At 44.7% G+C, this 119,491-nt stretch overlaps 2 protein-coding genes across 4 annotated transcripts; both read left to right on the top strand.

Moving 5' to 3' along the window:
• Nucleotides 1-4,246: 4,246 nt before the first annotated feature.
• On the top strand, nt 4,247-27,432 carry WDR44 (WD repeat domain 44). 2 transcript variants are annotated; one of them, XM_056491386.1, is made up of 20 exons: nt 4,247-4,397; nt 10,744-10,777; nt 13,231-13,305; nt 13,790-14,420; nt 15,016-15,146; nt 15,243-15,335; nt 16,267-16,403; nt 17,400-17,483; nt 17,806-17,912; nt 18,884-19,035; nt 20,448-20,586; nt 20,678-20,742; nt 21,980-22,093; nt 22,872-22,994; nt 23,730-23,921; nt 24,080-24,181; nt 24,436-24,551; nt 25,006-25,133; nt 25,773-25,904; nt 26,361-27,432. In XM_056491386.1, exons 1-20 carry the CDS (start codon nt 4,324-4,326, stop codon nt 26,453-26,455), a joined length of 2,724 nt encoding a protein of 907 aa, XP_056347361.1. In that variant the 5' UTR covers nt 4,247-4,323; the 3' UTR covers nt 26,456-27,432. The 2 variants fall into 2 exon arrangements, with proteins under 2 accessions (XP_056347361.1, XP_056347362.1); XM_056491387.1 differs by lacking the exon at nt 13,231-13,305 and having other exon boundaries at nt 4,276-4,397.
• Nucleotides 27,433-37,076: 9,644 nt separating this feature from the next.
• On the top strand, nt 37,077-117,953 carry DOCK11 (dedicator of cytokinesis 11). Of its 2 annotated transcripts, XM_056491241.1 has the most exons (54): nt 37,077-37,280; nt 53,274-53,390; nt 53,616-53,705; nt 54,372-54,454; nt 55,493-55,562; nt 57,708-57,803; nt 60,749-60,883; nt 61,870-62,047; nt 62,493-62,572; nt 62,965-63,048; nt 65,025-65,165; nt 66,789-66,998; nt 67,282-67,404; nt 68,367-68,449; nt 69,914-70,036; nt 70,213-70,289; nt 70,788-70,972; nt 71,133-71,198; nt 71,374-71,466; nt 71,860-71,983; nt 73,108-73,229; nt 73,609-73,695; nt 74,926-75,015; nt 76,521-76,639; nt 79,082-79,151; nt 79,292-79,417; nt 79,911-79,982; nt 80,420-80,566; nt 81,053-81,136; nt 81,588-81,699; nt 84,978-85,156; nt 86,903-87,016; nt 87,528-87,603; nt 87,867-87,958; nt 89,879-89,990; nt 90,111-90,177; nt 90,661-90,708; nt 90,889-90,954; nt 91,203-91,336; nt 91,973-92,088; nt 93,831-93,968; nt 98,601-98,783; nt 99,434-99,547; nt 101,179-101,394; nt 101,478-101,535; nt 103,189-103,295; nt 104,213-104,335; nt 105,152-105,265; nt 107,008-107,154; nt 108,008-108,218; nt 108,522-108,712; nt 109,177-109,277; nt 110,535-110,673; nt 113,161-117,953. In XM_056491241.1, exons 1-54 carry the CDS (start codon nt 37,179-37,181, stop codon nt 113,281-113,283), a joined length of 6,258 nt encoding a protein of 2,085 aa, XP_056347216.1. In that variant the 5' UTR covers nt 37,077-37,178; the 3' UTR covers nt 113,284-117,953. The 2 variants fall into 2 exon arrangements, with proteins under 2 accessions (XP_056347216.1, XP_056347217.1); XM_056491242.1 differs by lacking the exon at nt 90,889-90,954 and having other exon boundaries at nt 37,093-37,280.
• The last annotated feature ends 1,538 nt before the right edge of the window (nt 117,954-119,491 follow it).

Genomic DNA, 119,491 nt, shown 5'->3' with positions numbered 1-119,491 from the left:
CAGTATGCCTCGTGCTGAGCACTTCTCATGCTCCCAGAAAGGAAAGGCATGTGTTACAGCACCATGTGCTCCCTATCAGTCTCATAACCTGCATGAAAACAAACCTGTTTCATAGCTGCTAGTGTAAATAGCCCAGGCACAGGGCTTGCAGTGTGACTTAGTAATCAGCAGCTGGCAAACGCCACTGTCTCCACACCTGACACAGAGAGCCATGCCATACCTCTCTTCCCTGCCACACCTTCTTCAGGAAACATTTTGATTTATGTCTTTTTGTCAGAGTGTGTTCAGTGATTTAATTTGCTGTTTATGAGGTTTTCATTATTGTTGTTACCTGGGTGCCCAGGGAAGACTGTGTGGGAGCTGGGTACAGAGCATTTCCCAGTGCAGATTTTCCACTTCCCTGTGCCTGAAGGTGGGTGTTGGACCACATTCTACAAGTTATCTCTGTGTTTGCGTTTCTTAGTGCATTTCTTCACTCCCTTGCAGGGTGATTTGAGTTCCCTCACAGCATTTTGCTAGCTGGGATCCTCCTTCCTTCCTCCAGTTTCCCCCGGTTCCTCTCTTTGCCAATACTCACCAAAGTTGCTCGTCCTCATTCTCCTGTGACTCTCCTGGCACTTTTGCAGCACTTTGGGTGCACTCTGCATGCTGTATGATTATCCTTCACACAAAGCTGCCTATGCAAGACAGTTGTCAACACACCAAACCTCCCAGCAAGCTCCCCCTGGGACAGCACAGGGACCAAGGTGACACTGTGTGATGGCTGTGGTGCCAAGGGAAGATGCCCGAGTGGCAGCACTGCATCAACAGTGATTTGCAGCACTAGACAGGAGCAGTTCTCACAAAGAGAACCAGAAATCATGATTTGCATCAATGGCTTGTCAAACAAGTTGGCAAAGAGAGATGCTCCTACATGGTGTTCAAGGTATGCAGCTTTTCCTGTTTCCCTGCCTCTCTCAGACCAGCACAGGCTTGGTGCCCAGGAATTTCAACCAAAGGGACTTACCCTGTTTTATCTGACCACTGATGTCATTCACAGTTTCACATAGTTGTCAGCTCTGGTTGTCTTGATCTCTTCTACTCTCACCAAACTGTGCATCCTCGGGGAGCAAGGTTATACAGAGAAGCATCTCCAAGCCCCAGGATGCCATGCAGGAAACCCTGGTGTAATTCTTGGTTCAGACAGATGTTTGGGTTTCACTTCAACTGTCTTCATCCTATGGTAGACCTGGGACCAGTAGTTCTTCCAGTACTTGTGCCCCTTGCCCAAAATGCACACAGGAAATCACACACTGTCTATGCTGCAGGATGGAATCAGCTCAAAGTTATCCCTAAAAATACAAAAATACTTCTTGCCCTTATTTTTTTAACGTAATGATAAAAGCCAATTTTGCTTTAAAATCTTATGTCCCTAGGTGACCAGATGAATCAGGAGATGAGTGATATTTTGCAGAGGCTGCAAATCTACCCTGTATCCATCTGCAGTGAATATATAAAGATTTAGTGGGGCCAAGACGGATCTGCCAATATCAGCAGTGCTAGCAAATGAGCTAGAAAGCAACAGAGAGGGACTCCTGAGCTTTCTGAGCCTCTGAACCACAAAAGCAGCAGCAAAGTCACTCAAAAAGACACAAGCCTTTATGCTTGAAGTCAGCCTGGCCATGGCAAAAGACCAGGAAACTTCCAGATGTCAGGGGTGATTTTGGTAAGATGGTCCTGCTGACACCACAGAGTGCTTGGGACAGGCTGATATATGAGCTCTGATGCATGGGAGGCCCTGGGGGAAGTCCATATCAAAGCTAAAGAAGATAAAAACTCTCATTACCTGGTCAACATAAAGAACCTTCAGCTGCTGGCCACAGGACTCAGCCTTGGTGTACTGGAGAAACACTGGGATCAGTTTGTGCTCACTCAGGGTGCAATGCATAGACTAATGATTGAGAGGGATATGGAAGTCAGAAAACAATTCAATTCAGTTGTGTATGATTTCATGTTGGCAAATCCTAGCAAATGTACAATCTGCTATGTCAAAGAGTCTGCCATTCATAAGGATTTCAACCTATGATCTTGTCTTCTTCTTCATGTGGGTTTGGTTTTGGCCAGGGACAATATGGGATGTAAGTCTGAGGATTTAACAGCTCCTTACAGAGCTGGCCATTGCAGTCCCTGCAAGCCAACACATTTCACTTCTATTGCAAGGTGAGATGAGCCCTCACTGCCATCCTGGTGCTCATCCTTGCCTGCAGCCTGGGAAGCAGCTGTGCCAGTTCAGGGGAGAAAGCAGCCAGGTCAGTTGCAAACACTAATGATGACCTTTATCTTCTATCTCGGGAAACTTTGTCCCTGTAACACCCAATTGTCCTCTTAATGATCTTTAGGAGCAGCAGAGATAACAGCATTCAGTCAGCCTGAAAACACTGCACAGCCTCAGTGACACCCTTCAGAGGCAACAAGCAGCATAACTCCACCAGGAGCAAGTCCTTATTCTGGCTCTGTCTTGGCCAGTGGAAGCCAATGCTTAGATAACATCCCAGTAGCCACTATTATGTTTGTCTCCGTGGGTGAATCAGGCTGGGCTGTGTCCCTGTGGAGCTGTGGTTACAATCCTCCTGATCTAGGGGCTCTATCAACCTCTGAGAAGCCACTCTGATGCAAAAAAACAAGTGGGTTTGGAGTGGAAAGGTCAAAACTACAGCAGTAAAGCTGAATTTTAATCATCATGTAAGACCTGACTAAATACCAAAAGTCGGATTTTATCTTAATTCTGCAATGATGTAATTTCCTCTGCCTAATAAAATAGTCATGCAGCTGCCATGAGTGACAAACTGATAAACAATTCAAGATGCTTTTCAATAGCATTTTTCTCCAGTTTCCAGAGCCATCTGCTTTTCCCAGCTAAGGTTACATCATTACTGACTTCAATAATTTAGACGCCATCCTATTTACTCTAATGCAATTGTCGTGTTTGGCTGTCAGAGCAGAAACACTGTGCAATGAATAAAGTCAGCAATTTTCGGTACTAATTATTTATTCAAATTCTTCAACATTGAGAACTTAAGGTGTATGCTAGACTCACTCTTCCTTATTTTTAAACAGAATCAGAAGAATTGCTCACGCATTTCCAGTGTGTTTCCTTCCTGTCATCCCAGCACTACTGCTAATTTGGCTGAGAAGCATCATGATTTTTTAAGGGACAGGAGGATGTGGCCTCATGTCACCTGCATGTGCAAGGACAGGTGTGCATGTACCTACCTGCATGAGCACAACCACCTCTGTGTTGACCATTTGACATCAGTATCTGTCTCAGATATATTAAGCCTGTATTTTTCAAAAATAAGAGAATAGACAGTTTGTGTCAGTGCTTTGGGAAACTGTGCTTGTTAGAAGTCACAAAAGAGCTGTAGCTGAGCTAAAGAAGCCAAAGTGCAAGGGGAACAGGAGGTCAGTGCAGAGAACGTTGAGAGAAGCCTAAATTTATGCTCAGCCTGCCACTGTCACATGTATTGATTAAATGTTTTGGCTCAGAACAGGCACATATTGCTGAGCAAATATGAAAAGCTCTGCAGGTTTCAAGGGGAAGCCTCTTTCCTCTGGGAGTTACTGTTGATCACTCCTAATTAGATCAGAGGTCAAAACTGACCAGATCAGATTTATGGAAGGAAAATATGAAGAAAAACAAATAAGGAACCATATTATTTAATTCCTGCTGCCAGTTCCAAACATTCATTACAGAAATTAATGAGAAAAATCGTTTATAAAGTTCTTGTCATTTTGTCTAGTAGACTATCTTAACTCTCTATCACCTGATTGTATCACAGAATCCTTTGGCTGGAAAAGACCAAGGTGGGGGTCAGGCTCTTCTCCCAGGGAACCAGCAGCAGGACAAGGGGACAAAGTTTTAAGTTGCACCCGGGGAGGTTTAGGTTGGACGTCAGGAAGAATTTCTGCACAGAAAGGGCGATTGGACATTGGAAGGGAAGTAGTGGAGTCACCGTTCCTGGAGGTGTGGAAGGAAAGACAACGTGGCACTCGGTGCCCTGGTCTGGCTGACAGGGTGGTGTTGGGCCATCGGTTGGACTCGGTGACCCCGGAGGTTTTTTCCAGCCTGTTTGATTCCCTGATTTTGCGATCCGGCGGTTCCGCAGGGCCGAGCGGAGCCGGCGCGCCCCCACCCCCTCAGCGCGGCCGCCAGGGGGCGCTCAGCGCGCCCCTCCCTCCCGCCCTCTGCGGCTCCCGCGGGCGGGGCGGGGCCGGGCCGCTCTCGCGATACCCGCGCGGCGCCGCCCGGCCCGCGGTGCCCGGAGGTGGCGGCCCGGCCCGGCCATGGCGTCCGACAGCGACACCGAGGAGTTCTACGATGCGCCCGAGGACGTGCATCCCCCGGGCTCCCCCGCGCCGTGAGTTCGCCCGGCCATGCCTTTCCTCCCTCCCTCCCTGCTTCTCCCAGCGCGGCCCCGCGGTCCCTGAGCAGCTCCCGGGGGTGTGGGGGAGAAGCGGGGTCAGAGCGGGGCCGCGGCCGCCCCGGAGCTCGGGGTCCGCTCGGAGCGCGGAGGGTGCGGGCACCGAGGGGGCTGGCTCGGCACTCGGGGCTGCTGCGGCCGGCGGTGGCCGTGGGAGGATGAGATCATACCTGCCTTCCTCAGGCGGGAGCGGTGTGGTGCTGCGAGGAGACGTGCGGGGATGGCTTCGGGATCGACTGAAGTAATCCCTGAAATGCGATAAAAGTATCAGATTTTCTGGGGAAGGAGAAGCGAGCGAGCTTCGTCAGCAACAGGCAGCTGTTGCTGCGTGAAGAACAACTTCTGGAGTGCTCTGTGCCCTGTTTTTAGTGGTGTTTTCAGTGGTGTTTTTAGTACTTTTACTGTTTTTCATGGGGATTGGACTAGATTATCTCCAGAGGTCCCTTCCAGCCCTAACAAATCTGTGGTTCTGTCTCTCTTTGATGCTTCCTGCCTTTAGCCAGTTGGTTCCAGTAGTGAAAATGTATCAGCGTTTTGTGAAATAGATGCCAGTGCTGCTGCCTCAGAGCTCACCCTGACACCGTGTTGTTGGTGTCAGCCAAATGTGCTCCCTCCTGTAGATTTCTCTTTCTGGTTGTGTGCTGGACAGGTTATGGCTTGTATCACTTCTGTTTTTCATGTAGCCTGGACCTAACCTCTGCATTATTTTACTTGTTAGGATGAGGTTTCACATGGCTTGTTTGTAGAGTAATAGGTATGGATTGTGGGATCCATGCGTTTGAAGCTTTAATAATGGACTAAGGAGCTTGTTTTAAGCTGCGACTCAGAGGTCACTGGATGCCTACAAGAAAGACTAGATCTTTTCTCCTCACCTTCAGATCCTGTATTAAAGTTTTTCTGAGCTTTGCTACTTAGCTGTAGCCTGGTGAAAAGCACATCCTAGCATACAGATTTGCAAGATGTGATAAGCAAATTCACAATACTGAAATGAGGTTTTCTCCAACTGCTTACCTTCTTCTAGGAAGACTCAAACTCTTCTCTGCTTTAACTCAAAGTAAACAGCTGAAAACTGCAAACAGCAAAAACTGTTCAATGAGTTAAAGCAGCTGGAGCTTGTCAGGGTTGGGACAGGAGAGGGTGAAGGTGAGGAATTAGTGTGACTAGAGGCCATAGACAGGAAAGGGGAAGCAGACAGTTTGGTAGAAGTGAACTACTCAACCTGCCCAGCTGCACGTCCACCTTTGTCTGATACACATAATGCCACGTGTTCTGGCTTTGCAGGTTTACACCACCTGTATCTGAGCAGAACTTGATAATACAAAGTCACTCACTAGAAATTCAAGTGCAAGATGCTTTTAATTTCTCTAGTGCTCTTCCATAACCTGTATCAATGCATCATTGACTCGAGTCAATAGAATTCTGTGAGCCTGAGTCAAGTAAGGAGGTGATGCCTGTGAGCTTAGTTTGCAATACAGTTACTGGTCTGTAATTCAGTCTGTTGTTGAATCTAACAATATGGACAGTATTTTCTCAAAATAAGCTTTGAGATTTCATAAGAGCTAATTTCACACTTCTAGGAAGCAGGCTGGTATATTATTTTGCATGTGTAATGATGATGAGTTGGGACCACAAAAAAGAAAATAATCAAAACCTTGTTGCAAGGCAACTGAAAACAAGTACATGTTGCCCTCTGCAGTTTCAGGTATTTCCTCCTGCATTCTGTGTTCTGATGATCAGTAAAATCAGTTGGGAATCCTTTTGGCAGCAATAGTTTGCAGCAAAGCAGTGTAGATATATTTGCTCTCATTAAAAATGTGACATTTGTAGCTTCCTCCCTCCCTGGTCTTTGTTCTATGTGGGGAAGTCCAATAGCTGCTGATAGAGAAACTCTGAAAATGGTGCCAAGTATTCATGTCAGCTTGCTGACTTCTTTGCTGTTTATTTACTTTGTTGTCTGGTCTATAAGAGTGGAGTGTTCAAGTTGGATGTAGGCTCCCAATTCCCACTGTTAAGTCATTAAATTACTGATGCTCGAGTCCCTCTCGAGGAAAGCACCATATCCTCATCCTTGAGTAGATCTGTAACTGGTGCTTTTTAAGAGCTAATTAGCAGAAATTGCAGAACCTGATGCAAAGTGTTTCTTTCAGATTAGACTGGTCTGAGGTAGTGTTCCTGGGGTAGAGCTTCTGGGGTGATGAATTCTCTAAGGTGAGGTGTATTTGGAGGTGTTTTGAGGTTGCTGTATCCCCTCTGGTGAGGCCTGTGTGCTTCCCTTCTGCTCTGGATCTTGCCTTTTACTTGTAATTCTGCTTTTGACAGGACGTGTTGGATAACTAAGTCCAGAGTAAAAAGGGAGAGGTGGTGTGACACAAGATGCCCCTATTTAACCTCTTTAAAAGCACTATAACTTGCTTTAAAAGCACTATAACCATGGAAGAATTTAGGAAAAGATGCTGAAATGTAGAGGCCTGAACAGTCCCATGCAGGAGGATATCAGTTTTGAGAGAAGGAAAGTATGAAGTAAGGTACACTTGGTTAGATGCAGGCATGTGACAGACCCTCTATATTTTATTTATAGGAAAAATGATCCACCCACTCTGAAATCAAGAACTGCCAAACCTAATAGTTTGAACTTCATATGCCTAACAGTGGGGGGGGGGGTGGGGGGGGGGGGCAAGTTTCTTCCTAGTATGCTGTTATCCTAAGATTTGTTATGAGAAACCAAACTAAAGAGATGATATAGGTAATGAGAAATGTCCTCTGGTGCTTTTGTTTAAGTTCTTGACTTCAGTAACTTCAGTAGTCCTGTCTTTTAGAAGTTGCCTTGATGCTTTTCCTGAAGAACCTAGTGTTCCTCTGTGTAGCAGGACAGATAAGGCTTGTTGACATGTGAGAGATGTTAGTAGAACTTTTGTGTGTGTATTTTAGCCAATGTGTAAAGCTGATCCTGGCAGCAAATAGATGGAGTGTGAAGTGTTGGTTGTGTTCAGTGCTGCAGATGCATTTCTGCACTCAGAGTCTGCTGATGCTTCTACACAGGAGCTTCCCCAGGGCAGCCCATGCATTGCAGCAGTGAATCTCTAGGTTTGGAGGTGTGACTGCCATGGAGAGCTGCAGCAGGAGTAATTACACTTGCAGGGCAGGCACAGGTCAGAGAGAACATGGTGTGCAGGACAGCCGTGAGCGCAGTTGCTGGGCTGGCTTTGAACCTGTGTGTTCTGTACAGGGCACAGCTGCTCTGTGTGCACTGCAAACCTCTTCCCATCTGCTTGCTAGCACACCTGTTGTATAACAATGCACATCCTCCCAGGAAGGCAGGCACTGTCGCTTTGGGATTTGCTCAAGGCCAGTATTCACATTGTTTTTTGTTTGAAGGGCTGAATGTTTTGTTTTCTGTCACAAAACAACAACCTGTTGAAAATGTGAAGCCCGCTTCAAACAGGTGCTAGGCTGAAGCTACCTGATAGTAAGAATAGGAGCTTCCTGTAGTCACTATCAGGCTGAATTATACAGTAGGATAAACAATTTTTTAAAAAGTTTCTTTGTGAGTTTATTTACTTTCAAACTAATCAGACTCCTATTTGTGCAGGTGAAATGGGATATTTCTTTGAATTGTTAATTCAATCTTTTAATCTTTGTAGATAACCTTGAGGCCTTCCTTTGTTAAACTGGTGTAAAAGTGGTATCATGTAATTCACAAGTTATGTGAAATGCAGTCTAGAAGTTGTGTTGCTATCAGTTTATAAATCCCACATTTTAGTAAATGCTCATAGCAGATTAGTGTTTGCCTTATGCCTTTCTGTGGCATATGTCAGTTTTCATGTGCTGCCTGACCTTTCAAAGCCAAATCAATATTTGAACTTTGGGTTGATCCTATGTAAACATTTTAAGATACTTTTGCCACTGCATATATATATATTTTTTAAATGCAAGGATTTCATACACTGCATCCAGAAAACTAATGGGCTTAAAGTAAAACTGGGGCATGGAGAAGGCTGTAAGTTCAGGTGGTTGGGAATACAAGACCATTCCTGAGTCATATTGAGCTACAAAAGATTTCAGTTACTGAGCTGGCTGACTGTGTAAATGTAGTAGCACATAAGCAGCAACTGCTCATGACTCAGGGAGCGATGGTGCTGACAGACACACAGCTCAGGTCCTCTCAGACAAGCCACTGAGCTTACCTGGCTGTAGTATGAACTGGTCTGAAAGTGGGTTTTTTGCCAAACAGTTGTAAGCTGGAAGCTTTGTAGTATTTTAAAAGCAATTAAATTCCTTGATAAAGCTTCTCCTTAATTGTGTGTGTGGGTTATGTCAAGCTATCAGCATGATGTTATGTTCTACACCTGCTAGTTCTGTAACCCTTATCACTCAAGCACCTCTTTCCCAAGGTAGCTGAGTAGCCTGAGCGTGGAAAGTAATATCTGGTTTTGTTTGAGTGCAGATTTTCTGCAAAACTAATTAGATGAAGACGTCTGAAGCAGTAGCAGTGTTTTTGAACCTCCTATTTTGTGTAACCAAAGTAGTAATGAGTTGCCTGTACCAGCAAGTGAGGGGCTAATTAGGGGGAAGTGTCACAGTAGAAAACTGAAATATCTATTTGCAGTTGAAGGATTTGGCTTATTTATGTTGTTAAGTCTAAGCAGTGTCTTGTAAAATAGGACCCTGGCTGAAGCCTAGGCATTAATGTTGTAATTATAAATATGTTTCACTGTTAAAGTCATCTCATGGATTTAATGAACTGTGGCACATTTCTGCCACTCCTAAGGAAATCCAAGAGTTGATAGTGGAACTGAAAATATTTCAGTAACCAGAAATCCCACACAGGCTGTGGTCTTTCCCAGTAATGTATTTTGCGAGACAAAAAATGTTCTTGATTTTCTGGCCAAAATATTAATTTTTCTCTTTTTTGCACATTGGGTTTAGAGCTTTCTAGGAGGATTATGCCTCAAAACAGTGTCACAGGTATTGTGTACCTGAAATTAATATTTGGACAGAAGCATCTCAGTGTAACATGTTAGATTAGCTGCAATGATAGTTTTTATGTACCAATCCACTGTACTTTCTTGTTTACTTAGCTCTGTTTATAAATGAGATCTTTGCTTTTTGTGATTAAATGCTTCCAAAGGGTAAAAAGAAGAGCTGAAATTCTTTAAAATCAAATGCAAATAGTTGTGGGTTTTTTCAGGAAGTATTGTTCCTTAAAGTGATTTTGGAGGCAGGAGGGGCAGATGATCCTGAGATGTCGATATTTGTCTATATTGCTTGGTGCCAGGTTCAGAGTGACACTGATCTTGGTAGGCAGCTGGGATATGTGTGCAATCCAGGTAGTTCATTTGGTAGTAAGCTTATAGGAAATTAATCTGTAACTCTGTCTCTGCTTGTGACTGACAAACTGATAAAATCATAGAACAATTCAGGGTGGAAGAAGCCTGGAAAAATCACCTGGTCCAACCTTTCCTTTTTGTATCAGTAAGATTCTGTAGTCAGAATAAGCAGTGTGACTCAGTATTTAAATATCTTCCAGAATTCTGAAAGTCTTGTAGAAGATGTAAGTTCAGGTTATAATAAAAGCTGACCATCCACTAATTGAATTGACTTGGCAAGAAGTAATTATTTGATACCATTCCCCTAAGATAGCTTGTTCTTTCATGTAATTAGTGTTAGGAGAGGCAGTGTGTGAGTGGTTGCTAATGCAAAGTCACTGTTTGGCGGTCTGTATTTTGGAAAGTAGTGCACACTGGTTCCTTCCTGTTACAATGTATTTTGTCTCTATTTATACCAAATGTCCCGATTAGAAACAAGATCTTAGGTTTGCTACAGAGTCTGAAGGGCCGATTGGCTGTGATAGTGCCAACTCTATGGATCAGGATTCGGGCACTTGATTTGCAGGGTACTGGAGTGTTTGTGCTTCTGCTTTCTGAGAGTTTTTGTTTCTTTAGTGTCTACCCAATGCTTGGCATACACATACTAATTTAAAATTCTCTGTAATGCAAAATGTTTTTAGTTTTGTTCTTGGAATAACATCTTTTTATTAGAAAAGGGTCACAAAGATGTTTTCTAGAAGATTCTACTGACAAACTCTCAGAGTTTGTAGAAGCTGTGGATCTGTGTGGGGCATAGAGTAGGGAACTTTGATAGAAGTGATGTGAAGAGTATTCACTTTGTTGCTCATCTAAATTATCAAGTATACAATTCCTGCAAAGGAATTCTGTTATAGACTGTTTAAAACAAAGCTTGCTGTCTTTGAACTCTATCTAAGTCTATCTTCTCTTTCTAACAGGTCACCAACAAAAGTTGGAACCCATGTAATAAAGGTGAGTTTCTTCTTAGAATCAGTCAAGTGCTTGTTGATGAACACAGGATAGAGGATTTCCACCTAATATAGATGTGCTACAGTAGTCCTGACATGTGCACACAGAGGAAATTATAGACTTTCCTTGTTGTAGGTAGCAATTGTGCTTGTCCTGAAATTCCAGTTTTCATTTTATTTAGGGTATGTTACAGTGTCTTGAAGCTCATTTTATTCTGACATGTGTATGTGCAATTTAATTAAGCTGTATGTGATTACTAAACTGTCCTCTTTCAACTGATTTGTGAGTAGTAAGCAAGCTTTTGCAGCCACCTGGGTTTTGGTCCTGATTTAAATGAAATAGTTGATTATGTTCTCTTTTGTCTCCACAATAAGAAAAATCTTAATGTTTGTACTTCAGAAGCCTCCCCTCTAGGTTATGTGAAGATAAAACACTATATTTAGCTTAATGAGACAACGTTGCCACTTCCCACGCAGGTAATTGGTATTCTGTGCATAGTGACAGCAGGGCTGAATCCAGCACTCAGTGAATAGGTGAGGAGCTGGAACCTTGTGCAAATAGCACTCATTTCCTGGTCTCAGAGGGCCAAAGGTGGTGCTGTACAACACTTCTGTCTAATGAATGCTTGTAGTTTTGTCTACAGTGTTGGGAAATCCTTGTGAAGCCAGTGTTTGAGCTGTCAGCAGTACTCTGCTGTGAATCAATAGTATTTTAACAGTGATGCCCTATCTTGCTATGCCTCTGAGGGAACAGGGCCTTACCCCCCATTTTGTGTTCTGTTTAATGTCCCTTTAATAATTAAGTATTACATGTGCAAGCCTTTCAAGCAGTGTTGTTTTATCATTCTCACTAAACTTTGTGCAATCAATGCACTTCAAAACTAACTCTAATGTCTTCATTAATTATTAGCTGTGAAGTTCTCTATGTTGCTATTAGATTTTTAAATTTTTTAAAGTATCTTCCTAAATCACTTGTTCAAAGCTAAGTTTCTGAATGTGGAAAAAGTAGTAGCTTCTCTGCTTGGTATCATATCAGTTCAGTGAATGTGTGACTAATGGTATAGTTTGTCTTGGAATGGGTAAGAAATATTTCCTAAGTCCAAAGTTTAATAGGTGTGTGAGTTTAATGTCAACAGAATTGGAAATTAATATAATGGGCTTCTGTAAGCACTGATTACACTTAAGTATTTAATCATCATACGTTTGAAGATAGGTTTTAGTAATAAAGCAAAGTAGAGCTTGCATTTAGATTAGAAGCATTTTGTGGTAGGAGGGGGAGGGAGTGGAGAGGGAGGAAGAATTTTTCTATAATTGCAGCTGTCTTTGCACAGTATGCCTTTACTGTAGATCACAACTCTCCAAGATGGATGTGAGTAAAAGTTTGGGGCAGGGAGGGGTTTCAGACATAATATGTTAGGATGCCCTAGAGTTTCTGTTTGATTGTCTGAGAGTCTAGACAAAGTCTAAGGAGAAATTTCTTACATATCTGTACTAGACAGTCACTCTAAATAAAAAAACAGGGACAGATGATTGAAAATACCCTATTCTAGTTGGCTCTGCTTTGAGGGCTACTGGATCTCTGCAGATCCCTTCCAATGTCAAGGATTCCATCAGATTCCACTGTAGATATTGCTGATGTATGTGCTTGTGGACAATGTGATGATGTGGCCTTTCATTGGACTAGTTGGTCTTTAAAGGGTTTTTTTTCCTAACCCAAACTCTTCTAATAATTCAGGTAGAAAGGAAGGTGTAGTGTATCATAAAGTACTTACTAGTCCATATCACCTGAGGTTAAAGCAGTGTCCTGTGGTATAAACTACTTCTGGTTCTGAACCTAAAATTTTGTAGGAATCAATACAGATGTTTATTCACAAATAGATTATTTTCACTTCAGCTTATTTGGATTTTGGAAGGATCTGTATGAAGATGACTGATGGCTAAAATCGACAATGTGCACTAGGAATAATTGTAGAATGTAGGATTCCATGTTAGAACCTCAGAAGCATATCTGTGATCACTTGATAGAACTGCCTGCCTTAACTTGGATATTTCTAAATAGTTTCTACTCTGTGTGACTATTATACAGTTCTTGCATCCTTTCCTAAAAGCCAGTAAAGAAAATAGAAAATATTTTAATACAGAATTTTCTTGCTGCAGATTATTACATGTGTTTGTTTCTCTAAACTTCATGCTGCCTTCAGATTGATTTTAGTTGAGGTTGCAGCCTCTTATCTACAACTGCCTATTTTGTTGCATAGTGTGCAGCCTTTCTGTGCATGACTGTGAAATACTACTCGTGTACTGAGCATTACTGTTTAAACATCTGACAGCAGTAATGTGTGAAAATGTGGCAGATTTCTTGTCCTTTATAGTATTTAATTTGTTGGAGCTATATTTTTGTTAGATTATCTTACTGAAGAAGTTAGTACCATAGTCTTATGACTTTCTCTTCTGTAGGATATGGACGATAAACTACACAAAGCTGGAAATGAAACATTTGTACGAGAAATGAAACAAGATGATTCAAAAGAGGTTAGTTAAATATTGCATTGTTTCCAACATCACACCAAAAATCTTAAATAATTTAATGATCAATATTCATCCTGAAACTACCATAGATTAGAATTGGTTGTTAATGTTAGTAAGAATGTTTATCTAAAGGGTAAAAATCAAACTAAGTGTTCTAAAAACATATTTAGCATTCACCAGTTTTGAATAATTTGTGTAATTTACAGGATTGTATTTAGCAGTACATGAGAACTCTGAAGAGTGAACAGCTTTTCTTTCTTAACTTTCTCTGCAAGTACACTAAAGAAGACTATAAATCAGTCACTGTTGTATCTTTTGAATATGCCCATTTCTGCAGCAGGGTTCCGGTCTTAAACAAAATGCATATTGTATATAAAACAACTTTTCAGTGGAAGAGTTCTTGTGGATATTGTGCAGGCTGACTGGTTTGTGTACCCAGGAAATGCCTGCTGGTGACTGGTAGAATGGTTTTGTTTTGTTTCTCTAGATCATTGACAGTATTATAGAAGAAAGCCAGAAGGCCCAACAACTAGAGGATAATTCTTTAGCTTCTAGAGGAGATGAATTGACTGTTCCAACTTCAGATGGAAGTGCTTGGATTTCTGGAGCAGGTATCATTAGTGATATCCCAGAGGTACTAGCTGCTAAAATACCATTACCAGGAGACACTAGAGAACCAGAGGATCAGAGTGTGTGTAAAGACACTGAATTGGAGTCTGGGAAGCTTTTGTTTAGTTCTGACCAACAGGAATCTCATAAACTAACAGAAGTAACAAATACAACTGACCATAAAATGGATGAAACTGAAGCACAAGGAGAAACATCAAAAAAAGAGGACGTAACAGACAAGAAAGAGGCAAATACTTTAGAAAAAGTGGCTTCAGATTTATCTACCAAAGACCTTTCTACAGCAGAAGAAATGGCCCCAGCAAAGCCACCAAGGCAGCTGACTGTAGAGCCTGACATTGTGGCGAGCACGAAGAAGCCTGTCCCGGCCCGGCCCCCGCCTCCCACAAACGTTCCTCCCCCGAGACCACCCCCCCCTGCTCGGCCAGCCCCACCTCCCCGGAAGAAGAAGAGTGAACTGGATTTTGAAGTGCAAAAACCTGGTTTAGAAGGCAAGTATTCTATTTTAGATGGGTTTACTTATCTACAGTGTTACTGTTGTTTGTGTTTTGAGTGAAGGATCATTCAGTCCTGTGATTTTAGTTTAGTTGATGGGGAAAAAAACCCTTCAACAATCTTAGCTTATTACATTGAAGTAATAACCTTCTGCTTTAGAAGTGTTCCTCATTCATAGACTTTCTTGTAAAGTAAGACTTACTACTAAAGTAGCTGTAGCTATAGCAAGGAGAAGTTGACTCATCAATACATAAGCTAAAAAACAGTTACTTCAAATAAAATGTGTATGGTCTGTATTTGCATAGAAGTGCAAGTCAAGATGTGGACTGAGGTCTTATGAAAATGAGTAGTCCTGGGCTACTAGGTAAATTACTATTAAACAGAAGTTAATAAAGCTTAAGAGGCTTAGGTGTGAAATCTTGCCTGAACCTCCAACTGTATATGAAATACATAATTATAAGTTAGATTTGGTGGCAGTTGATCATTGAAAAATACCAAACTGGTATTCAGGTGTTCAGGCCTGTAACTGATGTTAGGATTTGATGCCTATGGCAAGTGTTATGCTCTTCTTTCTAATAAATCTCTTTTCAGTTTCTCGAGACAGTTTCACAGCTGGTGGTCTTTTAACTTCAAGTTCAGTGACAGAGGGTGTGCCCAAAGATTCTCAGCCTTCCTTGGATTTGGCCAGTGCAACCAGTGGAGATAAAATTGTCACTGCACAGGTATTAGGAAATGGTTGTAAGTTTGATAACTGTAACATTTTCTGTTGCTGCAGTGTTACAGTAGAGACAATGTAATCTATGTCTGTACAATTTCAGGAAAACGGAAAAGCAGCTGATGGCCAAACAACAAATGAAATACTTGGACCACAAAGACCCAGGTCTAACTCTGGCAGAGAGCTCACAGATGAGGTATGAATGGCTGTGGTCTGTGCATGGTACACCTTTGTGCTTGCTTTCCCTGTCTGTTAAATGAATTGTCATAGTCACAGGTCACTCCTTGTTCTCTGAACCACTCCATGCTGTCACCATGAATGCAAATAGGAGTGAGGGCACAGCTGGCTTTGTCCACCTAAGAACTTTGTGTCCCCTGAGTCATGTGTGACATTAGCCTTTGGAAGTGTGAGCTGTAACAGACCTGAAATGCCATCAAGTTTGTGTTAGTAGCTATGCAAACACCTCAAAGGATTTTCACGGGAGGGAACACCAGCAAACCTGGTATTTTGTCATGTGTCTTAAAGGGGAAGGAGTCAGCAGTAGGAAAATTATCTTCCTCATACTAAAAAATAGTTTCTTCAGTTAATAATTCCACTAATCCTGATGCTATTTGGCTTTTGTAAGTTTTCATTTGTGTCTACTACTGTATAGCTTTTTTTAACTGTTGCTGAACCTATGTAATCGTTCATGAGGTACTCCAAATAAACCTTTTCCTTCATGGTGCTAGTCAGTTCAGAATTCCTTTTCTCTCTGTATGTTAATTTTGCCTTTGGCTAAACTTAAGATACAGCAGCTGGAGTAGGAAAGGGGAAGACTGCAACGTCTTTTAGTTACGTAATATGTTTGATATTAGCATGAAAGGTGTCAGGCAGTGGTTCATGTCTCTAACTGCATTTTTGATTTATGAAATTGAAGCTTGTGATATGTAACTGTTCATCTTTGTCTAGTGGTTGATAATGCTTGCACTAACACAATAATTTAAACTTAGTCTTTGTAAAATAAATATACAGTGAGCTACAGAACTTCCCAGTAAGATAAGTTATTTGGAAGTTTTGATTTCTGTTTTGCTTTATGTTTTCAAGGCTAATCAAGTTCTCTTCATTTCACATCTTATTTTTTTCCATAGGAAATTCTAGCAAGTGTAATGATAAAAAACCTCGATACAGGTGAAGAAATACCTCTGAGTCTGGCAGAAGAAAAGTTGCCAACAGGCATTAATCCCCTGACTTTGCATATCATGAGGAGAACTAAAGAATATGTCAGGTATGAATCATGAGAGCTTTCAGCTCGTAAGATGCTGTTGCTTTCACAGCTTTTGCATAATGGGAATCTGCTCTTATGCAGGTAAAAAGAGCCCCAATCCATCTGTCTGACTAATCTGAGCTAATTCCCAGTTCTCAATGAACCAGGCTCCTTATTGATTTCTCTCATGTTAACTAAAAGTTGCTGATATTGCTGGAACTTGACAAGCAAGTACATCTGAAAATCCACTGATCTCCAGTTAACCTTTGATGTACCAAATGCCATTTCTATGCCGAATTAAACAGTTTACAGTCAAGTACTGGATGTGGTTCATGTCACCACCTCCTGTAGCTTTTTCAGTGTTTCATAGGAGACTGCTCCTCTGAAGATCTGTTGTCATTAGTACAGCTGACTGCTTTGAGATTTACCTGTTCTTAATAGAGCTTTAGATCCTTCTAATATGTAAAACAGAGTCTTTTTGCAGTCTTTGATAGCAGAAGACATGTGTTTAATGATCAGAAATTTGTTTCAGTCTAGATGTTCTTTTCAAAGGCCTATATGAATTTATACAACAGACAGTTTCTAGTTTTTTTGCTTTGGCTTATTATTGAAAAGCTCAATTCTCTAGAACTGTTTATTTCAGAGTTAACTACTATTCATTTATTTGATCTGTGGAAAGCGAGATATGAAAACAAAGTGGCATGTTACAAATTCCTAGTAATTTAATGTGTTTTTTCTGCTCTTAGCTTTCAAAGTGTCACTATAAGCTTAAGTTGGAAGTTTGTGGCAGGGAATATTATACCTTTGGCACCTGCATAGTGTATGCAGATTTAGTATCAAGATGCTTAAAAATTGAAAGACTTGTTTATTATGTGATTAAAATACTGTCCATGTTTTTCCAATGTGTTACATAGAGGAATAAAGATGGATCCTAAAATGCAGAGCCTATTTTACTAATGTTTCACTCAATTTAAATTCATTATGATATCCCATTAAAGTCACTTCTGTATTTCCTAGTAATGATGCAGCACAGTCTGATGATGAAGACAAAATGCAGACACAGCAAACTGACACCGATGGAGGGAGGTTAAAACAGAAAACGTAAGTTGCTGGTTTATGTTTTTTCCTTTCCCTAGAAAGAAAAACAGGTTTTGTTTTTCTAAGCTGAAGCTTCCCTTCTGACTACTGAACAAGTTACCTTTTAAGTAATCACTTTACAAGTGATACCTGATTTTACATAAGCCTGTAGCTCTGTGGTTGAACTGAAGATTGCATTACTGCTGTCAAATTGGCTGTTTATTTTAAGAAGCAGAAATGAACAAAAGATAAGATAGCATTTCAAATCGAAGTTATTGATTCATAGTAGCAAAAAAAATGAGAATTTTCCATTATTATGTGTTGAAAAAGCGCCCTTGTTTTTAAGGACTCAACTGAAAAAGTTCCTTGGCAAATCTGTAAAGAAAGCAAAGCACCTTGCTGAAGAATATGGTGAACGTGCTGTAAATAAGGTTAAGAGTGTTCGAGATGAAGGTAAGTGATACTCAATTTTTTATTTATTTTTTTTTAAAAGGATAGTTGGTTTATCCTTGTGCTTTTAGGAATCAAAGCTGGCAGGGGAACGTACCCTGCTGCATTCATTCTTCCACTGTTCTACAGTTGGTGATGTGATTATTTTAGAGTTGAACCTGTAGCTTAGTAGGCATTTCGAGATGACCAGTTTACAAGGATAAATTCTTGTTAAGTAATCATTGAGAGACCTTTTCAACTAAATCAGCTTAATACTCTGATTTTTTGTTGTGCTGTTAGAAAGAGGTTTTGATGTCAAAATGTCACAATATCACATTTTTGGAAAGTTATTCCAGCAAAGGTGGAAGTAGGGATAATTTTCATTACTTTAGTAAATCAGATTGTGGCACTGGTTGCGAGAAAACAATTAGAATTCTCATATAGCTTGAGCTCCTGTTAGATTTCCCAGCTACAGCTGAATTCTCCTCCTCTTGTTTCATCAGTGTATCTTTCAGACAGACTTTTAGTGCTGCAGCAAGCTGGTGTAACCACAGCCTGAGATAAATGCCTTGGAACTGCTGCACTTCAGCAGTGCACTGGCTGTTGGCCACAGCTTTTTTGTAATTCTTATACTTCATGGGCAAATCACTGGGCCTCTGCAGTGTTCTCAAAGAGAAGAAACCAATAGACTTGTTTTCAGCACACATTAAACTGACAGAAATCACTTAGTGCAGGATCTGCTAAGTGCAAGACAGGTGCAGAACAAAAATTGATAGCAGTTTTTATTTTCAGTGTTCGGTATTTGGATTTACTGTAGCCTAAAATTAATGCAGATATATTTTTAGAACTTGATGCAATACTATCCTTATTTTGCTTTAAGATCTTAAAATTGCCTATAGAAATTGTCTAATTCAAGACTAATCTGCTACCAAAAAAGCTACTAACAGATTAAATGGGTGCTGCAATATGTAGTGCTGAATTTGTGTTCCTCTTAGTCTTTCACACAGATCAAGATGATCCCTCTTCCAGTGATGATGAAGGGATGCCCTATACAAGACCAGTTAAGTTCAAAGCAGCACATGGCTTCAAGGGACCTTATGATTTTGAACAAATCAAAGTTGTTCAGGATCTCAGTGGAGAGCATATGGTAGGTCTCAAATTCCATCTGTGATTTTGCTGAATCTGTTCAGCCTGAGATTCAACTTTTCATTTTCATCTACTTGCTGACCTCCAAAAATTACTGTCAGATTTATTCTCTGTGAAAAACTTAATTCTAGAAAATAATAGTCTGGGCAAAATAAAGAAGAAAATTTGACTGGTTTTCCCAGCTCTTCAGGGGGTGAAAAGCATGTAGACTCCCAGGCATCAGGGATTCTCCAGAGTTCTCCTTTGAAGAATTATGATATCAAGTGATATTTTAATTTTTTAGTTCCTGCAGTTACAACTTTAGGCTGAAATAGGCTATTTTCCACTACCAGAATTGAGCACAGAGCAGCAAGCTTGACCTGCTCAGCAGTAAATAAATCAGTCTATTAGACAGATGAACACAAGTATTGAACAGAAATACTTAATAGGTTCTGGAGGCAAAAGTTGGGAGAGGTTAATGGAGCATGTGGATCAGAATAATAAGGAGGGGAGAAGCCAGGATAGGATGTATGCAGAGATGCCTGTGGAGAGTGAGGCATAAAAACTATCATCACTGTTTGAAGTGTGCATGCTTCCCTATGGAGTCTGGAGTACATTCTAGTATTCCTCATTTCCCACACAGCAGCTCTCTGACATTGGAAGTAATCCCTCATCTCTAAGTGTTGGGCTGAGGGTCATGACCTACAGCAGTCAGTGACCAGAGATTGCAAGCTTGTCATCCACAACCAAACTTTCCATTCCTGCTGGTAATCTGTGTTAGTTTCCATCATGCCTGTATTTGACTTCTTAAACCTAGGAAATGCCTCCAAATTGGTGGAGCTTGTTGGAATCAAATGCCTAGTATCTTTTTATTCAGTAGCAGGAGGAAATGGGGTACTGCTTGTGTGGTTATGGTTTATTGACTAGTAACTCTTTGGACTTTGCAATGGAGAAAGAAGTGTTACCATCAGAGGCTTTGCAAAACCCTCATGCCAATTATGAATATAACAAATATATGTAGTACCCATTTTGGTTGCCAGTTGGTGTAACCAAGCACAGTTTCTACTTAAAAAAAAAGTGTGCAAAACTCAAGTGCGGCTACAAGTACTTGTCAGTTCTACAAAACAAACAGGAGGTTCTGAGTCCCTCAGACAGCTGTACAATTCTTATGTGGAATTCTGTGATACTGCTGGCCTCCTGTATTTCCTCTCTTGCAGTCATCTGCCCTGTGGGCTTTTTCTTTCAAACTGCTTTTGCACATGTGTTGCACAATCCACCACTCTTAACAATTACTTATCAGCGTTTTGATCTACAGTTTATTTTACTTGTGGTATCTTGTGTGCGACTAAATCTTGTCAGTTGACGTAGCAAGTCTTTTTGGTATGCAGAAAAGCACTTTTTGTGACTTAAACAATCATCTCTTTATTTTGACAGGGTGCTGTTTGGACAATGAAATTTTCTCACTGTGGTCGGTTACTGGCATCTGCAGGGCAGGACAACGTTGTAAGGATATGGGTTTTGAAGAATGCCTTTGACTATTTCAATAACATGCGCATGAAGTACAACACAGAAGGTATCTGTGCATGCCTAGAGCTCTGAAGCAGCAGAAATTCTGGCTGTTTGGGAACTTGATGTTGAGCATGGTGTTTCTGTCTGTGTTCCAGGCCGTGTCTCCCCTTCTCCCTCTCAAGAGAGCCTGAATTCTTCCAAGTCTGATACTGATGCAGGGGTAGGTACACAAGGTATTGGGAGGGGAAGAGATGGTCTAGTTTGTAATGCCAGATCTTCATTGTTGCTTTATCCAAACACACATTAAAGGAGTTCTTGGCTTGTGTCTTCTTGTCAAACTGTCATATCAATAGTTGTCTTCAATCAAATATGTTAATCTTATATCCAAGAGGCGCAAGCAAGGAAGCCCATCACTGAATTTGAAGGGTTACAGAATCTGCACAGCTGTGCTGTTGCCTCCTGCCAGAGGAGTTTGCTGAGTGAATTGCTAAAGGGAAAAACCCCACAGCATTGAATTTCCTGTCTTAGTGCTTTATCTCTGACGATTACTTGTGGTTAATGTCTCACTTGATGTTTTTTCTGGGGAAGGCCAAAGTGAGCAATGGGATTCTCAGAAGCATAACGATACCTGACATATTTAAATTTTTCACATCTGTGTAGATAAAAATGGAACATGACTGAAGAAAAATATTCAAACACTCTTGTGAAGTTTTCAGATACTGTAGTAAACTTAGCCATTAAAATTAATGTATTTAGGGTGGGTTTTTTCTATTTTTGGCTTCCACTAGTGTAAGAAACAGGTGACAAAATCAGGGTTTAAGTGAAGATCGTGGCAGTAGCGTTATTTAGTGTGTGTTGTTTTGGCAGAGGGGGAAGCAGGGAGGCAGCAATTGTTCTTTAACTCATGTAAATGAGTGGGCTTGCTAAGCCACACACACCAGAGATGTTGTTTTGAGTGGTTGGGTTTTTTTTTTGGGGTGTTGGGTTGGTTTTTTTTTTTTCCTTCAGAGGTTTTTTATAGGAACTTCTAGGACTTCTTAAAAATTATTATTTTGCACCTATTACTTCTGAACTGGTCTCTTACTAGGAAGTTGTCATTGGTGATATACACCAGAAACTTGGAAACCTGAACTCACATCTTATATTCTGAAGTGGAACGCAGTTTTTAAGGTTGATATACTTGTTCCAAAAGCTTGTCTTTAGGTATTTGCTTAAATTGCTGTCAAACTGATCCCACTGAATAAGAGCTGAAAAATTGAAAATTTGGAACTTGTTAATTTTGCAATTTCAGGATGATGTTTCACAGCCCTTGTACTTGACATTTACTTCAGTTATTCATTAGTGCAATATTGTTTGTTCAAATTGGTACTATCCTTATACTTTTTCCAGAAGTATGTACCTCATTGTTAATTTCTCCAGCTAATATTTGGTAGTATTTCTGTACATTTCTCTCATAGATTTGTGGTGGAGTTGATGAAGACCCAGATGATAAAAATGCCCCGTTTCGTCAACGACCGTTTTGCAAATACAAAGGTCATACAGCAGATCTTCTTGATCTTTCCTGGTCTAAAGTAAGGCACTTTAATACAGGCTACACACTTCTTCTGTGGTTTCCTTGTTTTCTGTTGTCAGCTGCCACTGGAACCCTGCATTTAAACAATATGAAATGACTCTTGAAGTTAAGAGAAGTTTTGTAAAGGCAACATTTATGCTAGTTGAAATAATTGGAATAAAATGAGCAACCTTCTTGGGCTTCTGTAGTTAAAAGTTGTCTTTAAAAAAAACCAAGCCAGTAACAATTAAAGTTGTGTAACCAATAGTGAAAGTAGATGATTTAGAGTGAGAGGATTTTCCATTGAGCTGTGTGGTTTCTGTTTTATGATATTACTGCTTTTCTTGTCTGCAGTATGCTACACTTCTTGTGTGAAGTGTACACATTCTGAAGTTGCTGAATATGTACATCTATTTTAAAATTAGAGAATTACCTTGTTTCACATCAGATTGTTCAGATAATTCTCCACATGAGAATGCAGTTGTCCTTTTAGGAGCACAGTCTGAGGCATCTCTGAAGTCTGTCATGCCATTTCTTCTCTGAATACTTTAAATACATTCCAAGTACTCATTTTCACTGAGATTCTTCCAGAAAATTTTCTGTGCCCAAGGGTCAGTGCACAGCTCTTAAGGAAAGCACTGATCAGTAACTGTGATTTGGATAAACCTTTTTATCTGAAAAGATAAAATGTTGAATTTCATGGCAACATAGAAGTTGGTAAGGCTCTACCAATCCAATTCTGTATTTCCAGTTACTTGTGTGTCTGTTAATAATTGTGGAATGCTCTTGTTTCACAGAATTACTTCTTGCTCTCTTCTTCTATGGATAAAACTGTCAGATTATGGCACATATCAAGAAGAGAATGTCTTTGCTGTTTCCAGCATATAGACTTTGTCACTGCTATAGCTTTCCATCCAAGGGTAAGTGTAACTGTCCTCTTAGATCTAGAGAGGTAGAATTTAAAATTATAACATTCCACTCCCTTTTTTTTAATTAAAAAAAAAAAAAAGGTTGAATAATAGTTTGTGCACTTAAAAAATATGTCTCATGGATAATAAAAAAATCATAATGAGATTGTTCAGAGATTACAGAATCCTTGCGAATTTTTAAAACTTGACAGAATATAACACAGCCTGATCAACTGCAAGCAGGGGAGGTGGATCAGAGACCTCCAGAGATTACTTTCAACTTTTTATAATTTTTAAAAATTATATATTTTTATATTTTTATTATATATATTTATTTATAATTTTTAAAAATACTGTAATCAAGCTTCTTAATATTAATAAAACTCAAGCGGAAGAACAGTGTTTGTCAGTGTTCCCTAAACATACAGAACTAGAAGATGTATGGGAAACTGTGAAAGGAGCTTTCAGCTCTTGGCAGGGTGAGTGTTGGGAGGGTAGAAAGTACTAACAGTCAGCAATTTTCTAACCTGAGGTATAACTGCTTGTGTGTAATCTTGTCAAGAACCTGTAAGAATTTGAATTCCATTTGCCACAAATTTCTTAAACATTATAATCAGCTCATCTGAGGGTTCTTATTTGGGAAATTGTGTAGAGGAGCTATTTGGAAATGGAGTGGGAAAAGGTTTTAAGGAGGGCAGAGACATACTCATAGCACAAGCAGAGATTAAACCATGTGTGTGTTCTCAGGATGACAGGTACTTCTTAAGTGGTTCATTGGATGGAAAACTCCGACTCTGGAACATTCCTGACAAAAAGGTGGCATTATGGAATGAAGTAGATGGGCAGACAAAATTGATTACAGCTGCCAACTTCTGCCAGAATGGCAAATATGCAGTCATAGGCACCTATGATGGAAGATGCATCTTTTATGACACAGAGGTAAAAACTTTGAGGCTGTGGATTTTTTTATGTTAAGTAATAAATGGATTTAGAAGTTATGGTTATTTAAATGCCAAGAAAAACCTGTCAGAGCTTGAAGCAAACTAACATTTTTACACAATTGTTTCAAACTGGGACATGTTTTGTTATCTTTTCAGCACTTGAAGTATCACACACAAATACATGTGCGTTCTACCAGAGGTCGAAATAGAGTTGGAAGAAAAATTACTGGCATTGAGCCTTTGCCAGGAGAAAATAAGGTACTGTCTTTCAGTGCAGCTTTGGCCCAGGACTGAATTCTCATATCTAATGCTTAGTAAGTTTGTGCCAGATCTTTTAACACTACTGAAATGATCCTTCCTCTTTGCTGATTTAGAGTAATACAATACTGAGTAGTGGTATAATAGAAAATATTTTCTTTTAATGACATTATGCTCTGATTAACGTGCAGGTGAAAAAATAGTTACAGATGGCTAATTGTTTCCACTCCTAAATTTATTTATTTATTTTCTAGATACTAGTGACATCAAATGATTCCAGAATCAGGTTGTATGACCTAAGAGATCTGTCTCTATCTATGAAGTACAAAGGTTATGTCAACAGCAGCAGCCAAATCAAAGCCAGCTTTAGGTAAGACAATATTGTAACAATGAAGTTACTGGATTTGGGAAACTCTGTGGCTGAAGTACAGAGGGTTTTTTTTAAATAATCTACATTGGCACGAAACTGAGCCTCTGAAATGTCATTTGGCTCAGAATGTAAAGGTTAAAAAAAAGGCTTTGCTCAAGAGTGACGAGCTGGGAGCTCCTGTGGATGAATGAATGCAGTTGCATCTTGTGGACAGTGTGATGTGTGTCCATTACTGTTGCTGTGAGTGCAGGAACTGTGTTAGAACTGAGGTTGGAAATTACCTTGGGAGATCATCTTGCTCAGTCCCCCTGCTCCAGATAAATTTCCCAGATTAAATCATCTCTACATACTGAACTGTAACCCAGTTAGTGTCAGAGTTTAGAGATGCAGAGCTACTGTAACACATGCCTGAACAGCTAAGAAAAGTAATGTTTTTCCTTCTTTGAATCTTTAGCCATGACTTTACCTACATTGTAAGTGGTTCAGAAGATAAATATGTCTATATTTGGAGTACATACCATGACCTGAGCAAGTTTACATCTGTAAGAAGAGACCGAAATGACTTCTGGGAAGGCATTAAAGGTAAAAAACCAGCTTTTGAACTTTGTTTTATCAAAGTTCATATGATTTGAAAATTGAAGTATTTTATTTGCTATGTGTTTCACTTGAACAAATTCTTAGTAGGATGCATGGTAATTGGTGCCTTATCAGGAATCCTTGTTCACAGGAGACTCTCTTGGGATGGCAAGAGACAAAGTAGCTTAGAATTTGTCCAGCTTCAGCAAGAGATTTGAAAATAATGTAGTGCTTTACTGGCTGATTGTAGAAATCAAAATAATTATCAACCCATAATCCTTTAGGGAAAAATGATTTTGAAAACAAATGCAAGCTTTTTCTCTTTCATAGTAGGCTAAAAGCAAAAACGGGTGGGGAAAAAGCAGCATTTTTATCTGCTCCACATACACGCAGTTTTTGGGAAATGTGGACCATGTTTGTATCAAACGTTTTGTGGAACTCTTGCCAGTTAGTTTTGGGCATTTAGAGCATTTTCTGAAATCCCTAAGATTATAGGACAATGACAGTTGCTCCTTGAATTCTGAGTTTACCTGATGCCACTAGCACTGAGATTCTTGTATATTTACTAGAACTTATGCCTGCTATTCTTGTAAAATTAACAAATTCTTGAAACAAGGTAATCAAAATTGGATTGTCTTTCTGAAGCACACAATGCAGTCGTCACTTCTGCGATCTTTGCTCCAAATCCTGGTTTGATGGTGTCACTGGAAACTTCTGAAAAGCAAGAAGCTGAAAGTAAGGGAGAAGATTGTGAGATATCAGACACCATACCCTCTGGTAGGTGTTTTAAGATGAACTCTGCTTGGTACCATGGTAAGAGCAGGAAAATACTATAAATGCTTTCAATCTGGGTGGGGGTTTCTTAAGAAGAAAAGTCCTTGCAGTGGCATGGGTATGTATTGCAATTTAGCATTCCACCTCAAACATTTTGGCAGCTGTTGCATTCTTAAAAGCTGAGGATGTGGGATGAGGGGTACAGTTCCCATCCTAGGTACTTTAGGATTATTCCTTTTACATTGGAGCTCTTAGGAGGTAGAGCTGCATCAACCATTAATGAAGAGGTTTCTTTCCTAGAAATGCAGATTTTCTTGAAGTATTGGCTAGAAATCAGGAATATGGTAAAGGAAGAAGAGTATCACAGTGATGTCATATATTTTAAGGAGAGTGTGATTTATATATATTTTTTATTATTTTTTTTTAATGAACTAACAGTTTATTCTCTTTCCTGTTAAGGAGCTCTGAAGACAGATCACACAGAAGTGCTTTTATCAGCTGACTTTACTGGAGCAATTAAAGTCTTCATTAACAAAAAGAAATATGTATCTTAGTTGGTTTGCAACTGACCGCATAAAGCTATGGTACTGTGGGATTAAAATTCCATAAATAATGCAGGCAAAAGCAAAATATCTAATATAATAATGTTACAGGCTGATTTATTTTTAAATCTTTATTTTAAGGCTACTCAAATATTGGATTCTTGGAAAGCAGTGTGCCTATTAACACCTGGGCTTGTAGGATAGAAAGGAATATGTAAGAATAATCCTGCCAAACGTTAGACTCTAAACTTTCTACAAACAGTTGTTTTGCAATGTCATTGTGAACCTGCACAGGTTTCTGCACAAAACCATGTTCACACATGTGTGTGCCTTTTGGATATATGCACGAATTGGAACCTGTATCAAAAGCATTTTAGTGGTGCTTGTGGCCACTAGATGTCAGGAGCTGGGGTGGGAGGAAGGCTGGAAAAATGCTGAATAATGTTGTCTGATCTTTGCACAAAATTCCATTGGAGAAAGATTTTGAATTTGTGGTAGCTAATATTCAGAGTTTTAAGTTATGCAAGTTTTTGATGGGTCAGCAACCATGTGTAAATGTTTTTATAAATTTCTCAACTTCAGGACGTGAAAATTCTTTTGTTGTCTTTTAATTGTTGTGGACTTTAGATTCCTTTCTTATACATAATTTTTTGCACACTGGAGCACAATACTTGTGTAAAGAATTCTCTCATTCCGTGTTCACGGGCACCAGGATATATTCACCTTCCAGATAAAATTAAGCTGCATTAGAAAGTTCTTGTATTTTACAACTATGTAAAATAAACTGTTTACATTTTTTAAGCATTGTAGCTTAAAGTTTTAAGTTCTTCTTGTTTGTTTAGTGCCACTGAATTTTGAAAGTCCTTGTAAATATTCGTATAAAACACCTATGAAGTAACATTCTGGGCATTGTAACCCATGAAATGTTATTGATGGTCAAATGTTTCAGAGAACAAATGTGTCATTAAACTTGGTCACACACTTGGAAATTGTTGTTTCTTTTCCATTTTGATTTGTTAATTTACCCTTTGTGTGAAGTAGTTTTGACCTGTTTCTGCAATCATTGATCCTGCAAGCACTTGTTACCTTCTGAGTTCTACTTTTCCTGATCTTGTCACACCTTTCTTTCTGAAAGAATGGGGAATGCAGTACTGCAACTGGATATTAAGCAGAATTATATGATAGTTTAGCAAGAGGAGGACACTTCAAAAGTGTGCACAGAATCATCTTCCCACTAGTGGAAGAATGAAGACGTGGAAAGGCAGGAAGTGAGTCTTTCTCACCTTTTAATTCTTTTTCACTCATGTGAGTTTGGTTATGACTTTGTATAGAATTGTCTTGGACAACAAAGGCAGTTGCAAGGGGTTTATTATCAGTCAAAATAGATACAAGAATGGTACACGTGATATAAAATTACCTTCAGTTAAGACAGTTGGGTGAGTTTGACTCAGAGTTGAAAATACCTGCATGGATGAAACAAGCTGAGCTCTCAAGGCTTTTTTGTTACTTTGAGCTCCATGAACTGACAGAACTGAGGAGATGCCACAAGAAGATATTTGGTTTATGACTCCAAAAATCAGATTCTATTATATAAGCAATAACTGTGTAGAAGACTGTAACTGACTGAGATTTCTGTGAGCTGTTACCAGACACTTCTAAGGTTTGTTATACAGTTTCTACATATTTATTGACTCATACAAGTTAAGAAGCTGCTTTGTGCAGTACAAATGCCATCACTTTGCTTACAGGTACCCTTATTCCAGAGTCTTGGCACATTGTGGCCTTCCTGTCTCTGGAACTAAAAGTCCAGACTGGAGGAAGAGGCGTATGGGCTTAGCTTTGGGGAGTTTGGGTATGCTTTTTTTTGTGTGTGTGTGCTGCTCTTCCATTCCTGCTTTCCCATATTATAGTTAAAGTAGTAAATGCAAAAATTAGGGATGAGTAATAGGAGAAGGGAGCTCTCATTAGCTGCTAAGAAATACACAGAAAAGGATGAGTCAAACCCAGCTTTGAGTGACTGAAGACCTGGCTGCTGTCAACATGTGGTGTTTGGGATACATGTGGGGCTGGGTGGACTTTGGGAGGAGTTCCTGCAGCATGAATGGCCTGCATTTTGGCAGTTGCTTTACATGTTCTATGCAAAGTCTCCTCTGTAACCTCTTAATGATCTGAATGGTTTTGGGTTTTTTTTTCCAACATGACTACTTTGGGGATATAAGTTCAGCTGTTAGTTTTGCTTATTAGCTGCCAGAAACTCTATTAAGATGTCGTGTTTGGACCTGTTAAGTACTCAAAAAGGGTTATTGTTTTCATTATCCAGGCAGTAAACAAAGCTGATCTTGAGGAAGATTAACTTCCATTTATCTTGATATTCAGCTTTTCAGCACTCAGTTCTGCTGTTCCCCTGTATTTGTCTAGCATTCTCAATGCTTTTTCCCCAGTTGAACTGTTCTGCTCATTTTTGATGGTTTAGAAATCAGTGCCTCTTTCCCTCTCCTTCCAAAAGTTGTGTGGGTTAAGTGCTGTTCCAGTCTGGGTGGTGCTGTGTCCTGTCTGATCTTGGCCATTGCTGAGCCTGGGGCCTTCTCTGGTACCTTACATGCTACATTCTGCTTTTGTCCACAGCCTCCACGTTCTCCTTACAGGTAAATGTCAGATTCTCTGCGGAGCCTGTTAGGTTCAGTCAAATGCCATCACTGTACATCAGGGAGTGCCCCTGCACTGCAGTGACATTCCTGGCTGGAGCACAAGCACAGCATGGATGGAGATCTATTGAAATAGAACACTTCCCTTTGTGCAGGAGGGTTCCTCTCTCTGGAGTGTTTTTTCAGGGGGCTGCTTAACAACTTCTGTTAAAGAACAAAAGATTGATATTCATATCATCAAAATTCTCCTTACAGAAAGCGATTGAGAATTCCCAGGAGGCAAAATGAGGAATTGCCATTGCAGAGGAACCTTGGTGCAGGAAATGTGAATTAACCCGGTCACTTCCACAGAATCAATAAAATGAGCTGATTGGAGTGTCACAGATCTTCAGCACTCATTTCTGCTGTAGCTGGCTCCTGGCAGCTGGTTCTGGCAGTGAGTGTCTGTGGCTGGAAACAAAGCTGTGTCTCTGCTACCTTTGTCTCTTTCAGAGCTGGGCACCAAGCCAAGTGCACATACAGAGGGACAAAAACAACAGATCGAGTAGCTGAATCATACTAAAATTTGATTTCTAGATGCACAAGTCATGTTTTCTAAAGTTAAAAAGGGGAAGGGTGTCTTTGTTTCTTTTGGTTGGTGAGATTCTTTTGGGTTTTTTTAATGGAAAGCAATGCTGAGCTCTGCGACTGGCATGATGTTAACACTGTTAAATATAAGAGCATTAGCCATAGGCATGGCAGAATCGATTCATCAGTCACTGAAGGCCACTATGCTTTTTTTGCCTGTCATTAGCAATTTGATGAACTTATGTTGGAAGATGGCCACTCTTCAAATGAGTATACATGAATCTGTGAGTGTATGGAATGTTACCTTGTGAGTGTAAGCTGTTAGCTTTTGAAGTAAACTTACCTGCTGCTTCTGGCTGGAATATCAGCAATGCAATTTTTTTTTATTTTATCAGTGTCTGTTTTCTAAGTGTTTTCTCTAATTCCATATATGATACCTTGTTTGTTTGAGAACTGCTTATAAGCACATTTCTTCATTTTGTGGAAGTGGGAACAAACTGGAAGGCTGCAGGGAGCTGTTGGCTGGTTCTGAGGATGTGCTGCTGGAGTCATGAATCCATGTTCTTTATGCTGATGTCTATAGCTGCTACTTTTGCTTTCCTAGTATTTTGCTAATAGTATTGGTCTCCTGCTAAGGTGCAATGGAGGCTTTTCAGTTCACATGCTTAGAAACTGATACATGCTTTAGTGATGGTGCTTCAGGCTTTGATGTGGAATTCTGCTCAGACTATAATGCTCAGTAAATGGAGCACGAAAAATGAGTGGAGCCAAGTGCTGTGTACAGAACAACACACAAAAGGCCATTCAGAAAGGAACATGACTACTTGCTTTAGCCTGTGGGTAAATTTGTCTTTAAATGCAGTAAGTGATGAGCAGATGTTCAGAGCTGTGCCAGAAAGTTTGTTCTTCCACTAACTGTAACTCCTTTGATTTCTGTAGGGTTCCTGCATAAATTTAAACCTATCCTTTAGTACCCTCCTGAATAAATGCTGGTATTTTATTATGGTAATTAACAGAACAGCTTGTTACAGAATCACATGTTACTCCAGGTCCAGGGAGTCCTCTGGAGCTCTTCACCCAGGTCAGAGCAAGTTGCACAGGCCTTTTAGTATCTCCAGACACTACATTTTTCCTAGATAACCTGTCCCAGTATGTGACCAGACTCATAGAATGTGTTTCCTTGTTATCTGCCATTCTGTTTCCACTTACTTCCTCTATTTGCATATCTAAATGTCCCAATCTTTGTCTTTTTAGACCTGCTGGACTTTGCTTAGTTCAATTTGTGCCTAAGGTTTTCAACAGACTCTGTTTTTATGGAAGTAACTGCTCCTTCCTTTTGCTGTCTGAAAACAAATAATTAAGAGCAGAACAAAATAAGAAAATTTGAAAGGGTGAGAGATTAATTAATTGGCCTGTGCAGAGCACATTGTGGAATAGATTTATTTGAGCAATGGTGACCCCTCTCCCCCCTTATACTGTTTTCCAGTTGGCCTCACATATCTATACAAGGAAGCAAATATCAGGGAGTTTTTTCTTCTGCTTTTTCACAGAATTGCTGTGAAAAATACAGGCAGTAATGGCATTTTGACCTAAGGGGGGATGTCCAGCAGCTGTGTGTATCCACTTCTTAATTCTTTTATTCTTTGTCCAAGCTAGAGAGCTGCTCATGGGAGTTGTATGAGATGTTAATAATCCTCTTGTGTGTGGCAGTTCCTGTAAATGATCTTTAAAACCTTCAAGCAGAGGAAGATAAATAGGGGATTGCTCATAAGCTGGGTGTTGCTGTGCTACAGTAGAGCTCTACACTTTAAACCAAGCCCTGTGCTTTCCTTCCATCACTCCTGTCTGATCAGTTGTTTTCCAGGATGCAGCAGAGAGGGGCAGCAGCTCAGGGGCATCATCACTGCAGTGCTGGGCTCCCCTGTACACAGTGAAAAAAGGATGTGCTGGGGACAGTCCAGCAAAGGGCTGGTGAGCTCACAGAGAGCTTGGGAGAGCTGGGTCTGTTCACCCTGGGGAAGAGCCATCTCAGGGGCATCTTGCCCATGTGTAAAAATTCTGATGGGGTAAATCTTGGGGACTTCTTGGTGGTATCCAGAGGAATAACAAGTGGCCATGGGCACAAATGAGATAGAGGAAATTCCTATTTCTAAATATTTAAAAAATACTGGGTTTGTTTGTTTGTTTTTCCCGTCAGAGTAGTAAAACTCTAGAACACATTCAAACATCTGCCACCTGAGGTGTTCCAAATTGGCCAGAAATTGTTCTTGCCCTTTCTCCCTGGGGTTAGGGGTGGAGCCTGCAGGGGCAGTGAGCAGCCAAGGCAGAGCTGTCACTGTTGTGTGACACGTTCTGGTGTGCTGGTGCACAGCAGCTCTGCAGCTGCTGTCAGGGCTCTCCACCCTTATGGTGAGACCAGAGCTGGCCCTCTCCAATAACCACGTCTCAACCTCTGTCCCTTACAATGTCTGGGTGTGCAGAATACAAGGAGTGAGGAGGTTTTATCTCTGCTCAGTTCTCTGTGGGAGAAGAAAAAAAGCCACACATGAAAAAGGAAGAAGAGGGGATTTAGAGACAGTTGGAATTGCTATTCATCTTATTTGTAGTTCTGTATCTGAAAATAGTTAATGCTGGGTTTTGCAGAAGCAGAATCTTGGTTGAATTTTCTTAAATCAGATATGATGAAGTTACTTTGTTTTCCAGGAGGTAAACTTTGGGAGAACTTTTAAATACAAAATATAAAAATCTGGTGACTGCTGGATCAATATTTGCTCTTTAAGGCTGTGCTAAGGACAGCCTGGGACATCACATGGATTCATCATTACTGGTGGTGCCTCTTAGTGCTACTTCACTGACCCTTTGTGCAAGGGCCCAGAGTCCCTGCAAACCCTTGTGTGCTCTTCCATGAAGGTGGATGCTGCTGGGAGCTGCCAGGATGCCCCTGTAGCTGTCCTGACTTCCATCCCCAGGATCAGGAGTACAGCAGCCCTGGCACGAAGGGCAGCAGTGCGTGCTGCTGCAGAGCTGAATGCTCACCCGGAGGGAGCCCTGCTGGGAAAGGCAGTGCTTGGATTCGGCACTCCTCCCATCCCCAGCAGCTGAGCCCGTGCCATCCGGGGTAAGTCAGCAGAGGGCAGCCCTTTAACGCCAGGACTCAGCAGCTAAGGACCAGTTTGTTGCTGCACTGCCCTTCACAGGCCTGGAGGAGCCAACAAGGGGCTGCTTGATGGCACTGCCATTGACACCTCCAGCGATGGGTGGCAGGGCATGTGGCTCCCAGGGAGAGCAGCCATAGCTGTGGTACCTAGCCTTGCACAGTGTTTGTGTCTGCTGAGACTTCCCAGATCTCCCCAGCAGTGCTGGCTGGCTGCATGTGCAGCTGAGGAAGGATGTCTGATCAAGATACCCGAGCCTTCATTTGTCCCTTGCTTTGGCAGAAGGCACAAGCTGCACAAAAGTTGTTGCTTAAGGAGTTCTTCATGTGTGGACCTGGGGCAGTCTGTGCCTTGGCTTTGCTATCAAGAGGGGTCAGTGTGCAGATATCATTCCAAGGCCATCTTCTGGTTTGTTTGGTTTTGTAAATAAATTCTGAAGTTCTAGAAATACATTCAAACATCACAGCTGTATCTCACAGGAATTTTGAAGCTGGGAAATGGAAGATGTAATGGCATTCATAATCCTCCTTCTGCCTGGCAGAAAAAGCACGTCTGGATCTGGGTAACTGAGTCTGGCAGGTTCCCTGCAGGAATGCAGGACCCTCCCCAATGCATTGAAATACTTGGTTAATCACCTGCTGAAGTTAACCACATAGGTAAATGTTTTTCTGGGACAGGCTCATGTGCAGGTGATAGAAAGGCCCACAGATAACCAGTGAAAACAGTGAAAAAAGGGACTGTTGGCTGATAATATTAAGTGCCTTTTATCTTGATAAATTAAATCCTAAGCCTACCACTAACCTTCAGCACCTTTGGGAGGTTTGTGGAGCCGGTTCAAGGGTCCCCTGTATATGGTTCCAGACCTTATGTCAGTGTCAACTGCACAGACAGGTATTTCTCAAAAAAAAAGGAGACTCTTCCTTAGTGCATCTTCTGTGCTACAGTGCTAGGTAAGAGGGAAGGATTCCACTATCAGTCAGTATGATGTCCTTTGCAAGTTTTCTCTTCCTGTAGTCTGTGCTGTCCAGCAGAGCTGGGGAGGAGGTGTGGCAGGAGAGCAGTTTTGCCCAGGTTGGCTGCATCTTCCAGTGTGTATCCTCTCTGGGAACTACAAGCTGCTGCTGCTGCTGCTCACCCTCTGATCAGTCAGGCAGGTGTGGGATCAAAATGACATTGGGGACTTCAAGGCTGTGGTCTCAACAAAAACACAAAGAGAGGAAAATGTTAGCACTTTTGAATCTGTGAGTTCTCCATGGCAGACTGAGTTGGAGAAAGTTTGGTTATATGAGGCAGTGCAACACCTCAGCACTTCCAGAATGCCCCTGTGTGTCCTTGGTGCATTTCTTATGCTGATAAACCAATACTGGCCTTTTTTCCCTGTGAAAAAGGAGATTAAAACTACAGTCCTTGCAGGTCTGGGTTTGTCTGTGACAGCAGTGCTGTGCCTGCTGTTGTCTTGCCTAAACACTTTTTGTTCTTGAGGCTCTTACTCTGATGTTTAGTCTGCCCAAGAGGGAGTCACAGCTTTCTGCTTTCCTCTTGTTTTCATGTGAAGTGTCCTTCCCTTTGCTTTATTTTCCTTTTCATGCTTTGCTTCAAAAACCAGCCTCACTGTTCACTGGCCTTCCCTGGATCAGGTCAGTGGGGGCTGATGGGCAGCTCTTTGGATGCTGGCACTGCACCAGGCTCATCATCTTAGTAGGAACCTTTTGCTTCTGTCTGGATAAGAAATGGAGAGTGTGCTTTAGAGAGGGTTTTATTCCTTGTCTAGTGACCATCACAGCACTCTCCTCCCTGGACAAACACGGGTTCTCAGGGCTGTTCCTAATGTAGCAAATGGAAGGCAGAAATGGCTCTGCCAGAGATGTTGACCCCAGTCACTGGTGTGGGCTGTCCTGCAGTGCCCACCCCCCTCTGAGGAGCCGCAGGGGCCAGGGGCTCTCCCCAGCAGCCAGGGTGAACAGGGTACCCTCACTCTGTGACAAGCATTGTTGTGTTACCTCTCCTTTTGTGGCCAGGTGAAGGAGACCTGATAATTTTATTTGCCAGTTCACTGCAGGGGAGTCGCTGGAGGCTGTGCTGTGAGGGTTTGAAGTGGTTGGGAAAATCTCTGCAAGAACATTCATGGGTGTATGGATAAGGAAGTGAACCTCACTGTGCTGCTACTGGAATTGTGCATCACAATGCTTTTCATTTAACTTGGGTTTGGAAAAGCTTAGTGTTTGTAAAAATGCAAATTCTTTAACTCATCAACTTCTTCATTTTCTATCCCATATCTAATTTAATAATTAACAAATAAATTTTCAGATTAGTTTTGATGTAAACCAGATTTGTTTCTAATGTAAAAAACCAGAGCAATATTTTGTATCAAATAGTGACTGCTGCCCCTTCAGTGAACTGCTAAAAAGCAGAACAATAACTGGCTTGCATGCTTTAGGAGTCACAAATAACATTTTGAATGGTTTGGATCATAATGGCTGTATTCATCACCCACTACAGATTGGCTCTCATAATCAAAACTTTTTCTCTATATGTTATGTGACTTAAGGCATGCCTATAATTCCAGTGTGATCCTTGTAGATAGTATTTAATCAGTCATATGGAACAATGTGTATAAATTCCTATGACTATATGGAAACTCTATTCAATTCAGTATCTTGCTGTGAAGACACAACACACAAAATAAGTAAAAAAAAAATTGAAAGGCTTTAATGAACAAGACAAAGGCTCTCTGTTGTAATTTCAAAATTACCATCCTTCAAAGAAGTCCACAGTGATAAAGTCATGAGGAGTAGGAATTGAGTCCCAAGGAACCTTCTCTTCATATCCTTACTTTTGGTTTTGCAGCTGGGCAAGCAACTGTGATCATGGCCTCTGTAATCAAAGCACTTTCCTATAGCAAACTCTATAGGTTGGATATTTTCTCATTTAACCCCAGCTCGCAGCTCAGCTGCACACAGCTGTTCCAGCCCTTCCCCTCACTGGGGTGTGGTGGGGGGAATCAGAAGGGTATAAGTGAGGAAACTAAATACAGTTTAATAAGTAAAGCAAAAGTCACTCACACAGGCAAAGCAAAACAAGGAATTCATTCACATCTTCCCAGGGCAGACAGGTGTTCAACCATCCCCAGGACAGCAGAGCTCCCTCACTCTGGGAAGACACTCAGAACGTCCCTGCTCCTTTCTTCTGAGCCAGCTTTATACCAGTCAGCTGCTGCCACAGGGTGTGGGATGTCCCTTGGATCACTTGGGATGAGCCATCGTGGCTGTGTCTCCTCCCAAAGCCTTGTTGCACCCCCAACAATTTTTGGGTGGAGTGGGGTGAGGAGCAGCAAAGCTCTTGCCTTGACTCTGTGTCAACGCTGCTCAGCGATAAGGAAAACATCCCGAATCACCAACACGGTTTCCAGCACAAATCCAAAACACAGCCCGCTACCGTGGAGAAAAAGAAATTGAACGCAACCCCAACCAGCACAGGGACGCTCAGTAGAAAGGGCTTGTCCTGGATCCAGCTTAGCCTTGCAGGAACACCCGGCAGAGCAGGGAGAGCAGCAGCCCAAGCGGAGCCGTGCCCCATTCAGCACCGAGTCTCTTGTTCTGAGCATCCAGCCCGTTCAGCCGGCGGCTGCTGCCCCGGCCGCGCCCCGGCACACGGTGCCCTCTCTGCTCTCTCTGCCCCGGCACACGGTGCCCTCTCTGCCCTCTCTGAGCCCCGACACACGGTGCCCTCTCTGCTTTCTCTGAGCCTCGGCACACGGTGCCCTCTCTGCCCTCTCTGAGCCCCGACACACGGTGCCCTCTCTGCCCTCTCTGAGCCTCGGCACACGGTGCCCTCTCTGCCCCAACACACGGTGCCCTCTCTGCCCCGGCACACGGTGCCCTCTCTGAGCCCCGACACACGGTGCCCTCTCTGCTCTTTCTGCCCCGGCACACGGTGCCCTCTCTGCCCTGGCCGAGCCCCGACACACGGTGCCCTCTCTGCTCTCTCTGCCCCGGCACACGGTGCCCTCTCTGCCCTCTCTGAGCCTCCACACACGGTGCCCTCTCTACCCTCGCCGAGCCCCGGCACACGGTGCCCTCGGTGCCCTCTCTGCTCTCTCTGCCCCGGCTCATCCCTCGCTGCCCGAGGCGCTGCTGCATCCCCGCGGCCCCGGGCTGTGCGTGCCGGGCGGCTCCGGGCACCTGCGCGGGGACAAAGCGGGGCCGGGCGGGGCGGGGCGAGCAGGGACCGGCCCGGCCCAGCCCCGCGGCTCCGCCCGCCCCGGCCCGGCCCGGCCGCGCCCGCCCGGCGGCAGCGAGGGAGCGCGCAGGGAGCGGGGCTCGGCTCGGCTCGGCTCGGCTCGGCTCGGCTGGCGCGGGCAATGCCGCCATGTCGGAAGTGAGGAAGTTCACGAAGCGGCTCAGCAAGCCGGGCACGGCGGCCGAGCTGCGGCAGAGCGTCTCGGAGGCAGTGCGCAGCTCCTTCGTGCTGGTGAGCGCCCGGAGCGGCCGCGCCCGGGGCCGCTCGGAGAGGGGCGGCAGCGGGAGGAGCCCGCGGCGCTGGGCAGGGGAGAGCCGGGCAGGGGATGCGCCGGGAGCAGGAAGAGGAAGGGGCCGGAGAAAGGGCAGAGCCGTGTCGGAGCGAGGGATGCGCAGGGCGCGGCGGGGCAGGATTTGGGAAGCGCTGGGCGAGGGATGAGGAGGGCGCGGCTGGGCTGGGCAGGGCAGGGACGGATCTCTCTTTGGGGTCCCCTCCGGTGGGTTGTGCCGTGCCACCCCGCCGGGCACCGCGCCCCGCCGAGCGCTCCGAGCCCCGAGCATCGCGGGGAAGCGGCGCCTCGTCCTGCCGAGCGCTGGGGCTGGGTGGGGACAGCGGGAATTCACGGGAACCTGTGAGCGCGGGGCTCTGAGCAAACAGGAGTGGCGGGGCAGACAGTGCGAAACCGGCACGTGGGTAGGGCAGGACCGAAGGCACGACCTGGCACGGCGGGAGGCACAGGCACCGGCCCGAGACATCCCGGGAGTCGCGCTCCAGTGCCGGGGGTGGGAGCCAAGTGCGTTCTCAGCCGCGTTCCATCCCGGTGCGGGATGCTGCAGCAGGTTGTCTTTGTTGTGCTCACAGCTGTGGAGGATGCCGGGGCCAGCTCGCAGCTTCCCGGGGCTTTGTTGGATATGTTTCACTGCTGCTCATTGAATCCCTTTAATGTGTAATCAACTTTGACCTTGACTTTGATGGAAGAAAGGTTAGGCAGTGGGATATGCAGAAAGTGCAGTACAAGTTCAGCAAATAATTCCCATTAGTCCTTTACTATTATATTGAATGGCACGTGGTTTTAAATAAATTGAGAGGTTTGAACATTTCTTTTAAAAACGGAGCTTTCTTTTAAATTTGCAGATTTCTAAGCCTGAAAAAAAGAGAAAATCCAGCCTGATGTCCTTGTGCTAGTTTTTGCTTCTTATGTGCAGTTGTTTGGGGATCCTTATGGCTTCTATGTGATTTGCTTTCCCCACTTTCATCAACAATACATAAAGGCTTTGTACAAGCTAATGGAACTTTCAATTAAAAATAAAGTTTCATATATAGGACCAGAAGAGCTTTGGTTCCTACAGACAAATGGTTATGTGGTGCCTGTGTGAGGTTCCTTCTCTCAGAAGGGGAAGGGATGGGTGGGACTGCAGATGAAGATAAATAAAACCTTGACAGGAGCCCAGAGGAGCCACCAGAGTCTGTCAGGCAGCCACTCTTTTTTTCTGATCCTCTCTAGGGTTTCATTGCCCGTGCTGTCCCTGCCAACTTTTCTCTCTTTCTGGCAGGCAAATCCCCAGAGCTGCTGTGCTGCCTTGTGTGTTTGCAGCCAAGCACCAGAGGAGGGTGAGGACAGGTGTTTCTGGTCCCCAGGTCCTGGCAGAGTTTCCTGCTTTCGATGGTTCTGCAGCAGTGGATAAATCCCAGCACTTGTGCATCACTGGGAAGAGCCATAAGGCACTGCAGAGATCAGGGGCTGGGGAAGGGGGTGGCACAAGCTTGTAGGACTGTCTCAGATGGCATTTTAACCTTCTTCAGTGATTAAGGATGAGGTTTGCTCCAGCAAAAAGCTGACTCCCCTCTATCTGGCAGCTTGTAATCTTTGTGAGGAAGGGATGTGTGTGTGCAGGGTACAGAGAGGATCCTGGGAAATGGTGCTGGGGAGTGGTGGAGTGAGGGTGAGACTGAGAAATCATAGTTTCTGATCCTGTTCCCAAGGTGAGTCTCAGTTTTGGTGCTGATGGTGCTGGGCAGCTGCAGCATTGTGTGAGCACCTCCCCATCCCATCTCCCCTCTCCTTGCCACAGCCAGTGTGGGGCAGATGGAAGGGCCCAGCATCAGGACTTGATCCCTCACCCTGGGGCAGTGCTGAGCTCAGGGGTGCCTCTGGGAAGCAGGGGGTGGCCAGTGGGTACAGGGGGAGTAGGAGCTGGCATTTGATAACTGGATGGAGCTGGCAGCAAGTGATGCACTGTGTCCCAGAATGTCAGGAACTGGGACTTTTTGAAGCAGACTGCAGTTGCACTGAAACCTTTGCCTGTCAGGATCCCATCCTCTTCCTGCATCCTGGGCACAGCAGGTGATGTTGAGTCAATAGCAAGTATGTGAATAGTTTAATACTTCCCCAGTCATCTTGTCAAGTGCCTCGGGGCAATCACAGCTGAAAGCACAGGTATCTCTGGTGGTGAGCAGAGCTGATGCTGCAGGTACCAGAGCTCACACCTCCATCCCCAGGAGGAGTGGGCACCGTGGGGCTGTTTCAGTGTGTTGGTTGAGCTCAGCACTTTGCATTCAGGGCAGTCCTTGAGACAAGGAGCTGTCTGGAGTTAGAGGCTGTTTGTAGTCAGTGAATGAAGTGCTCACAAATGAAAACACCTCAGTGAGGAAAGCTTTTAATGTCATGGAAGTGGTCAGCTTGTACAGAGCCACAATGTGTGTGTTAAAGGAGGTGCCAGAAGTGCAGTGTCCAGCCTGAGGGAGTGCAGTGTCTGGTACAGTGTGGTTACAAAGCTGCTGTCTTACAGGTGCAGTGAAGCCCATGCCATCTTATTTCTGTTCCTGGTTTTTGATTTATGCCTGGCTAGTGCAAGGAGAATATTTATGTTGTTGACTTTGGCAGGCTTTGCTCCTTTGTGCTTGTGAAGGGGAAGCAGAGCTTTATATGATGGTGGTTGGCAGTGGGGGGAGGTTGTCCCTTTCCAAGGTGTCCTGGAGTGCCTGTGTCCACATGCTGCCCTTTGGACCAGCTGCTAGGATGCAGTCAGGGCTGTTCCTGTCAGGGTAACCTGCAGCAGTGGAAGGTTGCCCAGGCTGTGGTGGGGAGCTCACTTTGGGCCCTGTGGGAAGCACAGGGAAGGATGAAGTGCAGTTCATTTGGGGCTCTTGTTCCCTCTTACTCTGCTGCTGTTCCCAGCATCCCAGCCATCACTCTGGCCTTGCATCTCCTTCTCAGCCAGGCTGTGTAGGGGAGGAAGAGTTCAGCAGGAATCCCTGAGAGCAGGCAGAGCCCTGCAGAGCAGCACTGGGAGTGCCAGGTGCTGCTCTGTGGGAACCCTGCTGCTCCCTGTGCTCCTCTCCACAGAGGCTGCAGGGCAGATTGTATCAATTTCAGCTTTGAATGGTCCCTGATGTGTGCTACTGATTACAACTGGGGAGGAAGTTTTGGCAGGCTAATTGACAAATAATGTCACTGTTTAAATAAACAGACAAATTTAGTGGAAGTGTTTGTTGGCAGGTGGGATAAATGACACACTTGAGAGATAAAGAGAAATTTTAAGATTGGGTTAAGAAAGGAGCAGTCAAAACCCAAGTGTGATAACTTTAACCATTCTTAACCAAAAGATCTGCGTCTTAAACCTTGGGGCACCCACAGTAAAATCCTGTGTTAGAAGTGCAACTTCAGAGCCAAAGTGCTGATGGTACCTGGGAGAGACATCTGGGCTGGAGCTGAAGGAGAGCAGCCAGGGACCTTTGCAGTGGATGGAGATGGGTGATTTTGTCTGAGACCTTCAGTGCCATCTCCCTGCTCCCATCCTCTGATGCTGCTGAGTAATAGTGGGGAAGTTGAGCAGCAGGGCAGGAGAGCCCTGCTCAGAGGCACTGGCTGGTGGGAGCTGGGTGCAGAGCTCAGACACCTGCCAGCAGGATGCACATGTGCCCAGGGTGCAGTCCTTGTTCTGGTGGAAGGGCCTGTGCACCTCTCCTTACCCATCTGCCCCCGTGGAGTGCAGGGGGACATCGTGGGGTTGAGCAGTTTAAGGGCACACGTGTGTGAGTGAGATCCTGGGTCTTCTGACACTGCCAGGACAAAGCAAAGGCTCTTCCTTCTGCTGAGCATCCAAACCAGCTGCACTTGTCTGGGTGGGTGTGAGGCCAAAGCTGAGAGCCCCTGTGCCTCCCCTGTCCCTTTGGGATGTGCTCAGCAGCTCTGGGGCCCTGCAAGGAGAGGGGCTGTGTCTCAGCAGCAGCTTTTCCAGAAGTGTCGTTCTCTGTGTCGTGACAGAGAAATTAAAAGTGTGGGAGGCAGGAGATCAGAGCAGCAAGCACTTGGCAAAACACAGATGATGCTTTTTCCCCCAGTGCTGCCAAACCCAGTCATCTGGTGGCAATTTGAAGTCTCACACAATTGCTCTGATTTTCTTTAGATCATTTCTATACAGTTTAGCTGAAGATGCATTTACTGCTTTGCCATGAAGACTTTGCAGAGCCAGAGTATCTTATCTGGGAAGGAGCAGCTGCAAAGGATTGCCCACACTGGGTCAGCCAGGCCAGGGGAGCATCTCTGGGCACCCCAGGGCACAGCTTGGTGGCACCCAGGCACTCTTGGGTCTGGGCCACACATCTGCCAGCAATGGCAGTGTAGGAGAACCTCTGCAAACAGCTGTGTGGATCCTTGCCATGCAGAGGGATTCAGAGCAAGTGTCTGCTCTCTGTGTTCCATGGTGCTGTGGATGTGTTCCCCATGAGAGAGTGGGCAGCATGCCAGGAGGAGATGGGTTTTGTTTGATCCTGGCTGGGCTGGGCTCCTATGGGTGGCTCAGTTTCAGTCAGACCCAAAAAGGAGATATAAAGCTCCTTAATAGTGATACTGAGGAGGTTCTGACTGGAGGCAAAAAAGCATTTTGTTCTTTTTGTGTTTTTTTTTTTTCAGCTTAAACTATATTATTAGTGTCTCAATTTATGCTCATGCAGAGGAAATCAGCTTTCTGCATAGAATCCTCTTTTAATAAGCTAAATTCACTTTGATCAATGTGAAGCCTGTTTATATGCAGCGTTTGTAGTGATCTTGGCACTCAAGAGAGACAGAATATATGTGTGTTCCCTCTGGGGGTAGTCAACATGCTGTGTTTGCACAATTTGCATAGAAAACCAGACATATATGAGGCATGGGAGGAAATTCTGCCCCTGTGTAAGTGGGTGCTGTTGGTTTAGCCAGGGCAGGGTTTGCCTGCTGTGCCTGGTGCCTCCAGTGTTGGCCCCCTCAGCTGGCCCTGGCTTCTCCTGTGGAAGTGTTCGTGGAGAGAATGTTGTTCAGAGGGGCTTATTCAAGAAAACACTTAAAAGCATTCTTAAAATTCATCACATGCTTTCCTGAATCAGAGCTCCTGTGCCTTGAGGGGCTGGATTTAGCCCAGGGCTGGCTGAGTGCCATGGAAGTGGCCAGGTCTGCTCCTGCCTGAGCACACACCAGTTGTGGAGTGGATGAAGGGCACAGCTTGATGGAGAGGAGCAAGGCTCCAAGTGCACTCTGCAGCTGTATGGGGACAAATCTCTGGCATACCTCCTACTGATACCCAGTCCTTAAGAGATGGAGTAATGCCTTGCTCTTCTGTGAGTGTCTGTGTGCTGAGGTACGGCTGTTATAGGATGAGCTGCAGTCAATGTGTCCAGTTCTTGAGGTTTTTGGAGACAGTGACAAGCTTTTGATGGGCACAAAATCTTATTCTTCCCAAGGCATCATTTAAATGTTTGCATCCTCCTGCCTGTTACAGAAAAACTCTAGGAAGAGAACAAACCATTCAGCCCCTATATGTGTTTATCTCTTACCACATTTTGATAGCTGGGGTTTTATTACTCTCTAGGCAGGGTTGAGAGTGGTTAGTTCTGTGCTGAGGACAATGCCATGAAAATGCAGGTGTCCCTGCATTGGCAGCATCTGCCCCAGCCCACCACTGTCAGTGCAGTGAAATGCCTGGAACAGATGGTTGGTGGTTCCTGCAGCCAATGCCAGCTCTGCAGTTGGGATCTGAGCACTCAGAATCCAGTGAGGGGATGGCTCCTGGGCTTTGTTTCAGCCTGTTCTGGTATCTGGAAATATTTGCAGGTATCTCTCCCAACAGCAGGAGCATTGGAACCAGCACTACCTGCTGTAGAGTGTAGTATAGCATCATTTTCTATATGCAGCTGGGCGGCTTTTTCATCATTTCACTTAGCCCTCTGTATGCTGATTTATTATCTCTAATGGTGCAAAATTGCACAAAGCTTTTGACATTTCTGTGGCCTGAGAATGCAAGTCATGGTCACACACAGCAGCTGAACAGCAGCCAGACGTGGGGTGCACGTGTGCTTCAGCATCCCTGGTTAATTGGCCTCCTCACTCCTGCTTTGTGCTAGGAAGAAAAGAGAGTCTCTTATACCTTTGTGGCCACTGTTGTCATCTTAAAAATGCTGGGATATGTTTTCCTGACAGCAGCTCTTTCCATCTCTTTCATTCCCTTTAAAGCACAATCAAAGCTCTCCCTTGCTGGCTCCTCTTTCCTTCTACACAGCCCTGACTTATCTTTACAGTTTTTCCCTGCCTCCTGCTGCTTCTCTAATGGGGTCAGAGCTGCTTGTTCCTGACCCCTTTCTCACCCCTCTCTCTTGCTGAAAAGCAGTTTCTCCTCTCCCCTATTAATATCTCCTGTCACAGGACTGTTCCTGGGGAGTGGTTGCATCGGGAAGGAGACTCTGTGCTGGTCCCCAGCATTCCCCACTCCCCCCTGCTTCCCCTGGCTCCAGGTGGGTGACATCCCCACTGCAGCCTGGCCTCTCTGTGCCCTGAGCAGGGACAGGAAAGCCACCTCTGCCCTGTGCAGCAGTGGGAGCTGGTGGTGTCAGAGTGCTGAGCATTGCTCTGCAGAGCCATGGCAGCCACACATGTGCCTGTGCTCAGGAGCTGGGATGTGGGATGGGCTGCAGCATCTGTGTGTGGAGCAGGGCACGTGTCCCAGAGGTCTGGAGGAAGCCAGGGCTCAGAAGGGCAGCTGGCTCTGTGACTGCCAGGGCTCTGTCAGCCCGCCAAGCACAGGCTCTGTGTTCAGCCCTGGGGGACATGGGGGTGCTGGAGCAGGGACTCAAGGGAGCTGTTGTGCCAGCCAGAAAGGGATGGGGGACACAGGGACACGAGAGGCTTGGCAGGAGCTGCATTTGTGACAGGAGCAGGTAGAAAGGTCAGGGGAGGGAAGGGGACTCCATCTCTTGATGCTGGCTGGGGTGGGCCCCACAGAGCTGGTGTCAGGGAAACAAATCCAGCTTCCAGCAGAGAGCTGCTGTCCAGGGCACTTTGGGGTTCCAGCAGAGTTGCACTGGACTCAGACAGGTTTTCCTTTCCCTCTGTGCCTGGGGAGCCCCAGACTCTCCCTTGCCCTGTTGCACGATGCTGACAATTGTACAGATGTTTGTATCTGGGGAAGCTTTGAGGTGCCTCTGTTGACAGCAGCATTTCCTCTGTGGTGGGTTAAAGCCTTGAAGAGTTGTCCCTTGCAGACCCATCCACAGTCCCTCCTGCTTTGCTGGGGGAGCAGAGTTTACCTTTACAGCCCCTTTGCCCTGTGTGCAGTGGCTGCAGCTGGAAGTGGAGCACAGAAGAGGCTGAGAGAACTTCCTGAGCTGCTGAAGCTGCTGCCAGGGCTGGGTTTGGCTGCACTGCTGGGTGTTCACTGTCCTGCTGGGGCAGCCCAAAACTGCCCTGTGGCTTCCTGCTCTGCTCTGCTCTTCCCCAGTGCTCTCCACGGTTGGCCAAGTCTCTTTTCCTTGTCCTGGCCCTGTCCTTGCCCCAGTGTGGCTGGGAGTGTTCCCTGCTCGCCCAGGGCAGTGCTCTTGGCTCAGCCCTGCGTGTGAGAGCTTTCCAAGTGGAAAACAAGAGTTTGAGACAGACAGGAAAGGGAGGGGCTCTGCTTATGTGCCATTAATTGCTTTAAGATGTTCTGGAGCTGGCTATTCTGGATTTGGATGCTAAATATAAAACTGATACTACATAAATAAATGATGAAATACAAGTGACATCTGAAAAGCACTTTGGGATGTTCCAGTTAAGAACCTAAATAAATAACATGTATTATTGTTGTTGTAATTACTATTTTCCTTATTTAGCACGCCTGTGCTTACAGAATGCTTTGAGAAGTCCTATCTGGCAGAAATTCAGCTGTCCCATAGAAACCAGTACCTTTTTGCCAATTTCTATTAGCTCTATTATTTTTGAAGGAGAAAATCAAAGCTGTGACGTGTTTGCACATCTCTCATGCTCTGCAGCAGGTGCTCAGCTGGATGCAGGTGCAGTTTGGCTGACATAGACCTACCCTGATCCCTCCCTCTGCTCCTCAAGAAGGGCTGGGTTTGGGCCAGGATGTACCTATGCAGGAGGGACTCACAGGACTTCAGGTGCTGTGGCTGGGGGCTGGAGACTGTGGCAGTGTCACTGTCACACAGAAGCACTTGGTGATCCTGAGGAAGATCAGGCACAGGGGACAAGAGTACTGAAGGCAATCTCAGGTGCTTGCCCTAATGCACTGCCCTGTGCATTAGGTGTGTTCTCAAGCCAGACATGGCTCATGTCCCCAGCTGCCACTTGCCAGTGCTTTTCCTGCTGCCTCTGCACTTGTTCAAGGCATCATTTTCAGAGGTGGTGTGTGAAGTGCAGCTGGGCTGGATTGGCAGTGCTGCCTCCTGGGATGGGCCACTCACACTTGGGCTGTGAACTCTCCCTGCTTCATTGCAATGCAGCTGTTTTCTGAGGGCTGTTTGCTTAAGTGATTATGCAAGAATCTCAAGCTTTCAGGGAAAAAAGTGTTCCTGCCCCTTGTGGCTGCAGAACTCTGCTTCAGAATGGGATCTGCTAAAGGCTGTGAGCTGTGGAATTCACTTCTGAGTAAGTGGAAGGAAGAGTCATATGCTGATTATTCTGGCTTCCTGTAATTTCTAAACCAATTTGAAGACACTTCAAGGCCTGAATTCCTTTTATTTGACAGGCCTAATAATGACAGGTAAATGTTTTCATGTCTACACTGACATCAACTTTTTGACTGTTTCTTCAAGCCTTCCCCAAGCTGGTGTCTTACACCAATACAGTGTCGCTCTCAGGGACAGCACTGTGGCTTTTTTACTGGAGAGTGGGCACTGAAAAAAGAGACATCCACCTTACAGAATACCCAGAACCAGCTTCTGGTGCCATGCAGGGCTGTGGATGCAGGAGAGGAGAGGTGTGGGTCGGTGAAGTGCTTTTGCACAGAGCTTGGGCGGGGTGGAGGGAAGCGCAGGAGAGGGGGCTGACTCTCACTCCGAGCTCTGGATGGAAAGAGTGACTCATTGCCACTGCAGATGTTTTCTTGTGGGGTGCCAGGACTGTGCACTCATCATCCCCTTCCCCATAACATGGCTTTTTATTTCTCTGAGTTCCTGTAAGGTGCAGCCATCTCTGTGCAATAGAGAGAAGCACAGCAGCCTGTGCTGCTGGCCCTGCTGCAGTGTGGCACAGCCTGGATACACACTCAGAACTCCTGGATGGAGATGGGACTGTGGGGCCTCTGCCCCTGGCTAATGAACCCCTTAGCAGTGATGTGTTGCTGTTTAGGAGGTTGCTCTCCTGCTGCCCATGGAGGGCTGTGCAGAGCCTTGCTCTGAGCTGTGCCTGCACCTGATCACTCCCTGGCAGGCTCCTTCTCCTCACCAATTCCTTCTTCCCTTCCTGGTTGCCCCTGGGGCTGCTCTCCTGTCTGCAGTGCACACCTTCTCTGCCAGCCCCTCTTGGCCCTCTCCTGCCTCTCACAGCTGCACAGCCCAACCTTTGCACAGTTCTTGCTTCCCATGATGTGCCCCCTGCACAGATCCATCCCCAGATGGGTAAAACCCCCATCCCCCAGTCTGCCCTCTCCTACACCACCTTGGGCCAGCTCCTGAGACCCTTCCCTCTCCATGCTTCCCCTTCTTCTCCTCCTTCTGGTGAGGTTTTCCTCCCTTGCCTCACAAGATGCTCTGTGTGTTTGCATGCCCACCTTACAGCCCATCCATCCCTCTCACCTGTCCCAGGTGCAGCTGTGGTGTCTCAGTGTTTTGGTGTCTTCAGCAGAGCCAGGATTCCTGTCTGCTCATTTTTCTTGTGTTTTTAAACTTCTTTCTGACCAGTGTGAAAATACTTTTGGCCTGCTTGTACCCAGCTTTATCAACTGTTTTTCATCCTTGAAGTTTTACCATTGTGCATCTGCTACATCCAGCTGAGTGCAGGGTTTGCAGCAGGCTCGTGGACACAAGCTCTCCATCACCTGCTGAGAGCTGCCTCGTTGCCTCCCTGCTGATTTCTTCCCAAAATGTGGCTCTGCTGAGAAGCCCACGGAGCTCTTGGCATCAGCAGGGTTGCAGTGTTGTGGCTCCTGCCATCTGTGCTGACTCACACTGTCTCCCTGCTTGTCCTTCCTCCCTGATCTCTGTTCCCACCTCTTCCCTTCTGGAGTTTTGAATGCAAAGTCATTGGGGCACAGACTTTATTCTGGCTTTGCAGAGGTTTGTGGCATTTCCATAAACACTGCATGGCCAAGCCCAGAGTTTATGGGTTTTCATTATTCTTTCTTATGCCCAGCAGTCTGGAATGATGACATCTTTGTGAATCTGAGCTTTTGTAAGTTGAGCTCTGTAGCATTTCTGCAAGCTTGAGTGAGAGTGTGTAAATGGGATCAGATGGCAGCGCAGGAACTGGGGGTGGAAAAAGCAAGGAGTCACAAATGTGATACTAAAAAAAAAAAAAGCTCTTAAAGACCACACAATTTGAGTTTGCACTGACCTGATCTTTGAATCCCTGGTGGTGGAAAAGCTTTTCTGTGGATAGAAACTGCTCAATTCCATATGCCCATATGGTTTGCCAAGTGAGTTTGCTCAGTTCCCAGGCATCATTTGAATTCTCTCATGTGCAGTCAGGTTTCTTGAGCAAAATAAAAAAATGGGGATTTCTTCCTGCTGGTTTTGAGGTATCCTCACATTTCCAGATTGTGCATTGCAGTGAGGAGTGGTCCCTCTGCCCTGGAGTGTTGCCAGTGATGTGATTTTAGCTGTGACAGGTATTTCCCAAGGGTAGTTGTACACCTCCATTTTCCCCTCTTTTAGCTCTTAATTCTCCAAATTGACTTTTCCTCTCATTTTCTGTATATTTCACCTATCTGACCCTTTGGTATTTATTTTAAAATTCGGGCTTTTGTTGGCTTTCCATGTAAGTGATTACAGGGTTGCAACAGATGAGGCAAGAGATAGGCTGCAAGATGGTGGCTGAATTTTGGGGAACAGTTGCACACTATGAGATAATACAGTTATAGACACACACGTGATCTGTCCTCTTCCTCCTCCTCTCTTCAGCTGCTCTAAACAACCAGCACTTCTAAAACTCACCTCATTTGTGTCTCTTCTGCTTTGAAATGTGGATGCACACACTGGGCAGGGCTTCATGTCTGAGGATGTGAGAGAAAGTCACGTGCTGGGGCTGCTGAACCTGCAGGTTTTTCAGTGGAAGGCACAGAGGAAGCCTTGCAGGGCAGGGTGTGTGTGTTTGTCAGTGTTTGTCAGTGTTTGGTGGCCGTTGGGACCACGAGAAGTGAAAGTCAAGTGTGGTGCAGCCCCAGTGCTGGGCTTGGCTTCCTCTGTGTGCTGGCAGCTGCTGAGGGCTTGTGTCACTGCAAAGGGACCAGAAAACTGGTTACACTGGAGCCAGACCAGCCTGCTTTGTCATTTTCTTCTCTGGATATTGTTTTAAATGAAGCCTGAACTGATAGGACTGAAAATACAAAAGCTATCTCATAGTTTTTTGGCCGCTGCTTTAAAAAAATAAACGTTTTTCATTCTGTACATTCACATCACTTGGGTTGTGTCTGTTGTAATTCTGGGAGAAATGGGTCTCAGAAAAACATTAATCATATAAAACAACAAAGTGGGGTGTTTTTATGATATTCAAATGCAGAACACTGGAAGACAGGTGGCTGCTGATTTCAGGCACTGAAAGTTTAAAATAGAAATGTTCTTTCCTATAGTTCACAAGCTGTCATTGTGAGCCTTTGTTTATGAAGCAAATAAAAGGAATTTTATACCTTTTGCAAAATGGATGCAGAAAGGTGATAATTTCATCTGACTTAAGTATCCCCCTGGTTGTTAATGGATAGTTCCCTAGCCAGGGAATTGGGTTTTTCCTTTGCTCTCTCTGGTGTCTCAGGGAGGTTTGGGCTCGGGCTGGCAGAGGGCAGTGGGACAAGCAGGGCACTGAGGACCTAACTTGGGTTTTCCCCAGTGTGGGCTCTGTGCTTGGCCAAAGGCAGAGCCTTGTGCTGGTGTTTGTGGGCTTGTTTCTGTTGAAGCAATTCCTCTGCATTTCCTGTTGAAATGCCAGCCAGCTCCCTTGTGGTGGGGAGTCAATGCTCCAATAGCCAGGCTCTTGTTCTGCCTGTGCTGCTGTCCAAGGGAGCCTTGTGACCAGTGTGGATGGATGGGGCTCCAGCACAGCAGGCAGGAGCCTCTGCAGGGCTCCCAGAGTGCTGGGGCAGAGACAGGGAGAGGAAAGTGTGTTTTTGGGAACAGCCTGGTGTGTGGGGCTCGAACCTGAGGGTTTCCAAGAGGGATGAGTGGGTTTATCTGAGAGGGTGCACTGCTCTCACGTTATCTGTGTTTAAAATCATGCTTGTTTTTCTCTGAGATACTTGCCTGTTTTAATCCCAGCACAGTGAGCTGCAGTGCTTTGGGCTGGCTGCTGCTGCTGGGTGTCCTGGGGTGCAGCATCCCCAGGGAGCACAGGGAGGGCAGCTCAGCCCAGGCTGTCCCTGCTGTGCTCTCAGCTTCACAGTGCCGAGTCTGCCTGCCCTGGGTGAAGAGCTGTGTGTGCCACAGGGCAGATGCCTTTGGCAGAACTGCACGTTTTTCCTGCAGAAATGGATTGATTTTGTTACTGGACTGGCAGCATTTGTTTGTACTTGGGTATTGGCTTCCCCTGTGGAGGAATTTGTGGTTTCTAAGACTCTAATTACTTTAGTGTAATAGTTTTTCCTCTGCTTTTGTAATGGCTTTGGTGGGTGCCATCTGCTGTTGTGACAGTGCTGGGCAGTGTGATCTGAGCCCAGGGTGGTGTGGGGTGTACACTTCAACCTTCAGGAAAACTAAGACTTTGAAATCCCATTTTCAGCATTTAAATCTTTATCTCCAGCCTTTCTGGACTGATGGGAGTCTGTGGACTCAAAGGGTCAAAAGTGCAACAAATACTTGGGGTGGCTCCCTCCCTGCTCCACGGGTCTGTTTGCAGGGACACTGCCCCATGGGCAGCCTGCACAGTGTAGGATGGATGCAGGAGTTTGTTTCCTCAATGGCAGGCAGGAGCCTGGCCACATCCTTCCTTGAGCAGCTGCTCTGTGACAAACAGGTTGACCTACATCTTGTGGCTGTGCTTCAGAGACGTGTCTGTGGTTCTGTTGTGGCCTGGGGCAGCCGGGGTGGTGTGCTGGGTGTGAGCATGGCCAGTGACCTCTGAGCTGCAGGGAGTGGAGGGCTGCTGTGTGCTGAGACTGGGAATTTGCACACCTTGGGGAAGGGGAGCCCTAGGGGCTGTGTTTGTAGCAGCTCCAGAGGAGAAATGCCTGCTGGGTGCTGCAGAACCCTGCAGTGCACATCCCTGCATCCCTCGGGCATCAGATGTGTGTCACAGGGGCTGGCACTGCTTTGTCAGGCAGAGATCACAGCCTGCACCACACTTTTTTTCCAGTACCATTACATCCACCAGACTGGAAGGGTTGCAGAAAGTTTTAAGGATATTTTTTTTTTTAATGCTCTATGAGTTTTCAAACATCTCCTGTGAGGATCTGGGATCCTTTTGAGCTCTTACCCTTTAGCTGTCATTGAGTCCCATGAGGATGACTGCCAGGACTTTGTCTTGCTGGTCATCAGAGGCATCAGATCTAGAAAAGAAATGTCATCAAAGGCCCAACCTTCTAAAAGGACAGCTTTAGAAACACAGTCCTAGTTTCATGAGCATATTGCAAAATAAAAAAGGACCAAAAATACAGTGTGATTGGAAGGCCTGCATTCCCAAAGAGCTGTGGGAGGCTCATAGAGGGACTCAAATTTACTCTTGGAGCTGCTGCAGGGTGAGGTGAGAGGGGACCTGGTGTGAGTTCTTGGGGCATGGCACTGCTTTAACCCCCAAGGCTGCTGAGTTTTGCCAGGATTGCTGCAGGGCATTAGAGGCTGGCAGAGCTCTGTGCCTGCTCTCTGGGCCCCTGTGTCATGGGGAGGACAAGCTTTGGGGCCCAGACCTGCAAATGGATGTCCTGTTAATTCACATCAATTTGCAAAGCTTGGCAGACTTTCAGAAATGCACTGGTGATTAACCAAATTCAATTCAGCATTTAATGAGCATGAGACTGACTGAGAGTTCCTTTTCTCTGTCCACCTGTTGGGTTTTTCAGACTCCTGTTTTTCTGATGGACTCTTTCTTTTCTTATTAAGTCCCAGCACAGCTCAGATGTTGGATGCAGAAGCAAGAAGCTGTGTGTGTGCAGTGGGACTGGCAGCATTTGTCACTCCATTCCCAATCCCTGGTGGCTGGGCAGCAGCCCCTGGGTGCTCTGGCACCCAGCCTGGGCTCTGCTGACTGACCTTTGTCTTTCACTGGTAATCTGAGCAGTGTGAGGTTCCTTTCAGGACTGTGTGAGCACTGAAGCAAAGTTTTCAGAGAGTGATTAAGAAGGGAACTTTTTCAGATAACTGACCTAATTCATGCTGGATTTCTGCAGCATGGAAAGGAGACATTTTGAATGCAAAACTGTCTGAGGCAGGAGGTTTTTCATTAATGTATCCCAGATCCTCAGGAGCCAAAGGCACAGAACAAGCACAGGACCTTCAGCTAGGATTGGTTATGGAAGAGCAACGTTGACTTCCCTGCTCATCTCACATGTCACAGAAAATATTGAGTTGTTTGGCCTCTGGGTGGTGTGGCTGTTTATCCGTGGTGTTATACAATGCTGAGCTTTCAGTCTTCATTTGGGACTCATTCTTTTGAGCTGCAGGTTGTGCTGTGTTCAGCAAGAGGCCTTGTGTCAGTCTCATCTTTAACTCATCATGGTGATGAGTCCATGCCAGAAAAGCCATTTGACTGGAGGGTAATTTTGCTGCCCTTGGGGAGCATCTGATGTTCCTCTTCTGAGAGTGGAGAGCCCAAGCATGTTGTCCTGTAAGGATGTCATGTCCAGAGGCACATGGCAACACTCTCCCTGGCAGGGCCAAGCATCAGGATTTTGGTCAAGATTCAAAACAAGGCAAAGGTGATAAGAATTTGGTTCCTGTTTTATTGTGACCACTCCTATACAGACTCATTGGTTGGCTTTTGGTGTGAGGTTTGATTTTCACAGTGCAGTGCTGAGAGCTTGACTCTTGCTCATGAAAGCTGAAGTCAGGCTGGGCAGCTGAGATGGCATTTGCCTGCTTAGAAGTTGTGTTTTTCTCATTTTATTAAGTTCTGTTTTCTGGACTTGTCACACAGACAAAATTGGTGCAATAGGGAATGTAATGAAGCTCTCTTAATAGTTTTTGCTCGTGACTCCATGGATTTTTGGAGAAGTTCCTCTTGCTTCCCTGAAATGTGAATAAGAATAAAACTGGGCTCTAGCCTCTGGCTGTGTCTGGGGTGTGATTTATGGAGAGGGCTTTCCTATCTTTCCAGAGGGATGCTGTTCTTCCTTCCATGGGCTGAGATTCCTGCTTTGGCAGTTGTAGCAGCAGCCTTGCTCCCATCATTCCTAGGAGAGCACAGCTCTCCTCTGCTCCTCAAGCAAAACCAGCCCTGAGCTGAGCAGAGCCAGTGCAGGAGCCAGAGTTTCTTCCAAGCTGAGCTGGATGAGCTGTTCAAACATAAAGATGCTGGATCTTGCAGCTGTTAAAGCTATGGCCTGTCCAGGAGGCTTTCTTGCTCCATTAAGAAATTAGAGACTGTGCTGAGACAGAGCAGCACAGTGCTTTGTTTCTTCCCTTAGCTTATTACTTAGAACTTAACCCCTCATTTCCCTCTCTGCAGAACATGCTCATCAGTGGTTTAGGGCAGGTTGCCTGCAGCACAGCAGTATCAGAGTGCTGAATAGTGGGCAGTCCAGTGGGCACACAGTTTGAAATTAGGCACAAGATGTTAGTTACTGGTTATTTTAGATGTTACATATATGTAATTTTCTTCATCATCTGTTTTTCCTGCAGGAAAAAACGAAAGTGGTGGAGCCCTTGGACTATGAGAATGTGATCCTTCAGCGCAGAGTTCAGATCTACAGTGATCCCCTCCGGGACCTCCTGATATTTCCAATTGAAGATGTGTCTGTGAGTTTGCTCTGGCTGTTTCCCATGTTTGAGGCTCACTCATCTCCTGTCCTGCTTACCTTGGAAAATTTCCATCGCTAATCCATATGTTAATTTTGGCTGCATTACTGACACATAAACCCAAAATGACCCACTGGTGGTTTAGGCCCACCACATTTATTTAAAGTGAATGTCAAGCCCTGAAGATGGAGCTTGTGCTGGGAAGTGTTTTCCTTTCTCCTGCAGGTCTCGGTCATCAGCCGGCAGAGAAGGACTGTCCAGTCCACCGTGCCAGAAGATGCTCTGAAGAAAGCTCAGAGTCTCTTTGTCAAAGAGGTAGGGGCAAAGCCCATGTAACACCTGCCTTCAGCACTTCCTAGCCCTTGGACAAGATGCTCAGCTGTAGCTCCTGACCCACTGGATTGTGAATCACTTGGCTTTTCCTTTGTGGGGCACACTGCCCCACTCACAGGAGAGTTCTCTCAGGTGTCTCATGTGCAGTGGGTTTTGTACACAGCCAGGGTATGTGGCTTTGCACCACCTACCTGACAAGGAGGGGATCCACAGCCTCCCTGGAGCATCTGGAGTGCTGTGGGTTTGTTGTGAAGTGCTGCTCTCCAGGACCATTCCCTTCCAGTGCAGCAGAACAAAAAGCGATGCTCAGTGCTGGGTTAGACGTGCTGCGTTTCTGAGGACACAAAACTTTTGCTTTCTGGAAAACAGTCTCCTCCCAAATCTCTACTCCTTTTTTTAGAGCCTTGGAGTGATGTAAATACAAAGTCTGTAGCTGTATGGCAAGCCAGATGCTGTGTGATTTTTGTTTCTGTGCTGAAAAGGTTCCTTATGAAATTCTGCATTGCTGCATGAAACCAGTGAAGGAGCCTTGCCCACGCCCTTCCCTCTTGTGCTTACCTCACCCTGCAGTGTGTAACCTCTCAGACTGGTGCTGGGCTTTGTTTTGCTTGCTGTAGCTTTCTAAGAGCTGTATTGTTTTCCTTTCAGTGCATTAAAACCTACAGCTCTGACTGGTTCGTGGTAAACTACAAATATGAGGAATACTCAGGAGACTTTCGGATGTTGCCATGGTAAGTGTCGTGCTCCCTTGGAGTGCTGATGTGTGATCACAGGGCTTAGCAGGAGCACTCTGCCCTTTCCCTGATGGGGAAGGCATGTCACTGCAGGTGAGAGCCAGAGGTTTGTGTTGTCATTGCCCCTCAGCTCTGTCAGGAGATGCCCACAGTGCTGTGTGGGTCAGTGCTTCACATCCCACCCACCAGAGTGTGCACACCCCCTCCATTTGGGATGAGGACAGACTGCAGCCAGACCCATTGCAGAGTAAATAGTGTTGGCAGTGTCTGCCCATCCTAACCCAGGAGCCTCATTGTCCTGCTGGGCTGATGCTCCCAGTGTTCCCATGCCAGGCAGATTCTCCTTGTGCCCCTGGTACAGAGAGGGTGATGTGATATTGCTGCTGCTGGGGAGTTATGTGCTTGGAGATGCTGGGCTGTGCCAGTGCTTCCAGCTCCAGAGCTAATTGGGTTTTTCAGACAGGCTCATACATCTCAGATTTCTGCTGGATTGTTGTTTTCTCTGTGATGGCGCCTGCTCTGCTCTCACTGCTCACACTCTGGGCATGTCTGCACCCCTGTCCAGGCTGCTCATGTGCTGGAAGCTCATTAAATGCTTTTTCTTCTTAATTGGATGTAGTGGGTCTGTTCTGAGGGCCTCAAGGGGATGTGAAGCAGCATGGAGTCGTACTGTTGATCAAATAATGTTAAAATTTGTGAATAATCTTGTAGTGTGATCTTGCCTCTTTTTTGGTAAAGATGGAAGATAAACTGGAGTGCTCTCTCTTTGTTCCATAAATGCAAGTCAGCAAAAACTCTGCAGAATCCAAGAGCTAACAAGAGAAAGCTAATTACAGACTGCTTGTGCTTAATTTCCATGAAATACACTCAGAACTTAGTTTTCCCCAGCTGTAAGGAGCTGTAGGTCTCTTGAATTCTATCTTCTGTGCTCTGTAGCCTGCAGTTTGGCTGTTGCTTCTGGATCCAGCAGCAGCTGCTGGCTCATACAACCCTCATGTTCCATTCATTAAACATGAAAATGTGTTGTGATTTCAGCAAATCCTTTAGGCCAGACAAGATTCCAAGCCATGTGTTTGAAATTGATGAAGACTTTGAAAAGGATGAGGTAAGGAGAAGGTTGGTTTTTTGGTTTTTTTTAATGTATTCCTGTTAAAAGGCAGGAATACATAAAAAAGTTAATTTCACGAAACAAAGCCAGAATTCAGTTCCTAGGAGCAGTTTTCTGGTAAAATACTTTCTGCTGTGAAAATGAGATCAAAAGTGAGGCAGTGATTTATTTCAAAGTATGATGAGATAATCTCTTGGAGCCAAGGGTCTCCTAAGTTATCTGGAAGATTACTCATATTTCTCATGGCTTTTTTCCTTGAAGCAGAGTATCACAGGAGGAGGAAAAACAGGAAGCCAAGTAGTTACTAAGGAAAACTCTTCATGTCCAGAACTAAAACTGGGCAGTCTGTTTTTCAACTGCTGTGATTCTGGGCATCTTCTCTTAGAAAGGTTTGTGGTTTGCCACATAACCTGCAATTTTTCATCAGTCACTTTGCCCCACCATGCTGGCAGTGTGTCAGTCCTGCTCTCTGTGCTCTGTGCTGATGCTGGAGGTGTTGGCTTCCTCTGGAATTTGGAGATTTGCAGCCCTGGAGCTCCTCTGTGGGGGTGAGCTGGGACATCTCAGACCTGATGGTTATTTTGGATGTTTCCTGCCCATGCATATCTCTTTGCTACAGAAGGGATGGGCAGTGTTTTTCTGTGTCAAGTACCACATGGAGATTAATCCATGCATGTGGCATTAGGAGGTTTTTGTTTATGGGGGGAAGGGTTTAGCCTAGTTGTTTAAAATTCCCATGGCACCAATATGTTGCTGCTGAGGAGCTTACAGAGGAAAAGGGAATTTTGTTGCAGAGCTAAAGAACTGGAGAGGCTGTTTCATGCACAGGGTATGTCCCAGCACACCTCAGGTCTGGAGTGCACTGGCTTCTTTGTTAATGGAAATGTTTTGTCCAGTTTGACCTTAATATTTTTTTTGCTATGTTGTTGGTTTGCATTACATCAGTAACTTGAGGTGCTTCCTCTTAAAAAATATCTGCTCTGGGCTGGAGACATTGCTGTGCACTGTTATCAGCCTGCTTCAGAAAAAGCAAAAGGAAGAAAGTACACTATCAACATTTGGAGACCTTTCTTCTCCTGGCTAGTGTCCCAAATACTCAAACAAGAGAAGTTACTGAGGTTTGTTGTGGAAGAGGGTTCCAAGTGCTTTCACAGATGTTTTGACTTTTATATCTTTTGGCATGGCCATATCTAAAGGGTTCTGTTACAGTTTCCCAACAGAGCATTTGCATTAGAATTGTGTAATGGAAATTCAAGTAAAAGAAATCCCTTGATAAAAGAGGGTGAACCATTATAAAGGAGAAATCATGGGCTGTTTTACCCAGGGAAATAAAGTACCAGAAGATTTACTCAGGAAGTTAGGCATGAGGAGAGTGAAAGCCTGGGGCTGCCTCTGCTGCTGAGTCACTGGAAACCCCAGGGTGAGATTTTTTTCATCACTTTGGGCTCTCATTTCCCTCCTCAGTGGAGGTCATGCTTAGGTATGATTGGAGAACCATTCTTTCTTCCTGGGCCCATGGGACAGGAGCAGATGGAAACCCTGTCTGGTGTGCCAAGAGCAGCCTGGTTGGGTCACTTGGAACTTTGTGGTTTGATAAATGTGAAATCAGCCAGTTACATTTCAGTTATTTTACTGAGGTTTGGTGGTTTTTGATGAAATATAAAATGTCAGAATGACAGAAGGAAATGTCAGAATAAATTCAGAGTTCTGCATTTTGCAACTTCCTAAACAGACCATCTTGAAAATTTCCATCTTCCCCAAGTTTTGAAATGCTGCATAAGAGCCAACAGGCTCATTGCCAAATCACTGTGCAGCTCTATCAGAATAGTTGTAATATTTCTTTATTTCTTTTTTTTAAAGGTGACCCAATCTAGCCTGTTTTGCCTCTTTATTGGAAAGGAATATCCCTGATTTTTTTTTTTTTTTTTTTTTTTTTTTTTTTTTTTTTTTTTTTTTTTTTTTTGGTGATAGCACTGTATGCAGAGCTGTTCTTGTTACACAAACATTCTACATGTCACTGTATTGCTGTAGTTAAAATGGTATTGCTTTCCAGGATGGACAAATCCTTTTGTCCAAGGGGAATTCCCTGTGGGAAACAGTTTACCTGACCTCCTCTTTTTATCATTGCTTGCTGTCTTTCAGGATTCCTCTTCCCTGTGCTCACAGAAGGGTGGTGTGATAAAGCAGGGCTGGCTGCACAAAGCCAATGTCAACAGCACCATCACTGTTACCATGAAGGTGGGTTTGCTCCAGTCACTGATGCACAAGGCATGAGAGGGAGCTCAGGCCACATCTCCAAAGCTCCCAGGAGCTGGGTTGGGTTTGGATGGGCATCTGCCCCTCTTGTATCCCATGGTGGACTGGAAAACCCAGTCTGGCAGCAGTTTTTGACCCTCCCCAGCATGTGGGACTGATGCACATTGGACCATGACAGGCTAACCAGAAAGATGAAGCACATTCTAGTAAAGGATTGTTTTGTGGATGAGCAGCTGAGGCCCAGGAGAGAAAGGGAGCTGGGATAAGTGAAACAGCTGCCCTGCAAAGACAGCTTTCTGAATTGATAGTTTCCTTGCTGGTTGGAAACATGTAGAGAGGCCAGCTTTAAAATAAAATGATAAATCTTTGCTTTTAAAGCAGGGCTGATATTACTGAGATGTAGCAGTCATTACTGACCTAAAAGCAGCAGCTGCCTTGTCTCCTGTTCTCTGCTCTTCCTAATCCAGTGTGACATTGCTTAGACTGTGCAGAGATTTTTAATAGTTCCACCACAGGTTTTTGCTGTGGCAAAGGCCTGTCTGCTGTCCCACCATGCAGCTGCCTTGTCACAGCACAGAGAGATTGTTAGGGAGTTGTGCTCAGTGGTACAGCTGAGGAGTGAGGCTGATCTGTGAGGATATATTTAAAAAAATCTCAGAAAGCCTAACTGTTCCGAGGCTTGATTCTGTGCTTTCAGGAGAAGTGGAACAGGAATGTTCATAGGGATAATTTTAATTTGAGTTTTAAAATGAAGTCACTTGAAGATGATAGACAGAAAAGGATTTTCTGATCCTCTGCTTTTGCAAGCAATCTTAAAGCAACTTTTTTCCCTGAAACTGCTGGAGGCAGTATCATTGGTGCTCAGAGTAGTCAGTTGGGTCTGTTCTAGCCTGAGCCTCTGGTGGCATTGGTCTCAGTGCCCTGCACCTCAGACCTGCCTTTCAGAGACCTGCACTGGCTACAGTTCAGTTAATAAGATCCAGAGTCTCCAGTGAATTCTGATATCAAAGTGCTGAGGATCAGGAGCTGTTCTCTGAGCTGTGTCACCTCTAAGGCACATGTGAGCAAGCTGAGGACTTTGACCATCCTCAGCCCTCTCCCCACTTGGAGAGGCTGCTGTGATGTGTCCACCTGGTGACTCTGGGTCTTTGCTGAGCTCCTGGTGCCTCACACTGCTGAGTGTGTGCAGTGTGTTCTGTGCAGAGCTGAGCCACAGCAAACTCTCATTAGGCTCCAGCTGCCACCCTTTATTTCAGAGCATCCTTTCCTTTGCAGAGCTGCCCTGGCTTGGCTCAGCTGTCCCTGTCTGGTTTGCAGTGTGTTGGTGGCCTGCACTACACTACATCAGGATTGTCCTTCTGTCCTTTGCCCTTCCCCAGTTCTCCAGCCACCCCTCTGCAATCTCAGTGCTCACCGGCAGCACCTGCAGCCTGATCAGAGGGGATGTTCCCTCTGCTCACAGGCTTATAGTATTAATTTCAAATGATCATCATCTTCTGACAATGATTTCTGACAGCAGTGCTTGCACAGGGGGAAGATCACAGGAATAGTTTTTGCTGTTTGATTCTGCATTTGCTTTTGAACAGAGTTCAGCAAAGGCAAACTGTTTAGCATGAAATCCCATAACCACAAGAGATATCAACCCTGTAGTATCTAGAGAGAGATCTGTCATGGGTTTCTGTAGCATCCACTGCCAGCATTCCTGAGATTGCTTCAGTGAAGTGCTAAATCAGTGTTTGGGCTGGATTAATGCTTCACATCCTTAGCTTTCCATTATCTTAATGCTCTGTTGAGCTAAAGGTTTAGTTAAATCTTATAAAACTTAAAGTTCAGCAATCTGTGGAGCATCGCTACAGCTCATTAGTCACCCAAATGATGCCAGAGGTTGCCTCTCAGAAGGGATGGTTACAGTTCAGGGCACAATGCTCCATCCCAGGTCTTTGCAAGTGAGAGGGTTTGCTGAGCATGTGCTAGTGTCAGTAATGATAGAACCAGGAAATTACTTGTAATCTCCCATGTGGGATGAAAAATTCTGTGTTTATTCATAGATCTTCCAGGTGGACAGAACAGTAGAAATACTTGCAGTGCTGCTTGGCCTGGTGTCCTTCATGGTTCTCCTAACACAGATACCCAGCAGCTGTGAAATGCACCCTGCCCCTTACAGCATATGGTGCTACCACAATTCCTGCCAAAATCTTCTCCTGAGTTATAGTCCAGTAGCTTTTGGCTGACAAGCATGAAGGAAGATGTTCTGAGATATTGGAGAGCTTTTTTTTCCTTCATGGAAAGCAATAGTACAAACACAGGAACACTTCTCCCAAGATTACTGGTTCTTGATGTAAGAATTGGACACTAACCCAAAGGCAGTTCATGAAAATAGATTTGTATAAAAAAACCCCAAACCCAAAGCCACAAGAAACCAAAGCAGTTGAATGGATTGCATTGTCCCTTGGCTTGCATTTGAGAGCTAGGAATTTCCACATGTCTGTTCCTAAGTCTTCCAGACAATTGCTTTGTAATCCTAACTGAGGTCTGTATGGAAAAGGCTCTGGAAATACCTGCTCTAGGGTGGGATGGATCTTCAAGTAGTGTGCTGATCTGAATTTACTGTGCAGCATTACTGTGTAAAGATAAATGAGGCTGGAGCCAGCTGAGAGATGAGCTCTCTAAAGCCCTGGGGCATTGCTTTAGATGGCCAAACTTACAATAACAACAAGGGCATTAAAATTAAAGAAGCTGATGGAAATCTCTCTTTGTAGAAGCAAACCATATTCAAATGGGTGAATCTGCAACACTCCAGGGTCAGCAGTGTTTCATGTTACAGTATTTTCTCAATAGCAGGGAGGGCAGATATGGAAACCATGGCCCTGGTTTGTGATGTACAACACAGTGAATACTTGCCTGAACAAGAATTTGTATTTTTGCAGGTATTCAAGAGGAGGTATTTTTACTTGTCACAGCTCACAGATGGCTCCTATATTCTGAATTCTTACAAAGATGAGAAAATTTCAAAAGAATCCAAAGGCTGCATTTTCTTGGATGCTTGCAATGATGTGGTGCAGGTAGGTGTCCTTTCTGTGTGGCTCTACATGGACTTAGGGGTTGCTGGCTCTGAGACAGGCCTGAAGGCATGGAATTGCAAACTAACCCAAAGCTGGTCAGCTAAGCTGATCAATAGGCCAGTAAGTAAATGATATTGCTTTATCTGGAACACCTTCCTCCTCTAATTGCTGCTTGCACCAGCTTCTTGTTTCTTAAGCTGTATCTTGATAAGTCCATACCAGCATGCAGTCCTTTGGAATTTAGGACCTGCTCAGTGCTCATAAGGTTTTAGGAGCAGGTCTAAATCCTGGGTTTGCTTATCCTAGTTGTTCTAGAGTGAAGTGCAGCAGTGGATTGCTGCTCTGCCTTCTGCCCTTGCTGTCTCTGCAGAAGCTTCAAGCACTGAGTGTGGTGCAGGGCAGCTTAAATTACCCCAGTGGTTTGCTTCAGCATGGATGAGTCAGAGCTGTGAGTTCCCATTTATCTTTCTGAGCACAGTAAAAGCAGTAATGCACACACCTCAGTGATGGATGGGATGTACTTCCCAAGTTGCATCAGATTTGCCTTGGTTTCTGGTTGGAAAATGCTGTTAAAGGCCATCACAGCTCCAAAAAGCTGCATTGTACCACTTGTTTTTTTAAGATAGGTGTCTCTAAGCATCCCAGAGTGCAGCATTACTTACCATGCCAGACAAATCCAGTTCCTGGCTTCTCTGGGTAAATATTAGAGGTCTGATGACACAGAAGGAGCCTGTTCCTGCTCCTTGGTGCAATGTCTGTGCTTCAGTCTGGCTGTCCTTCACTCAGAGTAGGTGGCCATGGACCTGTGCACTGCTGCAGCCACGCAGCCCTCTGTGATTGCAGCTGGATTGCTGTGTCAGGGAGGGTGCCTGCCTTGTATTTTGTGGTGTTTCAGCTCAGGGTGGTTTCCAAGAGAGGAGCTGTGTGGCAGGTACTGTGCTGCTGTTGAGGACAGTGTGGTATAAATCTGCTGTTTGTTTGGTCAGTGCCCCAAGATGCGCCGCTATGCCTTTGAGCTGAAGACAATAGACAAGTACAGCCACTACCTTGCAGCTGAAACTGAGCAGGAGATGGAGGAATGGCTGGTAACTCTGAGGAAGATCATTCAGAGCAATACTGAGAGTTTGGTGCAAGAGAAGAAAGATGCTGTGGAATCTGTGCAAGGTCAGTTTGTAAACAAACACCTCCCTCCTGCCTCCCCCAGCAGGATACAAGCAGGGTGCCTGGAGACGTGTGTACTGTACTGCATTTAAAGCAAGAACTCTGGCTGACACACAGTATCATGCAAAGGGGCTTAGTATAACACAGATGATGTCTGAGGAATAAAAGTGGAGGGAAACATGACCCTTCTTCTGGATGGGAAATCCATGGCAAAGTTTCAGGGCTCCTGGAAAATTGGCTCTGTGCTGCAGTTCTGCTTTGGACAGACCTAGCAGGCTGTAATAGTACACTTTGATACTGGTAATGCATGGAAAAATCTTACTCCCAAGGAGTGGAAAAGTCTTTGTAAACTGTTTCTGTGCTATTGTTAGCAAATACTGCAGGATGCTTTCTGGCAGAGCAGTGCTCCTGCAGTTGTTTGGAACATCTGTTTCTTGTGTCCTTGCAGATGATGAATCAAGCACGCAGGGAAAGTCAGAGAACATCCTGGAGAGCCTGGAGAGAAGCATGCATCCAGAGCTGATGAAGGTACTGTGCTTGCAGGATCACTCCTCCCACTCACAGCTGCTTCTGTCCATAGAGGGTTTTCTATTTTCTGTGTCTCCAGCTCTGGGGGAGCTGGGCAGGCACCAGGTCCTGGTGGGGTCTCTGTTATCCCACCTGTCTGTCCCATGGATAGAGCCCCATGGTTTGAGGCTGTGTGTTTCTCACCCCCAGGTGTGGTTGCCTGCTTCTGCCTTTTTCCTTCAGCACAGCCACATCTCTGCACTGTCCTTGCACCATGTCAGTGCTTTGCATCAGCTGATGCATCACAAAGGCAACCTGAAAAATAATTATTTTGTTTTGACTCAGTTCTTCCCCAGTAACAAGTGTTTGCCTCTGTGGCCAGGCACTAATATCAATGCCTTCCTTTGTCCTAGTATGGAAGAGAAACAGATCAACTAAACAAACTGAGCAGGAATGATGGAAGACAAAACATCTTTTCTTTTGACCCAGAAGTCCAGGTAAACATTCCCACACTTGCCAGTGTGAGGTTTTGCTCACTGTGTCGTGCCTCCCTTGTCCCCTTGCATGGGCACAGAAGCAGAAGCAGCATGTTTTCCAGTGGAGAGCAGGAGTGCAGCCCATATTCCTGTCAGTGGGAGCAGAATGAGATGTCAGTGCTCAGACACAGGGGAGGGTTGCAGCACCCCCACTCAGGGGCCTCATCCAGCTTTGCTGCCTTTGTGTGATGCATCTTGATGTTGCTGGATTTCAAACCAGACTTTCTCTGGGGCTCTGAGAACTCCTCATGCTTGCAAGAAGAAGCAGTAGAGGAGGTGTTCCATGCATACCTGCAGTGCTGTGTGGGATCAGCACATCTGGAGCAGGGAGCAGTGGTGGCACAGGCCACAACAGGGATTTACAGGAAAACTCCCTCAGTCTTCAGGGAGTTTTCAAATATAGGGACAGACAAACTGAGAAAACACCCTGTGCTGGCCTGAGGCACTGGAGTAGGGGGTCATTGTTTATTGGCCTGTTTTCTTCTTGGCTTTGAATTTGAATTTCCTGCCAGGGTTCAGGTGTGAGATTTCAGTGGAATGAGCTGCAATTGCTAACAGAGTTTTAGAGAACTGTTCCAGGGTATGTCATTGTTTCTGGTTCTCTTTCTGGTTTGGCATGTTCACACCTGTAAAATAAAACATTCTGGTTTAACAAGGAAATGTAATTAGCCTTTAAAAAGTTTAGTTGTACAAAATGAGCTTTTCTCTTGGCAGTTCTTTAGAGTCTAACAGGAGGAAGATAAGCATCCAGGAGACTTTTTGGTTTCTTTTTTTTTTTTTTTTTTTTTTTTTTTTTTTTTTTTTTTTTGTAAGAGAAGCTCTGAGGAGCTTCCTATATTCTAGTCAGATAATAAAAATGGAAATATTACTCAGTGTGGAGCATCTAAGACAACTTCTTTTACCCAACCAAATGGTTAGGCTGAATTCATTGTCATCTTTCTATACCCAGTCAGTGCTGGTACCTGCACACTTGTATGCCTGGTGCTAAACAAACTGGGAGCAGGAACATATAAATGCAATGAACTGTCCTGATGAAAAGAAAAGAAGGGAAACAAAAATACCTGCTGGTATTTAGGGGTATTTAGGTAGCTGTGTCTCCAGTGCCCAGCACAATGGGTGTGTTGAAGGCTGAGGGTCTTTGGCTGCAAGTGTGCCTGCTCTTTGAGGAGGGTGGATGTGGAGGCACAGACCAGGTGTGGGTGTTCTGGGTAAGGAGGGAGGTGACATATATATATATATATAGATGTATATATATAGATGTATATATATAGATGTATATGTATATTTATGTGTGTGTGTGTATGTATGTAATGATAATATATATAATAATGTATATATAATAATTTTATTTATATTTATATATATATATATTCTATGTATAGTATATATAATATATAATGATAATTGAGCCTGTTTGGATTTCCCAGCCAGACACTCTTTGCTATTTCTACCCATCCCAGTTGCTGCTGTGCTGCTGGACATGCCTTCCACTTTGAAATGTTGTTCACAATCCCCATGTGCCTTCTCTCTGTTTCAAGCACAGGGGCCATCTCTAACCCAGTCACACCTCCATGGTGGAAGATACTTTTCTGATTATAACATTGTCTTGTGTTCTGCTTTCTTCCCCAAGCTATAAGTGGTGTTTGGGAAGATCCCCTGGGTTACAGCAAAGCAGGAAGGAACTGAAATAATTCTGAGGTTTAGTTTGCTGTGCTCTACAAAATTGGTTGCTAAAAATTGATGCATACCCATGGATTCATGTCTTGGATACCTCTGTGTAACATTATCAAATAGCACTCATTTGTGAATGTCTTGTACCTTTTGGGCCACTTAAAAAAAACTGATAAAGACAGTATTGGCAGTAATGTGATCCCTTAACATTATTCAGGGGTTGTTTTCTTTTTTAATGAGACCAGGTTTGTTTGTTTGCTGTCTAGAGACTCGATTTCTCAGGGATTGAGCCAGATGTGAAGCCTTTTGAAGAGAAGTGCAGCAGGCGCTTTGTGGTTTGCTGCCAGGACTTCTCCCTCAACCTCCTGGCCCAGCTGAGTGACAGGGCAGAAGAAGGACCCACCAACGTAAGGGGAGCTCCAGCATGTCCTGCTTTGTCTTTTTTCCTATCACCAGCAAGAAAATACCTTGGCAAATTAATCTGTGTGGTTAAAACAATGCCATTTTGCCATGAGCACCAGTGGGACCTGGGCCAGTGGTGACTGCTGGCCCAGAGTCATTGCAGGATTGGTTTGCCTTGGAATTTTGGTGTTCCAAAAATGTGTTTGGGGACAGGCTCTGTGCTGACATGCCTCAGCCTGCCAGAAACTGAGACTGCTGGGAAACATGTGGTTCAGGGCCACAGGGAGTGGGGAGTGTGTGTCTGTGAAAGTCCTGTAGGTACAGGATTAAGCTCCATCTCTGAATCACTCATGGCTGTGTTTTATTTCATTTCCCTTAATGGCAAGGGATTTCCCTGTTCTGGAACCTTCTGATTCCCAGCCTAACTCTATTCACAGCTACTTTACTATATGCATTTGTTATTGTGCCAAAGTTGTGACTTGGCCAAAAAACTCTTGTATTTTCTGAGCCTCTGATGTCTGTAGACAGCTGTCACATCTCACCTTGGCCTTTGCTCTGCTGGGCTGAACACACCAGTCTCCTCCAGTCTTTCCTCCCAAAACAAATCCCTGCTGTCACATCCTGTGCTTGCTCTGGCTGGAGTCAGCCCATTCTGCAGGGGTGCAGAGCAGCAGGGGGGGCAGAGGCACCAGCACTGCCCCATCTCTGCTGATGCAGCCCTGTCTGATGCCTGGTAGAATCACAAAGGCTTTTTTGTGATGTTTTCATATTGGCAGCTCTGAGACACAACTCCAGGTTCAGTAATTCCCAGCAGATGAATGCATTGCTAATAGCAAAGATTCTTGTTATCCCTCCTCAATCAGGTCCAGAGTGAGACTTAATCAGCACATTTTCAGCATTGATGTAATGCCTCCAAGTCATGCTGGAATGTCTTGGGCATTCTACAGTGTTATCTTCAGGCCTGCATTTTCATCTTTCCATGGATGCACGCCTACTAGGATGTTTGAATTAGAAATACATGAATTATTGCCACTTGCCTGGTGCTGTCAAGGTCAGTAGCTACAAAGCAGTTGGCAGATCTTGCACATGCATTTCCTCAGCAGTGTCAGCCTTGTATTTGAGCTCTCCTGGCTGGGAGAGCTAACTTTCCTCCCTGGGATAGCATCTGAGGAACATTTTGAGTGTAACAGTTGAGCCATCCAGAGCTGATGGACTTTGGAAAATAAATATAGTGATCTCTAGCAGGTGATCATAAACACTCTTAAGCTGATTTCTTATTGCAAAACGATAAACAGCTCCAATAAATTGAGTCCATATTTTCTTCCTGACTTCATACTTTACCATTTATGTAAAAAACATATGGATTTCATTCTTTATATTTCATGTAGCTTTGTTCAAGCTGACTGGATCAAAATGCAAGAAGGTGCAGGAAAAAAATGGATCTGTATATTTATGAAGCAAATAAACATGGATTGTGTGTCACAGTTCTGTAAAATGCTGCTGTACCAAACTAAAGAACAAACAGAAGCAGAAGGTTCCAGTTTCCTTATCAGGGAAAGCAATGCATTGATACTCTTGAGCCTGTGCTGTGCATTTCTTATGACACACACATTCAATGACATTTCCAGGTTGAGCCCTTTTTCCTAAGCTTGGCATTATTTGACCTGAAAAGTAATTGCAAGATTTCAGCTGACTTCCACGTGGACCTGAACCCCCCGTGTGTGCGGGAGATGCTGCTGGACAGCTCGGAGCCCAGAGCCGAGGGCAGCCAGGGACACTGTGCTGGCCAGAGCTTGGTGCATGGAGTGCCTGAGTCCTGCCTGCACTACATCAAACAGGTGAATTCTCCTCATTCTGTGTCACTGCTGAGGCTCTCCAGTGCCTTTGAGCTGTGTTGTTATCCCTGTGTGGTAACCAGAAGGCAGATTTTCTCTGGAGTTTTGGTCGGTGTGGAAGCCGCCGCCCAGGGCTGGCAGGCAAAGCTCCAGGGAGAGTTTGCCAGTGCTCAAGGCTGGTGAGCCCCTGTGGCCGTGCCCAGGGCAGGGTGTGGGGTGTGGAAGGGCAGTGGGATGGTCAGAGCCCGTGGTGCACACTGGGTGACAGCTGCTGCCTCTCTTGCAGGGGGTGTTCTCCGTGACCAACCCGCACACTGAGATCTTCCTGGTGGCCCGTGTGGAGAAGGTGCTGCAGGGCAGCATCGCCCACTGTGTGGAGCCCTACATGAAAAACTCGGACCCAGGGAAGGTACTGCCTGCCTGGGGCCATGGGAGTGTCTGAGGGATGCTGTCTGCTGCTGCAGGGCTAGGGTGGGCTGAAACATGGGTCGTTCTGCAGCTCTTCTGTTTCTTTCTGGCAAATACAGTCTGTCCATTCTGGTTGCACTGTTCCCAGGCTGGGTTCAGTTGGGCTGTCCTGGGAGACTTGATTTCTTCCCCTGGAAAGAGGCAGAGGATTTTTGGAAAGAGTCAAGCATTTGGGGCCAGACCTTTCCCCATTACACTTCAGCAAGCCAAAGCCTGGGCTGGCAGGAAAAAGTGGGACACTTCATCCCCAGAATTAACTATCTGCATAAAATCATGGAATCCTTTATCTTGGAAAACCCCTATAAAATTATTGAGTCCAACCATTAACCCAGCACTGTGAACCCCACCACTAAACCATGTCTCTAAGCACCATATTTACATGTGTTTTAAATACCTCTACCACTTCCCTGGGCAGCCTGTTCCAATACTTGACAACCCTTTGAGTGAAGAAGTTTTTCCTGACATCCAAGGGAGAGGTCCTGCTGCTGCCCCAGCATCAGTCTCTGCATCCAGGTGGAGCTGATGCTGCCTTGTTGCAGCCAGTCAAGACTAATTCCTGAAAAGCCAATTACAGAATACCTGGTAATGATGGCATTCCCTTGGCACACTTTGTAAGTCAGTTTTGGAAAATAAACGAATGTCCTTTGGTAATAGAGCACTAATAGCCTGACAGTTCAATCCTGGGGGGTTTAACAAGACTGCCCACAAGGTTTGCTATTGCTTTGTGAAGTCCCAGCTGTAGGTGGTGTGAAGTGACAGGCAGGGATGTCTGTCAGCTGCACTGCTGCCTGGGGAGCAGATGGAGAGATGCTCCTCTCTGGAGGCTGCAGCACCCTTCACTGCTGCTCTGGGGCAGCACCAAGGGGCTGGCTCACGCTGACCTGCCTCTCTCATGTTTTGCAGACTGCCCAGAAGGTCCATAAGGTGGCCAAGCAGGTGTGCAGCCGTCTGGGCCAGTACCGGATGCCCTTCGGCTGGGCTGCCAGGTCAGTGCCTCGGGCTGGGCTCTGCCTCAGTGGGAACTGCTGCTGCTGCTGCTGCTGCTGCTGCTGCTGCTGCTGCTGCTGCTCAGAGGGACCTGGGACACTGCTGGGCAAAGGGCCAAGTGACTGAAGTCACTGAAGTTGCAGCCTAGGGCAGTTTGGTTCCAACTCCCAAGAAAGAATTGGGATTGGCCTGAAATGCTCTATCTAGAATTAGAAACAAAATATTAAAAAGTAAACAGTGCTAGGGCTGGGAAGGCAGTAACCTTCCTACTGACCTGTAGCTGCTGCTATTAGAGCAGGACATTCCTGGTCCATGCTACCAAGGGAATCACTGCAGAAGTTCCCTCCTGGCAGCAGCCATTGCCAGGGACAGGAGGAGAGCAGAGAGCTTCCCATTCTGGCAGTGGCAATCAGACAGGGTTTGTTTTCTGTCTTAAACTCTGCTTTAATTGATGTTCTTGGGAATGGCTGGAGGTACTGATCCCATTCCCTTGCTGTTCTTTTACTGGGACTGATGTCAGTGCTAACTCCCTTAAGTCTCAGTCAGAGGAAGATGAGATCCTTTGCTGCCTCCTAGTGCTGAATTGTGTTTTGGTGCTGACAAAAGGGCTGGGAATGACACGGGAGCACAGAGAGCTGTCACGGTGGGCTGGAGTCTGGGGCTGTTCCACTTGCCATGTGAATGTTCCTGTGATGCTGGCTGCTCATCTTTGAGATGGTGGCTTTGGGATACAGCTGGATCCTGGGAGCCAGCACTCAGCCCCCTTCCTAATGCTGGGCTCTGGGTGGGAGTTGACTTAGACTGGCTTCAGGTCTGTTCCTGCTGGTGAAGAGCTGCCTTTGGACACCAAGGAGCTGTGTGGGGTGGTGTGGGAGCTGTGTTGCTCTGCTTCCCTGGGACATTTCCCCTGTGGGTCTCAGAGAGAGGTGCTTGCACAGGAGAGCACAGATGCTTTAATGTTCTTATTATACACAGACAGCCATTATTTTCAAGGGCAGAGATGCTGGTATTCATCCAGGACAGAGTCCAGTCTCCTGCTGTGGCTTCAGGAGGAAGCTGATGCATGTCCCCAAATTGGTTTCTATAGTGCACTCCTTTCCTAGGAGGGTTTCTGTGCTCTGACCCCATTGCAAGTGGGAAGATGCTTTACCACTAGGTGTTGGTGGGAGGAGATGAAGTGTGTTTGTGATTGTGGACCAAGCTTGGAAATGGGCTGAATGTGTCCTGAGCTGGCTGGAGAGGAGGGAATGGATAATGATATCCCCTGTGATTTCATGTGACAATTGCAGCCTGGTGGGGTCTAAGCAGCACGTCAGGGTGGGAGAGCAGGCAGGTCTGAGGTGCTGGGAGCAGTCACAGGCCAGTGAACCTCTTGCCTGATGAACTGCCTTTCAGATCTGTCAGAGACCTCTGTGTCTGTATATTTACCAACATTTAGAAAATACACCTCTTCTTTTCTGCAGACCAGTTTTCAAAGACTCCCAGGGCACTCTTGATGCTGATGGAAAATTCTCACCCCTGTACAAGCAAGACAGTGGAAAACTCTCAAATGAAGATATGCTGAAGCTTTTAGCTGAGTATAAGAAGTAAGTGTGAGAGGCTGGTGCAGGGGCTGGGCAGGCATTTTAACATACATTTTTAAACAGTCAAGTGTAAGCATGAGATGACAATTTCTAAAATACTTGGAGGGTAGCAAAAAATGATGATGTGCTCAGTACCTGAGCTTTCAAGGTTCACTCTTGTTCCTTTCTCCCTAACACAGACCAGAGAAGACAAAACTGCAGGTCATTCCAGCCCAGTTAAATATCATCATCAAAGACATCCCACTAGACTTCACAAGTAAGGATCTTTCATCTTAACATAAATGCTGATAGTCTGAGCCTCAGAAGTTAATGCTCTTAGGGGGGATTTTGCTGTTTCATTAACAAGAATATCTCAGGGCTGCTATGAGGAATGAGTAATTCAGCACAACCACTGACTTGTAAGTCTTTCTGATGCATTCTCTGGAGGAGATGTGGTCCAAGTGCAGAGATTTACATGAGGGATTGATCTGCTTTACAGTTTGGCCATCACATTCTAAATCCAAAGGCAGCCAGCTGCCTGCTTTTGCACCAGTCTTATATGACATTTTTGACCCATAATATTCTAGGGCTTTACAAACACAAGCAGTGTGATTCTTTAGCTTGTAAGAAAATGAAGCAAAGAAAGGACTTGTGATGTGTTCAGTGTCATTCCATGGGCTTTTGGCAACTCCTTCACGGGTTATGTAGTCTTATCTCCTGTCCAAAAAGCTTTTCTAGTAGCCCTAATTTTTTTTCTGCTGTTATTCTCTTACAGATTGTTTCACAGCTTCTTATGTTCCTATAAAACCTTTTGAGAAGGGCTCTGAGAATGTTGCAGTTGAAGTGGAGGAGCTTGTCCCAGAAGTTGCAAAATACTGTTACCCCTTCACTGTCTACAAAAACCACCTCTATGTCTACCCCTTGCACTTGAAGTATGAGAACCAGAAAGTGTTTGCAAAGGTGAGGGACCTGGGAAGTGATCTGGGGGGGTGATCTGGGCAGGGACCTGGGGGAGGACCTGGGGGAGGGACCTGGGCAGGGACCTGGGGAGGGATCTGCAGCCAGCTTGGTGTGGGCTGAGTGATGCTGCTGCTCATCCTCCTGCTCTCTCCCATTTCAGGCAAGGAATATTGCTGTCTGTGTTGAGTTCAGGGATTCAGATGAAGCTGATGCCAGGCCATTAAAGGTGGGTTAATGGTACCTGGAAACGGGGCTGCCATTTGGCCACTGCTGGGTGTTCTGTACCAGCCAGGCTGAGCAGGGCAGGAAAAAAGCACTGAGTTTCCATGATCACTGGTCTAATTTGGCCAGCTGATTGAGGGTGGCAGGACCCTGCATTCAGCTCTTGTTTGTGTTTGCAGTGCATATATGGCAAGCCCGGGGGCCCTCTGCTGACCACAGCCGCCTACGCTGCCGTGCTGCACCACAACCAGAGCCCCGAGTTCTATGATGAGGTAAAAGCAAAGCCTGGGAAACAGCACATTCTCCTGGATGCCACAATGCCAAGGGGCTTTTCAGGATACCTCTTTTTCCAGGGCTGGGTATGGGTAAAGATAATCACCAGCCCTTTGCCTCAGCAGAAGGGCTCAGCAAAGCCAGAGCCTTTGTCAGTTTTTAATGTCAGTTTGTTTTCTGCTGTCTTTACTGTCATGCTTTGTGCACTCCAATCACACACCCCCATTAATATGTAATGTTGCAAATGTGATGGAAATGTTAGGAGTTATTTAAGATGGGTAAGAATGTGTCTCATGTAACTGCATACAACATAACATTTGTGAAATGAAATAGAGCTAAAATATTACTCCACAACTAAAAATACAGTCTGATCTATCATGATATCATTTTAGATTAAAATTGAGCTTCCAATTCACCTCCATCAAAAGCATCATTTGCTTTTCACCTTCTATCATGTCAGCTGTGAAATTAATACAAAGGCAACATCGAAAAAACAAGACACCGTTGAAACTCAAGGTATGTTCAATGCTTAAATTACTTCTGTTGGAGTGTAAAAGGCCAAGATAAAATGAATGTAGGGACATGAAAAAAAAATGTTATTAATATTCCAGCCTATCTGAATTTTCTTTTCTAAAATAATAATACAAAATTATAGGTCTTAAATGGAATGAACTCCATGTTTTTAATTTATATTAAAGCTCAAATTTTCCCTGCAGTATGACAACTCTTTCTGTATGTTCCTGACTTGATTTGCACAAATGTGCTGTTGTCAGGCAAGTCACCAGTAAAATCTTGCTGCAGGATCAGGGTCTCAGGGGCTGATCCTGCCAACACAAGGCATGTGCTCTCCTGGGTCCCATGGGTTGGGAAGCCTCTCCTTTCATCCAGCTCTCAAAGGAGCCTTATCCTGGTGCCTGGCCATGGCTCATATACTGCTCCTGCCCCTCACACCCACTCCTGCTCTGTGCTGTGCCTGAATTTCCTTCACCAGCTAAAGGGTGATTTAATGACACTGATGTGATTGATCCCTTGCTGAAGCCACTTGCACAACTGCAGGTTTGGACTTCCTGGGGTGAGACAGAACTCTGACAGAGCTGGGCATGTACCAGTGTGTGTGTGCTGGCTCTGACAGAGCTCAGACAGAGCTGGGCATATACTTGTGTGTGTGTGATGGCTCTGAGAGATCTCAGACAGAGCTGGGCATGTACCAGTGTGTGTGTGCTCACTCTAGAGCTTAGACAGAGCTCCCCATGTACCAGTGTGTTTGTGCTGGCTCTGACAGAGCTCAGACAGGGCTCAGACAGGGCTCCCCATGTATCAGTGTGTGTGTGCTCACTGTGACAGAGCTCAGAATGGCTCCCCATGTACCTGCGTGTTTGTTCACTCTGACAGAGCTCCGACAAGGCTCCCCATGTACCAGTGTGTGTGTGCTGGCTCTGACAGAGCTCTGTGAGCTGCCCATGTACCTGTGTGTGTTCAGGCTCTGACAAAGCTCGGAATGGCTCCCCAGTGCCTGTGTGTGTGCACTGTGACAGAGCTCAGCATGGCTCCCCAGTACCTGTGTGTGTGCTCACTCTGACAGAGCTCAGAATGGCTCCCCAGTGCCTGTGTGTCTGACCCTCTCCCTGTTGCCCCTGCAGTGGGTTTCTCCTGGGCGCCGCTGCTGAAGGACGGGCGCATCCTCACCGCGGAGCGGCAGCTGCCCGTGTCCTCCTGCCTCCCCCCTGGCTACCTGGGCCTGGGGGACCCTGACTCACGGAAGGTAGGAGGGCTGTCTGAAAGGGCTTGGATGCAAAAAGGAGAGGAAAGTTGAGCCTTTGTTACCACTGTAAATTCTGGGTTTCTGCTGGTGCTTTGCTCAGCTGTTAAGATCTCTGCTGCAGGGCACCCCCAAAGCTTAAAGTTCTTAGTGATGGGAGGCAGGACACCTTTAATTCCACTTTCTCTGGTTCTGCTGGTTGCAGAGGGTATTTCTGTGGCAGGCTGGGCTCGTGCTTTCTGTGCATGTTTTAATGGGAAAAGTGGTGTTTGTGCTGGGGTTGTTCTTCCACCCCAGCCAGTACTTTCTGACCAGGTGTCTGCACAGAGCCACCTTCTCACCACAGTCTGAAACCAAGTGCTTGGATGTTGTCTGTTCACAGCAGCCCAGCATGGATGCAAAGTGGGTGGATGGAGCAAAGCCACTGTTTAAAATCAGAATCCATTTGGACTCAACCATTTATACCCAGGTAAGTCCAACACCTTAAGAACTTCCAGCACAAATGCAAAGGAAGAGATTTCTTTGTCTCTACTACAGCTGAGCCATAGGTGGTGTGGGAAAGAGGGCCCTGGTTTTCAAAGCAGCACTGAGACCCTTCTGGAGCAGCATGGCTGGGATTACTTGCAGGGATCTGCTCCTTGGCTGGATGGGATGAAACAGCTGAGTGATGGAATGAGCCTAGGGAGAGGCTGATGTTTCCTTGGCCAGTTGCACTATAACTGGCAGGACCAAGGAAATATTTGAGCAAATGACCTGTTTCAATGATGCAAAAGAGAGAACTGGTGGATGTGAGAGGTTTCTCCAAACTGTAGAATCATTAATGTTGAAAAGACCTCTAATATCATCAAGTCCAAGCTAATATTAGACTTTTTATTAAATTTTTTTGTTTTTTTTTTAAAGTTCTGTAATAACAGCAGACACAAGAAAACAGTCCTGGTTTCCCTTAAAAGCAGTTCAGGCTGTTTAACCAAGTCCTAGTGTGGTCTGCTGTCTTATGGTAGTGGTGGATTTCCCTAAGTTTTATGTGATCTGCAGTAAAGATCCCCAGCACATTCTCTAGGGCACCTCCTGTCAGCACTGCTCCTGGGGGAATGCCCTTGGCTGGATGTCATCAGCTACATTTACATTCAGAACAGCTTCTAATTCTGTTTTGGAGATTCACTGATTCTGTATTGCACTGAGAGCAGCATAGTAGTTGTGCTTCCCACCAAATTACATTTCCAGATGCTTTTCAGACTTAAATAACCTAGTAATTAAATCTAACCTTGGAGAAGGAGGGAGAGTAATGGGAAGAGAGTCTGCCTCACATGGACAGTAGGAGGCTGGTGATACAGGTGGTGAGGCAGTTTCTGTGAGCTGCAGCTGCTGAGAGGGTTTGTGTTTCTCCAGGCCAGTGTTGTTTGGGGATGGGGGCTGAAGGTAGTACAGCCACAGGAGAATTTTAACACTGCTGGAAGTTTTGTGCTTGGTGTTGAGGTTAGTTGGGATCCAGGGGCTGAGCAGTGATGGGTTTGCTGGAAAAGACAGAGAGCAGCCCTGGGAGATGGCAGGTGGGGATCAGAAGCACTGGCAGGGACGTGGGGCTTGCTGGGGACTTGGCCCACTGCTGCAGGTAAGTCAGCAGGTTTCCAAGTGCAAGCAGCAAAGTAGGGGCTGACAAATGTTGAAGCTGCTGAATTCATCTTTTTGTGTCTTCCAGGACATGCACTTGCACAAATTCTTCCACTACTGCCAGCTGGTTCAGGCAGGAGCTAAGGAGGTGCCAGGAGAGCTGATTAAATACCTAAAGGTGAACACTGCCTGTCCCATTTGTGTTTTTACAGAGTGCCAGCAAATACCCAGAGCCCTGCCCTGTGGGAACACACCCTTGCTGGGCCAGTGCATCATGCAGTACCCTTACTTTTGCTTTATCCTATCAGGGCTAGTATTTAAATGAAATGTTTTTTCATGTCCCTACATTCATTTTATCTTGTCAGCTGATTTTCTGTGTGCTGCTTCCCTCTGCCTTCCACAAGGGATAAAGCAAGCAGTCAGCATTGCTCTGCCATGCTCATGGCAAGGCTCTCTGCTGGTGGACTCACACACTCCTCCCTTGCTGCTCTAGGTTGGATTCAGCCCTTTAAACTGTAGCACAATTCCTTGTTTTCTGGAAGCCCATTCGAAACAGGAGGTTTTTTTCAGGCTGAAAAAGATTTGTGAGAGTCTCAGCCAGTTAAATTTGAGCAGAGGTGACCTGTGACCTAGACCCAGCTTTTTGGTAATCACTGCAGCATGAGTAAGGGCTTTGGAGCAGGTCCAGCAAGGGCTTCTGCACGGAATATTATTCTTGGCTATTTACTGTGATGTTTCCTTCCATAACTGCCTGGTTTTGAGAATGGTGCTGTAGCAACAGCTCCACTTTCAGTGGTGGGGATGTATCATCACAGGGTTGCTTAATGTGTGTCAGATAATGTATAAATATGTTAAGAAATAGAAATAATAGCATATTTTGAAGCCAAGCACTAAAACCACAGTGGCTTTGTTGTAGCATTTTGCCAGGTCCCAGTCCTGCCAAGCCCCACTGCAGCCTACAGACAGGGAGATGGGTATGTGCTAACCACAAGTGAAGGATTTTTAACCACCACCTCCTCAGTAATCTCAGTAATTTAAATAGCTAGATATAGATTTTAAAACCTTTCATTAGATTTGCAGGTTTCAAAACTGAGAATGAAACATGCTGCCTTTCCTAGATTCATATCACGAGCTTCAGGCACAAGAGCTCTGTGAGACTGGTGGAGAGTGTGTGCACAAGACAATCCTGACCTTCACCAAGTGCCTAAACTCCACTTCCAATAGCAAGCTATGCTCTTTGAAAAGTCTCTCTGAAAGTCATTGGGCAGCAGTTTTTCATGCTCCAGAGGCATTTGTGGAAATGGGACTTAAAAAACTGCCACAAGTGATGAGAAGACTTAAAGGCAAAACTTTAGCCTTAAATTCTGTGCTTTTCAAATCAAATAATAGCATGTGACCTTTAATTAAGTCATAGCTGGCAGGACACATCTGAGAGGAGGATTAGTACCTGCTATGAATGATTTATGTTGCACCCTGAAGGTTTTCAGCTGGGATCTGTCAGCTGGAAGGAGGCAGCAAGTTCTGCTGTGACTCCAAGTTGCCCTGTCCTCGAGTGGGCTGAAGCATTTCCACACCCTGAATCCTTTGCTAATGCCTGTCCCATTGCCACAGAAATGTCTGTAAACGTTTAACATCTGCAACATGTTGAACTAAAAGTGTCTGTGTTCTGAACATCTGTTTTAGTGTTTGCACGCCATGGAGATCCAAGTAATGATTCAGTTTCTACCTGTAATTCTTATGCAACTATTTAGAGTCCTCACCAACGTGACACAGGAGGATGAAGTAGCTGTCAACTGCACCATGTGAGTCTTGGGTGAGCCGTGCAGTGACAATGCAGAGCCACAGCTGGCAGTGCAGAGCAGGGTCTGTGCCCCAGTGCTGGGTGGCAGCACTGGCTGTCCCTGCTGCTGCCTTCCCTGGATCATCTGGGTGCCATGGGGGCATTGTGGGGCTCTTGTCCTGGGAGTGGTGTGAGGAAAAACACTCTAAAGATACTGCTGGCCTGTAAAGAGAAAGGGTCTGATGGCTCTGGGAGCTGAGTTGTTGTATCTAAAGGCTGCAGAGTGCCCAGGCGTGTCCCAGCTGCAGACAGCAGCTGTGGGGAGCAGTGTCCTGGTCTCATCCCAGCACAGCTGTACCTGAATCCCTGTCAGGACTGCCCCCAGGGCTGGGTGTGGCTGCTGCAGCTCCAGCTGTGCCCCACAGGCAGCACGGGCTGGGCACTGCAGGCAGATCCAGCAGAGCACCTTCCCTGCCAGGCACAGGCAGTGCCCCTGAAACACATCTCTGTGCCCCAGGAACACATCTCTGTGCCCCAGGAACACACCTCTGTGCCCCAGGAACACACCTCTGTGCCCCAGGAACACACCTCTGTGCTCCTGTAACACACCTCTGTGCTCCTGTAACACATCTCTGTGCCCCTGGAACACACCTCTGTGCCCCTGGAACACACCTCTGTGCTCCTGTAACACACCTCTGTGCCCCTGGAGCACACCTCTGTGCCCCTGGAGCACACCTCTGTGCTCCTGTAACACATCTCTGTGCCCCTGTAACACACCTCTGTGCCCCAGGAACACACCTCTGTGCTCCTGTAACACACCTCTGTGCCCCAGGAACACACCTCTGTGCCCCTGGAACACATCTCTGTGCTCCTGTAGCACACCTCTGTGCCCCTGGAGCACACCTCTGTGCTCCTGTAACACACCTCTGTGCTCCTGTAACACACCTCTGTGCCCCTGGAACACATCTCTGTGCCCCTGGAGCACACCTCTGTGCTCCTGTAACACACCTCTGTGCCCCTGGAGCACATCTCTGTGCTCCTGTAACACACCTCTGTGCTCCTGTAACACATCTCTTGCTCCTGTAGCACATCTCTGTGCCCCTGGAACACATCTCTGTGCTCCTGTAACACACCTCTGTGCTCCTGTAACACATCTCTGTGCTCCTGTAACACACCTCTGTGCCCCTGGAACACATCTCTGTGCCCCAGGAACACACCTCTGTGCCCCTGGAACACACCTCTGTGCTCCTGGAACACACCTCTGTGCTCCTGTAACACATCTCTGTGCTCCTGGAACACATCTCTGTGCTCCTGTAACACACCTCTGTGCTCCTGTAACACATCTCTGTGCCCCTGGAACACATCTCTGTGCTCCTGGGACACATCTCTGTGCTCCTGTAGCACACCTCTGTGCCCCTGGGACACATCTCAGTGCCCCTCACCCCGTGGTGCTGCCAGCCTCTTGCTCTGGGCCAGTACAGTGTGCATCCTGCCCCAGGACATCCTGCTCCCATGGAATGGAGGCTGGAGGCTGAGCCCTGCTCCCCAGGGATGTGATGCCTGCTGCAGTCACAGCCCTGCACTGTATGATGTGGGTCATGAGAACTTCTCCTTTGTGCAGCTCTTAATTCCACTCTCTGAAGCACCAGAGGGTGGGGACAGGGGACCAGGTGACCCCAGGTACCTGTTGGGTGACCAGCTCCCACTTTCATTTCCAGAGATTTTTATCAAAGCTTGGCCTGGTTCTTTCCAGTTGTCAGTAGCTTTCTGTTTAATAAAGTGCCTTTTCTCATCATATTTTCATAGCGGAATTTAAAACCCACTTTATCTGATAAATGGCTTGTAAACTCCTCCTTTGTGGTTTGGAGTCTATGACAACATGCAATAGTTTGTTGTTCCCTCTGGCTGGGAGTGGAATGTAAATCCCCACTAGTGGCTGGGGAAACCAGGCTCTTGCTGCCTAGGGGTGAGTCCAGAGGACTGGAGTGTTCTCCAGGGTCTGCTTGATCTTCCCACACTGCAAGGCAACAGCCCAAAATAATCCAGGGCATGTAACAAGGAGCATATGATGTAAATAAAGTAAAAGAAAAAAAGGAGGCTTCCAGAATGAATAAATTCTGGGGATGCAAGGAGGTATCAGATTATAACAGCAATGGACAGTGTTCCATCTCACCTCCTCGAGCAAGGAGTCTGGAGTGTTAAGTCAGCTTGTCTGAGCTGTTCCTGGGCCAGCACAGAAATGGACAAGAGGCTTTGGGCACCTCATCTGAGGGCTTTGAGCAAGGATGGTGCAGGAGCTGTGGGGGGTGCTGGCCTGCAAGAACTGTCACTCTGCACATCAGGCTGTGCCAGCAGTGAGGATTTGGGGTGAGCAGGATGGGACACACGGGTGTTGCCAGTTTCTGTCAGCTGGAGGAACCTGCCCTCGTGTTGTGTGCTGAGCACAATCCACATTTCTCCCCAGGGTTCTTCTGCACATTGTGTCCAAGTGCCATGAGGAAGGTCTAGACCACTACCTGCGCTCCTTCATCAAGGTCAGTGGTGGCACAGTGTCCCTGGAAACTGGTGGCACAGTGTCCCTGGGCACTCTCAGGATGGCACAGTGCCCTGGGCACTCTCAGTATGTCACACTGTGCCCTGTGGGCAGCCAGGCTGACCCTGTTTGTTGCCTCAGTACGTGTTCCGCGCTGAGAAGCCGAGCGCCAAGCAGGCGAGGATGACCCACGAGATCCTGGTGCTTGCCATGGCCACCATTCTGAAGCAGTCAGCAGACTTTCTAGCCATCAATAAACTACTCAAGGTGAAGTATGGGCAGTGTTTGACTGCCAAGGGTAGAGGGGAGGGAAAGGGGGTCTGGTATAAAACCCAACACTTTCCCCATCTAAACCCACTGCCAGGGCAGCTCCCTGCATCCACATCCTTGAGGTTCTCCCCATAAAAGAGACAAATTCTTGCAGGGAACCTCTGTTTAGGAGACAGCAAATGCTGTTCATTTTGCCATTTTTACCTGTTTTCCTCAAGCCACACCTGAAGGTGACTCATGGGAGGCAAGCTGAGTTTCTGCTCTGCTTTTGCAGGGCTTGCACCCCAAACTCTGCTGGCTCTTGCAGGGTGCATTGGGTTAAATCTGTTCCCACCCTATTCCAAGCCAACTGTGCAAGCACAGCTGTGCTCACAAAAAGCCATTTGGGTGTGAGCTTTCCCTCCCACATAGATGCTTCCCCAGAGAATCAGGGAATATCAGTCATGTTCAATCTGAGAATAATAGTAATAGTATTCTTTGTTCATTCTAGTACTCGTGGTTTTTCTTTGAAGCACTGGCAAAGTCCATGGCAATGTACTTACTGGAAGAAAACAAAATCAAGGTAAAAATGAATGTGGCCAATGCTGCATTACAGAACTCCTCCAAACTCCTCCAAAAGCTTTTCTGAAAAGCTATCTGACTCTCTGTTAAAAAAAAAATCAAACAAAACCTGCCAAGCTGAACAGCTTGACCTTCTTTTTCACTTCACTTTTCCCTTTTCCACCCTTTCACTCAGGGCATAAAAAATTAATTTTTTAAAAATGTATTTTTTTTTAATGCAAGAATTCAATTGCAGTTGTAATTTAAGAATTCCAGAAGTCCTTATGGCTTGTGCAGCCTCCTTTTCTGTTACTGTGTGTTGCAGTTGCAGCCAGTGCTTTTTTTGGTCACTGTTTTATTAGGAAGCAACAAAAACAAATGCTAAAGGCCTGGTGGCTGTGCTCAGCTGTCCCCAGCTGCTGCTTGCAGCACTGAGCAGGGCTGTGCTCTTGGTTGCAGCTGCCCAGAGGCCAGAGGTTCCCTGAGTCCTACCAGCACGCCCTGCACTCCCTGCTGCTTGCCATCATTCCTCACGTGACCATCCGCTATAATGAGATCCCTGAGGAGTCCAGGAATGTCAACTTCAGCTTGGCCAACTTCCTGAAGGTCAGCAGTTTCTTTCCTTCTCCCAGGATTTTGTCAGGAAAAAAAAAAAAAAAAAAAAAAAAAAAAAAAAAAAAAAAAGGTAGACAATGTGAAATATGGAGCAAGCAAACAAATGTGGTTTTAATTTATCTTGTCTTTGGTTTTTTTCAGTTGTAAAAACTCTCGTGGGGATAAGCTTTCCTAAGAAAGAAACTTTCTCTTTCCAAAGAGACAGTAACTCTGTGTGTTACTGAGGGTTTTCAGGCATGCCTGAAAATATGGAACCTGAAATATGTATACTCTCATTTTAAATATTTCTGTTGTCCACTGGAGACTTAAGTAAGATCATCAAATGATTTCAGAGAAACAGGATCATGAATGTTTTGGAAAGTCAGCAGCAACCCAGAGGATGAAATCTGGCTGCTGGCAGGACAGTAGTATGGAGAGGATTTAGGATGATTGCTTTTGTTTTTAATGGTTGGTCACATGTTGCTGTTTTTTCTCCAGCGTTGTTTGACCTTTATGGACAGAGGATTTGTTTTTAACTTGATAAATGATTATATTTCTGGATTCAGCCCAAAAGACCCTAAGGTAAGCAGTAGGTTTCTTGAAAAGTGGTTTGCAGCTGTACATATCTTCATCAGACAAAGCTTTGTAGTGATTATTTTATACAACTCTTGGGGGCCTTTTAGGCTCTTATTGCAGTGTCTTTTAGAGGCAGAGACCTCTTTGTCTGGGCCAAGAGCCTGTACCCTGTTCTTTAAACAGGACATCTGTACCCAGATGTTCTTTAAAGTAATGTAAAGAGTCAGAATGAAAGGAAAAGTGATTGATAGCCTGGATGAAAAAGACAAAGAAGTCCCAAGTGACACCTGTATGCATTGGCACTTAGGGAGAGCAACACAAGAATTTGCCAATTGTTAGTGAGTTTCACTAGATGCTATTTATTAGATTCTTCAGTCCTTGTGCAACACGTGCATTGAACTGGAAGAAAATGGGTCAAACTGAAAATATAGTTTGTGTTTGTCTTTTTTTATCTCAGCTGCTGGTTGAATACAAGTTTGAATTTCTTCAAACTATTTGCAATCATGAGCACTACATTCCTCTGAACTTACCAATGACTTTTTCCAAACCCAAGCTGCAAAGAGTTCAAGGTATGTTCTTTCCTAAGAGACTGGCTAAAGAGTTATAATTTATTATTCCTGATGGCTTCTGCCTAGATGAACTTTGGTTTGATGTCAAGGAAATGTATGTTCTGGTTAGGACATTAATTAACCTCAGGACAAGATGCTTTTCTGTCAGGTTTACATAATTTTGTTCCAGAATAGTATGCAGTCAATCTTTTCAGTATTTCCTGTATTTAAGTCTACATGGGACCAGCAATATCTGGAAGGCACTGCCTGTGTTTCAGTAAATAGGCAAATTGTGCAATGCAGTCCCTTGTTGTCAGGAGTGTCAGCCTCCCCTGAGTGGGTGTCTCATTGATGGGTCCTGAGGGAATGCAGGAGAGCAGAGTGAGCTCAGAGTGCTGCCAGCTCTCCCTGTGGCCACCAGAAGGGGATCCAGGATTCCTTCTGCTTTCTCACTGAGCAGGAGCACAGCAGTCACTGTGTCCCAGCTCGTTCTCACACCTGCAGGCAGCAGCAGAGCTGGAGGCTGTGCCAGTCCCTGCTGCATGCCAGGGCTGTTTGTGCTGTGACACCCCCACATCCACACTGCTTCCACTGTCACATCAGTTCTGTGGTCCTGCAGCTGCTCAGCTCGGGGTGCAGGGGCTGGCAGGGGCTGAGCTGAGGCTGTGCAGTGTGGCTGGAGGAGCTCTGGCACTGATGGCACTGCAGCCCCTTCTCCTCTCTGGGTCCTGATGGCTCATCTGTGCATGAATGCAGTAAGGGTTGCCAGGATTTGATGCCAATGGCCTGGCCAGAGTACTGGAGAGGAAAGAAAGGTTTGGGATTCCCCATGTAAAAACCCCATGGATTTATGATTGATTCTGGAGGAAAGGGCAATGTTTGGTTGTGCCTCAGGGTGAAGCCATGCAAGTCCCAAAGTGGTTCCACACACATACAGGTGGCAGAAGCAGCAGTAAATGACATTTCCCTTATTTTGGTAAATATCTGACTCCTCAGAGCATTCTGGACCAGCTGCTCATCTCTTACATCAGTTTGGCTGCTTGCCTGGCATTGTTTAGCAAGGAGTATTGCTAGAAATGGCCAAGAAAAACACACCCAGGGTGCCTCCCTGGTGCTTGTTAGTGGCATGATAACATAAGGATGCTCTTTCCTGGTTAACATTCACCTCTGCATTGGTGAGGGTTGAATTGGAAAGGTGTGAGTGCAGCTCATCTCTTCTGCTGTTTTGTTGTGACTGGACCTACCAGCTGGGGGTCACATCCAGCCATGGCAGCAGAGCTGCCCAGGTGCAGAAGTGCCTTTGCAGAGGTGCCTGAGCCCTGCCTGCCATGGCACAGCCACGGGGGGATGCACCTTCACTGCAGACCTGTCTGGTGTATGGACAGAGCTGTGCTTACAGGAGAGACCCTGCTGGTGTGTCTGACCTCTTCATCAGCCTGCTGGGATGCAGAGGGGGGATGCCCAAACCCCTGCTGCTCTGTTTCTAGGAAAAGAAGGACTAGTCCTCAGGGAGGTGGGAAGAGAGAGTTTCTGCAGCTTCAGCCAGTGCAGATGGGCAGCTCACATCCTGCTGAGTCAGAGTGTAGCATCTTGGAACAGCAACTCTGGAACCTCCCAGCTAATGCAGGGCTGCTTTTGGTCTGTCCCTGCTGCCTCACGTGGGGACATCAGCCAGAGCCTCAAGCTTGGCCTCATGCCAGCAGCACACAATTAGTTTTGCAATGTTGTGATGGGAAAGAGTCCAAGGGATTGACAGAAGCTGGGACTTAAGCAAAGGCCTCACAAATAATATTAAAACATGACATACTGTCCTGTTTCTCCAAGATTTTGAGCATTACTTGTTCCTGTTTATTTTTGCTGTCTTTTTATTTGTCCCTTTTCTTTTTATACATAATTAGATTTTTTTTTCATTTGCTGTGGAACAGTTCACTTCAGTAGGTAGGTCCAACTGGAATGATCAAATCCTCTAATGTCAAATTAAGTATGCACTTTCCAATCAATTAGCTTGCATTCAACTAATTTAATAACCATGATGTGTGACAATTAGGCATTTGCTAACATGACTAACAGTGAAAGCTAGGTAATGTTCCAGAATGCTTTTTCTATCCTCTGAATCAGAGTTTCACAAGTCAGTAAATGCTAGTTTTGAATCAATGAATTTAAAAATATCTTTGGCAGCCACAGAACTGTTGGAACCCTTTGGCTGGGATTTTCAAACCTGAATGCACCCTGCCTTACCACAGAAGAACTTTCATACCTCTGGGGTTTTGGAAAAAAAAAGTCTGAGCTGAGTAAAAGGCATTTGTACCTTTAGGGGGAAGAACAGAGAGCTTTGGGGTTATCCCTGTGCTGGCTCTAATTTGGTAATGGCCTGGCAGAGATGATGGTGTCAGGACAAGGCTGCTCATGGCAGCCCCAGTGCACTGACCACAGTCAGTGTGCTGCCACTGCCCTGCTGTCTGTCCAGGCACTCAGCAGAAGAGATGCCTTGTCCTGGTAGCAGCCCCTGCTTTGATCAGTGTCTGCCTGAATCTGTGTGAGATGCAGGGTACAGGGCAAGTTAAGCAAGGTGGTGAGGTACTGAGCTGGCTTCTCTTGGCAGCCAGTGCAGCCTCTGAGGGGCTGTGTTCCATATCTGCCTCTGGCAAGCAGCAGCCTGCAGCCTGGCCTGTGTCCAGCTGTGCAGAATGGGTGCAGCCCTGGCTGCATCCCTCATCCCAGCAGCACCATGTGCTTTTGCTCTGCTCTCTGACCTCGGGAGAAGGAGCACAGGTTCGTGGGGGATGTGGAATGAGCTGCAGAGCAGCACTGCTGGGGCTGGGTGGCCAGGTAAAGCCACCATTCCCACTGCCATTCCCACCCTCCAGCTGCTTGGTTGGTATCCCTGATGCCTGCATGGTTTGGAGATTTACAGGACAAACCCCAGTCAGGAACAGAGCACCCCCAGGCAGTAAGCTGTGCTGTCTTTCCCCATTTCAGCCATCTCTGACTCACAAATCACTTGTTGGAGAGAGATGCAGAGCATCCCATTGCAGAAATCCTTCCTTGAGGTGCTGCTGAAACAGTGAGGGCTGAAATTAATGAACAGCCTGAACTAGAAGACACCAAGTTCTTTGGTATGACTTAGTTCACTGGTGGAGAAAGCTGTATGGTCAGTCCAGCTTTATTCAAAGATGAGTGCACTGAAGGAAAGTGGTGAGCACTGTTTGGGGGCTTTGTGGCTTACATGACTGTTGTGTCTTGCTCTGAACAGACTCTTGGAACATTTCCCTTAACCATTGCCTTGTTGTTTCTTTCAGATACAAATCTTGAGTACAGTTTAACTGATGAGTATTGCAGGCATCACTTCCTCGTGGGGATGCTTCTTAGGGAAGCCTCTGTTGCCTTGCAGGACAATTATGATATCAGATATACAGCCATCTCAGTCTTAAAAAATCTCTTGATCAAGCATGCCTTTGACAACAGATACCAGCACAAGGTCAGGCCTGTTTTGTTGGCTTTTTAACTTAATTGAATAGTTGAATTTTATGAAAAAAAATCATCACATACCACAGTTTTAGATATTGCATAGGGCACCAAGGGTATTCTGATTGCTTTTTAGGGAATTGTTGTAAATAACTGATAGTTATGGAATAACAGTAATAGCTCAGAAACCATCTAGGAAATAACTGCAGCCCTCTTACTCATGCTGAGTATTTAGGTAATTAAGCCCTAAACCATTAAGGAACTTGAGAGAGTCATTAGCCAAGAGTTATTCAACAAAATTAGGACATCAGTGATGTTCTGGTCTTGGGCCTAAATTCACATCCTGTATTAATATGCTGTAATCAGGAAACAGAACTGATCTCTGTTACAAGTCAGCTGCCTCTTTTACTGATTAGTGACTCAGAGCAGAGGATCTTGATTCTCATGAGGTGCTGGATTTCCTCTGGGTGGACCTAAGTTTTCTTTGGTCAGAGGCTCAGCACATGACAATGCTGGAAGAGGCTGGAAATGGGTTTGTTTTATCTTGGTGCTGCTCCCTGCTGACCCATATGCCCAGCTGTCTGTGCAGACACTACCTGTCCTTGCTCTAGCCTGAAAATGTGGCTCTGTTAGAGTTTTGGTCCCCATGTGCTCCAGTGTGCTGCATTCCTGAGTGTTGTCTGGGAAGATGGATGGCTTCCTGGCATGAAGGGTGGGAGGAGTGCCCAGATGTGCCAGGGGCTCTCATGGGCCCAGAGCCAGCTCCTCTTCCCTCCCTTCTCTGCCTGTTTGAAGGCCCAAGCTGGAGGTGGGCTTGCTTTTCTCTGCAGTGGGGATACTAATTCAGGAGCTGTTTGCTCCCTTGGTGTGCAGCACTCCCCCAAATCCTCAGAAACTCCCCCTTAGTGCTGTCCCACAGGATATTTGTGTATGAGTTGTGCTCAAGGCAGTGTGACCAGGAAATGCCTGGAGCCAGGACAGGATACTCAGCTGATGTCCAGAGACTCCAAAGCAAAAAATCACATCACAGGCAGGACAGGCTGAGCATGTGTTGGCAACCCTTGCTCCAGCCAAGGAGACCCTGGCTCCATCAATGCCTGAGAGGAGGTTTTGTCAGCCCATGAGTGTTTTCAAGATTTCTTTTATCTTTTGTCATACTGAATCAGAAGAAAAAAAAATGGATTTCTTTATTATTTAAAAGGTTCTACTCAATTTGCAAGCTTAAATTTCTTTTTTTTTTAACCTTTCAGACAAATCCTGAATAATGTATGTTTATAAAAAAGAATTGGATGTTAAAGAATCCTCCATTTAGAAAATGTCCATCCAATCATTTTTGATCTGTACCAGTTATAATCCAAATTAATTTCTTCCTACAAACTGTTTTCACCAGAAGCATTTGCTGTGGAGAATTTCTGACTGTGGAAGCAGTAGCCAGCACCAGGCATGGAGCAAATATTTCTCTTACACTGCTCCTGGGTGTTGCACTTAAAAGTCAAACTATGCAAGTCAAGTGCCAGTCAAAGAGTTAGGAAATCCAGGACTGAATTTGTCACACATCCTGTACGACTGGGAATGTTATTTAGCCTCCAAAACCCCTGAGTGCCCCAAGCTTGTTGCTAGAAGGGTGACACTTCCCTGGCACCTCTAGAAGTGGAGATGAGCAGCCAAACCAGCTCATGCTCTCAAACAGCCCATCAGTGTGTGAATAGACATGTGCAGGTGTTGTGGCTCCTTGCTGAGTGTCCCCTGCCTCTTTCAGAACCAGCAGGCCAAGGTTGCCCAGCTGTACCTGCCGCTGCTCGGGGTGCTCCTGGAGAACCTGCCGCGCCTGGCCGGCCACGAGCCCCTCGGCTCCTGCCCTGCCTCCAGCCCTGTGAGTAGCACCAGGCTGCCTCTGCTCTGACACAGTTTTGGGCAGTGTGGGCAGTGCTCTGGGGGAGCAATGAGCTTGAGCAGGACTGGGGCTGGGGCTCCAGCAGCTGTTCTGGGGAGTTGCCTGCCTGCCTGCCCGAGAGTTGGTGTGTGGCTCCCAAGTGGCCTCAGCCTTGCAGACTAGACTTTCCTCCTTGCTGGAGCAACAAAAGGACAAACAGGATATCAAAAATAACAAATGGGACATCTGAGAGAAACAATTCAAAATTTCAACTCAAATGGTGAAAAACAAAAAGGAAAATGTACTATGACTTACTTTAATATGTTCTGCTATTCTCTGTACTCCTCCCCAAGTCCTTTGTCTCCTTGTTACAGAAGTAAGGAAATTTCTGTTTTCATATGTGTTTTTTTAAAAACCTGCTCTAGTTTGCCATTTTGTATTTCATTATTTCTTTCAGTAAGAGAATAGGTGTTATCTTTTATTGGTCACAAAATCTTATATTGCTTTACAGGCATCCAGGGATGAATTAATATGCAGTTTTCCATCCCCCTCAAGCAGATCCAGCCTGGTTGCAGACAAAGATCCAGGTAAATTAATTTTTCTAAATTCTGAATTTTCCATTTATTTTTTACACAGCTATTACCAGCCTGAAGCACCCAAAACCCATTACCCAAAACCTGAAACAGTCATCTCCTAAAAGACCTCACAGACTCTGCATGGTTTTCCCCAGATTGGTGTCACCCTAACTGTCCTTTCCAGATTTTTCTGGCTTTGGCAAACCCCATCTGTGCTGCCTGTGCTGTGTGACAAGTGCAAAGGGTTTAATTGTGGGGTCTGGGGTTTTTTTCAGCCCTTCCAAATGGCCATGCCATGAAGAGAGAGGACTCAAAAGGATCCCTGAACTCAGAGGGAGCAAGCAGTTCCCCGGATCAGAGTGAAAATGTAATGTACCAGGGGTGGGGAAGAGCAGTGCTCAGCCTGCAGGCTGTGTTAAATAATGGGGAGGGAAAAGGAGCTCCCTGTGGTAACACTCTCCAAAGCCAGCATATATCTCTGGAAACAAACAGATTGATGTTTAACAAAGGGCAGAGTCATGGGTCTGGTATGCTTTCCCTCTTCAAACACTGCTGAGCCAAAAATAGAATTGGTGACAAATTACTTGTTGAAGATGAAAGGCAAAATCTGTGTGGAAAATCTCTGCTCCTATGGTGCATTTATCCATACTCAGATGTGCTCCCTGTGTGTGGGAGGGTCTGAGCCTGGCTGGACCCCAGTGCCTGGTGCTGGGAATTGGTTTCCAAATGTCTGAGAAGCAAAGCTCCATCATGGGAGATTGCCAGTGACCACTGACTTAAGATAAAATGTTTGCAGGAAAAACCTGCCTAGGTGAATAACCACAGGCCCAAACTTGCAGAAGGTGACTGGGGTCATGCCACAAAGACTTCTGACCCCACTATTGAGACAGGGGGGTATTCAGTACTTTTCTTCCTGGCAGATTGCTCACATGGAAATCAGGTATTTGTGCAAACCAGTCCCTGGTTTTCCTCGAGGCACTTTGCAGATATCTTGGGTTGGCGTGAATCATTGATGCATCTTCAGAAACTTTGGCCCTTGCAACAAGCAAGGCAAAGATTATCTGGGCTCATGGCTGTGTCCTGACTTGCTTAGAAGAGGAGGGGCCTTGCAAGCTCTCCCCATAAATCACAGAGCTCTGGGACCAAGTACAGCCGAGCACTTGACTCTCCAGCAAAGCCCTGAGCACGTGCTCCAGCCCTGCTGGTGGGGTTTGCAGACAGGGGTGCTGCTTCCAGATCAGCTCTTCCCCCATGGCCAGACATCCTCCTCTTGAAGGTGCTTCAAAGTTTTTCAGAGCTGTTGGAAGCAATCTTTCTGTTAGGGGATGCAATATCCAGAAAACCATGTAAAAGCAATGCCACATGGAGGAGCACAGCTTCACCAGTGTCTGCAGAGGCACACACTGTCATTGCCCCATTCCCCTGGAGTGAGCTGTGTGCTGGTTTGATAGTTTGGCATGGTCAGTAGCAAATCTCTGGCCATAGCACCATGTCTCCAGCTCTAAAATGATTGTTTATTTCTGCTTTATTATGAGTCACATCCACAGCTTATCCCAGAATAAACAGCAAATAAGAACAGTGGATCCCTCTCCAAACATGTGAGGCAAAGCTTTAGGAGAAGCCTAGGGCTCAATCACATCCATTTATCTAAGGATACAGCTCAGGCAAGCACAGAGGATGAAAAATAAAATTGGTGTCACTTTAGAAGTCATGCTTCCCACCACACAATGCCCAAGCCTTTCCCACATAAATTGACTCATCATCAGGATTTCACTCTACTTTGCTTGAGTCACTAAGTAGGAAGAAAATCAAAACAATTCCAAAAAGCAAGGGGAGGAAAAAGTTCTTAAGATGAAATGTCCTCCTTTTTTTAATAACTGACATTTTGTTTTGAAGTGTATGTCTTTAACAGAAAGTCAGGACTTTTTGCTTTAAATGGTGACAACCAGTGATTTTTATTTTTTTTTTTACAAGAACTGGCTTTAAAAATGTCCAGGAGCTTAGATGCTGCAGAGAGCAGGGGAAATGACAGCAGACTGCTGTGTGTTTTGCTGGATAGGCTGTCATTCACTGCCCAGACATTTTTTCTCTGAGCAGAGAAGTGTTTGGGATGTGCCCAGGATTTCCAGCTGCTCATCACTGGGTGAGCTGTTCCCAAGGCACGCTGCTGTGGGGTGCACACGTGGGGGGCAGGAGGGATGCCAGCACCCCTGCTGTGAGTGCCAGGCTTGCTGTGCCCATCTGCACAGGCCCCCTGGGCTGCCCTGTCACCCCTGTGTCCCCACAGATCCGCAGGAGCTCCATGAGGAGCAGCATGTCCCACTGCAGCCGGCTGGACCAGTTTGAGATCCGCACACTTCTGATGTGCTACCTGTACATCGTGAAGATGATCTCTGAAGGTTGGTGCCTCCTGCTCTCTGGAGGCAGCCAGAAAGACAAAGGACCATCAGTTTTGGTCTGTAAGGTCCCCACTTTGAGTTTTTTAAAATCTCAGTTCACTGTTCTTCATTTTCTTTCAGATACTCTTTTAGCTTACTGGAACAAATTCTCCCCCCAGGAGCTGATCAATGTCCTTGTGCTTCTGGAGTGAGTATCTTGAGGCTGATGTTCAAACCCTGCACCTTTGTGTGGTCAGAATGGCTAAGGAGGGGGCCACAGTGCCTGCACTGTCCTGTGCAGCACTAGGGGTGTCTGGCCAGGCTGGAATAACACGTTCTTCCTCCCTCTGAGGAGAAGCAAGTGTGTATTGAGGAAGCATGACACCATGCAGTGGCAGTGCCCTGTGCTCTGTCTGGGGTGTGTCTCACCACCTGTGGGTTCAGCTTCCCCTGTCACTGTCACAGCCTCCACTTTGCAGCAAATTTGGGGGAACAGATGGGTGAGATTACAAGGATGTGCCACAGAATTTTGAAACCAAGAGTGTGAGGTCAAGTGACTTGTAAATACAGACCCAAACCCTTGTGCACAGAAAAGTGTGTCTGCAGGCAAGAACAGGGTAGGTTTTAAATGCTCTGGATTATTCCTGATCTGCAGGATCTGTAACAGATATGTATTTCATTTTCTCCCTAGGGTGTGTTTATTTCACTTCAGATACGTGGGGAAGAGAAATATTGCCAGGTACTGCATCCTTCCACCAGGTGCTGGGGTGTGGGGGTCGTTCCCGTGCTCCCTGCCCCAGCAGAGGTGGGAAGGGCTCATGCACCCCCACGCTGGGCAAACCCCAGTGGGTCTGGGGCTCTGCTCAGCTCTGAGCAGGGACCCCTCACCTCAGCACCCTGCCCCTTCCCTCCCCTGCAGCTCCTGCATGCGACCCCCAGGCTCAGGCGAGCGCAGGTTGGCAGTGTCCCCCCCAGCCAGCTGCAGGTGAGATGAGTCCCTGCTGCATCCCTGCTTCCTGAGCAGCATCCCTGCTTCCTGAGCAGCATCCCTGCTCTGCTGTTAGCCCTAGGGCCTTCTGCAGCAGCAAGGTCGGCGTGGTGTGGTCGGTCCCGCTGGGATTGTCCCAGACCCGTGTGTTGGAGGGAAGAGATCTCCATCCTGCTGCCTTGTATAATCCTGTCATGCTGTGGCTGCTGCTGCTGCCCAACCCCTGTCTGTGCTCCCCCTTGCAGGGTGCAGGATGCCTGGCTGTCCAAGCACACGGCAGCTGAGAGGAAATCACAGACCATGCCGGCGCTGCGCAGCAGAGCTGGGCTGCGGCTGCAGCACCTGGGCAGCCTGGACACCTCCTTCACCCTCAACCACAGTATGTACAGCAGGGCAGGGCCAGGGCTGCCAGCCTGCTGGAAAAGGCATGGAGCCATTTTCCACTTGCTGCTGGCTGCCCCAGGTTACTCAGATTCTATGGAATTGCAGTGGTCACCAGGCTCCCTGCAATATTCCTACGTGGGTGAGGGTGGCATTTAAGCCAGCCCCTAATAATCACCCCTGGGACTTAGGACTTGTGTGGCTTTCTGCTCTGCCTGTCTTGGCTCAGCTCCCTGGCTGAGTGTTTGTACAGGTTTGGGTGGAGAACTGGGCAAGCAGAACTGCAGAGCACAGAGACCTGTGCTGGGATCTGCCTTCAGCCTCTCCGTGTGGGTTTGTCCCATTGGAGCACTTTGCCATTTCCCCTCTCTGGAGACAACTTGGACACCTCGTGCTCTGTCTGGCTTTAAAGACAGTGATATCAAGGGGCAATACAGATTCTGTTTTTCTGGTGTGGCATCAAGCTGAGGCAGCTTCTCTGAATGGAGTTGGCAAATTCAGCATCTTGCTGTTCTTGCATCATTTCCCAAATGTGGTGAAATGCAAGGGGAGAGTCTTATCTATATCAGCACTTAGATTTTTTGGGAGCTGGAGTGTTGAAGACATTTTCTCCTGATTTTCTGTCTGTCCACAGATGCAGGTACCTCAGAAGCAGACATTGTGCACCAGGCATTACTGGAGGGCAATATTGCCACTGAAGTGTGCCTGACAGTCCTGGACACCATCTCTTTTTTCACTCAGAGTTTCAAGGTCAGCACTGAAATAAAAAAAGTTGTAGAAAAGTGTGCTGTGTTTTTATATGTATGTGGATTTTGGTGTTCTGTTCTCCTAGAGTGGAAGAGTATAGAAGGCTTTACAAAAGCAAATAATTTGCAGCTTGTTTATTTTCCAAAACACTGAGAGTTTCACAGGGTCTCAGAGTAATTATCCCCTTACACTCTCTTGCCATTTCTTCAAAACAACAAGGCCAGAGAAAATCACACTGATGTTATACCATGACTGTAGGTATTAAAAAAATTGAATAAGAGGAAATGTATGTCGTGTAGGAAGGAGGGACTAGAGGAAAGGGAAATGTGTCCAACATTTTTAGAACAGTCACTCTTTTGTACCCCAGATTACCTAGAAGCACAGCCCAGATTTCTTTGAATCAGTGTACATTAATATCTCTGGGCTGAGGCACTCCAGCTGTGGTTACCAGTGCAGACAGGACCAGAGCCATGGGTAGAAATCTTCTATTCCATAGTGGAATTTATGCTTTTGGCAGTCATTGCCATCACAAAAACCAAGATCTCTGTGGTGAAGGGAACCCTAGGATGGCAGCAAAATACTGTTCCAGAAATGCTCCTCCTGAAGTGTATCAGAGGAGTCCTGCATGCAGCAACGTGTCTTGCACAGTGTCACAAGAGCAGCTCTGGATTTCAGAGCAAGCCCCATGAAGATTTCCTTTTAGATGGGATGAAGGGAAAGGTATTCATAGCCTCTGCTTCTGTTGCAGAGCCAAAAAGCCATCCTGGTGCAGATGCTGAATTACTCCTTAGATGTTTGGTAACAGCAGAAGGATTTCAATGCAACACTTAAAAAACTTGCTTGACTTTCTCAGCTGCCTCTTTTGGAACATTTCTGAACCACAAAACAACGTGATTTTCAAACCACAGGATAGACTGGATTCCCTTCCCCTTTAGTGGGCTCCAGCTTCACTTTTATGGTCACAGCACACACGAGTGGGTCCTGGGCTGGGGCTGTTCCACTGCACAGGAAATGAGCTCAGTGTGAAAGTCTGCACAAGCTCTGTGCAAGGTGTCAGAGCCCAAGGATTGTGAGGACTGGCAGTGGGATGGGGGCTGTTGGTTTCCTATCAGCATGGGATATCCACATCCTTGTGTCCTGCCCAAACTTCCTGCAGAGCCCTGCACAGCCCACCTGGTCTGACACCAAACTATCAATAACCCCCAAGTAATTCCATTTTACCACATTGGGATATGGTGCAAATACCACAAGGTGCAAACTGGCAAAACTCTGCAAGAAACAAAGGAAGTAAAATGACTAACTACAGCTATGAATCTGTCCAGTGAAAAAAAGGATGTTTTTTTTTTCTTCCCTCTCTCTCCTTTGGGATGCAAACAAAACAATTTTCAAGGCAAATAAAAAGAAAATGGAAAAAACCCAGTGAGATAGTTACATTGGTAACAGCATGTTTTATTTAAAATAACTAGGGAACCAGTGAAATTTGTACAGAATATTGACTTAGGTTTTGGAATTAGTGATGCAAAAGTAATAAAATATTTTAGTATTTTTCTCTGCTATAAAAATAGTCTCTGCTAACTACTGCAAGTTTTTAGTGATTGTCACATTTTATTGGTTGTATTTTTACTGAAGGGACTGTTGTTTATCTGGCTTAAGAATTAATGTGATTAATTATGCAAAATTATCTCTGTCATCTCCAGCTTTGGGCACAACATTTCTGCAAACTAAATTCTCCTGTTGCTTTCCAGACCCAGCTTTTAAGCAATGATGGCCACAATCCACTTATGAAGAAGGTTTTTGACATTCATCTGGCTTTTCTCAAAAATGGGCAGTCAGAAGCAGCCCTTAAGCACGTGTTTGCCTCTCTGAGAGCTTTCATTAGCAAGGTAGGTAATGCTTGACAAGGGTGTGGGAGAACTTATAAGACTTATAAGAACTTATAAGAGAAGCCAGTATGGTTAAACTCTTGTTAAACTGATATTTTGGAGATGTGTTTTAGAAAACAGCTTCACTGATTTAAGAAAACAGCCCAGCTTAAGTTCTCAAGTTATTTGTTGGGTGTCAGGAAGAAAAAGGAGAAATCATGAGGAATTCTCTTACTTGCCTTATCACAAATAATAGTGTCTGTTTGACCAGCAGCTGGTGCTTGAGTGTTTGCCCCAAACTGCCAGTGCTGCTCACAGTGCCATTGCTTGAATCATGCATGCACTGACAAGCAGCTCCTCACCCACTGCCTGGGAGAGGTGGCAGTTCTTGCTGAGCCTTGTTCTGTGCTCTCTGAGCCCTGGCAGCTGGTGAGGCTGCTCAATGCCCCGAGCTCAAGCAGTGACAAAGCCATGGCTGACCACAGAAGAGCAGTGACTGATCTGACATTGCTCTTTGTGCTTGTCAAAACCTGCCACTGCTCATAACACCATCCCTCTCAAGTTGTGCAGTTATCATAAATACAAAATTAATTAAAACATCTCAAATCCCTTGAGCTCAACACTTCAATTAGCAAGGAAAATCCATGTGGCAGATTGCAGCCAGGCAGGGCATGGTATCTGAGTGGTAAGCAGCAAAGAGTAACTTCCAAGGAGCTTTTGCACTGCTGAGCAAAGTGATTAAAACAAGAGACTGCTGAACTGTTTCTCAAAGGTGGAGAAAGTCTGTGCTTTGTGCATTCTGCTGTAACCCCACAGCAAAGCTCAGAGCTGGTGTAAGACTAGGGCTGGATTTTGGCTTGTGCTAAGCAAACACATGAGAAATGCAGAGGTCTTGCTGGCTCCCTATCTGCTCCAGTCAGCATGGTCTCCTGCAAGGTGTTTTTCCATGCTAGACTGGCAACTGGCAGGAATCACTCAGTTTTTTCTCTAGGGTTCAGTGCATGTTTATTGCTCTGCCTTTCTTTTGAGTTTTCTGCTTGCCTGTGATTTTCTCAGCCTCAAGATCCATCCAGCTGCAGATTTGTACTCACCCCACTCTCCCCCTTGCTAGCCAGAAGTTTGTTTAGCCAGAAATAAATGTTTTGTGCCCATAGCAAATAACAGACATTCCTTGCCTTCCTGGCATATTGTTGTGGTGGTTTTTTTTTTTTGGGTTTTTTTGGGGTTTTTTTTGGTTTTTTTTGGTTTTGTTTTGTTTTGTTTTGTTTTGTTTTGTTTTTTTGTTTTTTTGTTTTTTTGTTTTTTTTTTTTGTTTTTGTTTTTGTTTTTGTTTTTGTTTTTTTGTTTTTTTTTTTGTTTTGTTTTGTTGTTTTGTTTTGTTTTTTTTCTTTTTAATGTGAAGCCAGACTGCACACCTGCTCAGTTTGATCTCACTGTCAGCCTTCAAAGCCTGGAGCCCTTCAGGGATTCCACACTTGCTTTCCAAAACACCAGTGACAGCAAGAGGGCTGCATGCTTGGCTGCTGCAAGGATGGGCAGTGGGATTGTTTCCGTGGATTTATGCCAATCTAAATCCATGCTGAATTTCACATCATGGGTCTTCAAAGATGCAAATTATTCATTTCAGCTTTCTCACATTTCCCCTATGACAGGACATACATGGCTTCTGTAAAAGCAAGATATGAGCCCAGCAGATGGTATCTATGAGGAAGTATTTTCTTTGCCAACTCCATAACCACACGAGTCCCAAACTTCCTTTTAAGTCCTCTCAAGGGCTCTTCTGAGGCCTAAAGTGGCTGTGGTGGCCAAGGCAGGTGGTCACTGCATTTCATGACAAGTCAGGGATGAAATGTTTTCCTGCAAGTTTGTTTTCAAATACTAGCTCTGCTCTACGTTGTAACTTCAAGGAAGGCAAAAAGGACCTACAACTTTGTCATAGCTAGAATGGAAAATTTCTGATTTTTCTAGCCTTCTGTAGCTATAATTGCAATGAAAAGAATCCCCCTCTTATTTGTGGTCACAGCAAATGGTTGCTGGAGGGGAAAAAAGCTCCTGAGATGTATTCTCATTAAATCCAGTTATTTGATAGGCAAAAGACTTAAAAAAAAAATTACAAGAGAGCAAGGATCAAAAATCTTCTGTAATTGTTTGCATCTTTGGTTTTGGTTGCATGCATGTGTTCCAGGAATTTAGTAAGAAAGCTGCCTCTGTTTTACTGGCTGGTAAGAACCAACAAAAGCTAGATTGTTCTTGTTTCACACTAGGTTTTCTTAAGAACTGAATCTGTCTTTTCAGGGCATCACTTACAGATAAATACATATATAAGTATCTATATGCATGCTTAGTCTTTAAATTAAAGGTTATAAAGGAAAACACAGAGGAGGGATGTGCATTAAAGACCAGCTCAGACATGAGTTCTGCCTGTCCCATGGCTGCCCTGCCAGGTCCCTCTGGGGCTGCTGGGTTGAGCCCTGCTCTGGTCCATCACTGGGGCTGGATCAGAAGTGGGCTCAGTGCCTGCAGTGTGCACAGTCATCAGCACAGGGGCTGTGTCCTGCTCTCCCAGAGTGTGTTCTGGGCCAGCTGGAGAGCCACAGGCAGCCCCTGGCCGGATCTGCAGCAGCCAGACCCATGGATCTGCTCCCCTGAGCACCAGGAGCATCTGCTTGGGCTTGGTCCCCAGAGAGGGACACGGGTTCCCTGTGAAAAGGTTTTTCCTGCAGAGCTGGTCTGGAGTGCACAGGGCTCTTCCTGCAGCAGCTTCCCAGGCACCCCTGGCAGTGGGTTGGAAATGTCTGGAAAGCCTCAGCAGGCAGGCAGGCAGTGTCCCTGCTGAGAGCAGGTGCCAGCCATGGCTGTGCTGTGTGTGCCTGCCCTGGCTCAGCCCAGGGCTCACCATGGTCCTGTCTCATTCTGGGGCAAGGACAGCACTGCAGTGGGCAGCAGCTCCCTGGGAGCTCCTTTCCCAAGTGCATCTGTCATCTTCATGGCCCTGTGTTATTATGATGTTTGTTTGCTGCTTTCTCTTTTTCTTTCTTTCTTTCTTTCTTTCTTTCTTTCTTTCTTTCTTTCTTTCTTTCTTTCTTTCTTTCTTTCTTTCTTTCCTTTCTTTCTTTCTTTCTTTCTTTCTCTCTCTCTCTCTCTTTCTTTTTCTCTCTCTTTTCTTTCTTTCTTTTTTTCTTTCTCTCTCTTTTTCTCTCTCTCTTTCTTCCTCTTTCTTTCTCTTTTTCTCTTTCTTTCGCTTCCTCTTTCTTTCTCTCTCTTTCTCTTTCTTCCTCTTGCATCCTCTTGCTTCCTCTTGCTTTCTCTTGCTTCCTCTTGCTTTCTCTCTGTTTTTCTTTTTTCCATTTTGTTTTTTGAAGACAATTTTTGGCCAAAGGCAGTGGACAAAAAGCATTTTATGTCCTAATTCTGTTTTCTTGGTTTAATCACAATATCTTGCTAGCCATGGCTCCTAGATCCCTTGTCACCAGCATGCCATGTGATAGCCACAGCAGTAGCTGCAAGTTTTCCTGGAGCACACATACTTAATGCAAGGAGTGGAGGGCCACAATAACTGCTGCAGCCTCTGACTGACACTATTTAGTGTCATCTCCCACGGGCAGAAGGTAGTGGGGCAGATAAAGTGGCTGATGGACCATGCCCCATGAGGACCATGGGGTCTTGAACAAATGGTTGCCTGTTTTGGCCAGGGCACTCTTGGGCCAGGCTGCCAGCTGCAGCAGGAGGAGCAGGGTGCTGCTGAGCAGCCCCTGGGGAGGTGGTGGCATCTCCCCTCCCCAGCTGGTCCCTGTGGTGGCTGTGGCTGTGAGCCAGCACAGAGCCCTGCTTGTTCTGCTTCCCTGTGCCCATGGCAGGAGCCGGGTGTGGTGTCACCTCCTGTCACTGCAGCCCGAGGGACACACCCTGCCATCCCCAGGGGGCTGCTGCCCTGGGGCTGTGCCCAGGGAGGGGACACAGGCCACCAGGGTGCTGCTGTTCCCCTCTGCTGCAGGTCCCTGAGCTTTGCTGTCACCCAGGAGCTTGCACTGTGGTTTGGCTTGGTCCTGCTGCTCCCTGGGTGGCCCTGCCTGGGGAGGCAGGGCAGCTCACTGAGTTTTAGGCTTTGAGGGACAAGCCAGTCTCTTGTTTGCATTCCTGAGGGCATGCAGGCATGATTTTAGATGTTTTTGGGGGATCATGTAGATGTGTGAGCATTGCAGGTCACGTTTCCCAGTGAGGTTGGATTCCTGGTTGGGCTCTGATGGATTTTCTGATGTTCCAGATAACAGCTTGTGGTGGGAATGTCTGTGGTACTTCTCCTCTGCCCCACTGCTTTGATGATGGCTTTTGTAAGAATGTAGTTCTGTCAGTCCAATTCAGTGAGAATTTGCTGGTAAACCCAGATGTTATCAGGGAAGGGGTTAGATGGACATGAGACATCACGTCCCCAAGAAGTGTGACAGCAAAGTTCACATTGCTTTAGGAAATGAGGTTAAAAATAGGCCCCAAATTCATTCCCACAAATACTTTCAGGCTCAGAATTCTGGCAGAAGTTTTGCTGAGGCTGTCCAGGCTGGAGCTTAGTTTGTTGCCCTGTGCCCCTGCCCATCTGAACCCAGTGCCATTTATTTAGTGGTGGATTTGTCTAACATTCACATGTCTCTTGTGAAGTTTCCCTCAGCATTTTTCAAGGGAAGGGTGAACATGTGTGCTGCCCTCTGCTATGAGATCCTGAAGTGTTGCACTTCCAAGGTGTCTTCCACAAGGAACGAAGCCTCTGCTCTTCTGTACCTCCTGATGAGAAATAATTTCGAGTTCACCAAAAGGAGAACGTTTCTGAGAACACATCTTCAGGTCAGTGGCTGAAGAAAAGCAGGACACCTGAGGTTTAATGACCAGATACAGCAATAGTGCTCTGTGACCTCATACCTGCAGAGGACCCTACCATTGCCATATGGACAAAAATCACCCTGCTTTCCAGGCTTTGCTTAATTCCCATTTCCAGTGACTGGTCCAGGCACCTTTAGGTAAAATAATTGCCATCAAGCAATTATTACTCCAAGCTGTTGAGGTTTAGTGTATCAGACACCAGCCACATCTCTGTGCCAGAGGCTGGCTGAGATGGAGTGGAAAGGACAGCTGCCCTTGAGGCATGAGAAGGGATTTCCTTGGAGCTGCTTTTTTGGCATTGGCAGTTTTTGAAGCAAATGTAGATACCTGGGGAGACACATGAATACTCTGGGCTGTAAACAGTCACAGAAGAAGGTAACTAGTGTCCAAACAGGGATTCATATTATAATAGTTGGGTTGTTAGTTCTGCAGAGCAGTTTGGTCTCTGGGGAGTGTCTGTCCTTGGGAGATGTGAGAACTAAGTCACAGCACCAGCCGCTGCTTACGTGGTGGAAAAGAGGTGATGTTTACCTGTGAGCATTTTATTAAGTGTGACCTTAATAAAACCCTTTTATTAGGGCTTATTTAAATAAAGCCTCTACCTTGCCCCACAGATAATAATTGCAGTGAGCCAGTTAATTGCAGATGTGGCCCTCAGCGGTGGAACCAGATTTCAGGACTCCTTGCTCATCATTAACAACTTTGCAAACAGTGACAGGCCTATGAAGGTGAGTTGGAGGTGTCACATCCCATCATGTGCTATCTGCCACTTATGCAAGGCTGGGGACAGATTCCTGGAAACTGTGTTTAAGTGTTATGCTAATGACTGGAACTGTGATTTATAGGCTCATAGTGGGCTGCATTAGCTCAGTAAACAAGTGTTTGTATGCCAGCAGCAACAGGACCAGCTGCTCAGGCAGGTTGTGCTCCAAACATGAGACCTCATTCCAAGGGGAGGGAGCCAAACAGCTCAGGTTGTGCTTTGCAGTGTTCTGCCTGCAAGGTTGTCCAAAGAACTTTCCAGGAACTCCCAGCTTTGAGAGAGATGTCAAGGGAGGGTCTGATATTTCTGTTGCCTGAAGGTAATAATTAGCAGGATTTAGTTTTATTCAATTGAGTGTCTGTAATGTTAAGAAAGAGCTCTTATGTGAAGATTAATGGTTGTATTTCTTTGGAAAACAATTGCCTATCTGTGTACTAGAATTAGTGGTTTATGCCCAACCTGTTGAGCAATTGGAGGGTTCTCCATCTCACACAGAATAGCTGCCAAGACAAGATAGGGGAAATGGGAAGTGTTTTACAGTATGACCTAAAGACTTAATGGCAACTTCCATTAGTTGCTTAATTGTGATCTAACAAATTTATAGGTAGGTTATACCTGGCAAAAATCTCACTTTTCTACACACAGATGTTGGTAAGGGTTTCACTGAGCCATACTTAACTTGCAATTTGCATCATGAGATGATCATTGAATCAAGTTTATGTATTTGTGTAGGTGCAAGAGTACAAGTGAGATTTCAACACACTGGCAAGAATTCTATGCATTGCCATAGCAGCAGCTGAGGAACAGGAATCTGAGAAGAGGGAACATAAACCAGGGTCCTCATGGAGGGAGAGATCTGAGGGAGAACCTACCTGCTGTTTCCACAGCAGGCAGCTTATGGAGATGTGGAGTGCAGGACAAGAGGCAGTGTACGCAAGTTGCAGCAAGGACAATTCCAATTTTGCTAAAGAAAAAATTATTTCCCAAGAGTGCTGTGCAGCCTTGGGGCAGGGCCTAGGAAGGATTTTCTGTTATAGGAGTAAAACTTGGCTGGACAAGCCTTGCTCTGACTCAATATTAGCCTTGTTCTGAGCAGGGGATCAGATCAGAGCACGTGCTTCTCTACTACATTCCTGTGGTGGGAAGCTCTACAAATGCCTTCAGTGCTTTAGGAATTGAAGAGAGACCACATCAGAGTCTAACAAGCCAGATGTTGAATTAAATGAAAATTACTGAATCCATGGTTTGTGGTCTCATCCAGAGACATTTGCATGTGTGGAGCTCTTCAGTGTTGCTCTGACACCAGCTCCTGAGGGTGCCAGGGAGGCAGCCTCATGTAGCATGGGAGCAGCCAGGCTGCCATTCTGGGATGACCTGGAGAGGCTGGCCCTGGGCATGCCATGGCTGAAATGCCTCTGAACGCAGATGAAACACTGTACACTGTGTGCAGTGGGAGCTCAGTAAGGGAGAGTTAATTAGCCTTATCTACTGTGTGCCCAGTGTTTTCAGATAAGTGGAGTGCTGGCTGAAAGGGCCATTCCTTGGCAAAGCCTGCATTCGCTGTATTAGCGTCTAATTCAATTTGGTTTGTGTCAGGCAACGGCTTTTCCTTCTGAAGTCAAAGATTTGACAAAGAGGATCCGCACAGTGCTCATGGCTACTGCTCAGATGAAGGAACATGAAAAGGACCCAGAAATGTTGGTGGATCTCCAGTACAGCTTGGCCAAGTCCTACGCAAGCACCCCAGAGCTCCGGAAAACGTGGCTGGACAGCATGGCCAAGATCCACGTGAAGAACGGAGACTTCTCAGAGGTGAACTGTGCAGCTCACAGCGTGGTGCACAGCAGGACAGACTGACAGATGGCATTTTGATAATCTCCCTTTGTGCTTTGCAGGCAGCCATGTGTTATGTTCATGTAGCAGCCCTCGTTGCAGAGTTCCTGCACAGGAAGAGTAAGTGTCTGCCTGGGAGACACAGGGAAGATGATGGTGGGGTTTGGGGGTGTCAGGATCTTTTTAAAGGCAAGGCTCTCTCAATTCAGTAAATTATTATTTTGTAAACAAGCTAAAAAGGAAAAAAAATCTTGCAGTGTATAAAGCTAGAAGATGATGAGTAGTCTTTAAGAAATTACTGTTGTTCATATCTGTTTACTTGGACAGCCATCCTAGCATGGTGCTGAGTGAAATAAAAACTGACACATCATATCCTGGTTTAAATCTTCACTTGTATTTTACGTTAGGGAATGTGCTCACAGGGGAAGGCCCTGTTAAAAACTGACTCAATATGATCATCAGAATTATTACTATAGGCAGTACAGAAAACTGTAGAATAAAGCAGTTAAAAATCAGTCAAGAAATGAGGCTGCAGCCTAACCATACACATATGTAAAAAACAATCAGGAAAAAAGGAGAGTTTTGTGGCTTAGTGCAAAACAGGAAGGAAGCATAGAGCTGTGTGTTAAGTTACACCACATTGCAGGTTTTCTTTTAAATACCTGTTCCACAGTTGATATATTGACCCCATTTCTCATTTCCATGTAAGGGAGTAATTGTTGAAGTGGACCCTTAACACTTCAGAAAGTTAAGGCTTCATAAAAGCTGATTACATGCACTGCCTTGTCTGGGAAGTTCTTCAGTGCCCTGCTCAGGAGGCTTGGAGTCCATCCAAATTCTGTACTTTGTCTTGGCAAAGTGGGAAAAATCAGGACTTGTTCTTGTGATATATACACACATTTCACGTGGCTGCAGAGAGGGGGATATTGAAAGTTCTCAGTGTTTTATTTGTACACAAAAGCTGCTTACCACAAGTAGTGGGAAAGGAGAACTCCTAAAGGGGAAGAGGAACAAGTCCAAAGGAATATTAAAAGAAGTTTGAATGTTGAGTTATTTCTGTCACTGGCACTTTTTACATATACAGAGGCTGGAATGGTTCAGTAAAGGCAGAACTACCCAAAGTTTTGGGGTACCTAACTGTGCTTCCCTGCTAGGAGTGTACAGTTCTCTGTGCTTACCACCCAGCTCTCCAGCAACAGCTGGATAGGGATAGAGTTACTTTTCTTGCTTGGTAGCTGGTGCTCTGTTTGAATTCAGTGTGATGGTAATGTTCACAACACATGGCTGGTTTGGTTGTTTCTCAGTAGTGCTTACTCTAAGTCAGGGACTTCTCCAGTGTCTCATGCTGTGCCAGTGAGGAGCTGCACAAAAACCTGGGAAGGGGAATAGCTGGGACAGCTGACCTGAGCTGGCCAAAGGGATATTTCACATCTCAGAGTGTCATGCCCAGTGTATTAACTGTGGGAGTTACCTGGGAAAGGAGTGATCTGGGAGTGGTTTTGTCATTGGTCAGTAGGTGATGAGCAACTGTGTTGTGCATCACCTGATTTTGTTGAGGTTTATATCTCTCTATATTATTTTTATTACCTTAGTTTACTTTGTTTCAATTATTAAACTGTTCTTATCTCAACCCATGGGTTTTACTTCTTTTCTCTGATTCTTCTCCCCATCTCACTAGGGTTGAGTGGAGCAGTGAGAGAGTTGCTGAGTGGTTTGATTTGCATGACACATTTGAGATAATTCCACTAATCCATTTGCTTTTGTCTGCTGCAGAGCTGTTTCCCAGTGGATGTGCTGCCTTCAGGAAAATCACTCCCAACATAGATGAAGAAGGTGCAATGAAAGAAGATGGCGGGATGATGGATGTACATTACAGCGAGGTGAATCCTGTACTGTAGATACAGGATATTTGATATCTGATTAGGATTTAGTTTTAGACTTCTTTCATGTGATCTCTAACAAATTGCAGTTATGCACTAGTATCTGTAAATAAGACTGTTCCATTCCAATTTCCCAAGAGAAATCTGCTCTGAAGAATTTTCTGTGTATGATTCAGACAGGTGCAATTGATGTAAGTTCTTGCCTGCTGTGTTATGCAAATGCTGATGTTGCCAGCACAGGGCAGCACAGCCAGGTGTGATATTTCCAAGGAGGGACAGACTGAAGTCAGGCTCTGCCAGGGAGGGGTCATCTTAGGGCCCGCCTAAGCCAGGGCTGTGCTGCAGGACACCGTGGCAGAACAATCCAGAAGCTGCAGCAAGGCATTGGGGAAGTGGGTAGATCCACCCATGAGCAATGAAGTCTCTCTCACGAGCTCTTCTGCACCATCCCTGTGCAGCTGCCTTGGTTTGGCCACACAGCTGAGTGAGGTGGCCCTGCAGCCCAGCTGCTCATTCATCAAGGCTTGAGGATCCTTGGCATCACAGCCCACTGCTTGTTCCTTGGACATGTTTCTTAGTAACACACCTCTAATCTCCAGTGCTCTCATGTCCAAACCCTCCCAGAACTTTTGCATTTTCCTGGGGAAGTAGCTAAATAACCAGGACATACTTGCTGGCTATTATGCCAATGATTTATGAAGAATTAATGAGCTTCTAAAAAATAACTTGTCCTTTTATCTTCCCCTTCCTCCTCCCTAAAATTTAGAGTGCCTTTAGAAAGGCCAGGAATACACAGTGTTTAAACTTATGTAACTTCATTTACTTATTCTGGGATCTGATTAAAGTATTGAAGTTAAAATGGTTTTATCTCCTAAGCTGGAGTGTTATTTACACCACCCATTTGGTTGCTCACATAGGAGGTTCTGGTGGAGCTGCTGGAGCAGTGTATAGATGGCCTGTGGAAGGCAGAGCGTTATGAAACAATTTCTGAAGTTTCCAAACTGATCATCCCTATTTATGAAAAGCGGCGTGAGTTTGAGGTGGGTATTTTGAAGTAGTTTGCATAGAGCAGGTAATTTTCTAGATTGTCAAGAAAAAAAAAACCAGGGGACTTTTTATTTTTGAAGTTATGAGTTACTGAATTGGTGTCAGTAAAGCACACACTGGGGTCCATTGTTGGTTATTAAAGAAATTAGTGAAAGCAATGATCTGAAAGGTGATTATCAAAGCTAAAGACATGGATGACTCTTGCTTAGTGAATAATTACCACCTTCCTTCCTGTAAAGAAAGCTGGATTCTTTTTGAGACCTGAGGTTTTTAATGGTTAAAAACAGAATGAGAGCAGTTCAGAGAAAGGACTAGAATTCAGTGGCAAGTGGAGAGGAAGGAAGGAAGCTGTTCCCAGCCTTGCTCCTTCCCACCATGTGCTGTGACCTGTGCCTCAGCTCAGTACTGTCCCCTTTGACTCCCTGTGCCATGACAGAACATCAGTCATACAAGCCTTACCTCAATGTATTTTTTTCTTTGTAAAGCTGCTTTTAATTTAAAAAATCAACTTCTTGGGTGAAGTATTGCCAGCTGCTCTGTGTGTGAAGGCTCAGTGAGGAAACAGGCTGAGACAGTGCCCTCAGCCTTCTCTCCAGGGGCAGTAGTGCTGAAGCCTGTGGTGCCCTTCAGAACTGACACCAAGCACTGTACTAAAACCAGGTTCTTCAAACAAGACTGCATGTGTTCAACCTCTTTAGAAATAAGGTTTCAGTTCTCCAGAGGATTTTGTTCAGGTATCTCTGGTGTTAGCTAACATGTCCTGCTTGGAAGATCCTGCTTTCATCATGGTGTTAAAATCTGATTTCCAGAAACTCACCCAGCTGTACAGAACACTCCATGGAGCATATGCTAAGATATTGGAAGTAATGCACACAAGGAAGAGGCTTCTTGGAACCTTTTTTAGAGTGGCCTTTTATGGACAAGTAAGTATATACACTGGCTTGCCAGCTACCCCTCCCTCACCAGGATCCTGGCCCCAGAAGCTGCTGCTCTCTCAGACCTGGAGTTAAAAACTCCTCTGGTGCAGCCACCAGTGTGTCTGTGTGAGTGTTTTGGTATTGCACACTGAGGATGAGGGTTTGTATTTGTCTCCAGGAGCTCTTGATTTATTATAAAGTTTATGATTCTGCTGTTAGGCTTTTCATACAACGACTCAGCACTTAGGAAATGGCTTAGTGGGTTCAGAAAATGCTGAGGGTTCTTTGGTAATTATAGTTATTGTAGATTACACAGACACAATTTAGTGTGTATAGTATATAACTAGTAACAGTATATAACTATAACCATATATATAAACAGTAGTAGTAACAGACTTTTTTTCTACAGAAAAAATGCTGCTCCCTTCTGAGTGTTAGCAGAGTAAAAGGTTTTGAGGCAAAATATTTATCAGTGTTGATTACAAACACGTAGAGATAGGTAGTACTTTTGTTAGCTGAGGTAGTGAAAATGATATTATATCTGGGGCTCAGAGTCCCAGGAAGTGGCATGATCTTATCATGGCTCATGAAGTCTTCTGAGCTTAAAAGCAGTTGTGGTTTTATTTTTTTCTCCACCTGTAGCAGTTAATAAAGTGTGATACCCTCATGTCCTTTCTGTCTCTGAACAACCTGCTCCTGCTTGTGAACTCATAACTGAGGGGAAGGTGCAGGACCCCTCTTTAGAAAACACCATGTAAATTACATTAGCCTTGCCTTTCTTTATTCCTTCTTTTAGAGGAGATGATGAATACCTCTGAAACCATCATGGGTTTATACCTTTGAATGTCACTGTCACAACATATCAGAGCAGTGACTTTGGCTGCAACAAACATGCATGTTATATTTATCCTCATCTTCTCTGTAAGTTTGAATATGTAAAAAGCAAATAAAGTTAGCAACAGATAAAAGGAAACAACTGCTTAGTTTTCCAGAAGCTGGAAATAACTGGATCAGCCCTTAAAATTAGGCTGTGTAACATCCCAGTTTCACACTTTAAAGGTTTCCTGGGTTTATATTCCAGCTGCACACAGATAGCTTAACACTGTGTCACAAGTTCTAACTGGAACAACTCACCAAAGCATGAAGTTCCCATGCTGTTTCCATTATGGGTAAGACTGATGATGCAAGCACAGCCTTTGATGCATTTTGGTCTCCTTTTACAGTAAATACACCAAATCCCACTTCCCTGAATAGAGGAGGAATTAAAGACAGGAAACACATTTCTTTTTTTATTGCTTAAAGTCTCTTGCAGCTTACACAAATTCTTTATTTTCAGACTGTTCTGTGGCTCTGCTGTCAGGGCTTCCTCAGCTTGTGTATCTTTCTGCTCCTTCTCTGTACCTCGTTTTTGTGGTTTTTTTCTCCTGTCTCTTTCCAGCTTTCCAAAAGGTCAAATGCTGGCCAAACCATCTTCCACATAGTTTAGATTTCTCACTGGTTGTACTCAAGTAATGATGTGTCATGTTTGTGTTGGTTGAATAATTATTTTTTGGACCATTTTTTAAGGAACCTATTAAACAGGCAAAGTTCAGTGAGACTTTGTGAGCCATAGCCTTCCAAACTTTTTTGGCTCTCTGAAATGTTAGTAGAAGCTTGCTTCACCAGCAGCAAATCTAAGATAAAAGTGTTCCAAATGAAGAAACAGAGCTATTTCTCACTATTTTTTTTTTTTTTGTGGTTAATGGCAGACATTCTTTGAGGAAGAAGATGGGAAGGAATATGTCTATAAGGAACCCAAACTGACAGGCCTCTCGGAGATCTCCTTCAGACTTCTTAAACTTTATGGAGAAAAGTTTGGGTCAGAGACTGTAAAGATTATCCAGGATTCTAATAAGGTAGAGTTAAACTGCATGCTCTGTGCAGCTGAAGGAGGATGGCAGAGCATCCCTGCCTTCTGCCAGTGGCAGGGGAAGAGTGAGCCCTCTCCTCCACCCTCTTACAAACACCTTCCTGCAGGTTCCTGCTGCCCCTGGCATCCTCCTGCTGCTGTGTGTGGGCATGTTGCACAGCCTGGTGCTGCTGTGGCTCCCAGGTGTGAATTGTGGATGGGAAATTGCAATCCCCATCATGCTGAGCCTTGTTGAAGGCATTAGAAACCAGCACACAGCATCTGGTGACTGGAAGTGGAGTTAGTGCTTGTTGCTTTGATGCTGCAAGTCAGAAAGAAAATCTCTTTGGGCCTTGCAGCCTTAGGCCCTTTCTTTTCTTGTGGAATACTTTTTTATGCTCCCTGCAAGAGCTGTGCACACCCTTAGGCTGCAGTGGGATTTGTCTGGGTTACCAAAGACAGTGCTGGTGATCCCAAAGCTGGTTTAGTGCAAGCCTGCAGGTTTGCCTGGCCCAGCACTGTATGAGCACTGGATCCTGGTCTGGAAACTTTGTGGTCATATTAGGACTAAGTAGCTCAGGCCTGTGCTGCACTTGATGGAACAGGGAATGTGACTGCCTACAGCAGGAGCAGCTTGTTTGGCACCAGGTGATGTATTTCTTGTGCCACACCTCCTTGTCTTATCTGCTGGTGGATGGTTGGACATCCCAGCTGAGGGTAAAATGAGCATTTGGTGTGTCACTGGTCTTCATGCAGTGAGGCCAGGGGAGCAGGGAATTAGTTTAAATCTAGTGAACAGATTAGCCAGTTATAACTTATTAACCTTTGCTTCTCCTATGAGTAACCATCTTATTTCTTAGGTCAACATTAAAGACCTTGATCCCAAGTATGCCCATATTCAAGTGACTTATGTGAAGCCCTACTTTGAAGACAAAGAAATGTCTGAAAGAAAAACTGAATTTGAAAGAAATCATAATATCAATAGATTTGTATTTGAAACTCCTTACACTTTATCTGGAAAAAAGCATGGCAGTGTGGAAGAACAATGTAAAAAAAGGACCATTCTAACTAGTAAGTATAAATATCTGAGCATGAAACAGTATCAGTAACTATTAGGATGCTATTCTAGCTCATGAAAATATTCCAGAAGCGTGACAAATTCTCTCAGCTTAATCAGAATTGTGAGACAATATCCTGGCTGGGAGGGGTAATTTACCTTGCATTTTTATAGAGTAAGAAATGGTGCTGGTAAATTACTTGTTTGGGATTTCACATCCCCAAGGGCAAGAATCTGCTTGTATGTGTTCTGTGAAGAGTACTCCTGTGTGCTGCATGACTTTTCAATCTGTACATTTCTTTTGCTGTTTCTGCTAGCTTTGAACTCCTTTCCATATGTTAAGAAGAGAATTCCGGTCAATTATGAACATCAGGTTAATTTAAAGCCAATTGATGTTGCTACTGATGAAATAAAGGACAAGACAGCAGAGCTGCAGAAACTCTGCTCTGCTGGTGATGTTGACATGATCCAGCTGCAGCTCAAACTGCAGGGCTGTGTTTCTGTGCAGGTCAGTCTGTTTGATGTCTGTTCAGAGTTGCATTTGCATACACAGCTCAGGGTGAGGCATTGTCACATCATGTTTACTTTCCAGAAATCATTAACTACCCAGGCTTCAGGGCTGCAGCCTCCAGCACAGCCTCCCTGTTATGTTCAGTGCTGCACAAGGGCTGGCTGGTGGGAATAAACATTTTCTCCAGTGGTGTTTACAGTGGCAAGTCCAAGTGTAATTGCACATTAATCAGGCATAAGTAATTGCTGAAATATATTTAAGTCTTGAAGATTGTACTGTAAGAATCAAGCACAAAGAGCCGTTTTGTGAGCCTGGCTTTTCAAGCTGGATAAGTGACCTTAGGACTCAGACTGTGCTGCTTTTCCTCACGGAAATAAGAGGAAAATATGAGGAAACAAACTTAATATCTATTTTTATCTCAGCAGCAGTTCTAGCATAAATGATTTCTTCTTTTGTTCTAGGTTAATGCTGGTCCTTTGGCCTATGCCAGAGCTTTCCTAAGTGACAGCCAGTCCAACAAATACCCTGCTAAGAAAGTGAATGAGTTAAAGGAAATGTTCAGGTAGGATTTCTAATGCAGTAAAAGCTGTAGCTGGCTGGAAGGTGGTACCTGTTTGGTTATATTTTTGTCTGTCTCCAGACTCAGCAGATGCTGGATACTTAGATATGTCTTATAAAGATCCAAGTCTCGTGGGATTTTGGATGTTCACATGTATGAAAAAAGCCAATAAAATTATATATATCTCAAGAGTTCCCAACTCCAGGGCTGTGCTCTCCATGGGAAGATTTGCTTGAACACTTGTTTCAACACTTTGTGTGGGTATTTGAGGTTATAACATAAAGTATGTTTGAAAACCAGAGGTCTCACAGTCCTGTGTTCAGGGGTCCTTGATATTGTGTATTGTTTACCAGTTTTTCCATGGGGATTTTTTGCTAGCTAATGATGAACTTGAAATATTTTTAAGCAAATCCTTTCCCAGTTTTTGGAAGAGCACTATTCTTGTTTCTGTTGCTAACTGTGGCTTGCACAGGTGTTTTTCCCATTTCTGTCCCTTAGTGTAAGTTTTACCTTCCACTTGAAAGTGTCCCCCAAGATTTGATTAGGCAACTCTTGTTTCACCTCAGGATGATGAGTCTTTTCCACCCTCTTTTCTCTTCAGCTGTAACCTGTTGTGCACCAGCCCCTGCATTTTTTGCTCTGTGGAATGACTCCCAGTTCACCCATTTCCCCATTCTCGTTGTATGAAGAAAGCAGCATTTGGGCTAATGCCATTCTCCTTCCGTGTAACCTTGCAATCAGGGGGCAGTCCCTGAAAACATGCCATGCATGGTTTCACTTCCCAGCCTTGCAGTGCAAACACAATCTCCATTTCAGTTGTGAATGTATTTTTCTTGAGTTTTATAATAAAGGAAAATATTAAATGAAGTGTGTTAAATGAAGCAAAGAATGAGTAACAGCCCCCAGAAAGAGCATTACAGCCCCCCATGGTGTGAACTTCTTTCTGGCAGGGGTCTCTGCTGTCAGGAGCCTGACCTCTGTGTCACACACACCCAGCTCTGGCCAGCCCTGCAGGACTGGCTGTCCCATCTACTGAGGATCCAGGCTCAAAGAAGCTCCAGCAGAAAGCCCAATGCCTGTGTTGCAGTCCCTCTTCATCCCCTGATTCACTGTGCCTGGGATACTCCTGGAATATGTCTTGCCCCAAACACTGGAGAAAGGGGGGTGGGAAATACTGAGATTTGCCTGTCTGTTTAGTTGCTTGCTTTGGTAGAAGTCTGGGCTATTGTAATGCTCCAAGTTCATTCCTTTCCTCCCCAGGAAGTTTATCCAAGCCTGTGGAATTGCGCTGGAGCTCAACGAGCGTCTCATTAAGGAGGATCAAGTGGAGTACCATGAGGGGTTAAAATCAAACTTTCAGGATATGGTTAAGGAGCTTTCTGACATCATTCATGAACAGGCATGTACTGCATGGCAGGAGCCCATCAAGGTGTCTCTCTGTGCTTGAAAACTCACTAAGCTGAAAACTGGCTGGGAACTGAAAATGTGATCATTCTTCATGTTTTGTAGTTAAAAATAAATGGGCAAGTAAGCAAACGTGGAAATTAAGCAGTAGATTTGGTGGATTCCTAAAACTGCTTTGTTTGACTGGAAGTCTCAGCCTGATGTCAGTATTTAGAGTGCTGCAGGGTGGAGTCTTCAGTGACACACCACTGCATGCTGTGGTCATCAGAAATCCTATGCCATGTTCTGTGTCATGTCTGAAAATTATAAAGAGATCACAGGTCAAAGTTCTCTGGCAGAATTTCCATTTCCTCAGTTATATCCATCTTACAGGTTTTTTTCAATATGTTATTTTTCCTTTTATATGTTTTCTTATAATTTTTGCCTAATGCCAGCATGCCGTTTATGTGCACTGTTAAAATTAGTGCTAATTTATTTGATCTATGATTTTATGTTTTCTTGGATCTTTCTAGGAAAATACATTTGAATAGTAGCATCAGAGAGGCCAGAGATTCAAAGAGCAGTTGTACTTCTATCTAGTATCTTGCTAGATAATTAGATGAGAACTGGCTTTCTGAAATAATTTCCATACCTCTGCTCTTTAATTTTGCCTTCGTTATGACAAAAGAAAGTTTGTAGATTTATAGCATCAAGGATATAAAATGAATAGTACAGACTGCATTGTGGTCCATAGAAGTTGAAATTTAGAAGAATGCTTTCAGGATTTCCCAGTTAGTCAGTATATAGTCTCTGTGTGACTGACTTAAAGATGCACTAAAAATGGATAGGCAAATTCCACAGCCAGTTGTGTAGCTGTTCACACCAATTGAAAAATCTGCAAGTGGCAAAATAATACAACTGCACCAGGTTCTGTTTGTAAATAAGATTAGTTTACAATAAAATAATGCTAATGGGAATCAGAGTCTTGTTCTGGAAGAGTACAAGATCATTTCAGGGAAACAGTCTCATGATGGGGATGAATTTTATTGTAGGAGTGCAAGGGTGGATCCATCAGAGAGTGACTGCTGCATTCCTGTTGCATTTGTTAGATCCTCCTCCTTCTCTGCTCATGGCCACCTTTTTTTTGGTGTGCAAACTATTGATTTTGCACATTTTCCACACTGTTTTTTTCATTGCCACTTGCATACTTGCATACTCCACTACTGAACTTTGCTCAGAGAGGCTTGTTCATAAGAGCTGCCACCTGCTTACTCTGAGCTGTTGGCCAGTGCCAAGACATCTAATTTGCATGCAGCTGCTGGAACTTTTGTGGCTTTTGAATTTTGCAATAGTCAAATCAAAACCAAATCACTCAGTCCTGCACTGTCAAAGTACAATAGTTTAGATTATTTTAGAACAAAGAAGCATTGTTAAAACACACCCCCTGTTACCTCAATAGATTCATCCACTGCTGTGTCTGTGCAAAATGACAGGCAAAATATGACTGAAATGTCCAAGTGAAGAGCTCCCTGGGAAGGATATACTTTTCACTTTTTTCTTGTAATAGCTCAAAAGGCATCTTAAAACATGTTTTTGAACACTTCATAGTTGCACAACATTATGTGCAACAGCTGACTTGTACTTTGCATTGCCATCAAATGACCTAATATCTAACAAATTCAACCTGGAATGGAATAATGGAATAAGTTTTCTTATTTTGCAACATCAGTTAAATGTAAAAAGTATAGTGCATTAACTTGGTGTTCTCACTACAAATAACATACGTTTTTCTAAGTATTGCCAGTGTCCTAAAGCAGTGTCCTTCTTTTGAGATGCAAGAGCAGATGAGTAATCACTGGATCACCCTGTGACCTATTTACAGATCTTTTAAGCTGAAATGTAAACGCAAAAAATTGATAAACTGCAGCTGAACAAACAGGTCCAGGAAATTTCAGAGGCTGGTGGAAAGCTGGATGTCCGAAAGCTGTTTATGATAGCCAGTGATTTCAGTTTCACTAATGCAATTTCAAGGTAACTAATTTGACTGATGAACCACATGGTGAAAATAAATACACAGTCAGCTTTGCCATTCCAGCTGGATCCTGTGCTGTCCTTCAGGCTACAAAGTTCAAAATCTGGACATGGAGGTAGTGAGTGTCCGTGGATATTTAGCTGCATGTACTCTCTATGCTCACAAAAAAAAAAACTATTAGAATTCTGTTCCTGCTAAGACATAATAAAAAATTGTTCTACAGAGAACTATTTCTTTCCTACAGTGCATAGTTGTGACTAAAAGTGATCCAGTAATACACAGAATAGTGTGTATATGAATGCTACAGAAATCACTAAACTACTCTTCTTTCTCATTTCTTTGTTATGCTGCCTTTGTGAAACAGCTTTGAAGACAAGGTTGGATATCTCTTTTGCATACCTTTATAAACAGCTTGATTATCATAATGAAATGAAACCTGTATTGAGTTTGTGATTGTTTTGCTTTGTTTAGATCTACCATGAAGACACAATGCATTCACCATGGATGCAGGACTCTCTTCATGTCTTCTGTGCGATCAGCGGAACCTCTGGTGATGGAAGTTACTGCTCGCTCAGATCCACTGCTGACATATAAACATATTACTCATATTTTACAGAGCCTTCTCAGGAATTCTTGGAACTGTACAAAGGATGTTTAAAACCATCCATGATGAGCAAAGATTGAATTGTGGGGTGGTTTCCTTTGCTTTGTTTTGGTTTTTTTTCCCACAAAAAGTTGCCATGCTTTCAAAGAGGGTGCTTGCTTATTTTGCTGAGCAGCATTGGAAGTGCCTGGACATTGCACCACTGTGCTTGTTTTCTACTATTTTTTTAAGCTAATTAATTGCAGGCCATGGAAAGGCAATTATCTAAATACATGTTGAAATGCTGAACTCTGAATCGAAACAATGACGTACTATGTAAAGTTGTACAATGGAATATAATAAAGTGTAAAACTACTTTGTAAATAGAAGGAGTATAGAGTATATAGAAATTAGCATTATATCATAATTGCTGCTAAAAGCTTTGTTGGACAGAGGACATGAAGGACAAGTTGTATTTACTGGTAAGAGACCTTTCTCTTCTAAAAAGTGACCTGGGATCCACATACTCCTATTGCACTCAATGAGAGTAAAGTTGCCCTAGTCTGGAATAATTAATGCCTAAGTCAGAAATTATAATTTTCATACATCCTCAGAGGAGATATTTCTGAAGTAATCTCCATGAAAGTTGAGCTTTCTCTTGCTGATTCCAATTTTGGGTAATCTTTCACAGCTGCAGGAGAGGATGGATTGTACTCACTGAGAGCAAACCTGAGAGATGTGCCATTTGATATGAGTTTTCTCCTGCTTGCCACTCATGGTCTCACACAAATATAAACTGAGAACAGCTTAAATTGAGTTGGAAGTTATAAGGGGCTTTAACAACTTTGGAAAAAAAAATTCTAACAATTGGAGAGATTGGTTTAAAAAGTTGCAGCACATCAAAATAACTTAAACAAAATTGAAGGATTTGTTAGCACCGGAAGTCATGCATGTTCCCTCCTGTTAAGCAGATCTGTTCTCTGAGAGCTCATTGTTTTTGTCTGATAGGTGGTTGGAGAAAATGTGTTTTACAGAATTATTTTATTCCTTCTTCCCCTTCCCAAAGCTTTCATACATTCTCTGCCTCTTTTTTAATAACACACTTTAGATTCAGGAAGAAGAACACAGTTCAGTAATTCTTTTATCCAGTGACATTTTTAATATCTTTGTTTTTCAAAATCCTGTCAATTGTAAATATGGTTCCAGTAGTTCATATGGGAAGGGTGGGAGTTCTAAGGATATGTAACAAAATGCCATAATAAAAGGACTCCAGCTGGGTATTTAGCTTGGCTGTAGTGACTATAAAATGTTAAGCTTCTGAGTCTTTGTGACAAAAATTATCTTCAAATAATAACTGGACCAAAATATTTATTATGCATGATTCTAAATACCTACCTTACTCATACTCTGAGAAAGTAGAGTTGTGATCCATTTGCTGTTTCAAGCAAAATACAGATGTGCCTATAACAAACCAGCCACATTTCTGCTTCTGTGTCCTTGTGTGCCAGACAGGCTCTAAATTTAGCACAAACTTTCAGTAAGAGGAAGAGAGACTAGTATGTGTAAATATGGTTAGCACTTTCCTGATTGTTATCTTTCAACAAATAATACTTAAAAGCATATACTGAGAGTTTTCTAAATTACTTTACTAAGAGGTGTGAAGCTCATTGCAATACAAGTCAGTGCAATACAAGATACTTTTGGAGCTAATTGACCTCTAAATATCAGTAGTAAAGGCAGGTCTTGACCACAGCAAATGTATGAGATACAAACATCCAAAAGCTCTTGCACTGTAGCTCTTTCAGATACTACAGGTAACCCAATAGTTTTCCTGGATTTGCAGGGAGATCCTTATGCATGTTTTTTGATGTCTTTAATGTTCTGAGATAATATTGTTGGCTGAATTTTCAATTTCTGTTTATTTTTACTGGAATTCCAGTGAAATTCTTACTTGTATCTTCAGTTGTCTTTGATGGTCCAAGGTGAGTTTTTGTCTCAAAAGAACTCTTTTGTTCTGAAACTGTTGATATTGGAGTTGTCATTTCACTGTCACAGTAATTTGACCAAAAAAGAAGTGCTTAATACCAGTCCTGCTAGAACATATACAGTCACTGCATTTCAGAAGGATACACTTATTTGCATTTTTAATGAATTACAAAAATGATATGCTCTAGGGATTATCCTTCTGTGCTGCTAAATAATTTTTCTGGATTTTTCTAAAGAAAATCTCCTTTTTAGCTAGGTTATAAAAAGACAGGTAACAAACTAATTTGTTTTTCCTTTATTTGTTCACCAATCTAGAAAGAATGAGTGGCCATTACTTTACTGCTGTTTTTGGACAGTGGTACTGAGGAGATGATCACATTTTCTCTATATGTCCTTTTCTTATTTAATGCCCCAGTTTAAAGACATCCTCCAGATCTTTTCTTATTTATTGCTGAAAGAGATTAATCACAGATATAGCTGGAGAGTGTACTGTGTACGTGCCTGTTTTATGTAGCTGATACTCACATTGGGTACATTCCATTTGCCCTGTTTGAGAAGAATATAAATGTCTGTTGTTCATTAACATTTTGATTTTCTTGTCTTTCTTATTTCTTGCCTTAGGAATGGCAGGATTTTTTTTTAGTCTTGAAAGATTAGTGGAACATATTTCAAATTACATCCTGGCACACACTCTTTCTGTATCTCAGTTGGACTACATTGCATGTTTTATTTGCATGCCTCTAATTATTTTTTCTGCAAAACTGCTGTGTAACACATCAAGTCTTCAGAATAGATGCCTTGATAATTTTTCATAAAAGGAAAATAAATGGGATGAAGTATCTGTGAGCATTAAGAGGAGTTGGCTACTCTCAGTATCAGGATTGGTTTGGGTAATGGGATGTGTCAAAGCCAGATGGAAATTTGCAGATAGGACATACAAAGCAACAGAGGGTCTGCCAGTATTTTATGTACAGGAGCTTGCTTTTAGAGATATACAGAGTAAGCAAAGTGTAAACATTTTCTCTATTGGACCTACTGGGTTTTTTTTCTCTGCAGAGGGATTAGAAAGCATCATTTTAAGAAAAATAGCCTCAGAGCTCCATTTCCTCCCCCAAAAAATCTGGAATTAAGGACTTACTGCAGCAAATGATGTATTTTTACATATTATTTGGTGTTCTAAACTTCTGATATCAGGACTTTTCATGAGATAAGCCAGTGAATGAAAAATCGTAGATGAGAGAATACCTGTAGTGTGTAATGTTTGGTTTTGTTCCAGAAGACTTTTGAACATATACAACATGGTATTTTGATACAGAATAAAACTTTACATAAGCATAACACCTTTGTCTCAAAGTAGGTAAAATATGTTTTCCCATTCTAAAGAGACCAAATCTCATGGACTCACATTATGATTTGAGTAACTTGGCCCCAAAGAACTGGAGAAGAACATAAGTGGAAATTACGGGCTCAAAAATTTAATGGAAATAAAACTACATCTTACTCAATTTACCCACTTGAGGAGAGTAGCATGTGTGGATCTGTTCACTGAGATGAGTTCTCTGACTAAATATGGGGTTCTTGCTATGTTGAGGAGCACTGTGTACAGCTAATTCTTGTGCAGCCACAGACTGTAATTCAAATAATGTGCTTTGCCAAGCAGTGGCAAACCAATTGTGATAAATAAGTACTATTCAGCTGGATGTAATTTACTCTCTTCTCATGTAATTCTAACACCTGCTGCTCCATAATCATAACAGGAGTGCTTTTATCCTGCATGTTGTACCTAGGAGTGTTGTAGGAGCCCTGTTTAACCTTCCATGTGTGAAAGAACAGCACCTCCCATTTGCTTCAGTTCTTAACTGCTGTACTGGACACAGAGGATGAGCAGAGCTGCTCAAGAGCTTCCTGAGACCAGCCATCCTATACTGCTCTTTTTACTTTCTTTTTCTTGAATAATTAATAATCTTTACAAGAAGCCAGGGGAAAAAAATCACATGGCAGTCAAGTTCAGAGTTTATTCCAGGTCAAAATAAAAGACTACACAAACAGGAAAAATAAGTGTTTCAATAAACATGCTTTGATAGGGTTTTTTTTTAATTTTTTTCTTCATTTTACAGAAATGAAGTGATCAAAAGCTAATACCACTGTAAGATTCATGGGACTAAACCCTAGTGCACTGAGCTATCACATATATCTCTATAGAAGATTACCAAAATAAATCTTCAAGCATGGAAATGCACCAAATGAAATGGTGAACACTAAATTATTCAGCAACAAATAGATGTTAACTTAAAAATCCTGAAGGGACATTAGCACCACAACATCCAGCTCAGGGAAATCCCAAAACCATAATTCATTGGAAAAAAAGACAGTCATACACAGAAATTTATCAATAGAAACAAGATGTGAATCACAAGTAAGGAAATGTCCCAGCAGATCACCCTATTACCTAAAAATATCCAGTAAGTTTGTGACTGGGTTTTTGCTCTGTTCTGGAATTGCAATTTTCAAACCCAGACTTTTGCTGTTTGGATATGTATTTATTGTTGCTCTTCATCAATTCACTCAACTTACAAGGTGGTTGAACTCATGTATATGCCCAGGCAGCTGTACCAGCTCTTACACAATGTAATGTAAGTTCAGGTGTAATTGATATTTACCTCACCAGAGAATAAAGGACAAATTGCTTTTTTTACTTCTGTCTTCTGAGGCTTCTATATTAGGCTCTTTCAAGCCTTGGCCAAACAGCTGTAAAACCAGATTTGTGCCCTGTCTCCCTTTGTGGGTAACGGAGTTACTCCCTTGGCAAATAAATAGTTAAATTGGAGAGATCTTAATGCTTAGGGAACAGTGAGCAGAAAAGCTGATGCATGGGCTTGTAATAGAAATTATCGGGGGGGATACAACATTTGCACAAACAAGCTTGGTTCCATGTCCACTTAAAAGTGCTCTTCAAAGAAGGTGGGTTTTATTCCACATAATTTCTCATTTCCAGCAGGGTTTGGGCAGCAGTTCAGAGTTTTGCAGAGTTCATGTCTGTTGTGAACATGTATCACAAAATTCTAGATGTCCCCAAAGAACACAGAACAAAGAACACGACAAAGGTCAAGAAGTGAGAAGCCACATGAGTCAGACTGGGATTTTTTTCAATACAGTTTTGGATTTTTGTGCCTCAGATCCAGCTGTATTCTATTTGAGTCCTTTTTTGAACTGATTCCAGCCATCTTCTGAGGAGCCTGTAATTCTGTCGGCTGAGACCTAAAGAAGTGACAGAAGGTGCTGCAAAATCAGAGAGGAGGAATCTCAATATTGGTGTGGAACAACGTCTGGTCCCAAAAGGGATAATTCCCCATTCTGCTAATAATCATTGGCTCTTGCTGGACTTAGTAATTGTGCAGGCACAGCAGGCATTGACACCATTTGATAATCTAATTTAGGGAACATGCACAGGAAAAAATTGTTGGATTTTTGTTTTATTGAATCTGCAACCTCACTGCATGGCCCCACAATCACTGACTTTGTGTGGGTGGAAAAGGCAGGAGCACATGGCCAAGGGCAGGTCAGTAAGATGATTGTGAATTAGTTTATACCAAACATGAAGCCGTACCCCAGATCGTTTGAAAGATACCTCAGGTGTGTCTATACGAGTTCCAGTCACTACAATGCAGGTGTATTGGCTCACAAGAACATGAACAAGCATGAGGTTTGCAACAGAAAGCTGCAGGACAGGACTCAATGAGATTGAGAAATAAGAAATCTCTGGTAAGTGGCGGGGATCAAAGGCTCTGGCAGCAGTTGTGATTGCCCTGAATCGGGATGGGAATGTGACAACGAGTTGCGCTTTTGGGGAGAAGGAAGAGAGAGGGGGAAAAATGTTTCAGCTGCCGACAACATTGATGGGCAGGCAGCCAAAAGCAGTGAACGATTGCTTGTGTGCTTGGCATTGGCTGTCCTGAGAGAAGGAGTGGACAAAACAGAAAGAGGGAAGGAAAGAAACATAAGCAAGGAAACTGAAAGCAAGAGAGGGGTTGCTTGGATCAGCTCTACAAGTCTACAAATGTCCTCACAAGCAGGCACAGTCCACGCTTGCTCTAATTAGTTGCGCAATCCAATCTCCGTCACACAGTTTAAATGTTCCACATCCTGGAACTTTAAACCACATTTTTCTTTGATTATAATTGCAGGTCCTTGGGCACTTTCTAACAGCAACTAGAAGTCCTCTTATTTCATAGG

This window comes from Oenanthe melanoleuca, chromosome 4A, assembly GCF_029582105.1.
Source record: "Oenanthe melanoleuca isolate GR-GAL-2019-014 chromosome 4A, OMel1.0, whole genome shotgun sequence".
NCBI lineage: Eukaryota > Metazoa > Chordata > Aves > Passeriformes > Muscicapidae > Oenanthe > Oenanthe melanoleuca.
Note: the sequence above shows the minus strand (reverse complement) of the source record. Positions and strands in the feature narration are given on the sequence as shown.

Bases quoted from the DNA above. Each gene is read 5' to 3' on its own strand.
- WDR44 (XM_056491386.1), top strand. From the start codon at position 4,324: ATGGCGTCCGACAGCGACACCGAGGAGTTCTACGATGCGCCCGAGGAC. The intron at 13,306-13,789 runs GTTAGTTAAATA...TTGTTTCTCTAG, and splicing joins AACAAGATGATTCAAAAGAG to ATCATTGACAGTATTATAGA. The intron at 20,743-21,979 runs GTAGGTACACAA...TTTCTCTCATAG, and splicing joins AGTCTGATACTGATGCAGGG to ATTTGTGGTGGAGTTGATGA.
- DOCK11 (XM_056491241.1), top strand. From the start codon at position 37,179: ATGTCGGAAGTGAGGAAGTTCACGAAGCGGCTCAGCAAGCCGGGCACG. The intron at 55,563-57,707 runs GTAAGGAGAAGG...GCTGTCTTTCAG, and splicing joins AAGACTTTGAAAAGGATGAG to GATTCCTCTTCCCTGTGCTC. The intron at 109,278-110,534 runs GTAGGATTTCTA...TTTCCTCCCCAG, and splicing joins GAGTTAAAGGAAATGTTCAG to GAAGTTTATCCAAGCCTGTG.